The sequence below is a fragment of the Pieris napi genome, chromosome 10, assembly GCF_905475465.1.
Source record: "Pieris napi chromosome 10, ilPieNapi1.2, whole genome shotgun sequence".
NCBI classification, from domain to species: Eukaryota; Metazoa; Arthropoda; class Insecta; order Lepidoptera; family Pieridae; genus Pieris; species Pieris napi.
Genome location: NC_062243.1, coordinates 7356962 through 7478857, shown reverse-complemented (window position 1 = coordinate 7478857; position 121896 = coordinate 7356962). Strand labels below are relative to the sequence as shown.

Here is a 121896-nt window from a genome sequence, read left to right as displayed (position 1 = left end):
ATTTGACTTCAATTATGATACAGAACGTATAGTGTGGAAATCGCTAAGGAGTTTTAATATTTGTATCTTACAGTATCCGTTTTGTACGTGAAAAACAAAATCAGACTGACGCAAATTGTTGCGTTAAGTTAAATACTCATTATTGAATGTTTAAATATTAATTCACATAGACGTCTTTCATTAACAATATTAGTTGTTCGTGAGCGGCAAATTACTTAAGTCATTATTTTACAGTATAATATTTTGTATGAGAACTAATTTTAATTGTCTGCTATCTAAATCCAATAAATACCATTTAATTGTTATCATCTCGTGAAGTCAATTTGCCAAACAAACTAAATAAAATACATGAACTAAATTAAAGCAAAAAAAATGTGTGAACTTCTCGAATGATTAAATGAGGATAATAATTCCATTATTCTAAAGCTTTAGCTGTCCATACACGGAGAAATATAAATACTTACTAAGAAAATATGGTTCTGCAAATTTACTAATGTAAAATTAAAATCAATAAAAACTACCTGAAAATATTTTATTACGCTATTCGTTATAGTTTTAATCTAATTACTTAAAATAATATATTTTATATATAATCTAGTCTACTGGTTAAGTCTATATAGACAAGAATCCGCCCGGAAAATCAAATGGTCAGACGATTACGTTTTACAAATAGGATCGCGCTTGAGCGGTCATAATATAGTGCAAGAGGTGCTTATCTCACGGATAGGTAAAGGTATGGTCCAGAGAGGACAGTTGATGCTGAGGTGTCAAGCAGAGAGCACGTCTCTCGCATACACTCTGTGATGTTTACGCGAAAGACGAAATGTGATGTGCGTGAATAGTGTACAGTAGAATTTTGAAAATAGAACATTCTAATTTCACGGGATAATTTGGTAAAATAGGTTAAAAGTACTGCGTTTTTAAATGCACTGTAAGTTGAAATCTAAAAACTTTTGAATCTTTCTTTTTCATTTCTTAAATTATATTTTTTTGTTTATAAATTTATAAACAAATACTTTAAATACTTCTCTACTACTCGTTATAAAAAGTTTATTGAGGGTAAAATTAATGTCAACATATTATTAAAAAACACTTTATATGAATAACATCAATAAAATACTGTGTAGTGGCAGAACCTCTTTAAAACAGGTGCCAATCGATGTTAAAGACGACACCTTATCAAATGATTTGCATTTATAGTTAAAACAAGTTAGTATTATGCAGACCTGTCTCTATATAAATTTTATAAGCGTAAAATGTAGTTTTCAAATAAATAAATTAAACTAATTTCATCCAAATATAGTGTAAATATTTCAACTAACAAGTAAAGATAAAAGTTCTTTGCATGTTGTAGACTGATGTAAATAGATAAACATATATAACAAACCATACAACATATGTTAGTATTTTAGATAGGTTTAAAAAACTAAGTTAATTAAATAAACCTTAATTAATTGCTTGAAATATAAAACATATTAATTTGGCACAGGTAAGTCAATTAAATTTATTATACGCAATTTATATTGCTTCGAATTAATACATATTTTATCGTAGGATAGTGTTTCACTTAAAATTCTTAATTTGTTTTGTTATTTAATGGATACATTAATTTACCTGAACAAATAAAAGTTAACGTTTATTATTTTATATTTATTTTATTGAAAGCTAGGAAAATATCAGATTCATACATTTGATTTGATACCTTAAGCAAGCTGCGTATGATACCCCAATTATGACAAAGGCCATTTTAAGTGAAATCAAAATAATCTTAAACTAAGGTTTACATAAAAAATATCATTTATATCAAATAGTATTTTCAGAGTATCTCTTACGATCACACAAAAAGCCAATTTAAAATAAAATTATTTTGTAATTCATACAAATAAGTAAAAGTAAAATAATTGCTATCATGGTTCGCACCTGCTACGTACATGAGGTGTAGTATTAATCGTTACACTACCTTCAATAAATATGATTCTTAATTAAACGATAAATTTACAAATAACAAAGACTCAACAACGTTCTACGTGTATATAAGCGAGGTATATATTGTAAAACTTTTATATCTATGTGGAATGCAATGCAATATGTGCTAGGATCATTCACCTCTACCAAATAAGACATTTGTCCGCGATGCCTGCTTTTAGATTTGAAATTCTAATAGTGACCAAATCGTGCGCAAGTCTACCTCGCTCATACTGGCTTTACAGAAAATAAGCTTCCCGCATACGATGCAAACAAGCTTTCTTTAAAGGTAATCTATACTTATTTTGGACAAAAAAAATTACGAAGATTTTGAAACTGATTATTAAGTTACAGGAAAACAAGGACTATTTCTTTATTTCACAAATGTATCAATGCATACTTTATTCAAGAAATTGTAATAACGATTTTGTATATTAACACTGTTATTATTTCAAGAAGGCTAGGTAATTTTACTGTTGTTATGAGGTCAATTTGTAGTTCTAGCAGTCAGCAGTAATCATTTCTTTATCATCGTTTTAAATACGATTATGTCGTGTAAATATGAATTTATTTTTTACTCTATTATATGTGTGCCACTGCCTGTGATCTTCCGAAGCGTAGAGGGCGTAGTTAAAAATATCTATGCGAGACTTTGTATATAAGATTTGACATGATACCTACAATATTAATTTACGTTCGGCATAAACACGTTTCCTAATCATTAATAAGTATAAAGGCCACTTTAAATATTATCTCCCGTAAAAAACTAGTGTGATTTTTATCGATTTAGCTATTATATTGCCGAAGAAAAACTGGTCATATTTGACACAATGTTATCTTAATTTAGTCAAGTATATATTTTAAATAATATCTTAAAAGCATCATTTAAATAGGTCATTTGATAAAAAATAAACACACGAATTAAGACTTTTTTAGTTGTTAAAAAAGTGTGCTACATGGCATTTATATGGGCAAATCGATTTCGCTTTCATTTTTTTTTAAATTAAAAGTTTGTAGAGTGGTCTTTTGGCTGAAATGTTTTAGTAATACAGTCAATTACTGTAAATACCTGTAGCTCTATTAAAACGGGTAAAACTGACTGTTCTTAGTTCACGAGTGGGGTTGTTATTTTCTATAAACAGGCGGCGTAGTTTTGACTATGGTCCAAACAATTTTTGATTTCTTAAATGAATGACATTCTGAAGACTTGTTATAAAGCGACTTTACCTCAGCATAAAATTACAATTTTATTACCGATTTTATAATGATTTATTAGTTAATTGCCAAGTAGCAAATATTTTTATTTATAGCTTTATAACCAATTAGAGAATCGTTTTAAATTATTTGTATAGATAATTAATTTGTAAACTTGATTTATTTCTGGTTTAATTGGAATTATTGAAAAACAAATTTGCAAACGCTGACTGATGAAGACTTTATAAGAATTGAAAAATACATAGATTGTGGGCTAAAAGTAACCTACTTATCCCTACATCACAAAATTTGGTCTTAATTTTTTATATTTACTTAAGACAAAAAAATAATTTGTAAGATTTAAGTTATTATAGACATTTAAGGGTTTGAAGGGATTCCAGAAAATCAATTCAAAAATATATAATTGGACTATGAAGGTTTAAGTTATTTGATTTGAATTTCGAACGAAACGTAACGAAAATCTAATAGAAACACATCGTTCTAAGTAATTCGTGTAATAACTATAGAAAATGTATGGAAAATAACATTCTAGCTGTCATAAATTTATAACATCGTATTGACGTATATCATTATTTCCGGAAACTGTTGTCAAGTTCGTGTTAATGGTAAAATTATTATTTTAATGATTGTTTAGTTAAAATATCGAAATAAATAGGAAAGTATTCATTCCTATACGGTTTGAGACAGAAAGATAGTTTTTTTAGATTCTAAACAATTTTAATTTAAAATCCAGAGGGATTTAAACGAATCTATACAATTTTATTTCTAATTCGGACAGGGTTAAAATAACTAATGCATTTAATCTGACAGTCATCCATAAGGTTCTAATCTGATTATTTTATATAAGAAACCTACATGAACTGCCTTTAAATATAATTATAATAATGGAGGAATATAATGTGGGCGGGAGTAGATTTAATAATTACTAAATTGAGATATCTTAATCGTAGCCATAATTATATGGTTAACATGAAATAAGCAAAGGATTTAATGTAACGGTCTTTATAATTATAAGTGTATTTCTATGAGTAAGTCCTTAAAGGAAAATTGTAAAGATTTTGGCTGATGATTTTATTTTGATTTGAATTGCATTTGCTGCTGCTCATAATTGCTTGTCTGTTTTATGGTGAGTAGTGTTGGCCTAGTGACTTGCCATGCTGTACACTAATGGACTTTCTTTCTATGTGCGCATTTAACATTCGCTCGAACGGTGAAGGAAAACATCGTAAGGAAACCGACATGTCTTAGACCCAAAAAGTCGACGGCCTGTGTCAGGCACAGGAGGCTGATCACCTACTTAACTTGAAAAATGATCAGGAAACAGATTCAGAAATCCCTGCCCTGCGATTCTGTAACTCACTTTTCGAACTCACACAGCGGTTTTCGCATCGGCAGTCGCTCTCAAATCAGTCGTGAAGCAGTCATTTTATGATTTGGCATTCGGAAAAGGTGGGAGCTTGTAGTTTATTGTTTATTAGAATGCCAAATCATAAAATGACTGCTTCACGACTGATTTGAGAGCGATTGTCGATGCGAAAACCGCTGTGTGAGTTCGAAAAGTGACTTACAAAATCGCAGGGCAGACCTAAAGTGGTTGTAGCGCCACTGATTTATTTAATTTATTTAATACAAACAATATTTTTGTCTTGGTAGAGACAAAGTTATCAATACCACGGAAAAATTACGCAGAAATGTATGTGTTCTTACTCCTTACCTAAACTAAGATATATTCAGTAAACTCCTCGCTACCACAGATTATAGTAAGAAGGGAAAGCAAGTCCAGAGTCATCAAAAAAATTGTGCAGTGCGACGCGGATACTTCATATAATTTGCTTGTGCAAAGAGCTAACGCGTCATTGTTTTTACTAAAATATAATTTAACTAATGTAATCCCGTGTCGTCGAAGGCCTAACTACGCACCATTGATCTGATCTTGAAAGCTTAAGTGTAAAAACAATCGAATAACTACGTGTTAAGATCGCACGTTTGTAAATATTTAATAGCGAAAAATAGTTGCTATTTGTAGTTATAATAATTAAACAAGGCGAAGAATTATTTTCATATGCATTTGTTGTGCTCCTGATTAGACTGCTATTGTTACATTACAACAAAGTATAGTGGTTTGAAAATTTAATATGTTATCATTTAAATTGTATTATTCTGTAAAATAATGTTTTAAATGTTGGTGTTATAATCGTCATACAAATCATTATTAATTTCACCAAAACCTTAAATAAAAAAAAATCTAATTACATTATGACAGATCACATGATTAATCGAATGGATTAGTCACAAAAAGCGCGTAACTGACAGTAATTGGGATTAGTAAAGTGTTATAAATTTAAGATTAAAAATCCGCTTCCGTGACTCAGTTGCACAAGATTAATTCGTTTCGATTCCCGTTTTAACAATATACAATATAACGTATGATAAAGGGTCTTTTCTTATGTCTTTCGTACCTAAAGTCCGACTTCTACTTCAATTCAGACTGTCTTGTCTTGACTGACAATGAGTAGTTAAGGCAGTAGTTAAAGGCTTACTGCGTCTGGGCAAAACTAAGATTATAATTCTTCTACAGACAGTAGTGTAGTATTCATTATATTTAGTGGTTGCCTGGAAGAGATCACTCGAAAGCGAGAAGGCCGCCAGTTGCCTTTCCTTTACATGTAACTATGTTAAATTTTTATATTATAAAGCAACAGTGTGAATAAAAATAAATGAAAAAATGCTTATTTGTAGATACTTATAGTTTGTTACAGCTATTATGTTAAAATAAGAAATAGCTAATAAATGCACGAATATTAAATATTAAAATTATATTGTATAATAGGTACCAAGTAAGCACATGGAGTTACATAATTAAATTTCGTTATTGGCAATTAGATCATCATCCCTATTTACCTGATACCCATAGGCAATTTCCTCACAATGGTTATTTTCACCGTATGAGCATATTGTGCTAATTGCCAACATAGAATAAGACATTGATGCACCGCCGGGGCTAGAACGCAGGGCCTCAGTATTTAGAATTGTACTCGCAATATCTTACAATGATCATCAAATATTTGGCCTTAAAAAAATCTCGCCTGAAGTAAATCTGCTTACGTAATAATTGAACAGCCCCCTCGAAACCCCCCCCCCCCCTTGTCAGCAAAAGTAAGCAAAGCTCTCAAAAATAATAGTACAAAAACGGATTAATTTTTGTAGGAATCCTAAAAAATGCATTTCGTTTTCAAGCATATGTGTAAAAAAGTAAATAATTACTGTTGACCACCAAATAAGAAAATCAAAGACCCCCTCCCCCTTATAGTTCTTACGAAACTTGAACGGGCCCTAGGTACATAACTCAAAGAGTTTTAATAAACGCTATTTATGCATATGTAAGCAGAAATGTTCCTGGGCTCATACACATATATATTTTGCTCAATATATTCCTATAATTAAATTGTTATCAGGAACAAGACAAACAAATATCAATCAAGGTATTAAAATGATAAAATCTCTAACGCAAAGCTTAATCATTAGGCTCTATCGTAGTAATCTACAGACTTGGTATTAAATGGTATGCAATTTAAAAATTATTATAATAATCCCTAATGACGGCTACCGCATTTATAATGTTAGCTTTACGACTGTATTTTATTACGGAGGACGTCAAACATTAGTTTATGCAGATTTTTAAGATAACTAATTAAACAAAAATTTTCCAGAATAAACGCTTTATTATCACAAAAGGTTTTGGACATATTTTATATTTTGACTCTTTTGATTTATAATAATTATATAATTTCTTGTTTTAGTTTCTTAATTTCCTTGAAATTAAGAAACTAAAACGCATTTAATTGATTAAACTAAACCAACATATATATCAATTATTAACTTAAACCAGATAAATAAGCTGTTAATTATAATAAGAATAATTGTTACTTGATACAAGATGAAATTACTAATAAGTATTTTCAGCCGAATTTCACATAAAACAGTATAGAGTTAAGTATATTCAGAAATATTTTTTTTAATTTTATTGAATATGTCAAGGAATTCATTTCATTACAAATGAAGTCGCAATTCGTTATCACTAATTGAGACCAAAATTCTGCGAAGGTTTTTGAATGTACGCTGAAAAGATTTTGGGTAAACCTTTGAATGTGTCTATGCAAATGAACGGGGGTTTTCAGTGTTAATTCTGAATGTGTGATTCTTGAACTCTTGACAAGGTGATTTCTTTTTAACTGAATTACAAGTAGGAATCTAAAATTTTAATGAAACATTATATTACCCAATAATTTCGTCAATACTATTTACTGACTTAAAAAAAGCTCAGGCGGAGTTAAGCGAGAGCCGGCTGTGCAACTTACTCTACTAAAAATGTTTAATACGTGTATGATAGGGCTAAGTTTATGTTAAACAAACAAACTCATATATGAATATCAAACACTATAATCATGTAAAAAATTAACACTAAAAGCGATTGTATAATTTTAGTATAGTTCCTTGCTAAAAGGACAGTCTTTTATCCTGATTTTATTGTGACAGTAAAGCTTTTTATTTTTTATTAATTTTTCATACATGATATATTAAAACACTTTAAAATCATGAAAAACATAAAGGTCAAATGCTAATATACCCATTTAAATCTTTATCGCAAGATCTTGAAGAAATCGCTTTCAACAAGTGGCTTTTCGTTAAGTCGTAATTAATTTTAGTAATATGTTTAATATATCATGTGTCATTGTGTTGAGACATCAAGAAGGTAACGCCTATATAAGACTTTATCGATTTTAATGTTTCCTTAAGGTTTTGCCGCCAATATTAAGTGATATTTCATTGTAATCGAATTGGCGATCAAGCTTAAAACAATAATACTAAATAATATTTATTTTCATGTACAAACCGGTATTCAAGCTAACGAACAACTATCTTTTCGTGTTTTATAATTGTCTCTGTATCTATGGAATATTTTGACGTTAATAATATGTGTTTTGGCGGGAACTTTTAAAAGTTTGATAAATCAACTGTTTAGTATGAAAAATTTATGTAGAAAACATGTTTTTGAGTTTGATTTTATGCTTTATGTATAATTTTGAAGTTCCATAGACACAAACTTTCTTAAATATTTAATCTGTCTTGTCCTCTCTCTCTTTCCATTACCGTGTACCTTGCGGGCAAAAACGGCAAAATTTAAAATAAATTTGAATACATATATGTTTCAAAGGACATACAAACTATTTGACCCATTACAAATAAACTAAAATAGAAAATTAGCAGAATCGTGTGTATTTAGGTCACTTCCCAGTATTATTCTAAAAGCTTTGGTCAGTCGTAAACTGGCAATTTCGCTTTCACTTTATTTATGATGTCTGACAAATTTTGACACATTTTAACAACCATTATACGTTATACGTTATTCAGGAATGTATATCTAATAAGGTTTACAGTAACAAGTAAGTTTTAGGTAACATTATTTAGGATTTTATGATTTTATTTTAATATTCTTTGAGCAAACTTTTCAAGATAAATTTAAAAAAAAACTGTTCATTTAAAAAGGGGAGAGATTTTTATGTAATTTTGGATAAGTACCTAGGTTTAGGTACCTAGGTTAATCTTACTGACTAAAAATAATAAATATTAGCAATATCGTTTTCATACAATTCTCTAAACTTGACAAAATAATTAACTAACAACTTTTTATGGCTCAGTATGCATTTTTATCCGTACAATACATAACTAATTACCACATTAAACATATAACAATTATTATACCGAAAAATTAGTATAACGAAAAATTATTGATTATTTACATAAGTCGACGTTCCGAACTTTATAGCTGTCAGTGAGAGTGTCACGCTGACACATGACATTGACAAAGACTGTGATTTAAGTGTTGAATGTAGGACTTGACAAATGTAGTTGTTATTCATAATTAGAACTGGCAAAATAAAAAAGTAGAAAGAACAGTAAAAATATTGATTCTGATTTTAAATCATGTTCATTACCCGATGCTTTATGATGGCCTACCGTACTGGTTTTCATTTATAGTTATTATTGAGCATTTCTTTTGCTACTTTTCAACACCAATAGGTTGGTCGTACACTGAATCGCGTGCACGTTCCGTAATCAAACATAATTTAGATGAAGGTTTGTTATAGTTATCAAATGATGTTTTTATAATCATGTTTTTATCTATAGATTTGCTTTCTTTTTTCTCTCGATTCTCTAGGTTTATAAGTTAGTAGTTGTATATATTAAGATTTATTTTTTTTGTATTATAAATTATGTTTCGCATTGTTGCACTTCTTCATAATATTATTTTCACTGTTTTCTTTCATTCATTGTTTTTTTATTATTATTATTATTTTTAATAAAGTATAAATAAATAAAATAATCATGATTAGTTAAGTCTCACCGGTACTTTAACTGCCAAAATGTATAACTTCTAAAAGTCCAAAAGCTCAATCTCCATGGTTGCGACATCAACGCTACGAATATTGAGGGAAATTACATAGAAACTGTTTGTGATTGCTATCGCTATACTCTTACAGAGTGCCGGTGCTTATGTCTGTGTGAAATTTATAAAAATTCTTTAAGAAATTAAAAAATATTCACCCCATGAACTGTAGCAGAAAGTAGTATTTAGCAATTTAACAACCAGCTGTAGAATTAAAAATTATTTATACAATTCTTCTCTATGAAGGTTTTATTAAATATGTCGTTCTCCCCTTACTGCGTGATTATATTTAAAGTTTTTTTATTATCGTTTATTGAGCGTCGAACCTTACAAGATAATACTTCTGCGTTCCGCAATAATTCATTATTACACATCAAACTGATTTTAATCCGTAACTTCTAAGAAATAGAAGTGAATTTCGCATAAATTTATAATCCAGTTATGTATGACTGTTAAGGTGGAGCGAGTTTTTACTAACGCATTACGGGTTCGATTCCCGAGCATTTAACAAGACGACCGAGATAATTAAGAACTAATGAAAGTTTATCTACAGCTTGTAGAATTTGCAGTGGTTTAATTTGTATGTGACGAGTTTCTTGGTTCGCTTACTTAGGCCTTAATATCTTGTCTAATAATGTTAGACATTATTATACATTTTTAAAGCAATACATTTTTACTTTCTTTCACCTTTGTCTGTCCAACAAACCTGGGTGGCTTTAGTGGGAGTGGTAGTGGCATCCCATCCCTGAGGTTAGATCCCCGACCTTGTACGATGGACCTTCTGTCTTTGCGAGGTGAAGGAAAACATCATGAGGAAACCCGCATGCCTTAGAACCAAAAATACTATGGCGTGTGCCGGGCACACGACTGATCTGACTAGCCTATAAGAAAAAAATAAATCACGAAACAGATTATCTAAAACAGCGCCTACGGCTGATTGACAACTGAGATTCTTATTCTAAGAAATTATTTTCATATTGAAAATATAATAGTAGGTAATCAGTTATATACTCTTAACTAATTACAGCAATAAAGGCTCATTTTATTTATATGTAATATATGATATATAAGAAATATTCGTCATCATAATACAAAAAAAATTGGTGTGGCGGCTACTAGGTATTTTCATTATTATTAAGCCTTTATTGCTGACACCCAGTACAATATAATAACAATTATTTAAGTTACATAAAAAAAACACTTAATTCCAAAACATAAATAAAACTTAATCTAATACGTCACTTGACCCGTTTTAGGTAGTCGGCGTGTCCTGTGATACATAGGCCTCTTCCAGCTGTTTCCATTCTTTTCTGATATTAGCTCTTCTTGTCCAAGTTGTGCCTCCTATTATCTTTATATCGTCTGCCCATCTCTTGCTCTGTCTTCCTCTTTTCCTTTTCCATCGCGTGGTTGCCATTCTGTAATTATTTTTGTCCATTTCAACCTGCTATCTCTCGTCATGTGCCCAGTCCAGCGCCATTTCAATTGCCTTATTTTCTTTATAATGTCTTAATCTACTTTGGTCGCTGATCTGATTTCTTTTCGATGTCTCAGTGTTACACCGACCTAGACCGCTGCTTTCTATTCCTCTTTGGCATGTTCTCAACCTTAGAAGATGTTTCTGAGATAATACCCAAGTCTAGCAGCCGTATGTAACATGGTAGGATACATAGACTGAACACCTTTTTCTTAGCTACCATTGGGAAGCTACTAGGTACTCCTTTCTTATTACCAATGTTTTCGTTCTATAGTACTAAAGAACCTTAACCTATGATTAAATGTCAAGTTTCCGTCCTGTCACCTTGTCTTGTATTATCCCATACAAATATAATAGATTTATTTACCACTGTAACATATACCCACTGCAGTGTTGTTACATAAAAAAATAACTTAATTGAAGTTGTTAATTGATGTTGAAAACTGTAAACACTTTGTAATGTCGTGGGAACATTTCTTTACGTAAGCAGATAAACTATTGCTGTTATATTAAAAAAAAAACGTAATACTATGAAGTTCTCTAGTACGTTTGTTTGTCTCTAATTTACGTCTGTTTCCAGCTATTATATTAACTAAATAATACCCGTCAATCTAAGTGAAACCATTTGTCATAATCACTGAAAACATGAAATTCCTACATTAGATTCTAATCACAAGCACTAGTATATAAAGGACTTGCGATCTGTGGAATCGGCTTTCAGTAGAGGTATTCTCTAGGAGATATTACCTCCAAATTAAAAAAAAAACATACGATCCTCTCTTATAGGTCGGCAATGTGCGTTGCCTAGAACAGGTGTCCATGGGACAGTAGATGCCTTTTATTGCTCTGCTCTGAAGGCTCGTTTGCAGGGGGCAATCTATATATATATATAATGAAAATGGTCTTCGTTTGAGGCTCAATCACGCCTAAACCACTGATCGTATCGACATGACGTGACACGACATGACATAACTACCACCATTCGATGCGAAATTTTTCCTAGATGGTTTATGGCTATTTATTTATTAAATTCCAACGTTCCTTCATTTTTTATTGCTGTTTTACTTTTATGAAAATTTAGCCATACGGACTTCACCGCGGAAACATTCGGGGAGGCTTCCTAGAACCTCTAAACGTCAACATCTGTTAAAAACTCGATTTTCGAAATATTTCAATTTTCTTAGCGGGAAGTTAAAAAGAAGAATAATAAAAATATGAAAAAAAAAAAAAATAATGAAACATAAAACTTATTTTAATTCGTCCAGCAAAGCGGGTGCGAAACGGCTAGTATTAGGTATAAAAAAATTTACTTAAAAAGTTATGCACGCTACGAAGTGTCAACGTATTATAAAAGATCACAGTACATTTGCTTTTGAATAAAAACGGTAAATACAAATTGGCGGTAAAAGCAAATAACCCTAAACGATTATAGGACGTTATGCCCCACAGTTACTACGTACTTTAAAAAAAAAACACCCGACACAGAGCATCAAGCTTAGACAATATATTCGATTGATGATCATTATTCTTAATCTAGGAGAGCTTGGACCAATTTACTAATTGGGTTAAACTGTTACATTTTATCTATCTTTCATTCAGACTCCGTGCCTTAGTTTATAACACACGTGATCGGCCTTGCGATTCTGTAACTCACTTTTCGAACTCACACAGCGGTTTACACAGCGGCGTTTTACAATTTGGCATTCTGATAAACAATAAACTACAAACTCCCTCCTTATCAGAATTTCAGTTCAGTTCGAAAAGTGAGTTACAGAATCGCAAGGCAGAAGTCGAGTCCCTGATAAAGTAACTGTTTTGTGTTGTTCATAAAAGTACTAAAAAATCATAAGCCAAAAATTTGTGTTTATTAATTTGTTTGACTTATTCTAGTGTTAATAAGACAATTCAAAATAAATACAATTATTTTAATTTTATACACGGTGATGAATAGTTCATAATGCTATTAGGTGGGCTGAAAAGTTCATAGGCTCACATAGATTTTTTTTTTAATATAATTGTTTTGATTATTCAATATTCGCCTTCGAGAGTGGTACGATTATAGCGGTCATACCATTTGTATAGTTCGATTTGTCTTAAGCCTCAAAATACGCTTCAACGTCAACGTTTATGTCTAGCGAGATAATAAATAAACCATCTAAAACGCGATTCGAAAGTTAAAAATTACACTATTATTTCTAATATAACAAACTCCTTTTATTAATAAAGTTAATATTTCCAAAAAGATGAAAGTCCGATTTTGTTGATTAAAATCCTTTATACGTTGCAAGTAGTATACCGTTAACATTTTATTGCAATTTGTAAAGTTAGAAATCGTTAAATGAAAAGTTAGATTACGGCTGAGTAATCAGAAACGTCCGTCGAATTAGTCTCAATTGTATCGAATCTTGTTAAATCTAACAGTGATGGGCACGGGTAGAGCGGGAGCGTGTAAATTTTATCTTCCTAGTCGTATTCGGGTCTCTTGAGCCGAGTATAAGAAACGAGACTTGGTGCGAACGTACTTGTCAAAACCACTACATTTTTGACGTATGGAAGTCAGAGTCAGTCGTCTCGTTCGAATCGTATCCTTAAAGTCGTAAATTAATTTTACCTTGTTGTCTGCATTCCGTTTACATGGAGAGGTACTGTACTCTTATATTGAAAGTATTTTACGACAAAAACATCCAGTAAGAAGTATTTTTAATAATTACAGTTCCTTTAGAGCTATAGTTAAAGAGTTTAAATAAACCATAAATGATACTATTTAAAAGTTTAAACATAAAATTCTAAGGTATACTTAACTACCTCGATGTACGCAGTATAAAATGAACCTGAAGAAAGGAAGGTATGTTCTTATTCTTTCTTGAACATCAAATGCCCGCAACTCCGTTTCCATGTTACTTGAACGCGTAAGCTTAAGTATAATATTATACATATATATTATAAAATCTTAGTAATATACATATAATATAGTATAATAAAGATGGTGGACTCGGAAGCACGTCTAGCGAGCGGGTGTAGCGAGCGAATAAAACTGCAGGTCTTATCGCTGCTTTTCAGCAGGCCAGAGAACAAGTCAATATAAACGACTTATTCTAAATAGGGCTACAAAGAGACCCATATAGTATATACTATAGCACTCTTTCTTAGTAACTTTTTATATATACAAAAAAGCGTGCTACCGCTCATAAAAACGCGGTTATTGTGTCCATAGCATAACGAAGGTTCTCTACAGGCGTCGAATTCGCTTGATATTTACAACGCACATCACCGTGTTAACAAGGCATGTTATGTTCCGATAAATTTAATTTTACACCTCAGTCCGTCAATTAAACGTTTAGGCAAAAGAAAGTGGTGTAACTTATAATAATTTTCAGTTGTTTAAAATATGAAAGCTTTGTTTTACCGAAACTCCTGTATGCAGGAAAATTTAATTACTGTGAATACAGGATTAATTATCGTAGGATGAATTTTTACTTAAGGCGAAATTAATTAACGCTTATGCTGATTTGGTATTGTATGGCAATATTAACCCGTTGACTCAATCTAACACTCATTTCTTTTAAATTCAAACCAACATTTCTTGAATCTCAATCTCTCTCTCTCTTCAACAACATCATGGACTTAAGAAATTGTAAAATTGATTTTTTTTATAATTGGTCACTGCACAGATATTCGATCTAGCCTAACTTATGACCAATAAGTAATGTAAAACTAATCTTATTACATGTTGCACCTCGGTATATTAAAAAAAAATTTACGCCATGGCAATAGAACTATTTAATCACCTTCCTAGAAGTTATACTGCCGAGTAATGCTTTCAAGGGGAGGGTGACTAATTTTTTAAACGCAAGGTCTTTAAAGCGTGGGCGAGTATTGATACCATAAGTTTGATAACAACATATTAATGTTCTTATTATATGACATTTACATGCCTATTTTTAAATGGCTGATTGTGCGGATTTTTACAATAATCGATCTAATTGTACCACTTTCTTTGAAAATAAACGATTATTTATTTAGCACTTATGACTATATTCTATTGTTTGTAAAATTGTTTAATGAGAAAAATATGTCTGAGCTTCATATAATTCTTTATGTTGTTTAGCTTTCTTTACGCCCTCAATACACAAGCGAGTAGGTTGAAGCAATAAGTGATGAGCTGCGGAACATAGCCTATTACTGTGTAATGACGCCTCCTACGTCACACAATTATCTAGTAGTAGGCGAATGGACGTTAAATTTTATTACCTTTATTGTATGAAAATGTATGCGAGGTTTCTGGAGTCATTAAATATTATATATATATATATTGCGTCTTGCGTTCATAGGTATTTTTAATATTTGTCACAAATACACACATTTAGATTAAACTTTTTAAATTGCGATCATATTAATTTTTTTTTACATAATTTGAAGTTTTGAGTGCTCTTCAGAAATCGTGGACATTACAAACTCATGTTCAAAACTATTGGTAGACTTAAAATAATATTAATTGTGATTAGTCATGATCACAATCATTTATAGCGGAATCGTGAATTTCTCTTTTTTTTTTTTACATACATAGTTTTATAGTCTGTATTTTTTTCTATTGATTATTGAATAGTCAATTGTCAAAATTGTCATTGTCAATTACAAACACGTTAATACGCAACCTTTAAAACGTATTTTGTTACGTGTATCGTTGATTTTTAAAAAGAAATATTTTATGCGCTCATGCGCCTTAAATTCAAAGGTGAGTCACAAACTTGTAATAACTCACAAAAACATGTATGTATTACAAATTGTCTCACTTTTTGTCTCTTAAAACTACTTTTGGTTTTGATAAAAATTTATAAGGCGCGCGCGCGGAATTGTCAAAAGATTTCTTTAGCTTTATATGGCGCGAAACCAAGAAGACACGGTAAATTTAGGGTTGCTATACTTAATAATTATTTTTTTTAAATAACAGAAACTTTAACCGCACTTTATACTGTATTCTTATACCTGCTGTATATTCCGAACTAATACGATTTAATTTCACAGTCCCAATCAGAAGCTAAAACTCCTTTTAATACCTTGTTTTTGTGATTTGTCAAAATGTGTTCACCTGTAGTGTAGCTTTTGAACGCCGTGAATTTTGAGATTTTTCATTATACATATGCGCAATCGTTACTTGCTTGGAAACATCGTATCTACTTGTATATGTATATACTTATAAACTTTTGTTTTCGCTATATTGTATTCTTTATTATTTTAATGTAGGAAATAAGACTGCCGTTTTGTTAACTTTTATTACCATCTATTTTGTGACGTGGAAAGTGTTATTATTATATCTTTAATAATTTTTAATTGTCAAATCGACAACCCTATATTTCTCCAAAAATATATGAAACACGTTTGATAACTAATGTTTATTTTGACCGACAACTCGAATCTGAAATTTAATGAAAATCGCATTCTTGTTATTTGTACTTGTAAACGGCAACATTATCTTCATACATCTGAAAATCTTAAATAATAAAAATTAAAGAATAACCCTAGTATCTAATCTACATTTTACTTACTTTACGTTTGTGTACTAGCTTATTTTGGGGTTGCATATAGTCTATGTTACTTAGGAACAATTTAGCAGTCTAATGTGAAGTCTAAAGGTGACAATTTCAAATCATTTGTTTCATTTGTTTTTGCCGCGCACCACCAGAAAAGAGCGTACCAATTTTTAAAAGGCCGGCAACTATGGCATTGAGAGTGTCCATGGGCGGCGGTATCACTTAACATCAGGTGAGCCTCCTGCCCGTTTGCCCCCCGTTCTATAAAAAAAAATCATTACTCTTTATAATATTCGTATAGAAACATCTTACTGGGCCAATGGGCAAATGGTATATATCCTTCCTCTCTGTTTCTCATGTCTAGTTCTTTATAGTATCTACTTACACAAGTATACGTACAAACTACTCTTAGTTCGCCCATTTAGCATAATTTACAACCTGCATCTTATATATCAATAAAATGGTGAATTTATATCGTTGAAAATAAATAATTCACAAGATCAGAAATTTTACCATAACCTTTTTTTTATAAAGGCACTTTACCAAAACACAGAGACACTTACAGAGAACACACGACATATAAAAAAGACAATACATGCGTGTGCATCAATGACAAGTGTGCACAACATTTAACGGAAACAATACAATGTTTAAAGAGACAAATAAACTAGATTTAGAAATAAAAATATTTAATCAAATATGCAATTTAAAAGTTTTATATATTTATTCTTTGCAATTGTTTAATAAATTAAAAATAACAAAATATAGACATCGTAATAAATTGCTGGTAGGGAAAATAATTTACTTTAGCAGATACTAAATAATAAGATTTTACAAGGTGATACACGAAATCTAGTTACTTGTTACGGCAATACAATTCATTACCTTAACTTGGGCATTATTTTGTTTCTCCAGTGTAAATGCGATGCTATGAACACATACGCTATGTTATTTATTACTATACATAGATAAGAAAACAAGGGAGTTCGCCTAATGTTTAATCGTCCGCCTCTTAATCTACTAAACGTATAAATCACGTTTACAAATGATTTTTTCATACTTAATTGTGAAGAGTCCGACATGTCTTTTCGCTGGTTTCAAGCTTCGGAGAAATTAAAACTAACTCAAATGATATTTAATATAGCGTCCTTACTGCCTGTGAAAATAAATGTTACATCAACACTTTATATAAGATAGTAGGTACTCTAATGTACTTTATCTAAACTGGTCTAAAACAAAATATAAGACTCTTTGTGGTAGAATCAACTATATCTATATATACGGATTTCTACTCAACCTATTGGAATACTAGACCACTAACAACTGGATATTAATTCATAAATATTACGTAATTTCATTGGCATGACATATCAAGTAAAAATCACTTTAAACACTGTTCTTGTATTGCCACCTAATAGCACTAACCAAAGCTATAATCTATTCAATTGGACTAGTCACCTAAGCAGCTGGACTTGTCGTTGTAAAATCTAAATGTACCATTTCCTATGAAATATGACAAGCAATTGTTAAGAATGACTTATGAACTGTCGGGTAATGGCAGTTGGTGCATTGATAAACGTATATCTGATATTGGTAGTCACGAAAAACTGGAGCAAATCAATTTATGACCACAAAGTATAAAACCTTATCATTACTGGCGCCTTAGGCATTGTCTATGCTTCTAGTATGGTAGACCAAGTGCCTATTATGTATATATTTAAAATACCTTTATATAAAGTGTATTTCCAATTTATAAATATAATATTTATTTACTTATTTGAGAAGAAAATCTCAAAAGAATATAATTACAAAAGTTAATTGTCAATGTGACAAATGACAGATCACGTGACGCGTGTGTCAGTACAATGGCGTCGCGGCATACCATTATCTATATGTCATTAAAAATAGAGTCTGGCTAATGAAAGAAGATAATTCAATTATTTGAAAACTTTCGGATGGCACCACAGAATGTCATTGAATTTCTTAGGTTAGTATGATTTATTGTCTTGATACTTCATGCAATTACTCATTTTTATTTCTATTATATATTTTTTCCGAATAGTTAACAGGTATAATAGCCTAAACTTTGTTTTATTGATTTTTAGACTCTGATTTTGATAATTCCGAATAAAGTTATGTTTTATAATAAATATAGTTTTAGTTTTCCATATAATGCTAGTCATTTTAAGTATCAATAGTAAAATACTAAATACGTATAGTATTTACTTTCATATAAATACAGTTACTATCAATGTTAAAAATAATAAAATAAAATCAAGTATCTAGTAAGTTTAATCCACAAAATATATCAAACTTTTAATTTTCCGCGCTTTTTCGTTATCTTCTTTCATTAGCCAGACTCTAGCACATTTGTTTTGTTTTCTACACACACATAGACACAATAGAATATGCAAGATCAAATGGCTACAAATAAAGATATTTAATTAAATAAATTGTCTATGTTACAAGGCTATCCTCACTGAGGTATCCGGAATCATCTTGTTCTCCTTGTAAATTCGATGTCCAACATCATCCGATAAGAAAACACGGAAAACGTCTCGTCTTATCGAAATAGCATAATTAAGCCTCTACGCTATGTCACGATACTTCCGAAACATATTTATTAACTAATATTATGCTATTATGTCAAAGTTATTGCTAGTGTACAGCCTACGCTATTTCTGTTGTTAAGATTAATGTACTTGTGTGACTTAAAGTATCACACACATTTATCTTTATAATGTTTTTGTAATCTAATAGTCCTAACGTATTGCGCTTTGCAGCAAACGGGTTTAACAACTTATTTTTTTTATTTATTATTAATTATTTTCATCAAGGAAATTTACTAGATGCAATGTAGCACAATTTTAATAGTAAGGTTTTTTTATTTATTATTTGTCACCGTACAAAAAATTTAAAACATTTAAAAACTTAGAAAAGAAAAAAAAACAAACATAGATTGTTTAATAAAATATTTTAATTGTATTTAAAATTATCACTTTCTGCGTCTCGCGTTCGCTTAACTGTACAAAATACTTTAATACAATCTGGTATAAAAGACAATATTAGAGTATGGTATATTTATGTAATCGTAAAACGTAATCGCGGAATAGTGACATACAAATTTTTGATTCTTAGTACATATTACCATCACAAACACAACAGAGCCATATTGGCTTAGTTAGTGCGCCTTTTAAGTACCAGGAAGTACCAATTTGATTTAAAAATTCTGTTATAGTTGGAAGGCACAGCAAGCCATAAATAATAGTGAAATATGTAGATGCAGAAATTGCTTTTTCCCATGCCATTTGAGTGAACAAAATTTTTGCTACACTACGCTAATGCACGACTTATGATCAATGATAGGATATAGTTGTAACATAACCCGTCTGTACCTTCAATTATCGTTAAACATGCTTTTATAGTAAATAATTAGATTTTTCTTCTTCTTTTGTCTCTTTGTTATTGGAGTATAGCTATCTCGTGAATTGTGCCTTATCCTTACATCAACTCCATCAACTCCAAGAAAACAATGCCATAACCATAGGCTTATTTCTAGAAGGCAGAAATTGTTTCCTTCTGCCCTGGATCTTCTCTCTCTTCTAAAAACTCATATCTGACAGTCATGATCACCTGGCCTCCCTTATTATGGGGTAGAATTGCATCGTCCTGAACGAGTCTTCAACTTGATCGGTCCAGCTGCTTGAACGGCCTTCAATGACCACGCCAAATTTCTCCAAATTCTCGTAACTTCTGCCTTGCATCTTAACCATCATAATTGTCTGTAGGTGGCAGCGTTCATGGAACAACACATAGTGTCCTGTAAAAGCTGACTGGAACATTTCTATGTAGGAGTTATATGAATAACATAAAATATTAGTATTTCAAGAATTTATCTACGTCTATTCATATAGTTGTAATCTTTGTAACACTTGAGCTGACGCAACAATCGGTGCTAAATATTGTACAAATATTGCAGTCTCACGATCCGAAGTGTAGTGAAAATGAAAGCAAACTATGTTATAAAACTGTATTGATGTACGGTGTATGTTTTAATTATTCAAATTTCGTATTTTCATTATAACTCCTTGATCTAGAACTAACTACCAATACATATTTAGATTTATTAAAAAAAATTAAAGGTAAGGTTTAAGTAATTAATAAGATATTTGCGGTATAGGTGACATTTTCTTACTTTTTACAATCAATTTTTTTAAAGTCTAATTTAAAAACCCCCAGCCTCATAATTTATTTCGTTACATAGGAACATGAACATCTTTTCGAATAGTATTTTGTTGGAGGCATACAAGAGCAGCGTTGGCCTGGAGGCTTCAGCGAGCGACTTTCATCCCTGGGGGGACTTTGATCCTGGTTGTTCAGTGTTCACCAATGGACTTTTGTCTATGCCCAATTAACACTCGTTAGTGAAGGAAAACATTGCGAGGAAACTGGCATGCCTTAATCGACAAAGTCGACGGTGTGTGTCAGACACAGACGGTTGATCACCTACTTGCCTTTTAGAAATGATCACATAACAGATACAGAAATGCCTAGATCTAAAACGTTGCAGCGCCATTGGTATACATAATATATATAGGCAGTTTTCAGAACTTCAATCGCTAGCAACCATTATACAAAATCGAGGTAAAAGTCGTCTATTCTGGGTGATATAATCGAGAGATTAACCTTCCATTAGTAAATTTAGTGCTTCGAAAATAATTGTAATCAGGTCGGCTACACAAGACACTTTATTTTGGGAACTAGTCAACTGTGGAATCGACTCCCGGTCTTCCCTGAGAGATAGGATATACCTTCAATTGTTTAATGTAAGAGTATACTCCTCCCTCTAAGGCTCAAAGACGTCCCGTAGGCTCGTTTGCCCCCCAATTCTATAAAAAAACGCAGTACTTTTAACAAATGAAAAATACTCAATAGTGTATCCGTGATGACAATATGCCAGTGTTCTACTGTGAATATAAGTTCAAAAAATGTGTTTAAAAAGATAATAATCGCAAATAATTAGGATGTGAAACCATGTTGGAATGCGTGCGTCGCGATGGCTCAGTGGTACACGCGACGGACAACGGATGTTACTGTTTTAGGCTGCTGTTTTTGCTGACAATTGTGCTTTTATGCGTGAGGTAAGTGATTTTAATTTTATTGAAGTGAAACTTCTTTATCGGCGTTCAAAAAAAAATTTACCGTCACATTTTTCGATTACGCGCCATCTTTTTCTTGTCCCTACCACGGTTGATCCGAAGTGATTCGAAGCCATAAATAACAAAAATATATAATAACGATAACAGTGATAGTAATAATTATATTACAATTAATGAAATTCTGTAATAATCTTAGTAGTAATAAGGTAAAATGAAATAATAGTATTTATATTCATGTCTGTTAATAAAAGCCTTTTGTTAAACTTTATCTAATTTTATTTTATTTAACCAATTCCTGTAAAGTTGCATATAGTAGATCATTTTTCGAAAAATAAAGTCATAAAGAAGTTTCACTTCTTACGTGTGTACACCTAGTACACACACACATTTTTATTTATTATAGTCACAACTATCCCTTGTACCATACGATGAAGAGGCAATACCTTAAATTACAAAGTTTACGGTAATACAACGAAGAACATACTTGTTGCAGTGAACCATTGACCATAAACAAAAAAAATTAAAGCCAGTGTTTTATGAGGCCTTGTTCCTGCTGTAAATTATTAACTATTAATAATATTTATTGTAACTTCTACTGTAATTCATCAAAGAAAATTTATTTCGCAAAGAGTCTGACATATGCAGAAACTGTTTACTTGCTTTGTAGCCGTACCACAGACTATTAGAATTAATATAAAAATACTTCATGGAGGTCTAGCTTCGAGTATCTATGACTCAGCTGGGTTTAGTCTATTAAGTTATTTTACGTATACAGCTGGCTTTATCGCTAACAAGGCTATATCCATTCACAGAATATAATCAGAGGATATGTTTATTTTTTGCTATCGAAATTGGCTCAGCCGATTTATAGGACCATAATTATAGGGTGCCGTCTCCTTGAAGGTCTTTTGTGATGCCTTAATAAGACGAAATGATGAATGATACACTGAAGGATGAAAGGAAATCGAAATATGATCTGTGAAATTAAAGTTGAGTTTATGATGTTCGGAATGTTCTGTTCGAATTTTGAAATTTTGATGAATGTTCGATTTTTAACTTACGTAAACACGTTTTGACAAATATCTTTGCAGCGCTTCATTTGCTTGTACGTTAAACAAACAAATTCGAAATTCAAATATCACGTATCTATTAAATTTGACGATGAAATTTGGCGGCATTTTTATTGTATTTTTTACAATTATTTAATGTATTGCAATATTTTTGATACAAACAAACACTGCAATGGTATTTCTGTCGTAAGCTATCTCCAATACACAACGAATGCTTAATAAAAACTTAAACTAATATTAATTGACGAGAAGGTATTATGAAACTCTCAAACCTCGAATTCCTCTTCATATTATTGCCCAACATATCATTACTGTCAATCTCTGCGCCTGCGACCTATTCTGATTTCATGTGTAATTATCATGTTGGTACAATTGAAAAAGACCTTTTTTACAATGTACTAGAGTAATGTTTTGAGTGTGTAAGGAAACAGCTGATTGCTTAGACTTTTTTCACAGCTAAGGTAATAAAAAATGCACTACATTTTTTACTAGCTTAGCGCTCAGCCTGGCATGGACACATAGATTACTTAGACATTTTATTAGAGATAGAAATATCAATTACAACCTTTCATTATAGTTAAATTTCTACACTTTTATTTGTAATACAGATTAAACTGACGAAATTGAACAATTATTAATTCTACTAAAATATATTATTTTATTTAAAAAAATTTGAGAAAAAAAGTGAAGGCACTTTTGTAATGCCACTATTTTTCAGGTATTGCACTTGCAACTACTAAATTGAATTTGATGATACTTAACTTAATTATTTTTCATCAAAATTATCAACTAGGTTGGGTACCTTTTATTTCAAATACTTTACATTTATATACACTAAGATTTCTCGCATTCCTAGGTAGCCTTTTTTGGCAAATCCGGGATTTGGAGGATCCCGCCATTTCTGTCTGCACTGGCCATTGTGCCACTCTCCTAATAACTTCCTTTTTTAAATTCGTTCCAAAGAGGTTTTTCTATTGAAGAGTTTTGCGTGACGTGACACATAAATTAAATTGATAAATCACGATAAATAGCGTAGTAATAATAGACTTAAATTAAACACGCATGACAAATTATGCAATGAAAGATTTCAAGGTTAATTCTAAGGTAGACCGAATACGATCGAAGACTTATTTATTTACAAAAGCTAGCCAATAAGAAACATTAAATGCAAGATACTAAAGGAAAATAGATTTCAAAGTGTGAGGGGAACAGCTATGGATATCCAGTTTCCTCACGATATTGCCTTCACCATTCGAGCGAATGTTAAATGCGCATATAGAAAGCACATATTGGTGCACAGCTGTGGATCGAACCTACGACCTTTGGTAGCTCACGCTGAAGCCACTAGACCACTGCTCTTAATATTTATTAAATTCAAATTCATTATTTATATTAATACTGAATAATGACCTAAAAAAATTCAATGGGGTCTTAAAACAATCTAATTAGTTACAAATTGTTTTTGAAATTTTATGTTTTCCTCTTAAATTTTATTTCTTGGAATTGCAAAATATTTTAATGAGGCAACCATTTAGATTATATCTCCTCACTTGCGTATCTTCTTAGAACCTATCAAATATTATAAATACCAATGAACCTGACTTTGTAATTGGAAAATTCGTGCCTATGTGCTAGAGGAATTTTTTTATGCAGAAGGTTTTATGTTCGTAAATTCCAAATTCGAATGACAAAGTTACCTAGATATTTATAATAAAACTAGATGACCCGGAAAACGTTGTTTTGCCATGTATATTATTTCTAGGAAACGTCGTAGAGTGGTGAACATTAGGGGTTGTATGTACATAATTTTGTATATGCTGAGTCATAAAAATAAAAATAAATTTTTAGGGGTGGACACCCCTTATCACTTAGGGGTTTGAAATAAAGATAGTAGCCGATTCTCAGACTTATTGAATATGCATAAAAAATTTCATAATAATCGGTCGAGCCGTTTCGGAGGAGTATGGGAACGAACATTGTGACACGAGAATTTTATATATTAGATTATGTATACCCTCCACATTATCCTATATTTCACAAATAGTAAGAAAGAAAGAAAAAACTTCATACATAATAAAAAAGTTTAGTTAAAAAATAAAATGCACTAGCCCCTACACTAAGATTCCCCGTGTCGTGGGCAGCAAGCCTCTTCCATTTGACATAATAATAATGGTTAATTTAAACCAAAATAGATAGTCCAGAAAATGTTATGGCTTGGTACGTTAGTAATGAGTAGTGATTGTTTTTGACTAAACCTAGCTACCTCACCCCAATCCCTTGGTAGCGGAGCAACCAACCTAGCAGTCAATATTTATTAGTCACATTGAGATTGCTATCGTTTCTGTCACATCACGTCACTATTTAATTTAAAGAAAACACTTTTTAACCGGATTGAAGTTATGTATTATTATAAATTTACAATTATTTACATAATTTTTTAAAATTAAAATGATTCTAAATTTAAAATTGTTAAACACCTGGGATCCAATAATATCCAAATTAAAATCTCAAGATAAACAATCCGCGAAAATAGAGGACACCGTGAGCCATTTCTGCCAAAACCCTCCATCTTTTAGTCCATACCAACTCCGGGGAAACAAATACAGACTTTCTACAGCTGTTATACTTTTTGACATTCAACACCTTTTGTCTTCGGTCACCGTGACCTCGCACGCTGTAACGCACGCGAAACGTCGGTTAAATTTAAAATTATGTAAAATAATTGTAAATTTATAATAATACATAACTTCCATCCGATTAAAGAGTGTTCTTTAAATGTATAAAGGTTATGTCAATAAAAGACAATACTAAGCTATTTAATTCCTCCTTTAATTACTACAGTCAATTAAATTTTACCCTTATCAAACAGTCAGCCCAATTCATTCGCAAATTCTAGGTATTCAAAGAAATACCTATATGAATCGTTAGTTAACCGTGAACAGATTCATCCTATTAAAACGGTAAGCGGCTGTTCTGACGTTTTATAGGCTATTTAAGTTAAATTAAAACGCGTTAAATATAAATTGAGTGTCTTAAAGCGTAAAACTTGTTAAGCCGCGACGAATGGCAGGCGTTAAACGGTTCAGGCTGTCTCGGATCATAGCAGAAGTTTATGAATCCAATCGGTAATATTTATGTTTCAAATGCGTCTTATCTATGAATATAGATAAGAATAGTGGAAATTTAAAGTAGCTTTTATGACAAAGATTTGTTTAAATGTATAGGATTTGTTTACAGTTGTTATGTTTTCGTATAATTAAGACACTAAATTGTCAATCCCTTCCAGTCATTATCCTCTGACCTATAATTGTTTTTTATTATTTACGATTTGATATAAAATAAACGTAACTAAAGTTGCTTTAACTGAGTTTTTCGTATACGTAAAAAAGAGTTAATATATATTTTATTACTGTTAATGAAAATTATGCAAAGAATGTATAAGCATACTCTTAGTCAAACAATGTAACTACTGTAAAAGTAAGGTCAAGCTTCATGGCGTTGAATCGTGATCTTACTTTACTTTAAGTAGATGTTATAAAAATAGGCTCCATTACCGTAAAGGCCACGAAAGACAAATAGTTTATAGTTTTATTTCTGTTTGTATATAAATTTGTTTCGCAATATAATTGAAAAGTATTGTCTCTCAAAGCTACGAAAGGCTTTCTTGTATTGGTACTTATAATATGTGTTAACAAAGGTCCTACAGGTGAAAAACAAACATGGTAATTTTAATATAATCATCATCATCATCATTAATGGCTATAAAGCCCCTTGTGCGCCCTAAATATCCTCAAGTATATTTTGCCATTGCAATATATTTGCACCCAACTTCGAACCCCTAATGTTTCGAGGCCCTTGACTACTTCATCCCACCAACGCAGCCTCCGTCTACCGGGTTTTCTCTTGCCACCAGGTTGTGAGTTATTATGCTACAAAAGTATTTATACAATATAATATTGCTACAAATTTGTATCTATATGTCAATCCTTTTTAACATTATTTTAGATATATAATGTTGTGGATATATTTTGATGATTTGAAACCTTTATTTAAATACGTTATTTAATTGGAGGGAAAGAGTTTACTGTTCTGACGGGATGAACATTCAATGTTTAACAATTAGGAAATAGGATAATTTAGTATTGGTTTTTTTTAATTTGGACAATTTTCCAATGTTTTTAAAAGTTACTACACATCAATAACAATAAAATAGTCCAGCCGTTCTCAAGTTATTAGTGTTCAAACAAAACTTATAATATAAATTTTGTTATTATTATAAGTTCAATATTTATATACTTGCGTAGAATAATAGTTTACTCTAATATTTATGCTGTACACAAAAAATGTGGTCACCGTTTAGCATGGTCATGAGTCATGGTACCTCGTGGGGTGAGTAAGACTTCAATAAGATACGCTATGTACCTGTAGTTATTTTAAAAATCAAATCTATTTGGATTTATGCGTTTATGAAGATGTTGTCTTTCTATATTGTAATGTTACTGCAATAAATACAAACAAGTTATCAAAAACTTCACGCCTCAAGCGTTTCTAGCTATAAAATACAATGTTTAGCTTGACATCGAATTCAAAGGATTCTGCAAAAACATGATAACAGTAATCTAAGCAATAATATACACATGTTTATTTGTATAATGCTAAGCCTACGTAGGATATTGTAATTTATATAACATTTTAAGCGCTTTGACTGCTCAGTAGGTGGTACCTACTAGCAATTCCACTAGTTTTTACATTTATGGACATAAAAATAAAATCTCTCTTCCTTTAGAGGTATTGATGAACTCAACATTGGTGAGTCCGACGTACACACATTGGTCTACTATAAAAGTGTTAACTCTTATCACTGGCATCATCTACTTGTATAGTGTACACGCATCATCGGTTTTGGTTAAGGCATTGTACTTCATCACTATCCAATTGTTATACATATAGTAGAGGTGAAGCGGGCTCCAACTTGCCCATAAATAAGAAGATATTTCTGGAGTAGTAGCCTGGGCCCGGGCGATGGCTACTCCAGTAGTTTCTGAAAACTACTGTTACCTGATGTTAAGTGATTCCGCCGCCCATGGACACTCACTTTGCTAGAAGGCTCCGTCGTAGCAGTCCTTTTAAGAATTGGTACGCTCTTTTCTTGAAGGACCCTAAGCCAAATCGGTTCTGAAATACTTCAGTAGGCAGCTGGTTCCACATAGAGATAAAAGTATATAAACAAATGAACATACAAAAAACGTCATAAGCGAGAAAGTTGGTCATTAAAGCTTGCGTGAAAATGAGCGACTTATCAACTCCAAAATCATGAAGGTGAGAATTAATAGGATTATGTATAGATGCCCTTTTAATCCTTAATAAATTTACTTCACAAGTAATTGGTTCTATACAGAAACTGAGAACTTAATACAATCTCTTGATCAGGGGTTGACAACCTTTTTTCTGTGAATTCTAATTATTATTTTTCTATAAACTTAAATTTGAAGAGTAGTTTATATAAGTTAAATTGGTTTCGTTTTTTAACACCTCACAACTTAGTGACGACTTCAAGGAAATACTAATCAAGATTTTTTTGTCAATGTCATTGAAATAGCTTTTATATCGCAACGAAAATAACACATTTTAAGTATTTGTCGCATATATCGTAACCGATCTATTTATTTGATATGTATTTATATATAACAGGCGGCAAACGGGCAGGAAGCTCACCTGATGTTAAGTAATACTTACATTGCCAGAAGGCCCGCAAATGCGTCGCCGGCCTTTTAACGCGTACTCTCCTTTTTTGAAGGACCCTCAGTCTAATTGGTAGGGAAACACTTCAGTGGGCAGCTGGTACCACATAGTGGTGGTGCGCGGCAAAAGCTGCATTAAGAAACGGTCAGTTGGACATCGAGGTGATATGGATGGCATTTCGACTCATTCTGCCTCGATGTCTGATGATGAAACTCAGCTGGAGATATTAATCCGAACAATATTCTAGTGTTGGTAATATAATTTAAAATATAGAACTGTGGAGTCGACTCCCGGTGGGGAGTCTTCTCTGGGAGATACGACCTACAATTGTTTAAAGAAAGAGTATACTCCTCCCTCAAAAGCCGGCAACGCACCCACTAAAAGGTGTCCTCAAATTGGGATGACTGCCGGTTTTGGGCGTAACGAATTTATTTTAAATTAATAAATTGTCGTTTAATTTAAACCAAACATTGTCAACCTCTGAAAACGCATTATCCGTACAGATTATGTTATTACCAGTCATATTTGAAAGTAATAAAATGTTCTTGTAGATAAATTACCCCGTAATACATTCTAGTTATTATCACACGATATTATTACAGTATTATTAGTTTATGAGCTGTCATTCTCTATTGTATATATTTAGAAAGGGATGGATAGTCTAACTATAGTTTCAAATAAACTTACAATAGACGTAGGCCCTTATTTTGAATTAGGAATTCAAAATAGTACTTCCGACATCGCGATATTCTAACTAAATTCAGCTATTATTTAGCGTAATACTTCATCTTTAAAATAAACAAAAACTATTTATATTTATTTAATCATTCAAAAAACCCTTATACGTCAGTTTAAAAGCCTTTATCTATACCACTATACGATTATTTGTTTCCTTTACACGTTGAGTATTAAAACATGAGGATAAAAAGCGAGCTCCCACAAAGTCAAGTCGAGACCTCATTAGAGAACAAAAAATGCGAAACTCAATACACATTAATAGTATATCATTTACTAACGACCGTCTGTCCACTGTCCACTCACCGGATGAACACACATACAATACGATACGCTCTAGAGCCTCTATTATGTCCTTGTACTTGTGTTACTTTAATTTTTGGTTATTATAGAACAACGGAAACAGAAAGGTACAGATACGAGCAAAACATTCAAATTTAAAAATAGAATACGTGACATTTATTATGTACTGGCCAGAAATAATTTAAAAAAAAATGTGCGTGTACTAGTGTACACACGTTAGAAGTGAAACTTCTTTATGACCTTATTTTTCGAAAAATTATCTATATGCAACTAACTTTATAGAAATTGGTTAAATAAAGTTAAATTAGATAAAGTTTAACAAAAGGCTTTTAATATCACAGACTTGAATACAAATAATACAATTATTTCATTTTACCTTATTACCACTAAGATTATTACAGAATTTCATAAATTGTAATATAATGTTTAGTATCATTGTTATAGTTATTATAAATTTTTGTTATTAATGGTTTAGAATCTCTTCGAATCAACCGTGGTAGGGACGAGAAAAAGACGCGCGTAACGGTCAAATGTGACGCGTAACCGAAACATGTGACGCGTAACCGAAAAATGTTACACTAAATTTTTTTCCAACCCCGATAAAGAAGTTTTACTTCAAAAATCTGTTTAACAAAATGTTAATTGTCATTTTTTACAAATGTCCCGTAATTATTCATAGTGGTTTTTAGGCAAAGCGTTTTTATATCTTCGTATAATAATCTAAAATCTTAATCATATTCTTCTCTCCCTTCAAATTCTCAATAATTTTGCGTCCCAGTTAAACGATATTAAAACCAGTTGAGGGCATTTTTATATTGGATTCACAAAAATGTCGCCAAAATCTATATTCCTTTGTTCGGCTTCGTAAAAGAATTCAAAGACAACCGAATAGCATAGACAAGGAATTTGAAAATGGAAGAAAGCTAGTAAGGAATCTTGGTGGTCCACAAATTCCAATTTTAAACAAGAATGCGCCACTTTGATCCTTTTTCTAATATTTATAAGAGGTATGTTAACAAAAAGTACGAAATTTTACTTTAAGAAAATTATACTACCTAAAGCCAGGGCTATATATTAGTGAAATTGAAGAAATATATTGAAAACTAAAGCTACTTGAGTAATTTAAATGAACCGAGAGAATGAGTTGTTCCATTATGAATATTAATTTTATTTATATTAACAATAAAAACAATTGAACATTTAATCTAACCTACATACAGATAACCCCCGTACCCCTACAGTATTTGTATTTTACGCTTAACTAATTACGTATTAATATTGAAGCATAGAACGTATAATTCTGATTAAATAACCTAGCTCCATCTCGGCAGACGGATATCAGGCTAGCCTAACATTGAACACAGAATAGGCTAAATAAAATATAGGGCCTTTGTCAGAGGACAACCTGACCATAAACAAAAATTGTTCAAACAAGTAGCAATTATTTGTTCTTTTGCCTGTAACTAACGGTCAGCGAATAAAGGCTTTATTTATTTATTTTTACTTGACTTATAACAGTTACATTAGGCTCAGAGAAATCCAATAAAAAAAATCAAGTCAAATTTATGTCACAGAAATGACGTCAAAATATTTTGAAATATTTGAATAAAGATTTCGCCGAGTTTGTTCCAAGTGGAATAAAATAGTTTACGGCACAAATTCCCGAATAGATATATTAACATCAGGAATAGAGGAATTATCGAATCTCATTAAAATAACTCTTCATTGATTTATGTAAAAACATGCAACGTGTAATAGTGTACAAATTACTGGAGATACATTGGTTCGAGTATAGTAAAAACAAATGAGAAGCTCTATTAAGTGTCCTTAAGGAAATATTCAAAACTTAGCGCTTATTCTCACCTCTGATCTAATAAACATGGTGTATTAATTAATATCATTTATCATATTTTAGTGTAAAATTCAAGTTTATGAATAAAATTATTGTTTCTTAAGTTATGTCCAAAAAGTATTTATTTATTTGTAGCCAAACCAAGAAGGCCACATATAAGAAAAATAAAAGTTACACTAATTAGAACCAATGTGTGGCTTGAAAATTTTAAAAGGAACTTGGATAGAAGACACAGAAATTGTAAATAGGGGGCCTCATAGCCTAGCGGTCTTATTAAGTGGTAGCTAGGTGAGGGGTACCGGGTTCGATTCCCGGTTCGAGGGCAAGTTTTAATTTAATTTAAATTTGTTCTCGGCCTTTGGGAGGGTTGTGCGGTACCGGGCGAGTGCCTAAACCGTACATGGAGGACATGGTCGAATTTCTAAGGCAAAAAGCACGAATTATAAAAATCTTATACTTGACGCTGGCTAATGCACAAACCGTGCCAGTGCCATGAAAAAAATGTAAATAATTAAAAAGACGAATTATAAAAATCTTTTTAATTAACGCTGGCAAATGCACAAACCGTGCCGGAGCCAAAAAATAAAGAAGAAGAATTTGGGGCCTCAGTAATAGGTGCGAACGGCATGCACAAAAAGCTGATGATGTAATACTTTTATTACAACAAGAGACCAAAAATTACACAAAATGACAAAAATAGCCATAGACAAGAAAGTTATAGTAATTATTATAAAAACGCACACAGAGCACAGCTACGATATGATGGTATTTACGCAAATTAATAATAATAATAAACACTTTATTTACATCATAAAACATACAAATAAGAGTAGAAATGGGTGTAAAAGAATCTTTCTGAAAACTCAGACATGGCTAACAAGAAACATTCAATTAAAAAATACTTACATCATTTCAATATTATTATTTTCGTATTTGTCAGTATTTTAAGCTACACAAAAGTTTCTCTATATTTCTGATGATATAATTTACGACTGTCGGTAATATGTTTCGGCTACGGTTCAAGTTTAATTTATTGATAACGGTTAGTTAGTGATTGTTTTGAAGATACAGTAATGTTCTTGGTGACATAAAACTGTGTTTCTCTAGTCTTTGATGTTTCAAAGAGGCCGCTTGGGGAATAATAATTTTAGTTTGGTATTTTTAATAATAGTAATAATAATCCGAAACCGAACGCGAATTACGGGAATCTATCAAATTGTTAGACCCCCGAAATCCATTTATATCATCTTTGAAAGTAATATTAAAGCAAAAATAACCCGCAAATTTCTAGAAGATAATAGCAAATAAAACACTGTTCACTTGGCATAGGCCCATGTGCAACTGTATACCGGGGTCATGAATCGATCCTGAGATAAAGTAAACAGTTACCAATAATAATAAAAATCCGGTGGCGCAACTTTAATAATATTCTGACTGATGTCATCGATTTTGGATTTGAGACGCCTCACGATGTTTTCCTTCACCTGACGAGCGAGTGTTAGACGCGCTCATAGAAACTTGGTGCACGGGAATCGACCCCGTGCACCAAGTTTGTCGTGCACTCCGGGTCGAGAGTCGCACGCTGAAGCCACTAGGACAACACTGCTACAATATTTATCTAATATATAAAATTCTTGTGTCACAATGTCCGTTCCCATACTCCTCCGAAATGGCTCGACCGATTCTTATGAAATTTTTTATGCATATTCAGTAAGTCTGAGAATCGGCTACTATCTACTAAACCTTTCAAACCCCTAAGTAAGGGGTGTCCACCCCAAATTCTTTTTTTTTAGAATTTCTTTATTGTTTTTATATTTTTATGATACAGCATACAAAAATACATACAACCCCTAATGTTTACCCCTCTACGATCAACCCCTATTTTTTATTATTGTAGATTACTTTTATTAAACTAAAAAAATTATTTCTAGAAATAATATACATGGCAAAACAAACGTTTTCCGGGTCAGGTAGTTATTACTATATATTTATGCTTAAACATATACACCCGTATCACCTCGACGTCCATCGTTCCACAACTGATTTTTTTTAAGAAGCTTATTTTCGCCGCGCACCACCACTATGTGGAACCAGCTGTCCACTAAATTATTTCGCAATTCGACTAAGGGTCCTTGAAGAAAATGGCGGACTAATTCTTAAAAGGCTGGCAACACACTCGCACGCCCTCTGGCATTGAGTGTCCATAGGTGGTATCACTTAACATCAGATGAGCGTACCTGTTTGCTCTATAAAAAAACTCGTCGAATTAATAGGATCCTCCGTTGCTGAAGTCGGTTAAAAATGATTAAAGATTTTTTTTACAGTTTACAGTGTGCTTAAAGTAATTAATTGAACATTAAATAGAAGAAACACATTTTATTACTTTACATTAATTTAAGATAATATAAGAGTACGCATTAAAACTTTACGATTCGAAATAAATTCGATAAAAGACTTTAATGGTGAGTGATAATTCTATATTTACATTGTACTAAACAAAAAATAATTTGTACGATAACTTTACTTGATTATCGCATAGCTAGGCTTTGAACCTTCGACTATATTCAAGTTTATTTTTATAAAATAATATAAGATATACTAAGCAGTAATTTAAGATAAAGTCCCTTTTCATCACAGCGTATACACAATTTGACAGAAACAGACGAGAGAGTTTATTATGTTTGTGCAATTAGACTTGACATTTTGTTAGATTCGATTTAAAATCATACTTATAAAATGTTATTGTATTTTTTGTACATATTGTATGTCAGTATGCATCTTTGACGCTTCATACCATATATTGCCATAATATAATAATAGACCAGGGTCTAAAAAAATTTGAAACCTAAAAAAATAATAGTAGGATGAAACCCATTGCAAAAGGAGGAGAAGAGAAGTAGGGAAGGGGATGACGGGTCTGGGCGTTACTGCATACGATTTTTTGCATTTTCTGAGAAGATTTACTATGGTAATATATATATATATTTTTTACCATAGGAAAGTAGAGATTTCAACGAACTGAAAGCACGCCAACTTTTTGAAAAAAGCTGATATTTTGACGGGTGAAGTTTGAAAATTAGGGAGCTTTTTCGATATTAATTCAAAATAAGGTGAAAAAATTATTATTTCAAATCAAAAAAATTACAGCGTATTAAAGACATAAAAAGGTAAGTTTTCACCAAATTTCGCGGGAAATAAATAAATTTTGTAAAAGATAAATGTTAAAAACCATAAACTTGGTTTTTTGAATTTTTCACATAAATTTTGAGAAAATGTGAAAAATGTGAAAATACAAAAGTTTTAGATCTTTTTATTACCTACAACTTTGCAATTTGACTTTTTTCCATAGGACTTTTAGTTTTGCCGGAAATCGAGATAAATCGTTTTTTACCCTTAAAACTTTCCCCAACCTTTCCCGACCTAAGATCGCCCGTAAATTATTTTTCCTTTAATTTTTATTATATTCTCCTCCTTTTCCAATAGGTTTCATCCTACTATATTTTTTTTCACTTTTTATTTATTTGAGTAAAACACTATTTTGACCGGATTGAAGTTATGTATTATTATAAATTTACAACTATTTAACATAATTTTAAATTTATCCGACGTTTCGCGTGCTTTACAGCGTGCGTGGTCACGGTGACTGAAGACAAAAGATGTTGAATGTCAAAAAGTATCACAGCTGCATAGAAAGTTGGATTATCTGTATTTATTTCCCCGGAGTTGGTATCGACTAAAAGATGGAGGGTTTTGGCAAAAATGGCTCACGGTGTCCTCTATTTTCGCGGATTGTGTTTCTTTTTGAGATTTTAATTTGGATATTATTGGATCCCAGGTGTTTGACAATTTTAGGCCGTCTTCTCTATTGAAATTGGGGTGTTTTTTGATTTCAATGGCTTCGCGTACCAATCTTGGGAAGAATCTTTTCTCTTTCGCAAGTACTTTCGGTTGGTCAAAGCGTATGTAGTGATTAGGCCTATCTAGTATGTGTTCACAGACTGCTGATTTTGTGTGTCGTCTATGTCTTATGTCTGCAATGTGTTCTTTGAGTCTGCTGGACATATTACGTTTAGTTTGCCCTATGTAAGACAGGCCACAGTCGCAATCCAGTTTGTATATACCTGCATCTTGCAATGGGGTGTTACTTTTGATTGGTCTTAGGAATTGCTGAATCTTCTTGTGCGGCTTGAAAATTGTATGAATAGAAGCTCGTTTTAGGATCCGGCTAATTCTATCTGTAACTCCCTTTACATATGGCAAGTAGGCTGGCTGGCGGGGAACTGTTTGTGTCTTGTTTTTGTTTTTGTGATGCAGCCGGGGGATGCGCAGCTTGTTTCGGTGTAGCACCTGTTTGACATGCTGTAGTTCCTCCTCGAGGTGGGCATCATCACAAAGACGTTGGGCACAATACGCAAAGCAGATGGCACACTAGGTCACACAATACACAGGAAGGCAACCCACACAGATAGGTACCTCAATGGTGAATCCCACCACCACCCTTCACAACTGCTTTCTGTCGGTAAATGTTTGTTTCAGAGAGCCCAACGTCTTTGTGATGATGCCCACCTCGAGGAGGAACTACAGCATGTCAAACAGGTGCTACACCGAAACAAGCTGCGCATCCCCCGGCTGCATCACAAAAACAAAAACAAGACACAAACAGTTCCCCGCCAGCCAGCCTACTTGCCATATGTAAAGGGAGTTACAGATAGAATTAGCCGGATCCTAAAACGAGCTTCTATTCATACAATTTTCAAGCCGCACAAGAAGATTCAGCAATTCCTAAGACCAATCAAAAGTAACACCCCATTGCAAGATGCAGGTATATACAAACTGGATTGCGACTGTGGCCTGTCTTACATAGGGCAAACTAAACGTAATATGTCCAGCAGACTCAAAGAACACATTGCAGACATAAGACATAGACGACACACAAAATCAGCAGTCTGTGAACACATACTAGATAGGCCTAATCACTACATACGCTTTGACCAACCGAAAGTACTTGCGAAAGAGAAAAGATTCTTCCCAAGATTGGTACGCGAAGCCATTGAAATCAAAAAACACCCCAATTTCAATAGAGAAGACGGCCTAAAATTGTCAAACACCTGGGATCCAATAATATCCAAATTAAAATCTCAAAAAGAAACACAATCCGCGAAAATAGAGGACACCGTGAGCCATTTTTGCCAAAACCCTCCATCTTTTAGTCGATACCAACTCCGGGGAAATAAATACAGATAATCCAACTTTCTATGCAGCTGTGATACTTTTTGACATTCAACATCTTTTGTCTTCAGTCACCGTGACCACGCACGCTGTAAAGCACGCGAAACGTCGGATAAATTTAAAATTATGTTAAATAGTTGTAAATTTATAATAATACATAACTTCAATCCGGTCAAAATAGTGTTTTACTCAAATGAACATAAGTTATTTTTATTTATTTTTAAAGGCTTCTACCCTGGTCTATAATAATAAAGCCTTTTTATTTCCAGTTAAATTTTTTACCGTTGATAGTACCATTGATCGGACTCACGAGTAAAGGCCACCTACAGATTTTTAAAAATTTACCTGTTCTGTTCGAGGCCGTCTGTAACTTTTTTCGTCTTATTATTTCCCCTACCTTCCAGCAATGCCATAATAATTACAAATTATTACTATATAGGTTGAGAATATTGTAAATACTCTATATTTGAGCAGTGGTGGCCTAGTGGTTTCATCGCGCTCTCTTCAATAGGGTCGTAGTTCCAATAACCGGCTAAGCACCAATGTACCTTCTGACTATGTGCGCATTTAACACTCACTAGTACGGTTAAGGAAAACATCGTGAGGAAACCAGCATGCCTTAGTCGGGAGTGTGTCAGGCACAGTTGATCACCTACTTGCCTAATAGAAATCTGAGGCCCAGACCTAAAATGTTTTCGAGCCATTGGTATGGTATATATTAATAGATGATTAATTCCATCACAATTTTGTCTGCCTATATTTTGCAAGGCAGATGAATTGATTAATGACTGCGGCTGTAATTAACGATAACTATTAATAGTTAAATTAATTTCTAAGATAAATGTAGAAGGGCCCACGCTTGTTTGTGATTTACGATCCGAAAAGTGATTTGATAATCTATTGGTCAGGGTTTTAATTAAAATTTATTTGGTCTCGTGAAATTACTTTGCCAATATTGTCTATGATGTTTGAAAGACTCTTGCCAGATAAGCATAGGAGTAAAGATGCGTTGGAATACCCTCAGTCAGTAAGCAAAATGTATAACTTAAGAAGTACGCGAAAAGACTCTATAGTTTTAAATAAAATGAGAGTGTTCGGATTAATACCTGCAGCTGAGTTCCATCATCGGACGTCGAGGCAGAATACGAAATCCCTTCCGTATCACCTCCATGTCCGTCCTCACCACCACCACGCTAGCTACCCACTGGAGTATTTCCGAACCAATTCGACATAAGGTCCTTCAAGAAATCGTAACAATCCTTAAAAGACCGGCAAAGCGACGACGATTCATAGGTCTAGTGGTTTAGTACCCCTGACTGCGAATCCATGGGTCCCGGGTTCGATCCCCGGCTGAGACGAACATCGTATTATAGATAGATATACATTAAATATGTATTTATATGTATATCTATCTATAATATGTATGTATATCCGTTGCCTAGTACCTATAATACAAGCTTCACCAGCTTAGCATGGGACTAGGTCAATTGGTGTGAATTGTCTAAAAACACGTGTCGCACTCGCGAGATCTATTGCATTGAGAGTGTCCATGGGCACTATCATTAAACATCAGGTTAATAATGTTAAATATGTATCAAAATAATGTTTACGTACTATTAGTGACATCTAGTTTGTTATAAAGAAAGTACTCATTTGTGGGTCTATGTATGATTGTCATTGAATTAAAGTTAGTCTGTCAACGTCCACCGTTGTTTCATTATTATAGGTTATGGGCCCAGACCCGTTTTTAAGTGTATTATGGAAGTTTAAAGTATTATCTTTATCCATACTGCTATAATAATGTCGGTGAATTATATAGCCAACGTCCCAAAGTTGAAGGGTCGTGAAAACTATGACGACTGGTGTTTTGCGGTGCAAAATGTTTTGGTGCTAGAAAACATGGCGGATAAAATCAAGACACAGCTATCAGCATCGGCGTCGGCGAGTGATATTGAAAGTGATGCTAAAGCCAAGGCAAAATTGATATTAACAATCGATACATCTTTATATGTTCATATCAAGCAGGCAGCTACGGCATATGATTTATGGTCTACGCTTAAACATATGTATGATGATTCCGGCTACATGAGGAAGATTAGTCTACTAAGAAATCTCATTAACATTCGGCTAGAAAACTGTGAGTCAATGGCACAGTATGTTACTCAAATTGTAGAAACGGGCCAGCGACTTCGAGGAACAGGATTCAGTATAACCGATGAGTGGATTGGAGCATTAATGTTAGCAGGATTGACCGAAAAATATGCGCCTATGATAATGGCCATTGAGCATTCTGGAATTGAGGTTAGTGCAGATATTGTAAAAACAAAATTGGTAGATATGTGTGCTGATGATTATGTTGGTACTACATCCGGTTCAGAAAGTGCATTTATTGCGAAAGGAAGACATAGATTGAAAAGTGGCAATACTAAAAGCGGCCATATTAATAGACAATCAGATATGACGCAACCTATCAAAATTATAAAGTGCTACAAATGTAAACAAACCGGTCACTATAAAAATCAGTGTGCGCAATCGGATAATACTAAACGAAAACAGACCAATGCCTTCAGTGCTGTTTTTCTGAGTGGAAATTTTAATAAGAACAGCTGGTATATCGATAGTGGCGCAAGTAAACACATGACTGCAAACAAAGATAACCTCACGAATGTATCGCATCAGCAGGAAACCAAAGAAATTATTATTGCAAATCAGACTAGAGTTTCAGTGTTGTGTTCTGGCGACGTAAACATCGTTACAGTAGTCAATCGAGAAGAATACGACGTTACAGTTACAGATGTATTGTATGTTCCGAATTTAACCACTAACTTGCTTTCTGTGAGTCAGTTGATTAGGAATGGCAACAATGTAATTTTCAAAGGAGATTTTTGCTATGTTTATAATCAACAGAAAGAACTCGTTGGCCAAGCAGAATTAGTTGATGGTGTGTATAAATTACAAACGTTACAAGTCGATGAAATATTTGCAGCACCTGCAATAACATCATGTGTGACTTGGCACCGGCGATTAGGGCATATCAATAGTAATAGCCTGAATAAAATGAAAAATGGAGCTGTAGATGGAATCACATATCCTGAGGTGGTAAACATAGGCAAATCTTCATGCACTGTTTGTTGTGAAGGCAAACAAACTAGGTTGCCTTTCAAGAAAAGTTCATCAAAAACAGAGGATGTGCTGGAGATTATTCATGCAGATGTTGGAGGTCCTATGGAAAATCAATCGATTGGAGGATCAAGATACTATGTTTTGTTTGTGGATGACTATAGCAAAATGGCATTTGTTTATTTTATGAAAGCTAAGAATGAAGTGTTCCATTATTTTCAAGAATTTCAGAGAATGGTAGAAAACCAAAAAGAAAAGAAAGTCAAGGTTCTTCGAACTGATAATGGAGGGGAGTTTTGTAGTCGTGAATTTGGCAGTTATCTAAATAAGCAAGGTATAGTTCACCAGAGAACTAATGCTTATACACCAGAACAGAATGGTCTCTGCGAGAGGATGAACAGGTCAGTAGTTGAAAAGGCCAGATGTTTGATCTACGATGCCGGATTAGAGAAGAAGTTCTGGGCAGAAGCCGTCAACACATCAGTATATTTAAGAAATAGATCAGTTGTCACGGGGCTGAATAATAAGACTCCTTATGAAGTATGGACTGGTCAGAAACCAAACCTAAGTCATTTGCGTATATTTGGCAGTGTAGTCATGGTTCACATTCCCAAGGAAAGACGTTTGAAATGGGATAAAAAGGCCAACAAGCTGATTTTTGTAGGTTATGCAGAAAAAACTAAAGGATATAGAGTATATGATCCTGTAACTAACATTGTCACAATCAGCAGAGATGTAGTTGTCATGGAAAGTCCAAACCAGAATATGGTTGAAATACCATTGGAATGTAAGCATCCAGTGGAAGTAACTGAGCAAGAGAATGATTATGAAGAAATTGAGAGCTCTTCCTTTAAAGACGATTGTGGGGATGAGACTTATGTCCCAGAATCTGAAGTTTCAGTGAGTACTTCCAGTGATAAGACATTTGACACAGTCTTAGACCCAGGTGTTGAACCAATTGAGCCAGAGCAATTACCCAAACGCACTAGAGTGAGACCAGATAGGTATGGTTACAATAACTTGTGTATGGTGGAGTGTGAAGACAGTAGTCAAGGAGAGATAACACTCGGAGAGGCATTAAATGGTCCAGAAAGACAATTCTGGCGAGCCAGTATGAAAGAAGAACTAAAATCATTTAGAGAAAATGAAGCTTGGGAAGTGGTGGACAGGCCAAAACAAGCTACAGTGGTTAAGTGTAAGTGGGTGTTAAAGAAAAAAGTGGACAGTGATGATAACATAAGATATCGTGCTCGGTTAGTTGCTAAAGGTTTTACACAGAAAGCAGGAATAGACTATACCGAAACTTTTTCCCCAGTGGTTCGTCACTCAACAATAAGACTATTGTTTGCATTAAGTGTTAAATATAATCTAGATATAACTCACCTTGATGTAACCACAGCATTTTTAAATGGGCATTTAAATGAAGAGGTATATATGTGTTTACCTGAGAATTTTGAATGTCATGATAGGGAGAACAAAGTGTTAAAACTAAAGAGGGCAATCTATGGGTTGAAACAATCAGCTAGGGCATGGTATAAGCGTGTAGATGATTGTTTACAATCTTTTGGATATAGAAAGTCAGTGTATGAACCTTGTTTATTTATTAAACAACATAATACTACCAGAACATATATAGCTTTGTTTGTAGATGATTTTTTTATTTTTTCTGATTGTAAAAGAGAAACTGAATGTCTTAAGACTGAACTAAAATCTAAATTTAAATTAAAAGACTTGGGAGACATTAGACAGTGCTTAGGTATGAGGGTCAGAAGAAAAAAAGATGAGATTTTTGTAGACCAGGAACAATTTGTTGATCATTTGTTGAATAAGTTTAATATGAAAAATTGTAAACCAGTTAGTACACCTATGGAGGTAAATTTAAAGCTTAAAAAGGGAGACACTTGTTGTACTCAGTATCCTTACCAACAATTAATAGGAAGTTTGCTTTATTTATCAATGTTAACCCGACCTGATATATTTTATTCTGTTTGTTACCTAAGTCAGTTTAATAATAATTATAATGAAACACATTGGAACCATGTAAAACGTGTTTTAAAGTACTTGCAAAAAACAAAACATTTTGGTTTAAAATATGTCAAGGATGATTTAGATTTAATAGGCTATGCGGATGCTGATTGGGCATCAGATTGTGTGGACCGTAAGTCTTATACAGGTTTTATGTTTAAGATGTCTGGTAGTGTCATCTCATTTGAATGTAAAAAACAATTAACAATAGCTTTGTCTAGCACAGAAGCTGAGTATATGGCTATATGTGAGGCAAGTAAAGAAGCCATTTATTTAAGGAACTTGTTAATAGAGTTGAAATGTAGAAATGAGTCACCTATACTATTATATAATGACAACCAGAGTGCACAATTGTTAACTAAACATAGTTTATTTCATAAAAGAAGCAAGCATATTGATGTTAGATTTCATTTTGTTAGAACAGCTGTTGAAAATAATTTTATTGTAATAGAGTACTTAAATACAAATGATATGCCAGCAGATATATTAACAAAAAGTTTATGTTGCCAAAAACATTATAATTTTGTTAACCAGTTAGGTGTCACTCCATTGTAATGAAATTTGTTCACTTTACTGTGTTTCAAATGATTAGTAGTTTTTTCTTTTGTCTATATGTCAATTATTTTGATAAGGGAGTGTGTTAAATATGTATCAAAATAATGTTTACGTACTATTAGTGACATCTAGTTTGTTATAAAGAAAGTACTCATTTGTGGGTCTATGTATGATTGTCATTGAATTAAAGTTAGTCTGTCAACGTCCACCGTTGTTTCATTATTATAAATAAGGCCCATTTGCCCCGTGTTCTAAAAAAAGTAATAATAAACATGTTACAATTCTTATCTATACATAAAATCATGATTTACTTATTGACTAATTTGTATTTTTGTTAAGTAGTTGTGAAATTAGCGGCTGATTTGATCTTATATAAATTAATTAAAATTATATTAAATATAAATAGAATATTACTATAAGTGTTATTATTACATCGTTAGTGGTTGATAGAAGATCGCCAAACCACAAGTGGTTTTTATTACGTAAGCTACCTGTCTTATTGATTGTTTAATTAACTTTATTTACTTTGGAAATCTATGTATTTTTCAATTTTGAACTAAATAGATCTAATAAAATAAAATCAGTCAGTAAATCAGGCCCTCAGATTTCTGTATCTTTTTCATGATCATTTATCAATCTAATAAGCAAGTAGCTGATCAGCCTTCTGTGCCTGACACACGCCGTCGACTTTTTGGGTCTCAGGCAAGCCGGATTCCTCACGATGTTTTCCTTCACCGTTCGAGCGAATGTTAAATGCGCACATAGAAAGGAAGTCCATTGGTGCACAGCCGGGGATCGAACCTACGAACTTGCCGACACTGCTCCCACTGCTCCAACAAATAGATACTATTTTAACGATATCACCTTTATCTTATACATTTCGCAATCCTTTTGGAAGTTACAGTGTACTGTTAGTTGGTCATGCTGTTAATAAATTATACTAATAAGTAGATTATAAAACACTTATCTCTATACTACAAACCCAATTGCACCATTTTAACTAAAGTAGACAGCTCTCTTTTCATCACAGCATAAACACAATTTGACAGAAAGAGACCAAAGAGTATTTTATTTATTTACACTTTGTAACCTTAAACATACATATAAAAACAGGTTACATAAGTTATTTGGCAACGGGTAACCTTATCTCTATCAGCATCCCTTGTATGAAAAAAAGACCAACTGAGGGTGAAGTACGAAGTGCATATAAAACTAAACTATAATGTAAAAAAAGTAAAAAGACTAGGTTTTTATAAATAGGTCATTCCTTTTAATTTCCCTATTTAATCTTTACTTACCTAAAGCGTAACAGACAAACAATTTTGCACTTTGTCTATTAATATGTATTTCATTTTAAATTGATAAGGTAACAGGAAACATAATTTTCACTCAATCTCGAACTCATTAAACCGGTATTACCCACGAGTCTGTCAATTTCTAATAATTGTAAGAATAATATAGCTGATAATACCTCTCCATCTTTGAATGAACGTGAATTAAAGTTAAATCCAGTTTCAAGATCTGTCAACTCCCTCGACTTGCGGTATTCAAAATACAAGGCGATAAACCTACTCGTAAAACTCGCCATGAAAGTAAACTGCGTCACGTGACATACGCAGTAGTCGATGTGCAGGTCATATTGGCGGAATACTACCACTAGGAAATCGCTACTGAAGTTTGGAAGGGGCTTGTAGCGGCTACGATGATATTATACCCTGAATCTCGCTAGCAAAGTTATTCCCACAGCTAATGGCATATCAGTCAGTCATTGGTTGAACTGGTTGGTCAATGATCGTTTAGGTCGGTGGAAAATCAGCAGCGCAGATTCATGTTTCATGACGACTATTACTAGTACACGACTATTACTCTAGTAATAGTCGTGTACTTTTGAATAAAACAATGGTCCGAAGTTTGACTTTTAATCAATTATCACTTAACAGTACCAAAGAAACGTTTCCATACATATTTATCCCTAATTTGTTATATTCGTGTTGATAACAACACAATATCCGCTGCATTGCTAAATTTGTAAGTAATACTTTGTGCCTATTTAGTATAGTAGTTTTATTCTAGGAGTACATTGTGTTCAGATATAATTAATAAGTAATGTATACAAAATATTGAATAAGTGTGGAGTTTCTTGCCCATTCTTCACCACTCGAAACTACCTTTTGGAAGGGGCAACTAGAATCCTCCTCACGACACGTTCACGGATCCGGATGAATCCAATCACTGTAGCCAATGACAAGTTAAAAGCCGATAACCGTCGATTAACCACCTATCGACGGCCCAAGCCGAGGTCAGCCGATGGCCCATGCAGAGGCAAAATAAACAATAGCCTGTCTGTGGTTGGACAGGACGAGGATTCCTCCCATTAAATTGGAGGAATAGAACTCCATTCTTCCATCACATAATATAGTCTCTCAGTATTATAATAATATTCATAAGAATCCTAAAATTACTACTTCTCTACATAAATTCTCTATATAATTATCTTATTATTATTTAACATTAAAATATTGAAAATATATTTTGACAGCTTAAGAGAAAGTATCAATTAGGTTCTCATTACATATAAATCATTAACCTATATTGGATAGAGTAATTATGTTCGAGCCATTAATCACTATTTACCATTTTAAACTTGGTGAGCTTAATATTAAAACTAGGTGATAGTTTCGAATTTCGTTACACGAATTTGATGATACTGATTATGCAGGATTCTCGGAGGACCTTCATTGGAACACCTCCAAGTGATTTTTGCTGTCGGAAACGCGTTTTTTTTTTAAATGTTTAAAGTTTTGTGTAATGTATTGAAATTTGTAAACAATCCGCCATTTTCTACTTTTCTATTGGTTATAAGAGATGTGACGTTCACTTTAAAAAATCTTAAATAGTTTTTAATTACTCGTCAATCTTTGACGTCATCATGAATCATATTTGGACTATGCAAAGTATGCTCGTCATACAAATGTTTTAAGCTAATCTTATTTTTAACCGATGCACAAAAACTAGGGAGTATATCATCAATTTAACATGTCATTGTTTTAAAGTAACTGCTTACCTCGGAATGGCTTGAAAATGACATTTCATAAGTAATTTAGTAGACATACACTTATCAGAATAAATAATAAAATAACATAAAAATATCTTATTGTTTGACTGTTCAAAACTATTTTGAGATTAATGTTTTACTTGCATTTATAATCCAGTACATACTCGTATTTGAATATTATTTATACCAAAACTATAATTAGGTAGTTTGAACAAAACTACTTCCTAGTCTTACGACAAATGCATAGACGGAAGGTTCAATCTCAATTACAGACAAAATGCTTGCAATACTTGATTTGATGTAGTTCTTAATTCAAATATTCCACAGAACAATGAAAACGGTAGTCCATTTGAATACATTTGCTCTCATTCACAAATGTGACATTCATTAGTTGTGACTTGAACTAAATAGAACCTACAATGACCATCGTTTAGCAAAAGAGTTGCCACATCAAAAATGTTTTTAATTTCTTCTGAATACAAGAATAATTCGCTATGACTTTTTACCTATACATATATCTAATATATATATGTTGACTGGTAGAAGTGTAATGAAATTTGGGCCATGAAAGTCGCCCATGGACACTCAGATTGCAAGAAGGTTCGCAAGTACGTTGCCGGCTAGACAATACATAGTATTTTAGTTGTAATATATTAAATCAATATAGAGTTATATACATTAACTGCGTGATATTTATGCGAAATTGTAAAATTCTACTATTAAAAGTTTGAATACTATTCCTAGGAATAACTTTCATAAAATGTAAAGTGGAATAAAATGGCAATACTCATTATCAGAATTTAAAACTAAGCTAATATAAAGATAAAATAATGTATCTGTATCTCCCACGGTCGAATGCACTATTAACTTGCATTTTATAACAAGAGTCAAGAACACTTGTTGGGCATCGGTATATTTGCCACTGCCATAGTGTCAATATTGGATTAATTGTCAAACTTTTCTGACTGTTAACAGTTGACGTATCATTTGGACACATACAAGATACTTTATGTTATTGACATCGATTTGTAGATTAAACTCAATAACACTGAATAATTAATAGCGGTTAGGCGTAAAAATAACTGCCAATCCCTAGACTATATGGTGAATATGTTATATTTCGCGGTGCATGCGCACAAATCTCATTACGAAGACAATACGCGCAGTTCCGTTGCTCGATACTGTTAAAAATTACAATTGTAACTTCCGGTTGTTGAAAATTGCCTTCGAATTATGTTTTTGCTATATATAACGAGTTTATTCATGGACTAAATAACTCGGAAATATCATCCTTTACAATGTATATATGTAATATGTATAATGTATAATTACGTTTGAATGAAACGAGGTACTATGATTTTAATTAAACGCTAAACCGATTAAAATGAAAGTATAAAAATAAATGAAGAAAAAACGTTAGCATAAAAATAAATAAATCAATCAGTGGCGCTATAACCTTTTTAGATCTGGGCGTCAGATTTCTGTATCTGTTTCATGATCATTTGTCAATCTAATAGGCAAGTAGGTAGATTAGATCATCATTCTGTGCCTGACACACGCCGTCGACTTTTTGGGTCTAAGGCAAGCCGGTTTTCTCACAGTGTTCTTCACCGTTCGAGCGAATGTTAAATTAAATTTAAAAAAAAATAGAAAATAGAAAGAAAGTCCATTGCACAGCCGGGGAACCTACGACCTCTATATCTGTTAGAATACACATGTTAATTAATTTTGTTTAAATACAATTCCAATACAATACAAAATATCCTATTTTGCATGTCGTACATAGAAGTTAACTGCATCCTCAATTTGTTCATAGTTTCAGTAGGCGTTGTGTGAATTGTCCGTGTCACGGCTAAACGTTAATTGGACGTATTAACGAAGATGTATTAATGAATGTTACAGCTAAACTGGCCACACGCAAATTTCACTCTTCAAAATAAAATAGATATAGCGTCTACAATTGCATTTATTTTATAAATTGTATGTGTGTTCAATGCAAATATAGCTATTTGTTTTATCATAAGACTAAAAACTGAGTTAATTAATAATTTATTGGATCTATCAATAGATATTTTTTACTTAGTACTCGTAAACTGAAACGCATTTGGGCGATTATTGTATGCTACTACTTAGGTCTATATTCTAATTTGTATGTCAATGTCACAATCTTGTTCTGAGCGCTGTCAAATATTGCAAACTTCATACAGAAAAAATGATTTGTAGGCTCCTGATACTAGATTGAAATTTAAACGCGTTAAGCCTACACCTTTTATGGGACGCCCATATGTTACCCGTTGCTTTTCTCACTCTTATCGTGTTTAGCATAGGGTTATCTCGTTGCTTTTTTAATAAATAGAATTTTATCTTCTTTCCAGACCGGCACTACCAGGCGGTGTATCGCTAGGCGCACATTTGGTGTGCGCGAGAGTGGCAGGATTAACAGACAAGCAACGCGCCATGTGTCGATCTTCCCCCGCCGCCATTGCAGCTGTAGGTGACGGGTTGAGGTGAGACCAAGAATGTTTAATAACACCTTACTACTACAAAGTATGTTCTCATAATGTGAAATACTGAACAAATTTCTTGAGATTGTTAAATATAGTCTGAATGAAATAGTCAAAGCCTTTTGGTTTCTCCTTTATGTCGTCATTTGTTTTACATTTTAACCCCCTGGGTCACTTTCAAATTTCAATATACCGTTTTATTCTTTATTAATACTGTCCTATATATAATATTTCTAAACTATTCCTACATTATTAATAAAAGAAAAATAGCCAATTAAAAACAAACTTTAGTCCGTTTGCCGATCCCGACAGAGGCCTCCTCCAAACCCTTCCTGCAACCAGTTCAGCTAGCAGCTATTTCAGCTTCCTATCTCTTGTACTGTCCGCCTTCTTTCCTGTTTTTGGGTACCAACTCATTATAGTTTTACTCCACATCTCAGCTCCTTACAAGGTGTGTTCTGTACATGTCCACTTCTTATTTCAAATACTCTATGTACTGTCCTCTATCCTTGTCCTATTCCTAATGTAAATATTTCTTATTCCTACTTTATATAAATTAATTAAAATAATTTGTTTGTAAATACTTCTACTTCTATAATTGCAGGATGGCGTACGCAGAATGTCGAAACCAGCTTGGAGGCTATAGATGGAACTGCACAGGTATCGGCGATGGAAACGACTTCGGCCACGTGATGCCTTTAGGTATTGCATTTGTTTTTTTATATTCATTTAAGTCATGTTTGGGGCTACGTTAATCTTCTTGGATCTAAAGGTAGGTATAGATTTGTAGATTGCTCATTTACTTTAACTTAAAAGAGCCATGCATAAAATCATATAATTAATAGCTGACCCGGCAAACGTCGTTTTGCCATGTATATTATTTCTAGGAAACATTATTTTAGTTTAATAAAAATAGCTATTTACTATAATAAAAAGTAGGGGTTGATCGAAGAGGGGTGACAATTAAGGGTTGCATATATTTTTTATGCTGTATCATAAAAAATAAAAAAGTTTCGTCTAAAAAATAAAAATTTAGGAGTATGAAAATTGAGAGATGTTGTCCGATTCTCAGACTTACTGAATATGCATTAAAAATTTCATAAGAATCGCTCGACCCGTTTTGGAGGACTATGGGAACGAACATTGTGACACGAGCATTTTATATATTTGATTATTATTTACGGTCTAATAACAAATCTTTCCACTCTAGTTTAATTATCTTGTAAAATGAAAAATAATCACTCAATAAAGATACAAATTACAAATACATAAAAAATATTCTCATTCCTTATAAAAGTATTCCTCCAAAACCAGTAATAGACCACTTAAAGGCCATTTAAAACTTTCTTGATTTAGTAAAAAGACTGGTAGTAAAATAAACAATAATTAATGTCTACCCCTTGTGGTGTGTACCTCCCACAGATAAACAATTAAGCCGAATTAGCGGTAACTGTAATTTCCTGTCGTAAAATACTTTTTGTAACTGTTTTGTTGTTATCTTAATGTGTAAAAATTTTAAATTTTTATTCAATACTAGCGGACCCGACAGACGTTGTCCTGTCTTAACTATGAATATTGATTTCAAATTGGTATAATGAATTAAAAAATATTTCAGAAACAAAGTGTTTATTATTCTAATGCTTTATGTTATACAACATTCTTTGTTTGTTTTTCTGGCTCGCATATTATTATATTATCAATATAATAACTCCGATCGAAGAATTTATTTTGAACGATATTCATTTTTCTTACATCCTCTGACGATATTTGCAGCACGCATTCTGTCAATGTTGTGTTAGGTCAAACGCCATAAGGTTACACCAAAAAGTTCGAATTGTATGGTGGATAAGTATTCTTGAATTTTCCAATTTTCCGCGCAATTTTTTTCTTTTTTTCTTTTATACACAAACAAAAAAAAACACAATAAAAAAAAATCAGACAAATCGGTCGAGCCGTTTTCATGTGATGTCGTGACAACGGAAAACGGGTTTCATTTTTATATATATAGACTATGTTAATTTTAAACGTCATTCAAATATCAGCCTTGCCCATAGCGGTTTTCGCAGCGGCGGTCGCGCTCAAATCAGTTGTAAAGCAGTCATTTTACTATTTGGCATTCTGATAAATAATAAACTAGAAGCTCCCTCCTTGTGAAAACCGCTGTGTGAGTTCGAAAAGTGAGTTACAGAATCGGAAGGCTGAACTAAGAATTTATGGAAGCTACTTATTGTACAGAAAGTTTAAAACAATTAAGTAGGTTTAACAAATAAAAAAATGCCTTATTTTCAAATATAAATTGGGTTTAATTATCACAATTTCACAATTAAAGAACTGATTGATATTTCTCGCGCTTTACAAACAGCATAATTAATAAATTATTTAAGTATTATAAAAGTATGCGTAAATCTAGTCGTTTAATATACTGTGGCGTGTTCTGTGAATGTCAAAATCATATAATTTTTTAACTGTACAATTCACATTTAGCCTCAAATGCAAAATTAAATTTAATAATTGACTAAAATAGCTAAAAACCATTTTAAGTACAGCTATAAATTTTTCAAATTGACATTTTATATTTCAATAGTTTTGAGACTACCGACGGTCAGTGACCTATAACGCTAGGCAGATTATAGGCTACAAAAAAGGTTTTAGTGTTTTTTGATTGTCTGTGACTAATGTATGCGAAAAATAAAAATGATTCAAACAATTTGTATTGCCAAGGGGAATAAAATTACTTTTTATTTAATTAACATCAATTAAATTCAGAACTTATATTTATGAACTAATAAGAAAATAACGTAACTATAGGTCTACCAGAATCTGATGGCAAAAAAAAAATTTAAAAATTAGCGATTTTCATATGGCAATAAAAGAAAAATTTCATCTGTCAACTGAAATTTTGAGGAATTGTTTTTGGTTTGGCTTCAAATTTCCTTTAAAAAGTGATGAAAATGTCGAAGAAACCTCTTCGATCGCAAGCAAGACATATTGTTTTCAATGTTTATCAAAGAATACTTGATCAACAAGATGCAGAACATACACAATCATCGATATTGAGCCATGTGCAAGCGTTGACTGGTTAGTAGGAATGACACGTCTTGATACTTTGGTTTATGGGATTTTTCGTGTGTATTATATTATGTACTTATACTAAACTTTGGTTTATTTCAGGGGTTTCTTATACTATAGGTCTACCAGAAACTGATGGCAAAATTTTTTTTTTAAAATTAGCGATTTTCATATGGCAATAAAAGAAAAATTTCATGTGTCAACTGAAATTTCGAGGAATTGTTTTTGGTTTGGCTTCAAATTTCCTTTAAAAAGTGATGAAAATGTCGAAGAAACCTCTTCGATCGCAAGCAAGACATATTGTTTTCAATGTTTATCAAAGAATAATTGATCAACAAGATGCAGAACATACACAATCATCGATATTGAGCCATGTGCAAGCGTTGACTGGTTAGTAGGAATGACACGACTTGATACTTTGGTTTATGGGATTTTTCGTGTGTATTATATTATGTACTTATACTAAACTTTGGTTTATTTCAGGGGTTTCTTATACTACAAATAAACTTGGATAGTTTTGATTTAGAATTGATCAGAAACAAGATAAATGAGTTTTACACTGTTTCTTTCTCTCAAATAGGGATGAATAGCGAAAATCTTGTGAACATGTAATAAAAATTTAAAATCAGTTCATAGAACAAGATCGGTTAATTGAGATGCAGGAGGAAAGGTTTATTATACATACTACGTTGAAGACTTTTTTTATGGATGTGCAGTATTTGGAACCATTTTCAAGTTCTTAATTAATTAATAAACTCATGAACAGAGTAATTGGAGATTTCATCTAAATTTCAAACCCCACATTCGCCACATTTTCAAAAAATTTTATATATTTTGCATGTATCACACACAGAATCAGCCGCTATAAGGATAAAAAAAAGTATCAAAACGTTTTACTCCAATTTCCCCAGTATTGCTAGCGTCAATTTCTTTTTTCCCTTTTTGCCATCAGATCCTGGTAGACCTATAAATCTCACAATTTATTTATATTATTCGGTAATAAATTCGAACAATCAGAGATTATAAACATGAATATAACAATAATGATTAAAGAACTTTATTTCTCATTACAAAAATTATTTTTATTTACATGAGAAATTTAATATTAAGTATATACGAACGAGATACACGTCGCCATCAGCTAGCCCAATTCTAGTCTAATGGGCCCATTCTGATGTGTGTCTTTAATGCCCTTTTGAACTGATCAATCACGCTAATGTTACGAAGCTTAGACGGCAACCGATTAAACAATTGCACACCCTCATACCTAATAGATCTCTTTAAATAATTTGTGCGCGGCTTTGGCAAGATAAGCAAACTCGCTCGACGAGTATTGCGTGTAGTGGTGTATTTGATTTTATTAAATGATAAGTTACTATGTAGAGAGTTATTTTAAAATTTTTTTAATAAGGATACAGGTGCTATAAACATATAGTTGTTTAATCGTCATAATTTTAGTTTCTTGGTAGATTTTATTAGTAGGTGTTAAAAAATTGTATCTGAATAGTGCTTTTATTAATTTATTTTGTAGTGTTTGTATTGTAGAAATTTTGTTTTTGCATGCTGTACCCCATATTTCAATTAGGTATATGAAATGTGGCTTGACTAAACAATTATAGATCAAATGACGTACAGATTGCGGAATGCATTTAGATATTGACCAAAATCTGCCTATAAGTGATTTTAGTTTGGTAATTATGTGTGATATATGAAAGTTCCATTTTAAATTTGTATCCATTCTAAGACCCAGATATTTCTCCCATTTTTTGTTATTGATTTCAACGTCTTGAACTTTAAGCGGTTGAAAGATAGGAATGAGTTTATTTGTTGCCTTGAATATTACATAAGATGTTTTTGAAATATTAATTGTTAGAAGATTTTGTTGAAACCAAGAAGATAGAACATTTAGGTCTGATTGAGCTTGAGCAACCATAGTCTGGATATTTGAACCAAAGTAAAATAAGCAGGTGTCATCAGCGTAGAGAGTGATTCGGCCGTGTAAACCGAGTTCGTGAATGTTGTTAATATATATTAAAAATAACAATGGACCTAATATAGATCCTTGTGGGACGCCGCATGTTATTGGTATTTCTGAACTTTGAGCATTACCTATTTTTACTATCTGGGTTCTGTTTGATAGATATGATTTGAATAATTTTAGTGCACGATCTTTTATTCCTATGCATTCTAATTTTTTAAGCAATAAGTTGTGGCTTACGGTGTCAAACGCTTTTTTCAGATCAATAAAGACACCCAGCACCATTTTCTTAGAGTCAATATTTTGTTTTATGTCGCTAACGAGATCGGCTGTGGCTGATAAAGTGCTGCTTTTTGATCTAAAACCATATTGGCGTTTAAAAATGAAATTGTTAGTTTGCAAGTAAGTGTCAAGTCGTGAGTAAATAATCTTTTCTAATATTTTTGATATTGTAGGTAGAATAGATATTGGTCTGTAATTGCCGGGTTCGGTTTTGGGGCCAGATTTATGGATAGGAGCAACTCTGGCCTTTTTAAGAGAATCCGGAAATTCACCATTATGCAGCAGCTTATTAAAGCAGATCGAGAGATATTCAGAAATATGATCAACTACGCATTTTATTGTTTTAGTATTGATCCCATCTATTCCACTACTACAATTCGTGTTTAGTGTTTTTATTATATTAGTGATTTCAAGTGTTGTGCATGGATTAAAGTTAGATAGTTCAGAGTTAAGACTTTGAGGAAGTGCTAGTGTAAAATTAATGTGAAATTGTGTTGGTATTTCATTGGCTAGTTTTAGCCCTATGGTAGAAAAGTATGTATTAAAAGCAGCACAAATATCGGTTGTTTGAGTTAACTCTTTAGTGTCTATAATAAGTTTGGAAGGTGTGCAATCTTTATTTAGCTTGTTACTAGCCAATTTATTTATTAGACTCCACATTTTTTTAGGGTTTTTAGCGTGTTTAATAAATTCGTTGGAGAAGTAATTATCTTTAGTTTCCCTTATTTTCCTTTTGACCGTATCTCTTGTAGTAGTATATTGTGCTTGAACAACTATATTTGTAGGATCTTTTTTCAGTTCAGCCCATAATTGGTTTCTAAAGTGAATTGCACTAATGACTTCTCCACTTATCCAATCTTTCTGAGGTGGATTAAGTATCTTTTTCTTTACTTGTTTGCATTTCCTTACACAGTCCTTAATCGTATCTTCTAGTAAAGAATAATCAAGTGTTGCTACATCTAAATTGTAGGTCGTGAATAGTTTGTTAAATTTAGCATAGTCAATGGCTTCATATTCAGAGTATATTAACTGCGGGGCTTTGGATTTTTTTAACTCGATATAAAGTTGCCTATGGTCGGACATTCCTGTCTCAATAAATGCCATATGAAAACGGTCACTTCTTAAATTTGAGCACACGTGGTCGATTATTGATTTACGTGTTTTCGAGTCACGTGTACAATATTTTTTCCTAATTTTATTTATGATGTTATATCCAGCCTCGTCCATTACATCCATATACTGCTTAGTTTGTTTTTCATTCTTTTTCACTAGATCTATATTAAAATCCCCAAAGACTACAGCCCTCTTTCTTTCTCTTAGTTGCAAGCGAAGTTCTTCCAAAAACTTTGAGAAGTTTGTATCTCCAGGATTATACACAAGTCCAATTTCGGTGGCATATCTGTCTAATTTGACCCATAGGTAGTTGTTGCCATCTTTATATGTTGACTCCGACAAACTATGTCTAATACTGTTATGGACATAAGTTGAGACTCCACCACCTCTAAAATCCGATCTATAATTGAAATAATGAGTATAGTTTGGTAGACTCATCTCTTGGGCCTGAGTTTCATTAGTGATCCATGTTTCTGTAATGAGTACGATATGAACAGTTTTAGAAATTGTTTTTAAAATGCATTTGAGTTCATTAAATTTGCCTTTTGCTCGGATACTCCTAGCATTAAGGTATAAAAACGATAAGCGTGACTTGTGTGGTTGTAGCTGATTATGGTTTTGCAAAACTTCATAGGTATTTGTATCTGTGTTGAGGCGTTTGGTTGTATTTGTTACTTCGAGTTTTTTGGAGACATTTTGGTAATAGTGGGTATTCCAGATCTGTATTTAATAGTGATGTCAGTATCTCCCGCAGCCTGACGTCGCACTAGTTCATTTTTTAAATTTTGCAAATATTTTTGCTGAGCTGGAGTTAAGTCTGAATAAATTTTAATGGCTTCTGGAAATTTAGACTTGTTACGTAATAAGTATTTAGCCGTAGTATTTGTTTCGTAACAAACTTTGATTCTACGGTTTTTGCCTGGATTAAATTTTCCTATACGAAAGACCTTAAGGGGTTTTGGTAGACTGGGGTTTATGGTGGAAATCAGTTGTATTATCTTATCTTCATCATTTAACGGTCCTTCCTCTGCGTTAATCGCTATTTGTTCAGGTATACCTGCAATAATGAGGTTTTTCTCCCTTTGATTGCGATCTCGAACCTCATTGATCAGATTTTCATTAGAAAGATGCTTGTCGATAAAATTGTTTGGCAAAGATTCATTGTTAGCCGTTTGATCTTCCACTTGCGACAGTCTGCCCTCCCAGGTACTCATACGAGCTTCAAGAGAGATTATGTCATCCCTAAATTTCCGCGTCACTTCGAAAATTGCAGCGTTGAGGTCGTCCCGCCATTGCTGCCTCAGATCTGCGAGTTTAGTATCCATATATTTTGTCAGCATTTCAGTATCGACGTTTAATGATGATGCTAAACTTGTTTTCGGCGACACGGATGAAGTAGGAGCAATCTTTTTGCTCTTGCACGCCGAGCACTTCCACTTTTTCCTATTCATCGGTAGAATTTTTTTAAAATCAGCTTCAGATAGATCAGCGCAGAAGAAATGCAACACCGTGAGACAAGATGTGCATTTAATCAATTCAGTATCCGAGGCATTTTTTAGGCATTTACCACAATCCATCTTGGAATATTATAAAATTAAAAAAAATAAAAAGTATTCGTTTCGTAGGTATGTGCGCGCCAGGATTTGATCCACAATCGACAGTGTGTATGGTGTTCCTAACAACTTGTTAAAAGTGCTAACCAATTCATTACTTGACTTGCGAATAAATCGTATATAACACAATTAAGATTTGTCCAAAACAGTGTTTAGGTTTTATTTTAAAGTACTTGATTAGCACAAGACACTTTTAAAAGTCACTTCACTATTTTATGTCAGTTTTTTGCAACAATTACTCTGATGTTTAACCACAACCAAACGAGAAATGTCCATCGCGGTATGGCGGATAACAAATTGTTCGATCACGACTAACGAATCACTGTTTAATACACTGTATTGATTGTTCACAACTTATTACGTGAAACTGTTGCTTAAAATGTCATAGTTCCCGTGTTTTAACCTCTTTTACACACTAGTTCTATTTTTAATTTAAATAAATTTACGGAGGTAATGTTAACTGTGACGCGGTACCCGCTATCAAATAGGACAATGTATCCTTACTATGGGATACTGTGAAATTTTATTTAAAATACATTGCTTGCACGTATTCCGGTTTTATCTAAATATAAAATTTGTATATAACATTTTTACGCACAGCCAAAGATATAAATGCATTTTTTACAAATAATTTACGCTCCTATAGTTGCATGAAGACATTTAAATAAGTTACACATATTCCTTAAATTAAATATTGAATATAAATGACATTATCTGATATAATTGGTAACATATCATAGGATTAGAAGTAAGGAAAATAAACATTGGCTCTAAACCGAGGCTCTTAGCTTCAAATTTCTGGAAACTGTTCCTTGATGTTCTGTCTTTTAAGGGCAAGCAACTAGACCTTAATTTGTTTCTGAGACACGCCGTCACTTTGTCACGACTATCGTATGTCAAAACTAATAGGGTTTTGACGGAAGTAAGTAAAACTTAGCGCGATCTTTAGCTCTCCTATGTCAAAATCTCTTACGTTTTTGACGTCCGGAAGTAAAACTTAGCGCGAATTATCATTCTCGTTTGTCAAAATCTAATATGTTATTTACGTACGGAGTTAAACTTAGCACTAAGTATCGTTCCTGCATATCACCCTATGATCAATTAGTACACACATTTATTCAACTTCAAAGTGTCTATAGCATTGGTCGAATAAAAGCATCCAATGGTTAAAATTTACATAACCATTATAAAATCGAACAAATGAGTTGAATAAAAAGACTACCTCGAAAACAAACGTACGATATCACACCCACATTGACACCGTTGATTTATACCACACGGCTAATTGACTTGTGTTTGTTAAGGCTTTTTAAGCTATACGATTTATCGTATCGGGTACGCTATTATTGTATGACAGATAATAATAATAACACTTAATTTACATCACAATAACACAAAACAGGAGAAAAATAAAATAAATGAAGACAAAGGATTTCTTCCAGATAACTCAACATTATGAATATAAATACATACGGGTGTATGTATTTATATATTTATATCATAATTCCTCCTAAAAGTTTTTGAATATTTTTGTTTCAACGGTCTATGTTATGCCATAGTTCGCGTTCCTCTAGTATGTGGAGAAAGAACGGTGTACAGAACCTCCAATCTAAAGGAAAAATCCTAGTTGGTAACGTCGAGAAGTTGTACATATGCCTATAAGCGATCGTAAAAGCTTTGGTAGCGCAATTAAGGGTATGTCGTCATTGTAATGATTGAAGCTTTCGATTGTAGGAGTCGCTACAAGTATAATCATGCCAGATCACTTTCTGTGGATTAGAGATTTACCAAATAGATATGGAAGACCATTTCTTCTTACAAAACAAAAACGAATGATAAATCATCTCGCTAATTAAAATTTATTTTATTTCTAACATATAAATTATTAAAAAGAAACCGGCATCGTTTTGTGACTTCCTAAACAAAAAGACATTGACATCACGCGAACACTTGATTAAAATATGATTAATCTACTTTAACGTGAAACACTCACAAAAAACTTAATCAATCTTTGAAATGTTATCAATCAAAATTGATAGGTTCTTACGCACTACCTTGTAACATATAATTTGTCGCTGTGTTTAATTTAATGACATAGTATGTTCCGTAAGATGTGTAAGTAATAATTATATGTTTGGTTAAGAAATGTTACCACGGAAGATTATCGTAATCCTGCTTTTTACTATTAATCATTTAACAAGGCTGATAATAATGTACATCAGTCCTTGCTAGCCTCAGGCCATCATTATCAAGAATAACAAAATGTTATTGTTACAAATTAAACACAATTTAATAAGCCGTAACTAGCATAGTATAAAACATCAACCCTAGACAATATGGCGGTCGTTACCATGGTTACCATTATCTTCAAAATATCGTGATTGTAATTCTTCTATCACTAGTCTATGATTTCCTTAAACGTAAAATCATAAATATTAAACACGTTTTTTTAAAATTGTAGAGCAATAAGCGCTTTCAAATCTGTATTTAATTAACTATTTTCTAACATAACGGATCCTGTTTTATTCAATAATAACGGTATCTACTGTTTTACAGTAATTCATACAAATTTTATAATGACGAACTAATTATTACAAAAGCATTTATACCCTCCGACACCGATAAGACTAAGTCGGCTTGTCCATTTTACTTTGCTTTATTAGTTTCGAAGTTAATTGACGGACAAGCTCAAATTATTTCAATTGGTGCCACACAGCTTGGCGGAGACATGCTATTTTGACACATGAATGCCATAGATATCTAATTATTGTTAGGTTAAAAATATATAGTATGTATGTAAATAATGGCTACAATGATTGTTACTCTAATAATAATTAAATATAAGTAATGGCTGCGGAATAGTTTTTTACAAATAAATAAATTTTACTAATAATTTGTCGACTTTTTGAAGTTATACTTCTTTAGGTGTGTTATGAAAAATTGATGAGAGTGAAATTTTACGATGCGCGTGCACCGTGACACAAAATTAACAGAATGAAGTGGCCCACGGACGATGCTACGGCATTGGACATAATTTAAAAACAACATTCGAATAATAATAGAATTTATGTTACACTTAATGTAAGAGAATAATAATAAATAATTATTTATTTAATTTTTCAAATGTAAACTGAACTTTATTGACTATAATGACTCCTTTTCCAGTCTTTGATTATTTAATTGTAATTAATTATTTGCATGCAATCAAAAACTATTTTTAATAATTCCAAGGAAGTATAACTTCTTACGCGCGTACATAAGTCCACGCACCCTTTTTTTATTTAAATTAGTTTATTTAGTAAGTATAAAATTTGTATTAAATGTCTTGACTGTCACCCCATATCGTTACATCAGCACAAGAAGGCGGCTTGCTTAGCGCCCAGACAGTTACCTAAATCTCACATGCGGCCTCACTTCGTGGTCATCACCTTGGCTTAAAGTTCTAAGCTTTGAAAATAAAGGCGATACGCTGTCTAGCCGAGCCGCCTGTCAGTGCGGACGTAGCCTTACCGTAGCGGATCCTACGAATGCATTTGATGATTGCGTCCATACTCTGTTATTCTAGTAAAATATCCTTGCGAGGTTGTAGGATACTGATAATTTTCAATTTCCCCGCGGTAAAAATGCATTTCCCCAAAAATAAACACAGATAATTTTCCCAATACGATGTGTTAGGTTAGTATTGATGCATTTTTGTATAAAAACAAAAAAAAAACTGGTCGAAAAAATTAAAAAAAACTTTTTGAGGCGGACACCCCCTCAAAAATCACTTAGGGGGTTGAAAGATAGAAAGTAGCCTATTGTCAGGCTTACTAAATATGCATAAAAAAATTCATAAGAAGCTGTCGAGCCGTTTCGGAGGAGTATTATATGGGAACGAACATTGTGACAAGAGAATTTTATATATTAGATGTAGGTTAATAATATTGTAAATATATCTATATTGGTGTGTTGTTATAATAAAATTAAAATAATACTGTCAACTTTAGAATAATCATTTCATGTGCGTTATTTGAGCCTTTTAAACCTATAACAGTTTCAAGTATTACATTGTTACACTTTTAAATTAATACAATAAAGTAAACAACACATAATTTCCCTAAACAAAGGCTGACGGCGGCACGAAATCGTAATGAAATATTTATGTAAATGAATGCAGAATGATAAATTATGATTATGATAGCGAAGCAATATCTATGTCAACTTTATAACCTTGCTATGAAACATGTTGATAGATAAAGTACTGGATATGATTTAGTATTTCAAAAATACACTTATATTGCACACTTAAAGGGATTGTAATAATAATACTAGCTTTTTAATTTAGTTACTTTTACATTTAATTTTCTATTTCAATCTTCTTTTAGCTATCTGTGTGCCCTTTTTTGGCAATGGCCTCCTAAAAATCCGGCCATTCCTCTCTGCACTGTGCCACTCTCTGCCATGTACCACCTGCTGTTTCTTTAATTTGGTATATCCACCTTCCAAGTTGTCTTACTCTTTTGCTACATTAGTTACAGCTACAGTTTAGTACATTTTTGCACCACATTTCTGTTCCTCTTTCCATGGTAAAGAGAATGAATGTAAGGAAATATTAATTAAAATGATTCGGCACCAAAAATTATTGTAGTATATTATTTTATATCGTATTAATTTTTTTTCGAATTCTTTACGTTATTTGTGCCAAAGCACATTAAATCTATTCATACTATCTTTAATCTGACCTTGTAGTATTGATTAGTAGAATGGTTAGTAGAATTGGCAGCATGAAAAATGAAAATAAACAGTTACAAGATTTAAGGCTTTCCCTAACCTTGCTATAACTATATAGCTTTATATATCACCTAGATATAAATATATATAAATAGTAGGGAACGTTTATTTCAAGTTCAATGTTGAGTTCTCGTACCGTGTGCAAGAGAATAGAGAATCACTCGCTCACTCATTCACTCACTCACTCACAAACTCACTCATTCCGCTGCTGATTGCTAGTAAAACATGTCTTAGACTCCGAAAAGAGAAACTATCACCGCTCCTCTTGTGCCATTTCCCACCAATTCGTGGCCTTCAGCTGAAGCAGTTTCAATTCCACTCTGTCGATATAGCGATACCGATACTAGTCTTCGACCACTAAGCTGGATTAGAGACTTCCTTCCCTACCCGATCTTGTCCCATCGGCTCAAGGCAGTCTACGTCAAATTCAATTATCAAAAAAATGCAAATCCGGAACAGTTTCACATAGTCTGGCAGAATGTTTACCAGTCGTGACGCATCTAGTTCTATATGGTAACTAATTTATCTACGAACGTGAAATTATTATGAATCTGTGTAAACATAGATATCATTACCATAAATCGTAGGTATAACTTTACGAGCTTTTAATTTAAAACCAATTCCAAATGTTAATTACAAAGTAATAGACTTTCTTGACAAACGTTTTTTGTTCGATAAAGTTAATGGAACTTTCTAAGTTAAGGTGTGATAAAGGGCCGATAAAAATACGGTTTGTGTTATAAGATAAGATATTTTCTTTATGTATTTATGTGAAGAAAATTAATCAAATTTAGTTCTTTTTTTCAAAACCATTTTAAGTCTTTTTCAAAATTTAATAATTTATTAATTTATGCTGAGGTAAAATACAAATTTATTTATCGTATTGATAGATTAAATATTATCTTAATTATATATTGAAATCGTCCCTCATTGTTTCTAATGTAATTAAGATTTCTAATGGTATCTTGATTGCATACAAAATTCATTTATTCACAACAATTGAATGGTATTGCCATAAATCTGTCAATAATTATGATTCGTTCACGATTGTCGATATAATTGCCATATACATACATTTTAATTGACAAGCCTTAATGGTTATGATGACTTGAGGTTTTAAGTGCCGATCCTAGAGCAGGAAAACCTTTGCACTATACCTGAAGATTTAAGACCCATATTCCAGAACACAAATCTACTTTCAGCAGCTGTCAAACTATCTTTCTGTATGAAGTTTAAGTTATTCGACCAACGACGTACGAGAATAAGCCGCTCCTTCCGGGTAAACGGAACCAATAATCCATTTGATGTCTTTAAAAATTATACAAAACTTTATTTCAAAATTGATCGACTTTTTATCTGTATTAATGTAATTATAGATCACTACGTGCTACTGTTGATGGCCTTAATAATAGTGACCTGTGACTGCTCAATAAAAGTAATACATATTACCAAAATCAAGTAGTCGGTACATGTTCGAGGTGCGAATGCGCTAACTTACTATACAGTTCCGCTTTATTCAATATTTGAAGCACCCACGATATGTAACAATAAGTTATTTGACAGTATGGGATATAAAGTGTTATTAAGAGTAACAACACTGCATAAAACGTGGCTTTAAAATGCCTTATGGCAAACCTTACTAGTAAATAATCATTAAATTATCAAAAAACCCCTAAATAAACATTTTGCTTTTTATACGTCAGTCACGTGTCAATTATCAGTCATTAAGATATACAAATTCCAAATTCAAAATCGTTTCCAATTTCAAACTCTCGTTCAGCTTCAATCAAAATTCGATGCATAGTAAACAAATGACAATCGCCTACTAATTGACTCATTAGCTCGGCCAAAGATGACAGCTTCTCGATAAATATCATACAAACGGTTCTCACGACTAGCGTTGATTTATTTATGGATTCACATCTTAATACCTCTCACGTTGAGCAACCAATGACTTCAAGTTTTCATGATATAGGTGCATTAACATTTGATTAATACTAAGCAAAGCTTCCAACATAATATTTTATATTTATTTTTCCGTAAAGGTGAAAATAAACTATTTTCACCTATTTTTTACACATACATATGTATCTTTATATATATTTTTTTTTTGAAAGACAAATCACAGCAATTGACCTAGACCCATGCTAAGCTGGTAAAGCTTGTGCTATGGGTACTAGGCAACGGTTATACATACATATTATAGATAGATAGACATATAAATACATATTTAAACACCCAAGACCTAAGCACAACACCAAATGCTCATCACATCGATGTTCGTCTCAGCCGGGGATCGAACCCGGGCCCCATGGATTCGCAGTCAGGGGTACTAACCACTAGACCAATGAGTCGTCGCATTGGATCAATCGTTGGCCTAATTCAAAGGCTTTCTGTTTAAAGAGCTAGAAAATATTTGTTTTTTTTAATAATAAAGATATGTATTCATACACTAAGTAAAAATACATAAAACAATATCATACTTACACAGTCATGCTCCCTTAGCTAGAAGCCCGTTGACCCTAAAGCCTGTCAATAGCTTTTTATCAAAACATAAATGTTTACTGTTTTAGCAACTCGTGAGGCCGCATTCACATATGCGATCACATCGGCTGGCGTGACGCACGCGCTCAGCACAGCCTGCGCGAGAGGCGATCTACCGGCTTGCGGATGCTCATCAAATAGGTAAAAATAATCCTGTATCCTGATCCTAAGAAAGAAACTAATTAAGGCAGACCTGGACCTCACTTGGTTGAACGAAAAAAGGGTAATTAAGGCGTGAACCACACAGAAAAGGCGTAAAGTGAAGGCGCGGCGCAGGCATCTTGCCGCTTCAAAACGCGTCAATACAAAATGTACGTAAGCGGCACGTTGTTAATTATACTCAAGCGGCGTGGCACAGGCACGTCACCAATATCTTCGGTCGAGCGCATCTTCGTCATCTGAAAAGGAAGACATGCTATCACGATAAAGTCAGCCTGCGTATTCTCTTTGTGCCGTCTCTTCGCCTCTTTGATATTATTTAAGTCGCATCCGTGCCTTATCTGTTCCACGCCGGCTCTGCGCCTGCGCCGCGCCTTCACCTTACGCCTTTTCTGTATGTTTCGCGCCTAAGGTAGGTCAGGTCTACTAAAAATATGCCCATTTCCACTTATCTTAAAAATATTGTGCGTGTAGCAAAATGATTGCTACTACAAGAACACAAATTTTCCCCCACCACGCAGTCTTTTTAAGTTACGTCCGAACTATAGCTATAAAATAAATCAGTGGCACTACAACCTTTTTAGGTCTGGGCCTCAGATTTCTGGTCAATCTAATAGGCAAGTAGGTGATCAGCCTCCTGTGCTTGACACACGCCGTCGACTTTTTGGGGCTTAGGCAAGCTGGTTTCCTCACGTTTTCCTTCGCCGTTCGAGAGAATATTAAATGCATAGAAACAAAGTCAATTGGTGCACAGCCAGGGATCGAACCTACGAGCTCAGGGATGAAGCCACTAAGCGAACACTGCTCTATACTAATATAAACATAACTTCACAGACTTCGACAGTCTATTATTAACTACATACGCCAGACATATTTATTTTTAAACGAATATGTCATTTATATATAATGTATTACAAATATATACAAAAAAAGTCTTCATCTATGAGGACATATAATAAATAACATATATAGAAAGAACCGTGCATTTATCCCTTAATGATACAAGATTATAATACCTACTTTTAGGAGACGAGCTCCAAGTCCGTCAGATCAGTTCCACTGGGGTGGTTGTGGTGAATCAGCGTACGGTGCCCGGTTCGCTCGACGATTCCTGGATTCACGGGAAATAGAGGCCGATGCTAGGAGTCTTATGAATCTCCACAATAACCGAGTTGGAAGGAAGGTAGGGGAGGTTAGATTTTACTTTGCACTTCGCTTTTGTAAAGAACAGGCGTTAACGACCTGCCTTGCGATTCTGTAACTCACTTTTCGAACTCTCATAGCGGTTTTGGCAGCGGCGGTCGCGCTCAAATCAGTCGTGAAGCAGTCATTTTACTGTGAGAGTTCGAAAAGTGAGTTTCAGAATCGCAGGGCTGTTCTCCGAAGTTAAAAAATACACTTTTTGAGATTATAACGCGTTTTTTTAATTACAAATTTCATTCAGAGATGCTTGCTGTAAGAAATTTTATATTTAAAATAAATCAATGTTTTAATATTGTAAAGGGTATTTAAGTGTGTGTTATTTGCATGAATAAAATACAGAAAATTCTCACAACAAAGTTGTCTATTTGGATATTAGCTTCGAATGCGTCAAATGCACTAAGATTATTTACTATAAGTTTTAGGTCTTACAATTATTGTACATATTCGTATATATCTAATTTATAATATTAATTATATACTGTGTCTATTTCTAGGACCTAGTTCAGTACCTTGCGAACACCAAACCCCTTATTGCCTCGTTTTATCTTAAATACTAATCTGTCTCTTTTCAACACAGCGTAAATATAATTTGATAGACAGAGACGAAATAGTACTTTAGTTAAAACAGTGCAGGACGTCTTCTCTGGTATTTTTAAATATGTAAGCTAATTTAAACTGATCGTATCAAGATTTGCTTATCCAATTGCAAAGAATTACTCCACAACTAAGATCCATTAGTACTGCCAACAGGAAATATATACGCAAACATATAATTTATTAAATGCGTTTGAGTGCATCTTAATGCAATGAGCGTAATTTCTCAAATGCAGTTAGTAAAACAGTAATTCTTTTAGAATTTATATCTACAGTATGATAATATATCGATATTATGTTACTGCTAACTTTTAACTAAGTTACTTTATTCAATACAAAAATTTTATATTAACTACAAAAATTTTTAACCAATTTCAAAACACCCAAAGGTTTGTAAACGTCCAAGTGGCATAATTGTTTGGTTAATTAGTACGCAATAATTTATGTATGTGTTATTACCCATTTCAACAATAAGTATATATATAACGTAAGAAGTTATACTTCTTTGGCATTATTAAAAATAGTTTTTGATTGCATGCAAATACTTAATTACAATTAAGTAATCAAAGACTGGGCAAGGAGTCAATATAGTCAATAAAGTTCAGTTTACATTTGAAAAATTAAATAATAAATATTTATTATTATTCTCTTACATTAAGTGTAATATAAATTCTATTATTATTCGAATGTTGTTTTTAAATTATGTCCAATGCCGTAGCATCTTCCGTGGGCAACTTCATTCTGTTAATTTTGTGACATGTAACATCGTAAAATTTCACTCTCATCAATTTTTTTCACTCTCATAACGCGCCTAAAGAAGTATAACTTCAAAAATATTTAATAATAAATAAAGTTCACACATGACGGATTCTTTGTAGACGGGTCTGTTTCCTAATTTTATTTTATAAATACTGTAACTATATCAAATATAACGTAACTTAGATTTATACGCCATCGGGCCTTTGGATTTGTTCTATGAACTTATCTGTTCCCTTTCTGCCTTTTTGTTACCTGTTCTCTTATCTCTTTTAACCGGGTTGTCTGCAAGAGACCACTTAATTCATTTTATTTATGCTCTCAAACTTCGTTAAAACAATTATGAAAAAAGTAAGACTAAAGACAAATGTGAAAATGACACGGAAACTAACGAATCATTATCATCATCTATCGCTTACCAGCAGATCCATGCAAGTACCTCGCAATTTTGTAGCGCACAAATCCCGAGGGAACTTTTTGTATCGTAAGTATATAAGCCAATCAAAATATGTATACTGTACATTCAGAGTATTACAGAGTATCACAGAGTGGTATAGATAACATAGAGGGTCATAGGGTATCATGATTCATAGGTAGGGAATAAAAAGTTAAGAATGAAATGTTAGCAAACGACTCGGAAAAGGTATTGAAAATGTCCACTGCATATTTAAGCAATATAAATATATTCCTCGTAATTTTTTTTTTAAAGACAATTCACACCAATTGACCTAGTCCCATGCTAAGCTGGTGAAGCTTGTGTTATGGGTACTAGGCAACGGATATACATACATATCATAGATAGATAGACATATATAAATACATATTTAAACACCCAAGACCTAAGCACAACACCAAATGCTCATCACATCGATGTTCGTCTCAGCCGGGGATCGAACCCGGGACCCATGGATTCGTAGTCAGGGGTACTAACCACTAGACCAATGAGTCGTCAATAATATATAATATATATATATATTCAAATTCAAAGCCTTTAATTGTATTAGTTTAAATTAAAGGCTTTGAATTTGAATTTGAATATATATATTATATAGTCGTTGTTTATTGTTTTCTGATGAAATAAATACACCCTATACATACATTGCTTTAATATTTATCGAGAATCGGAGTCCAACAAACTCTTCAAAGAAACGTGCGAGTGTATAATTTTGAAATGTTACAGCAATTTCTTTAGATGTTCCATGTTATAAATTATATGAGAGCTTTCAATCAATTCAACTTTGATGAGGGACTAGACGTAATAACCACTTGGCTATTCTGTTTACAGCTTCATAACATAAATTTTTCTGTTTAAGAAACATTATTATGATAAAGGGGTGTATCAAAAAATATTAAAGGCTAAATTCACTAACTAATAATAATAATAACAAGATGTTTTTTCAAGATACAAGTTTTATTGACGTATGCAAATGGAACTTAAATGGATAAATGATATTTTATTTGTTTCAAGTTTTATTCTTAATGTGAAAAAATTTATTTTTTTAAAAGAGAAAAAAAATATTATACTTATTTAAGTAAGTAATCTATACGTATGAAAACCTAGCGAGTTAAAATTAAAACAGTATTGTATTATGTCAAGACTATCATTGAAAGCTTTATATTTATTCAATTTAATCAAGATCTGGTCCTTAATTATATTATAGTTGCAAAATGGTGGTTATAATTTCCCATTTGTATTGTAATTTGTATAGTCGTGATCCTAATATCGTAATTCGTAGCCACGGGGTCTAATTACATTATTGTGCGAAACGATGTACCGTGTATCGAGGGGGCAATTACCCTGCAGCGATACAAGAGAGCAAACTACGTGGACGATTTAATTTTATTATGGACCTCCCCTAAAGTTTCGTGTTTATAATACGCATAATCGTTTCTTATTAGATATATGATTTTCTAAAGCTTTTGGAGTACGGACATTATAATTCGATTTGGCTTTGGCACGATTGAATGAACTGGACTCAATTTACTTTTAATTTATAATTGTATTGCTTCATCTAAGTGTTATTAAACTATAAAACATGTTATTATTTACTCAGAAGACTGTTATACGCTAGTGACTCGTGGGTAACCCGGAAAACATTTACTCTAATGCTAGAAGAAACTAATTACTACGTAAAGTATTCGCTATACTAAATTAAAACCTGACTAAACGCTCACTCAAAAAATATTTACATAAAAATGTGTTTATATTATACTGAAATGCACATAAATAACAATCCTCTACTATATTGTTAATAATAAGGTTAATAAGGTATTTATAAATGACCGATTACCATAACATGAAAACGTCCATGTCGTCTTTTTTCGCGCCAACTGCGACTCGCTTCTACAGATAATAATGTGTTTTGTTTTTATCTACAAAAATGTAAAAAGAAACAAAATAAGGGTGTACACACATGAAGGTGCACTTTAATCATGTGTAATTCAATTTTATTAATGCTTAACACTTAGAGGCCTTTTGTTACTTTTATCTTTTATTGCTTGTAATGAACATGTAGATTGTAAGCGAATGTAATTTTAATGAGCACGTTTTAAAGCAATTTATAGATGTGTCTTGTAAAGTGAATTACTGGTTCGTATATTTTAATGGATGGCTATCGTGTTAAAAATAAAGGTACAATTTTAAATATGAACACGATGACCGCCTTCGTTTGCGTCCCAATCTTCAACATTTTTCAAAGATAATAATTACAAAAAAAATATTATATACATAAATATTTATCAAGGAATCAAATATTGTTCAATATGGAAAAAAAATTGATAATACACGTACAGTCATCGTGCTATTTTTTATGTTAAGATAATATGACAACCTCGTTTCCCAACGTCTCTGGGCTTAGATCATTTATACTCGTTTTCCTATTTCCACCATAATATCTAAAGTCGCGTGAGCAAGTTAAGATATTTAGGAAGTAGCAAGACAAAAGTAAATCTAAAAAAGTGTATTAAGTAAACAATTTTAATTTAAACAGTTTTATTTACAGATAGTAAAGGACCTAGTTCGACGCGAGTGCAAATGTCACGGTGTGTCTGGGTCGTGTGCTCTGCGCACATGTTGGCGCGCTTTGCCGCCATTTCGCGCTGTTGGCGCAGCGCTGAGGGAGAAATATCACCGCGCGAGACTGGTAACACCCCACCCTCCGCCTGCCACGCATGCACCACAGACGCATTTGGTGATACGAAGGTAATTTCTTGGGAAATTCTACTCAAACATATATTAAGAGAGTAGAGGCTATGGAAATAAAATATTGTTCCTAGTACAAATCTGTGAAAGGCCTCAAACAATAAAATATTACTTTATATAATTGTTTCTTTGATCTTAATTATTTATAGTCAAGTATGTGTATGTTCACATAATTCACCGTACACATTTTAAGTGAACTAATTCTACTACTGATTTAACAGTGTTATCCTGGTATATACCAGGGTAATATTATATCCTAATGCGTGCGGTCGAATCCCGGTGCTATACAGTACTTGCTCATATGGCCGGTGTGTGTCTGCCACAGAAAACAATCTCCTACTAGCCTATAAGATTTTATGTTCTCCAGGCCAAGACAGAACGCAGGCATTGGCAGGCAACCAAGAAAATCTGAACTGGTTTTCCTGGAACCATCTCCTTCCTACTGTGAAGCGGAACCAATGACAGGCTCCTTTGGGACACATGGGAGACACTGCAATCGAACATCTCGGGGTAATTATTTATTGCTGATGTGTAAAAAATATTAAGTAAATAAATATAATTATAACGTATGTATGTATAAACGTGACCAAAATAGTTTAGTCACGTTTATGAGTACGGTATGTACTTCGCTACTTCGTATGATAATAGATGTCCATATTTTTAGAAAGTCTCTAATTTTACAAATATAAAATTAAATTAAAATGCTCATTAATGTTATAATAATTAAAGTTATGAGTATTAATATTTTTTAGATATTTTCCATTTAGTTAAAAGTATTAATCAAATTTACAGGTGAAGATGGATGTGAAACTCTCTGTTGCGGAAGGGGTTACAACACAATACAATCTGTCGAAGAAACAAAATGTCGATGTAAATTTCACTGGTGTTGTCGCGTTTCTTGCGAAAAGTGTGTAACGCGCACGGAAATTCACGTGTGCAAGTGAACACAAACATTTTTAACGATGGCAACATATGTATCGAATATCGATAGAGTGCACGATTTAGTACTTAACACGATGATTTATATTAAGTGTGTTTACTAATTATTTGTAGCTTGTAATTGATTGTAAAATATAATTTATAATATTATCGATACCTTAAGTATTTAAGTGTTATATATTGATACATAATAAGATGGATTTTCCACATTTATATATTCAGTAGTATAATTTGGTTTTTGATGACGATTAAAACATTTATTCCTAATTAAATACTATCGTTATTCATGAAAACTAAATTCTAATAACACCATTCTAACTCAAGTACTCGTTTATCTCTTTTCATCACAGTTCATAATTAGTAGGAAAAAGGCAAAAGAATTTTGTTTATAAATCAGATAATATTTTTTAGTAATTTAATATTTGGCAACGTTATTTAAAAGATCAATTCAATTATTGTGATTTAATGCTTTTTAATTTGCAAGTTCTATCGTTTTTTTACAATTTAGTATTTATTCTGAATTTAAGTAAGTATCACTAAGAATTTATAATTTAATAAGTATTTTAAATATAACTTCTAGTATTAATGTAAATATGCCACCAGTATTTTTCTTTATATGCATGTAACGTTTGTATAGACTCAGCGGCTTTAAAATATTTCTAAAATAATTATAATTAAAGAATATTGGCTAAATGCTACTCACTCAGCTTCTACCAGCTATTCTTCTATTAAACTACCACGCATTCATAGCCATTATTCACGTCAAATACTTAATATTAACACATTCCATAAAGTAAGACCTAACTTATTTAAACCACCTAAATTGTAATAAAATTTTCACAAGTAGTATCTGTATGTTTCATTTACCAAAACAAAGCACCGTAAGTATGTAGTATTTAACTCTTTTTTAGATCTGCCCTGCGATTCTGTAACTCACTTCACGAACTCACACAGCGGTTTTCGCATCGGCGGTCGCTCTCAAATCAATCAGAAATGAAAAGGTGGGAGCTTGTAGTTTATTGTTAATCAGAATGCCAAATCATAAAATGACTGCTTCACGACTGATTTGAGAGCGACCGCCGATGCGAAAACCGCTGTGTGAGTTCGTGAAGTGAGTTACAGAATCGCAGGGCAGTGTTGGCCTAGTGGCATGAACGTTGACCTGTCAACTCTAAGGTTCACTATTGGCGATTAAAAAGAGTGGCGGAGAGTTTATTGCCTGTTTTTCTCGCCGGCTCTACGCCCTTGACTTGCGAACTTGTAGTAAATGTAAATTTATAATCAATTTAACATCTTCTGTTGACGTTCATAAGTGTACTTGGTTACCTAGGGATATGAATAAAGTTATTTTGAGTTTGAGTTTGGTCGTGCTCTTTCTATTTCGCTCGTACGGTGAAAGAACAGCGACAGCGTCTGTTAGACGCTGAAAGCTGATCTTGTCTACTAAAAATATCACGACACAAATACAATCTGAGACGAGATTGTGGAGGTGTAATAGGTTGCAACGCCAAATTCGATTGGAGCTTCCAAACTAACTTTAAGAAAAGGTTTTTCAGTGATCATCCAATCAAATAAATTACATTATTTTTACTATTGTTCAATAATACACAAGATAAGGTTTCAATGCGTATTAACACAATAATTTTAAATCAGAATCGTAGCAACCAGCAAATACGATGTTAACATAATACTTTGTCAGTAACAAAGCAAGAGTAACAATAATATTATAACTTGCTAACTATATTATACTTAAGTATAAGGATAATATTATGTTAGTTTTAGCAAAACTATGGCAATTTTAATAAATACTCTGATTAACTTGTCCAATTTCCAATATACGGTCAGATGTGGAAAACAATAAATTAAAGTAGACAGGAGGTATAAATTATTGGATAAAATAAATTCAGACAGCAACAAGTCACCGTATGCTGAGTTATCCTATCAGCAGTAATTCACAATAAATGGGTATTCCATGCAAATCTTCGATTGGTAATTAGTGGATGTGTCCTGCAATGCTGGCTTGATAAGATCATCAAGCCGTAACCCGTTCCTGACATAAATCAATCATTAAAGTCGTTGTCGAGTATCGTCGTGTACCTTTTGCCTAGCAAGCGACTTCCCTTACTTCACCCTGGAACAAAGTAGATATGAAAAATGAATATCAGTTAAAAAAAGGGTGCGTGTACTTATGTACGCGCGTTACGCGTAAGAAGATATACTTCTTTGGCTTTCTTTATTTTTTTAAATATTAAATAATTATCTAATAATAAATATTTAACGTTAATAATTTAATAATTTTTTGAGAAATAAAGTCATTAAACCTAAAAATATTTAATATTTAGTATATTATTCAATTATTAATTAATATTAATAATAATAATAAGGTATGTTTCATAACCTTTTAACTAAGCGACAATAGGTCTTTGTGAAAAAGCATTGCTAAATTTCTTTGAAAAAATAATGAAAACTCCTTTATTTGTTTAAAAGGTACTGCAAAGGACATTATGGTCATTCAAAATTCTTGGCATAGCAGCTAACTTCACGCATATTCTATTTATTTTTACTTTTTATTGTCTTATTCCCATCTCGCTCGCGCACGCTCGGCGCCCGGCTGGTTTAAAAAGAATTCGTTAGTACTTCATACTGATAATTTTGTGTCACGGTGCGTGCGCATCGTAAAATTTCACTCTCATAAATTTTTCATAACGCGCCTCAAGAAGTATAACTTCAAAAATAAATGATTAAAAGTTTACAAATAGAAAAGCTTTGAAAGTACTTCTTAAGAATTGAATTTTCGATTAGATGTTGCATACATGGTCTAAACTAGTAAAAGTCATATAAAATGTCATCCGACAGGATAATATTAATTTAATTTAAAGTAAGACCTAGCTATATTTAGGTAATTGATAATTACAAAAGTGAAGTTTGACAAAATAATTATGATCTTGTCATCGACTCCAGATTTTGTCGTTTGACTTCAGGAATTATAGCCATGTAGTGGTGTTATTAGATATATTATATTTGTTTTTATAATAAAAGGTCAGATTCTTGACTTACGACTTAATGTCCTAGATGGGGCTGAGGGCGACTACAGTGAGTCTCTATCGCGTTCGTTCTCGAGCCTCGTATTTCACCTCGCTCCAATTGTTTCTGGCTCTCATCACCTCATCTGCAACTGTAAGACGCCAGGTTTGCTTGGGCCACGCTTCCGCTTTCCTTGCGGGTTCCAATCAAGCGCCTGCTTGGGGATATTATATTGGAATCTCTTTGGAGCCTATCCATTTTCACTTACGTCACTTGATCTGCTGGCTAATCGGGGTTTCTCGATAGCGCTCACAAAGTTGCTCGTTAGATATCTTCCCAGTGTGAGATGTTTTGACGTGATAACGTCTTTAAAATCGTTTTAGTCGGGTGACATGTTCAGAAACTTGTGTCACACCAAAACCTCACGAGCGCGATCGCAGGTATAACGAGAGAGAGACGGACCGATCTCCCGTCTCATCTCGAGCGCTGCCAGTCATTCCGTGAATGTATGAAGAAAAATGTATATCATAGTCGAATAAGTAAACTTGTCATTTTACACCCGAAATTTATCATCAAAAGTGTGAATAAAACGATAGATGTAATTTAAAATTTGAAAAAATTGTTATCTTCATTAATTCCTTACTTCCCAAAAACTTATATCACCAATAAGACGTTATCACGTAAACATCTCGATCGTAAACCTACTTTACAAACAACCAATATTTTTTTTAGTGTTGTCCACGTTTCACACCCTTAGAGCAGCACAGATTTGACGTTGGATCGGAATATTTTAGGCTTGATTTCAAGCGTCAACATCCGTGACTGCCATACAGGTCGAAATTGTGCGAAGGTTGCTCGGGCCTTGGCAATGCGTGAAGAAATGTCTTCTTCTGTACCTCCCGTTTCAGACCCGACGCTTCCGAGACAAACTAATTTATGCTTTCTATAATATCATGTTCGTCAAAAAGTCTGGCAGATCCCGCCTCGCATTTCAGGTGGCCCAGCCTGGATTGCATGTCGTGGTGCGTGCAGCACTCAGCAGACATAGGTCATCGGCATAATCCAAATCTTTTAAGATGTTTGTTAATCCTCTCTCTATTTCGTGGCGCTTGTTCTGATGTGTGCGGTGCATAATCCCGTTGAGAACAACCAGGAAGAGTAGTGGCGATAGTAAACAGCCTTGTCGGACGCCCGCGTACACTTCAATATCCTCTGAGACAAGGCCATCATGAGTCATTTTACAATTACAGTTACCAGACAACCTGTCCAAGATAATTCTGTAGAAAACCTTGGAAGGGTCCGGGAGCAAAAGTGATACCTCTACAATTGCTGCATTAGCTTAGATCACCCTTTTTTTGGGCACACTTGTAAGAGTCCCCTGTCCTCCGGAAGCTTCTCACTGATACAGAATTGCCTATCAAAGGTGTCAGCGTGTCGACGGTGGCCAAGTCCGCTTTTAACGTTTCTGAACTTATTAAGTCTAAACCTCGTTTAATAGTCTGAAGAGATGTCAAGTGGCCTGGGTGGTGGAGATGTGTCTTGCGGGGCACCAGACTTGGACAAAGCTGAAGGACGAAAAGTTCATAGTTTCAGGATCCCGCAGTTTAGTGACGTCATACCTTCTTCCAGCCCTACCAGGAACGGCGGCTGGTTGCGCAACTGCAACCTTGAGGCGTATTTCGGCAACAACCAGATGGTGGTCGCTGTCAATAGCAGCGCCTCTTCGGTTTCGGAAATGTTTTTATTAAAATAACTATTTACCATCGTAGAGAGTATCAAGTACATTATATAGGATAGATAGGTAGAGAGCTTATAACTGAACTTTTCCAGATTATAATGCCACATATTTTGACAGTTCAGGGATAGATAAAGTTTAAGCTTGACAATTGGCATTTTACATATCTACTATCAAGTATCAGTATCGTTTCGATTATTTTTGTCTTCTAGTTTATAAATATATTAAGTAATTGGTTAGGTTTAAACACGTTGGGTTGATTATTATAAAGAAAAATGTCTGAAAGTCTGGAATACTATCAAAACCAAATTCTCTTGGCTAGAACAGAAATAAAAAATCTAAGGTAAGCTCATTAATATTCTACTGTAACGGAATTTACTTTAGATTCAGATGCCTGAGGCATCTTTCTCATTGAATTACAATATATTGTAGATTCTAATATTAGTTACTTAAACTACCTGACAAAATTGGCGGGTCTTACCTACAAATAACAATAATATGATATTTTATAACTTTCGTTTATGTCATAAATTAATAGCAAACATAACGAAATTTTCTAAATACACATATTCAAATGAAATTGTATCAGAAATAAAACTGTGCCTACTTTGAAAAACTTTGTGTGAATTTACAGGCAAAAGCTGATGGCACTTAAACATGAACACAGTAAAGAAATAAAAACTGTCAAAACAATGTTGAGTGGATTTCGCTGTGCCAATTGTATAGAAACAGGTAGATTAATAATTATTTTTATTTATATTAGTTGTCTTCAGATGTTGGGATCTCCATGAAACTAAACATATATGATATATCATATAATAGTAATAACATAAACAAAATATACTTTATTTCAGCAGCAACATGCAATTCTAATCAACAAAGTCAAGATACACCATCACCAACAGAAGACATCTCATATTCTCCAATAGGATATATAGAAACAACCTTTGAGAATAAACGTGCCGTACCTCGACAGCCCTCAGTTTTATCCAAAGCTAAGGGTGTGGTTGTTATAACTACAGACAAATTTAATAACCCTGAACATGCAATAAGTGGCTTAGAAGAGTTTTCACATATGTGGTATGTTTTATGTTACTATAGTTAAAATAGGCTGTATCATTTTGGTTAATACCAGAGATATAGATAATGACTATAAATTAGAATAAAATATACTTAATACTGCATAATGTAAATTCTAATTTGTAAATGGAATTTATAAAGATATTCTTTTAATTATATAATTCTTAAATGCTATATTTATGATATATCTGTCTTCTGTATATTTTATATATTTTATATACAGAAGACATTCTCACATTCTCTCTAAATCTTAAATCAAAGTAATGGTTAGTTAGAAAGTAAGGTATTTTAGGTAAATTCACATAAAATATGTGTCACATTTTAGTTAGCCACATTTTATTTGTTAGATACTCATTATCCAATTTTGACTGTTATGTTCATTATAGGTCATTGTAATAATGTCTCTACAGGAGATTTTTCTACTCTAATTTAATTATTTTTACATACAAATATAGCATTTTCTTTGTGTGTAATGGATAAACACCAAATATCTATTTAAAGAGTCTAATGTCACTCAAGAATAATAATATAGCTTACTATTGAAAGAAATTTCAACATCAGTGCCAGATATTACATCCTACAAACAAACTCACAACCTATGCAATATTTTCTTTTATTTATTTGAAAAATAATGCAATTTTGGGGATGGTCTATTTGGTGGAAGATGGTATGGAAGGAATTTTGAAAATCTGTATATAAAAATCTGTTATCTTTATTGTATTCCATGCAATAGGCATATATGTTATAATATGTTTCCTGAAAGACATACTACAAAATGGTTATATATCAACATCTACCTTTGTGGGACTAACAATTATAGTTTATATTTCAGGATACTATTCCACTTCCATTCAACTGCAAGTACAAGTCCGCCACCTAAAATCTCGCCACCACGTCTAGCTGGTGAGAAAAGGGGAGTATTTTCTACCAGGTCCCCACATAGGCCTTGCCCTATAGGTCTATCATTGGTTAAGATACATAATATTGAAGGTAGATATTACTTGTCTCGCCCACCCTACTCTGCATTAATGCACAAACCTGGTTCTCAAATCTGATATTGTAAAAGAATATGAATTAATTCTAATTACCTTTTAAGTTTACCCTCAGACTCAATAATATTTTATGTATATTTCAGGAAACAAAATTACTTTCCATGGTGTGGACATGATTAATGGCACACCAGTTCTTGATATAAAACCATACATTCCACAGTATGATTATCCAATACAAACATTTTCATCCATCTCCTTGGATCGACCACCCACTGAAGGGACAAGTGATACTTTGGAATTAAATAATTTACAGATAAATAGTGCAAGGTAATAATTATAAAAATATAATACTCAATAATTTCTGCATTTCTCTAGAATTCAAAATGCCATTATATGGTACCATAAACGTAATTATAAATAGGTTGTTAATAAATGCAAGACTTTTGTTGAAATAGATTTATTCAATTATATTATTGATTATATAAAGTACCTACCAAGTTATATTATAAATTGGTATTTTAGTACTTATAATATATTTGTTTGACAATCTTAAATTTTATAGTACATTAAACATTCATTAGTAATTTCATTTTCAGAACCAGCCCCCGTGTCGAAAACCCCATAGGTGGTGATACTAATTCTCCTGATTCACCATTTGATGATGAAATACCCTCACCCATTCAAAGCATATCAGCTGCTGTTTCACCATTAAGCACAAATCGAATTGATCAATCTCCTGTACATAGGGGAAATCCAGATGGCCAAGAACGGTTCACTCCTCCTCAAATGATCATTAACCATAGTGATTGTATCAGAGTACCAAATTGGATAACAAACCCTATATCACAAACATATAATGTCAGATTTACAGATGAAGCGTTAGAAAGACTTAATACATTGATTGGAGATAGGGCAGTGAGTTTTAAGACTAGTATTGAAAAGTTACTTTCAGATGATCCAAGGTCTTTGTATGTAAAAACTAAATACCCTGACCATGAGTACAGCTGTGTACTAGAAGATTTGTCTATAAGTTGTGTGTTTAATTCTAATACATCTGTGTGTACTATAGTAGCAGTAAGAAATGCTGAGGATTTGCAGAATTGAACATTTAAGTAAACATGTGTCTTATAAATAAATTGATCTTTCATATGAAATTTGTTTTAAACATAATACTTACTAAATAGTTAACCTTAGTTTAGCATTTGATTACGATTTATGACATTTGTCAATACACATTTATATAATAGGGAGGTTATACCTGTTACAAAATAATTAAACCTAAATTTTTATTTTAAGGCATAGACATCAAAGGCATTACTTTTTATAAAATAACATATGTTTTCCTGAACCAAAATCCCCAACAGTTTTTGTTGCAATAAATTCAATGTATCTGAATCGAGCATTCAGATCAATGGTTTTAGTTTTACTGTTGTGATTAAATGTTATAATTTCTGATAGAGACGACCATTCCTCATTATTAATAGAATACTTATATTGTAGTTCAAGGAATGTACCATTACCTGCGTCACCTCTTGGAAAATAATCAACTTTTGCAACATCATACACTTCATTTAAATCAAACTTTAGCTTCAATGGCTCAGATTTTGCTTGGCCTCTATCAGTCCAGTGTGTATGCCAGATCTTAGCTGGATTTGTATTAGCTATATTAAATACTTCCTGATTTGGTTGACATGGCAAATTGCAAGTTACCTTCACTCCTGGAATAATATGTTTAAATGGGTCTTCCCTAGTTTTTGCTTTGACTAATTCACTCCAATTTGATGCTTTATTGCTTTTAACTGACCGAATTTTGAAAGCATGTTCTGTATCACTTGTAAATGAATCAAAAGTAAATTTTGTATCTGTAATATTTGTAAAAATTACACCATCTCTTAATACTTCATAATAGTCAATATGTTTGACTAAATCCCATTCCATTGTTACACTTGTTGGTGTTGTGTCGTCGGTATCCACTCTTAAGCATGGAGTTTCTAGATCTGGATTGATTTCATCTATTTTACCAAATATTTGTTTGAAACCCTCACATGAATAATCCCTAATCTTGACATTTATTTCAGTAGAAACAATATCTACCGTTTCTATTTTTATCAGCAGAAACTTTTGGCCAACATTGCTAAATTCTTTCATGAATGGATTTAAAAAAAAGTTTTTTGTGAAATAAAAACAATTTACGCCCTTATTAAACATTTCCTCTGTGTGTACTTTTTCAATTGTTAAATTTTCTCCATTTACAGCGATTTTCATATTGTTTACATTTTTAGAGGACATTATTTGCAATATGGTTGTTCGTTTCTTAATCATACCTTTATAATCTCCGTTGGTTTTTCCTATTTTAATTAACAAATCCCCAACTGAATTAGATTTTGGGCCAATTACTGTAATTTCTGTGCTTGCATTTTGTCCTTCCAAATACTGTCTCGATATGCCATCGTCTTCATATGTTACATAACTGGATTTCCCATTAGGATAAATGGTATATATCCTGTTTTCTCTTTCTACCTCACAAGGATTATTATTTGGATTCGTCATTGGAATAATTGACCCATCTTTGATAAATACTGGTATTTTCCATAATGGCGTGAGTATGTTGTTGTAAATTTTTCCACCTTGAAACCTCTCACCCGTAAAAAGATCTATCCATATCTGTCCATCCTTCGGTAGATATACACCATCACGCACTGAAACATCTCCGAGTTTTTTACTATTGTAAATGGGAGCGACGAGAATATTTGATCCCCACATAAACTGATATTTTGAGTCATTTGTATATGATGAATTTTCATTGGGATATTCCAAAAACATACCTCGTACCATGGGTAACCCCTGTGTTGCTTCATACGCTAATGAATAGTTATATGGCAAAAGCATTGCTTTCAACTTAAGGTATGCTCGATTAATAGAGGTTGCTTCTTCATCAAAACTAAAAGGACTTTTAGAAACCCGACCCCACCCATCCATATTCAACTGAAGGGGTGTAAAAGACTTCCATTGGTAGTCTCGTACATTAACTTCCCTTAAATCTCCTCCATAAATACCATCCATGTCAGAACCTACAATCGGCATCCCAGAAAGGCCTGAACCAACATAAGTCGGAATATGAAATCGAATATATTCCCATTGCCCTCCAGTTTGGTCCCCACTCCAGATTCCTGAATGTCTTTGTGTCCCAGCCCAACCATCTACCATGATGATTAGGGGACGTCGTGTTGTATTTTTGACAAATATGCGAGAGGCGTTCTCTACAGCGCTAAATGCAAACGAGTACCCGCTACCTATCCATGCAACATCACATTTGAGAGCAACTGTGTTTGCTACACTGACTTCTTTAGCTAAATCTCTATCACCTTTTTTGGGATTGAGAAGATCAATAGGTTCCAAATTAGACTCGGTCCAAAGCGCAACCTCAACACCATTAATTGCTGCGTAATCTGAGAATTGTTTCAAATTATCAATATCTCCTTCTAATGTATCAGTTTGGCCATAGCCAGACCCATAACCATCATTCGGTATAAACCAACCGAGAGGCATATCATGCCTCTTGTATCTGTCTATCATAGCTCGCGCTGAAAATTGATAGTTGTCTTTTTCACCATTAAGTGATTCCAAAATTCCTTGATTACCATCCATGTCTTTAGGCTGATAACATTTATAATATTTTCCATCTTCAAACAAAATAGCTCCACGGGTGTTAGATGTAACCTCCACCCAATAATCTCGATTAAAAGCATTTAGATGCGCCTCGTAAAATGCATACTCGGGCATCATTAGTGGATTTCCTGTTAACTCATAATAATCTCTTAAAATGTCTCTAGGTTTAGAGTTGATAAAGAAATATGCATCAAAATCAATTCCTTCGTGACTTGTTTGTATGATTTCACTAGAATATGCTCCGAAATCGTACAAACCGGGTTGCCAAGTGTTTCTTAGGACACCGTACCCGTGCGTAGACCAATAGAAAGGGCACGGGGACGTTACTCCTCCATCAACCCAATTATTCGTATTTACAATATCTATTACTTCCTCTTTATGAGTGAAGCGACCGTTCTGCATACCTCCTCCAAAGAAATACTCATCAGGGCTTTGTGTTATTGTTTGTGTACAACTATGATCTTCATACGATAAAGAATTGAATTCATTAAAAACATCTTTATTTTTCCGAGAGTCGTGTATTGCCATTGTTCCGCTTATCTTATCGAAAATAATATTTATATCTTCGGTTTCTACAATATAATGTGTTTTTGCATCCCGTAGTGTAGAGTTATTAAATGCGTCATACCCGTAGCTGTCCTGATTCTTTTCAACAATCTTTGCTTTGTCGTCTGGGTTATGAGGTTTCGGATAATCTAAGAACTCTCCGGTGGGCGACATGTAATACCGAAACACGTGAGCATTAAGAATATACAACCTGCCATTTTCTCCAGATGAATACTTTAAAGAATAAAATTTGATCTGTTTTTCTATATTATCAATACCTTGTATTGTTTTAGGTAAGTGTCCTCCACTGGTGCCCGCCATATTCTTTTGAATGTTTGTTGATACAACTGTAAAACAATATTTTTTGTGTCAAGTTGTAAATAAATACCTATATAAATAGAGGTCTGGCGAAAATTCCTACTAGAGACATTTAGCATCAAAAGTATTTTTTTAGGTTGACCACATATTTTTGATTACATAAATCAACAATCAGCAATCAACTGGCACATATTATGTAGATCATATTCTTGTATAAAATATATAAATAAATTTAAAACAGTTTTATTTTATTTTCTATCAAGAATAATTGGTACATTCTGCACCTTTTCGTTTTAAAAGGTCCAATCCCATCTAGACTAATAGGTACATAAGAAAAGGAAAAATTTAAATTTTGTATGTTGGTAACGAATAAACATAAAACTACTGGACCGATTAAAAAAAATTGCTGTAGTAAGAATATTTTTTTTTATTCCCGTAATATTTTCAAAATAAATGTCCAACCGGGATAGACAGTTAATAATAATATAATCACTTACCTAAGATAGACTTAAGATTACTTAGCTTAGTAGAGAAGTTCTACTTAACTTACCTACTTAATAAATTCAGCCCACGCACGTAAAAACTATACTTTTAAGTCATCACCGTCTGGAAACAATGACCGTCTTAAACCGACTATTCCATATAATACCGTGTCAAATACCATTACATATATGCTGTCCATGAAACGTGTTTACATTTATTATACCTACTGTTGTACAATGTACATAAGTTTGACGTACCATAATCACAGTCTATGGACACATATGTTACAACAGCCGCAAATACATTGAGACAGTCATTGAACTATACAACAACAACACTATTGATACATGTCGTGAGTCAGATGAGTGTTGTTGTTTGAGATGGTCTTTGCAAATTGTAATCCAAGCGGTTTACTGATTTTTATCTCTTAAACTACATTTTGTTCTTGTGATATTTGCATACATCCAATATTTAAGTAATACACAATAATTATAAAGAGACTTGTTTTTATGATTGTATTGGCTAGCGGTTCGTTTTACCTAATTTTAATAAAAACATTCTACCACTAGAAGTTCAATATACTATTCTAGCGTACATAAATGTATTATCTGTGTCCTCTTTTTTTTCATTATGCCTATAATTATTGTTATTGTAAAAACTAATTAGTGTGGCCTAAATTTACTGCGTCACAATTTACAAATCTAAAATATTCTATGTACTTATTTACCTAACTAATAATACTTATAAAGTACTTATACGTACATACTCATTATAGATTAGAAAAAAGAGATTAAATTCAGTGTTTTTTTAATATTAAATATGAAACATTTACTTATTATGTGGCAGCAATTATTTTGAACGTAATGTATTAATTAAATAACTAAGGTAAGGTTATTATACTGGTGGTAAAACTATATAAAATAATAAATTTCTTGTAACTTGTAAAAAAATTAACGTAACATATACAATGTGTAATTGAATAAAATGATAATATGCGATGAAGTTAACCCATTAAATAATAATTAACAATTAATTATTAAACCCACTAAAAATAAGGGATGTAAGTAATTTTAATGGCAGAGAATCGATTAAATAAAAATCTATTTTATTAGAAATAAATAATCGATTTCTTCGAAAAATCGACTTTTCTATTTTTTAAAAATATACATGCTTTTCATATTCCAATAATAAATCTAAAAGATTCATATAAAATTTATTAGGTTAAAAATCAAATAAAACAATATGAAAAAAAAGTGCGTGCGTACAAAGTACTACACAATATGTCAGAAGTGAAACTTCTTTTTAAATTATTTATTACTAAGGTGAAAGCCCCAATAGATGATCATGTACCAGTATAATATGATCACTCCATGTATTTGTATATCTATATTCATACTGTTTACGAACTGTATACGTGCTAATGATAATATGAATAAATAAAAAATCTGCGTTTACGGCACAAGACGTTATGAGACAGAATTGCCATCGAAAATTCAAATATGTAACTACTAAACGAATACATTAATCAACAGCGTGTTGCTTCATGCTACATTTGCCCTTTCTCACTCTCTCAATCGCTCTCTCCCTTTTCTTCGACAACAACGCTGCACATCTTGGCCCCCGACCGTAGTTTTTTGGTAAAACAGGTGATTCAGAACTAGCCCCTTCCGAATTATCATCACTTTAGTATTCCAGTTTAAACATTTCTAAGTAAAATTTATTGTTTTTGATTAGAGTAAAGGGTCATCATCAAAATGATTCTTTTTTAATCTACCATCCAAAAACGTTGCAACCACAAAAAGGGGCACTTTTTGAATGTTTTCGAACCTTTTATTAAATAGGGCACTGTTTATAAAAATCGATTTAAATGTTAATTATAATAATATATAACTATGAAAATCGATAATAAGAAAATAATAATCGATTTAAATAAAAATCGATTATTTTTTAACATCCCTACTATATATCTTTATATTTAAAGAGTCGTCACGTCACGTCATATTATACGTTTTTGCATTGTTACCAGGAATAAAATTGTCTGTGTAATAAGGCTTTGTCATTTCACATTTGTAGGCTGTACTCTGTAGTAGGTAGCTGTCATTTGTCACTATCAAGTATCAACTTGCTCAATCAGTATATAGTTTTGCATTTTTGTTTGTCATTCTTGTGAATAGAAAACTTGAAAGTTTATGAGTTGCTGACGAAAAGTAAAAAGCCTAAATCAAAAGTCTTCTAACACGAAATTAAAACTAAACCAATGTAAGTACATATTTTTACTTCCAAAATTAATAATTATAACTCTTAGTAACCTGAAAATACCGGCTTGCAGATGTTTCTTACGCGTTCAGAGTACGATCGGGGTGTTAATACCTTCAGCCCTGAAGGTAGGCTGTTCCAAGTTGAATATGCTATAGAAGCCATTAAGTTGGGTTCCACTGCAATCGGCATTTGCACTTCTGAGGGTGTTGTATTGGCGGTTGAAAAAAGAATCACATCACCTTTGATGGAGCCGACAACAATTGAAAAGATCGTTGAAGTAGACCGCCATATCGCATGTGCTGTTTCCGGGCTTATGGCTGATTCAAGGTAATACTAAAGTAGTACCTTACATTCTTTGTCATTTTCTAGTAATGTACATAATAGTTTTTTCATTTGATTGTTTTAGAACATTAATTGAACGAGCTCGTGTAGAATGCCAGAACCATTGGTTTGTATACAATGAAAGGATGAGCGTTGAGTCATGTGCCCAGGCTGTGTCCAACCTGGCTATTCAATTTGGAGATAGTGATGATGATAGTGGTACTGCCATGTCTCGACCATTTGGTGTAGCTGTTATGTTTGCAGGTATTAAAAGCAACTTTCATTGCCAATAATAATATAACGTTTTTAAAGGCTGAATTCCCTTAATAAACTCTCCAACTCTGATATTTTTGTTACAGGCATTGATGAGAAAGGACCTCAATTATTCCATATGGATCCAAGTGGTACATTTGTTCAGTATGATGCTAAGGCAATTGGCTCAGGAAGTGAAGGAGCTCAGCAGAGTTTAAAGGTTATTTCAATTTTCTAATTTATCAGTTAACTGACATAACATAGTATAAACCTCATAAAGAATGTAAAAATTAACATCTGAATCTGAATTTTATTTTAAATTAATAGTTTTTCAGTGTTAATAATAATAATACATTTAACTTATAATATTACTTTATTTTGTGTCAGCTAATAATCTTTTTATGTTTTAGGAGGTGTACCACAAGTCCATGACACTTAAGGAGGCAATTAAGTCTGCATTGACAATTCTAAAGCAAGTAATGGAAGAGAAATTGTCAGAGAGTAATGTGGAGGTTGTCACTATGACTCCAGGGTCAATGTTCCACATGTTCTCCAGGGAACAACTGGCTGAGGTTATTAAGGATATACCTTAAGTAGAATAGAACAGTGGTTGGGTTTATTAATAAATGTTAAGAGAAGATTTTTGCAAAAAGGAGACATACCATCATCAAACTAGATTGGCCTATTTATGTAGCTTGAGATTGCAGTAAAAAGTGAATAAAAAATAAATTAATCTGTTTGCTCTACTTGGCACTGTTTTTCTTCAAAGCTTTCCTCTTTTTATTGCTAAATGCCCCACTTTGTATCTGATTAAAATTATTACCAATAAACTCAACCACATTAAGTCTAGTTAAAGTTGTATAGGAAAGTAATATTTTGAATTAATAATTTTTCAGTATTTTTACATTTTGGAATTTTAAGTATCACAGTGGTATCATAGAAAGGTAGATTGTATTTTTATTATAGCTAGTTTTTGCCGTATGTATTTTGTCTCACATGTAGAAAAATGGTTGATTGAAAATATTATTTTGGGTGGTTTCAAGAACATGATTAAATGTGTTTTTAAATAAAGAAAATATATTTCATTTGTTGTGTATTTATTTATTATATAGTGTATAAATCTAGGTACGCAAGATTCTTTCTGTTTACCAGGCCATTAATATTAGTAACCCATACATGTTGTAGTCAGCTTCTATATGAAGAGAAATTAGTGCATAAATTAACAAATTCATTGTTGTTTGTATACAAATCTTCTAGAAAATTTATTTCGACATAGTTTCAGTTTAATAACAATTTAAGTAGTTTATAGTTCAAAGGAAGAAGCAAGTAGATAAGTTGGACTACTTAGTTATTCAGTTATATTTCAATTTTAGGTATTTGTTTCACTGGTAATTATTTTTTTTTCAAAACAAATAAATATAATTTTATAGATTGCAGAACTTTTGATATGTATCTCTACAAATTGTTTCCGTTCAGTAGGTGGTCATTATAGATAAAAAAATAATTATAGATGATTGCGGCAAATCCTGATCTCCAATGGAGTGAGTCAAGTTCTAGAAATACTTTGCAAGACTTCTCCCGCCTAAGAATTTCAGGGCAAACTGCTTAAATTTGCTTTGAACTACACTTTTATTTTTAGCTTGTCAATAAAGATACATTTCTAACGTTAACATTTATTTCTATATGTATTCCCCCTAATAATGCAATAATAAACAGTAGATAAATTTAAATAAATAAAATTAATTGTCATAGTTTCTTTAAAACTTCATTTAACCTATGCCACACCAGTAGTGTCAAATAATTTATAATGTGCGCACTAATAAAATTTAAGTAAGAGTAAAACTACACACATTTAGGAACAACAGAGCATTATTTTCCTCTTTTGTGGTAAAGCTAATAATTTTGCAGAAATTTATTACAAGATTGGGATGGTCTACGACAGTCTCGAACATCTATTACATAAACAACTAACACGATTAAAATGCATTTATTTCAATTTCATTTATATTAATAAAAAGTAAATCAGACCTAGAAGCACAGCTTTAATAACAGTAACTTAATTATAACTTATATTAATATATTCTTTAAATACAAAAAGTATAAATGCAACAAAACATAAGATTACATAATTTATACATTTGTAGTGTAAATCGATTGTTAAATTTTTAAACACTTTTCAACGACGAACAAGTGGAATATTGGAGGAAAATTAATAATAATTTTATTTTGGTTTTTGTTCTACTGAAATCATCTAAGCTAAACATGTATATATACTTTTGTAAAAATCCAATGAATTTATTTATTAGCTATTTTCAGATTTGCCCTAAGTTTTATAATTGAGCTTTGTCAAATCACTGTGATATATATCACCAATGTATTTTTAATATAGGGAAATTGGTTATGTATATCTTACTTACTATAGTTACCAATATTTAGCCAAATACGGCTCCAAATCAATGGGGTCCACATTAGGGCCAAACCGTTCCACTGGGACCCCATTCTTATCGACAATAAACTTAGAGAAGTTCCATTTAATAAAATCTCCTAGTGAACCACTTCGAACCCTTTTCAAAAACTTCCACAAGGGATGAGCATTGTCACCATTCACATCGATTTTTGCGAAGACATCAAATTCAACATTTCTTTTATTAATAAATTTAATTATATCTTGTTCCGAACCCGGCTCTTGGCTGTTGAATTGATTGCAAGGAAACGCTAAAATTCTGAAGTCCCTGCTTTTAGAATATTTTTCGTATAATTCGTTTAATTGATCGTAATTTTTGTCGGTCAACCCGCATTGTGAGGCTACGTTCACTATTAATAGGACATATCCCTTATATTTTTCAAGTTTTATATTTCTGCCATATATGTCCCTGACGGTGAATTCATGAACTGAAGTGGCTTTTATTGGTTCCGGTTGAGGGATTCCATTGATTTTGCTGAAAAAGAGAAATGAGACTATTAAAAAGTTTTTAAATAAAGGAAAATGCGGGTTTGTTGCACCTAAGACTGATGTATATACAAGTACTTACATAGAAATATAATAACATTACCAGCCCATTTACCCCGTTCTATAAAAAATAAAACTGCATAAAAAAGTACTTACTTCACACCCCAAAATTCCCTAAAAGTAGTAATAGCTTGCAACACATCTTTGGCCAGGATTTTGGGCGACTCAAACGCGGCGAAATGACCTCCTCCATCCACTACTGTTGTATGTAAGTAGTTCTTATATTTAAGCCTTAGGACTATATCGGGTTGAGTGAAAATTTCGTGCTTAAATTTTATACCCCAAGTTGGAGTGCTTGTTGGTATCCTGAAAAATAATAAATCGTTAATTTGAATAATGTTATTATAATGTAGGGTACATTGGCAGTATATAAAACACTTGCCAATACTTAGCATGTAATTGACATTAAGATTTTATTTATAATACGTCATAAGCAAAAGATGAAAAACAAAATACGTTTTGATGATTGTGATTGGTCAACAGTACCACTAGTTTACTCATAGGCAAGTGTAACGAGCGTATTTCCGCTTACCAATCACATGAAACGCAACGCGTCATAATTTATTCATATTTTACATCCTCACCATATTCCATACTCAACATATTAGTTATTATAACAACTGATGTGATAGGTTATGTTATCTGTACTATTAATATAATATCTTTTAAGACCTTTATAACCTAGCAATCAGAACCGTTCGATAATTTAAACTTTTCCATCGTAATTAATAATGCACGGAATAAAAATAAAAGTATGTGGCACTGTATTTTTCATCTTTACTAACCCATATATCATTACAGAGTATATAACTAAGTAAAGCTAAAATTGGGTTAAAATATAGAACTGAAATTTAAAAAAATGTTTGGGTGTACTAGGTGTACACACGTAAAGGTGGGAACTGACCAACGTTACGAAGTGTAATGTAACATGTAATGTAATGTTACACAGCGAGCATTCGTGCAGTCAGTACGTCGTGTTACGGGGAAACCAGCGAGCAACGAGCCGCTCGTTGCTCGCTTTGAGTGCTCCACCCGGCTGTCGGTTTTTTGGCGAATCCTTTGACTGTTACGCGGTTCAGTAATTACGCGTCGCACGTCGCGAGTGATCATGATTATGATTTCCTATAAATTGTGTCTTTTTTAAGTACTTTTGGTCCAATTAAATTCAACAGTTCTTCAAAATCGAGACCTGCGTACAAAGTTTTCATACTGTCCAGTAATCATTTGGTTTTTAATATTGCAATCAATAACAAACCACCTCATATGCCTCTGTTTTTAAATAAGTTTTATGTCCAGTAAAAATTTTTCTTCTTAATTTGGATGAAACAATAATGAAATAGAATGAAAGATTTCAACATTATCACTATCACATCTCGTGAACACTGGCGGCGAATGTGGAGCACAGAGTTTTGACGAGCATGTTACGCCGATTTTAGAACACTGCGTAACATGCTCGAGGCGTAACACGCTCGATGCGAATGCTACATTACACCTCGTAACTTTGGTCAGTTCCCACCTTAAGAAGTGAAACTTCTTTATGACCTTATTTTTCGAAAAATGATCTACTATAATATGCAAGTTTACAGAAATTGGTTAAATAAAGTTACATTAGATAAAGTTTAACAAAAGGCTTTTATTATCATAGACATGAATACTAATACAATTATTTCATTTTAACTTATTACTGTACTACTATGTAGTACTAAGATTATTACAGAATTTCATTAATTGTAATAGAATTATTAGTATTACTATCATTGTTATCGTTATTATATATTTTTGTTACTAATGGCTTCGAATCTCTTCGGATCAACCGTGGTAGGGACAAGAAAAAGATGGCGCGTAACCGAAAAATGTGACAAATGTGTGTAAATTTTTTTCCAACACCGATAAAGAAGTTTGACTTCAAAAAGCAACATGGCGCGTAACCTGCTACAAAATTTCTCCCATACGTCGATAAAGAAGTTTCACTTCAAAAGATGGCGCGTAATGGAAAAATGTGACGCGTAACGGAAAAATGTGACGCGTAACGAAAAAATGTTACACTAAATTTTTTTCCAACCCCGATAAAGAAGTTTCACTTCAAAAGTTGTAAATCAAAAATTGTATGGAGCTTCTAGTGAAGGTGTGGGTAGGACAATGGATGACAAATACTTACATATCCATCCCATATGCAAGTTGTTTCTTACTAAAGGCCTCCGCATACAGTCGTATCGACGTCGTAATGCTATTACTAGCCCAATACACCATTACATTATCCAGTAGATGTGTCAACATATAGTTTGACAAAAGGTTTCCATCACTTGCGTTCCTATTTTTAGGGTCTGCCCCTGTCGAGAATTTCTCTAGAATATAAGCTGCTAAACCTGCTGGAGAGTCTGTTAGAGCTATGCCTGGAATAAAAATGTTTTGGAGGATTACAAAGCTATGAACTGTCTCCACTGACAACCACTACACTGACCATTCTTTCTGTAGGGTGTACCACTTGCAAAATGTCGGAATAGATAAATATTTGAGAGTAAGATTTAGAGTCGAGAATTTTACAAGTATTATTCCAATATGTCAAAACCTAATTGTTGTTGACATATCGTCACTGTAGCTTGTATGTCAAAAAAACATATTATTTAACATACTTATTTATTCTAGACTCTTATATCATTTAACTGGGATAATCATTAAGTAAGGACTTATTTATGTTATTAATAAATAAGTCCTTTTAACCATCCAAAACTATGGGCAAAAACACTAATATTTTAACTAACATTGACGAAATGAAACATTTTTTTCGTTTCCTGTAATGTTTGGTTCTCTGTACATACGAGGTTATCATTCTACAGCAGCAATATTCATAACCTAAATGAATTTTCTATCCAATAAATCATTGCTCATGTAATCAGAATGAAATAACGTAATGTCAGATAACCTGCATGTTTGACATAGACAACGCTTTATACAGAAGTTCTATGCTCTAAAAAACTTTGTCTCACCTACTGTATCCGGTTTGGTTGCATGTAGGTGCATATAACCAGTTTCTTCTAATAAAAACGATATATGTTTAGTGAGTGGGTAGATCCGGTCTTTTATTTCCGGTTCCACTATTAAACTTGGGAAAATTGAACCTGAAAAAAACAATTATTGTTAGGTAGTTGGATGTTAGAAAATACTTTTTCATAATATAAATAATTAAACATGTCATATTGTTTTTTTTTAAAAGAAACTCTAATATAAGAATTTTAACTATAAATAACTTTATACTTTATATCATTTAAGCCAATGCAATCTTACCAAAAAGTGTATAAATAGTCCCCATAGGATGTCCGACAACTGGCATATTAGTGTGGAAACCCAAGACTTTATCAGGAAACAATGTTGCCATAATTGAACCAATTCCATGACCAAAATCACCACCCTGTATATAGTATTTTTCATGCCCAATGTGTTCCATCAAATTTCGCATAACTACAGCCATTTCTAATGGACCCATGCCTGGTCGAACAGGAGCCTGTAAGACAAAAGTTAAAAAATGTTATATAATATATTTAAATTAAAAAAAAATCATTTATTCATATAGATAGACTTATGAATGTCATAAAGGAAATATAGATCAAATGCGTCTAATTTTACATTTACTGCCAGTTCTCAAATCAAGGGAGTAGAAGGAAAGAGAAGAACTAGCAATAAACTCTACGCCTCTCCTTTTAATCACCAAGTTTTTTTGTTTTACACAATGTTTGTAAAGAGCTGCAACCATTTACACCATGTTCCACGGGACATCTTAAGTAATTAATAGTTTATTAATATAATAAATTAAAACAAAGATTTGACCTCTATCAGCAGGAGGCATGGTGAAATAGGAGCATGCACTAACATTCTCGTAAGAACAATACGGCTCATTGGTCTAGTGGTCAGTACCCCTGACTGCGAATCCATGGGTCCCGGGTTCGATCCCCGGCTGAGACAAACATCGATGTGATGAGCATTTGGTGTTGTGCTGAGGTCTTAGGTGTTTAAATATGTATTTATGTGTCTATCTATCTATAATATGTATGTATATCCGTTGACTAGTATACATAACACAAGCTTCACCAGCTTAGCATGGGACTAGGTCAATTGGTGTGAATTGTCCAATCATAAAAAAAAAAACACGCAAATCATATTCGAAATAACTAACATCACCGCATACACGAATTCAAGTCAGACCAGTCACCACAAGTCACCACAAGTAGCAGCCATCTATACTAATAATATTAAGATCAAAAAAAACTTAATAAAATTGAATAATAAAATACACTTATTAACCCGACCAAGCCATTCCTACTTGTAATACATAAATCAAAAGCAGTAAAGTATAATATATATATATATATATAGTAATTAATAAATATGTAAATATGATTTGCCTGACTAGCAAAATTGATCGTCTAATTGTCAAATGAAATCATACAACTCAAACAGAAAATATTGATCAATTGTACCAGTCATTTAAAAAATAAAATAAATATCATTTAATTTCCATATTTAATATGAACAACTGGTAGAAAGCTAGATATCCTAATTAGTAAAAATAATAAATTAAAATTAATTATTAACCTGTGAAAATCCAAAACCAGGTAAACTAGGTATGATGACTTCCACTGCAAAATCATTTCCTGGTTTATAAGCCAACTCTGGTATGAGTTCATAGAACTCTCTAAAGGAGCCAGGCCAGCCATGTAGAAGTAATAAAGGAACTACCTGAAGATAAAGTAAAAGAAAATTACTATAAATATTAAAAAAGTTTGGTAATTATAAGTTTTTTATACATTATTTTATATATTATTTTGTATAATAAAAGTAGTATACTATAATTATAATTAAATAATTGTGGTTTACTATATTATATTGTTTCCTAAAAAAAATTGTATTTAAAGTATCATTCCCAGGATTCAGAAGTCTTTGTATTAAGAATAGTAAAAAATGTTCTTTTAAGAATTAGTATTTAAAAAAAACTTACATCAACATCAAGTCCCACAGTTGGCCTCACATGTACAAAATGTATATCAAGTCCCTGAATATTAGTAACATATTGATCGTATTTGTTTAAGAAATTTTGCCTGTCTGCAAAATTGTATTTATTTTGCCAATAGTCAAGAACTCGGGTAAGAAAATTGGAATTAAAACCATATGTAAAACCTGTATCTTCAAGAGGTGGTTGAAATGGCCTTCTATGTAGCAGGAGGTTTCGTAACTCATTCACCATCTGTAAATTGTTACAATCATGTGTTAAAAAGGTTGTACAATACGTACAACGGACCTAGTGAGCGTCTAAGTGCGGAAAACGAGTCCACAAACCATACCAAGGTTGTACAATATTGTAATATAGCAAAAGTCTAAAATATACTTAAAAAGCATTATAGGACTGATTCCATTTTAACAAATTTTATGCAATCAGCTAAGATATGACATATCAATTCATGACAAAGGATTATTATTATTAACAGTATAAACATTTGATCTGAAAATTAAAAATTTAGGTATATTTAATACACAAGCTTTTTTACTTTGAACATAATAATGCAAATTGCTACAGACTTAACCAAATGTCAAAGCTTTGAGTGTAGAAATTATGATAAACTTATTTAACAGAATGTCTATACAAGAAGTTGTTAAATTATTACATGCACTAAAGACTTTGTGATGACCATAGACATGTTAACATAATAATTATCACTTACCACCTCAGAAAACTCTACAGAATAGCTCCTGATAGACTTATCAGGATTTGATTTCATAGGATATGGACCCCAATATTCTTCTAGATTTACTTTTGGCATCTTAGGAGGAGTATTTATCAACCTATACACATAGTATGATACTCCGAGAGATAATAAAGATGTTATAAGCAGGGGAACAGCCTGAAAGTATACACATCAAAAACTATGTTAAAAGTTTTAAGAATTTTGGTTATGAGTAAAAAATACTAGTAGTTATTAATAGTTTTATCATGATATATGAATTAATTTAAAGACTAATAAATCATCTTACACTTCCCAATGTTATCACACTATCAACATAGGCTTTCTTAGAATATTAATATATTGAATTTATTAAATCGAAACAGTTCCTCTTGATATTTATATGCTATAATCCATAATATATAATAATAATATGAAATTGAAAACAGCCCAAAATTCTATCGACATACTCACCAAACTTCTATTTCGTTTTACCGGCACATTTTGTTTTTTGTTCTTTTCTGCCATTGTTTGAGAAATGAGACCTTTTAATGAATAAACACCTAAATAAAATTAGATAATTTTTAACGGGTAAACACTTGTCGACATTCGACAATCGATACTTTTATTATATATTGTAATCTTTGATTGATTGTTAGAAATTGGAATTTGGATTGCCGCCTTTGGGTAACCAACACTAAAAAAATGTTTTCCCTAATCCCCAATAACCCCATGTATATAATGAAGGATTTTTCTGACAGCTAAGAAAAGTAGTTCCAAAAGTAGTCAATAGATGGCATTTTCAAGTAAGAGTTTTTGTTTTTGTATGGGACTTGCCAGTTTATTCTGTGGTCTTTCCTCTTTTCTTTTGGCTCTTGCATTTGATTCTAATTGGTCTTTGGGCAACTTTGGGTGCTAAAATCATGGAAAAAACGTTTCATCATCCTTGTATTGTATTGTACATGTAAAAAAAAATCGTACGCACCATTTACCTACCAATGAACATCGAAGAGTACAGTGCAACACTCCTGTTTTTTACAGATAACGCCTGAAAAAAGGTAAACCCTTGCGATCAAGCGCCATCTCATCGTAGCTTTTAGAACTATTTTATTTTTAATTGCTGTCAGAAAAATCCCTCATTATGACATATCATATATACTATTGTCTAGTCTACGTTTAAACAACAATATATAAGAAAATAAACGTAAAAACTAATAAAAACGTACGGTTTTGTCCTCTAAATAAATAACTTTGACAAAATTAATTCAAAATTAAATTTTTAAAACTAGTAGCTGAGATTTCTTGATATATAAATTGAATCAATTTTCATTTTATTTTGTTCGAGGAATAATGAAAGTTGAAAAATTATCAGTTTTAACGCACCCAATAGTTTTATTGGCCTGTATACCTATATAGTTTTTTTACAAAGCTTAATAATGAAATCGCTTCAACGTGGCTATGAAGCGATTAGAACAATTCAATTCAGTTTAGACGGGTATTAATACTTACTGCCTAAACTTAGGAAAAAGTCTGTATTGGCATCACTAGGAGTAACACTAAGGGAAAGTGATGCCTTGCCTTGCCTTGAAAGTGGGGGGGGGGGGGGTTTAGGAGGTATATTTTTATAAAAGGAAAATATTATTTTTAAACGCACGATTCTAATCAATTTATAATAGAACCAAGCCAAAAAACTTAACCAAATATAAACCACCAAGCGAGGCTATAACTAAAACATCAAAAAGCTATAATACTCTAAGATCAAAATTTTATACTACTTGAATGGTTTTTTATGCATATATGAAATTACCTTTTGAACAGAGAGTAGACCAAAACTTTAGCTCTATTTATATTTAGGGGTATTTGAAGTTGGATCTAGAGGAAACATTCTGTAGGAGTTGACATCACTGCAAAAACGTGACTTAGCATGAGCTACGACTCACGTATGTCAAATATCAATACATTTTTGACATCGGGAATTACAACTAAGTTTTAACTCTCGAGGGTGAATCTTAACCTGAACCTTACCTTAAATCGCTTTTCTTTTATTTTTTTAACGAGATTGTTATATTACCTAAAGAAAAAAAGTGCGTGCGTACAAAGTACACCTCATCAAAGTCAGAAGTAAAACTTCTTTGGCAAACTAATCTTTAAGTCTTGTTCATATACAAATCTAAAACTTTAGATTTCCGATACTTAGAGGGAGGGAAAAAGGAAGACATGTAAGGAATTTAATTAATTTGTCATTAAAATATTAAAAGTGTCGAAAATTAATACAAATTATTATTATTATTTTTTAAATTATTTTATAATAAAGAATAAAGAATAAAGGATAAAGAATAAAGAATAAAGAATAAAGAATAAAGAATAAAGAATAAAGAATAAAGAATAAAGAATAAAGAATAAAGAATAAAGAATAAAGAATAAAGAATAAAGAATAAAGAATAAAGAATAAAGAATAAAGAATAAAGAATAAAGAATAAAGAATAAAGAATAAAGAATAAAGAATAAAGAATAAAGAATAAAGAATAAAGAATAAAGAATAAAGAATAAAGAATAAAGAATAAAGAATAAAGAATAAAGAATAAAGAATAAAGAATAAAGAATAAAGAATAAAGAATAAAGAATAAAGAATAAAGAATAAAGAATAAAGAATAAAGAATAAAGAATAAAGAATAAAGAATAAAGAATAAAGAATAAAGAATAAAGAATAAAGAATAAAGAATAAAGAATAAAGAATAAAGAATAAAGAATAAAGAATAAAGAATAAAGAATAAAGAATAAAGAATAAAGAATAAAGAATAAAGAATAAAGAATAAAGAATAAAGAATAAAGAATAAAGAATAAAGAATAAAGAATAAAGAATAAAGAATAAAGAATAAAGAATAAAGAATAAAGAATAAAGAATAAAGAATAAAGAATAAAGAATAAAGAATAAAGAATAAAGAATAAAGAATAAAGAATAAAGAATAAAGAATAAAGAATAAAGAATAAAGAATAAAGAATAAAGAATAAAGAATAAAGAATAAAGAATAAAGAATAAAGAATAAAGAATAAAGAATAAAGAATAAAGAATAAAGAATAAAGAATAAAGAATAAAGAATAAAGAATAAAGAATAAAGAATAAAGAATAAAGAATAAAGAATAAAGAATAAAGAATAAATAATAAAGAATAAAGAATAAAGAATAAAGAATAAAGAATAAAGAATAAAGAATAAAGAATAAAGAATAAAGAATAAAGAATAAAGAATAAAGAATAAAGAATAAAGAATAAAGAATAAAGAATAAAGAATAAAGAATAAAGAATAAAGAATAAAGAATAAAGATTAAAGAATAAATAATAACCTAACGAATTTGTATGGAAACGGTCACGTAACAAAGCGTGAGCTAATGTCATTTCCATACAAATGCCCCAAACATTCGGTTCCAGTTCCCAGTTCGGCCACGGACAACGTAAATTGCATCGAGTCTCTTGATCAATTGTTAATGTACCCACTTAAAAAAAAACATACGAGGAAGTCAGAAATGTCATTACGTCTAGCCAAAGCCAATTACAATTTCCAATCGTCTTTCCAGCATAAATTATAAACAATAAAAATTATAAAAATATTTTAAAGCCTGTGTGTATTATATTGATGTTACGCATCTTCTACATCCGCTCTAGTTTTTAGCTGGAACTAATTCTATGTCGTCAGAAAACCTTGTGCATTCTATACAGAAATTCTTAATATCACTACCATAAAGTTGAAATTCATTGGCAACGCTTATAAATTTGTAGGAATTTGTGAAATTGTTAACATGTGTTTCGTAATGATTATTGTTCTTAACTCTCGTTACTGGACATTGCATTGAGATTTTTTAATTTACTTCAAAGTAAATAAAAATTCTAATGTCCAGTCCCGTTTCACAGATAGCTTTTTTCTACAGTCTAAGCTAATTAGCTTGAACCTGAAGGGTGCACCAAAAGATGTAAAAATCCGGTGGACCGACTCATTGTCATTAACTAATTACCGTCTTCATTCACGTCTGCAAACTTCAAGAAAGGTTATGTCATAATACCATCATTAATTCTGTGTAATTTTTTTTTAAATCTGCATTACATTGCAATTTCTAAATCGTATATAAAACGTCTAAGGAAATCTTCTAATCTCATTCCTATCAGCTTATAGCAAATATAAAAATTAAACATTAAAAAATATTTTTTTTAAATGCTGAAATGTTATTTTCTTGATGGAACCTAAGTAAAATTGGTTCGAAAATACTTCAGTGGGCAGCTGGTTCCACATAGTGCGAGGTGGTGCGCGGCAAAACTACCTTAAGAAACGCTCAGTTCCCATGTTAAAAAAAATATTATTCAATTAAAACGAGTAGCGGTCATTTTAATCGAACGTCATTGAAGCATCAAGCAAGGAATTAAGTTTTCAATAGTCTATGGTCCATAGATACTCTGTGGCTGTATACGGAACAATGTCTTTGATGGAAGGACCAATCAGCGCTCGGGTGGGGTGGCGGAAACTTTGCGGGAATTCAATTAAACTTGAGCGCCAGCCCTTATCTGATGACTCCGTGGAGGCTATGTAACGAGAAAAGCAGGGCTGAACGCAATAACAAACCTTTAAACACTTTTTGATGATTAATTATTTTTTAGTTTGAATTTACTGATTGGAATTCGAGCTAATTCAATAACATAACGAAAATTAAAGAATGTTTTAATCGGCGGAGTAAATACTTATGAAATATTTTTATATTAAAAATTTAAAATCGAAAACCTACACTATTTTTAATTCAACATTTTTTTATGTGGCTCAGAAAGTTATTAGAACCGGCCAGTAAAAAAACAAGCATTGAAAATTTATTTTAAAGTTTCACTAAATCTAATGAAACTATACAGAATTCATTTGTCATTAGTTCTTTTCTTGTTACACCTCAAAATAATTTTACGCGAAATGATTATTACAACTTTCCCTTTGTTAACTTGTAATTATTGTAACACACATCTTGCGTAACCGTTTACAATTAATAAACTAAAATTCAATTAAATTTTAATGAGATGACTATATGCGCCAGGGACGTCCTTTCACACGTCATTTCAACATAAGTGCTGTGACGTAATCAAGGAAGATGTCGGAAAACTTAGCTGTTAAGTACATAAAACATTACACGAGTATATAGCCGTGAGGAAGTTCTGCTAATGATGGCACGTGCATACCATTCTAAGACCAGAAATTCGCGTGGACTGACATTGCGATTTGTTAGAAATATTTAACAGGAAACTTATTTTGACGTATTCACAAGTTTAAATTGCTGCGAAATCGAAACCTAAAAACGATCCGTCCGGACGTCCTTTTAGGTAGGTATTCGTCAACGGTTATAAAGGAAGAAGGAGTCAAAGATATATAGCTTTGTTCTTTAGAAAGGAAAAGTCACGACATTTGTATTGGAACATCTTCTATCTACAGTTTCTGTAGACTGGTATTGTGCAACGACATGCAAATAGCATGTCGTCTCATGCAAATAGCAACCTGAAGGGTTACCGCACCGGTTGAACATTTAACTTTGGTTAGAATTTGGTAGGTTTATGGGTCATACGTCATGTTAGCCTGACATGGCGACTTCCATTTATTCGCCAGAACCAAGAATAAACTTCAAGGTGACCCATAGATACGGTACGTAAAAAATGTCATACAAGGAACCATATCAGCAAACCGATCAATTGCTTATCTCAGTGGTGGCTTTTAAATTATTATTTACTACAACATTCAACTGACTTTCAGTTTGACCCACTTAATTCATATATAGCGTTTACTACTATTAAGTAAGATATAAAAATTAAATTTGAATTTGTCGGCATCCCTACTCATCGGCAAAGAAGACAGAGGGTGTAGGCCGAGAGCAAAAGCCGGCGTAAAAAACTCTCGGTACTCTTTTAAAACAGCAAATCATCAACAACACTTATTTAAAACAAATATCGCAAATTTATAATATAAACTTCTTAAACTTATAAGAAATTACAAAATCTCTCTGATGTCAACCCTACATCTTGAGGCTTTAATGTAAATCCCCAACTCTGTAAAGCGAAGCGTCAAGCGTCCTTTAACCGCTAAGCTTCCACCTGTCACTTTATCTGCTATCGCTTTATTATGTAGGTAGGGGATACCTAGTAATCATTAAAAATATATTTTATAGTATATAGAAATTATATCTTCTTACCTATAATATTTAAACGAATTAAAATACCAAAATTCAATGTGAATGTGTTGAATATGAATAGTTCCAAAATACCTAAATCGTCTTTCTTCAAGTCCGTCTTTCAGACTGTTATATAAAAGACAATTTTAATTGTTCCTGGTGTAATGTACTAATCTATATTCTGTGTCAAATGCGATTAATTTATAAGAATATATTACGAAAGAATAGCAAGATTTGCTCAGTTAATAATTTCATGGCATTACTGGCTTAAACCGTTGTAAGACGGGCCGAGTGCTCCGCTCCGATAAGCCGTGTCACCCTGTAGCCACACCCTCGGGCTTTCTCGCCACCTACCACCTTATTTAATCTGTGGAGCACCCTTACTAAGTTTGAACATCTATATGGTGAATTGTATAAATAATATAACATCATATCCTTTTTGAACAATGAAATAAACACAGATTAAAAGAATCAGTTTTTATAAATTTTCTGTTACAATAGGTATCATGTGGATATTAACGTGAATAAAATAAGATAATTCATTTTATAATGAATCTGTTAACCACTGCTGCAGAGCTTTCAGAATGCGATATGATAATAGTTAAACGAATTTTATTTATTCAACCGTTATTAAATTCACGATGTCATCCACAAAACTGGATTTGATTCGAAAAACCACAAGGCTTATTAATCGAAACGCCACATAAATGATCTAACGTCAAACAAAAAGTAGTCATAATGCTAATGGTTTTTAGGTTGAATTTTAAACGAATTGAAGTATTTTTCGTAATTTCAGGTTTGCGTTTTATATTGGCGGGAAAAATATGAACTGATGACAGGGCTGAAAAGCGTGATAGCGCTACAAAAGCGTAGTAGGGTTGCTTTATTATTTTTATTTCGTCTCTACTTAATGATTGCATTTATGCAATTGGGAATATTGATTCGTTATATATTATATGTAAACCTTAAGAGTTATAAAGCGGTCTTAACTACATAAGCAGGTATAAAACGAATAGTGATGTAAGTCTGGAGAAGTAGAAACCAATAGATTGTGAAATGTTTATACTGGAGATGGTGTAAATCAGTATTACCTACTATATTAAAGAAGCATAACTACTGACATTGTTGAAATGTGTATAAATGTATTATTAGAAACTTTTGGTAGCCCTAAGTGAATATCAATAGCCTGCAGAGTCGCGGATGAGTGAAAAAATTAAAAAGAAAGCCGCCATATTGGCCCCACAAGTTCAATTAACGAACGAGGTCTGTGGCGTTATGACAGCGCGCGAAAATTGTGTCGGATCTTTTCCAAATCCAATTCGTTTATTTTTCAGAAATTGGATTATATTGCAATGGGAATGGAGGAAATAGAATTCGATATGGAGAATAATTTTAAGTGATGTTGCATACCAAAATCAAACCAAATAATTATAGTACTGTTGATTCTAATAACATGTAGTTGGTGGACATCATTTCTTCAGCGTATAATAAGCTTGAATATAGGTATTAAAAACCTGCTGTACTTATAGAGTACTGCTCGAGAATTAACTAGAGATACTTTTAATTATTTGCCTTCGGTTAAGCTAAATTCTTTATAGACTCTGTCTAACGTAATTATTAACTGCAACAAACACGTAGGAAAATAGTAACTAAAATACTAATGGAAAGGGCAAGCAACTCAAAGCGTTTTTTTGACAATTTAATATATAGGTGTTTATAGGTGATTATAATTAGAAAATATCTTACTTTGTTCTGTCATGAGTCATAGATAATAGAAGAATGAAATCTAACGCGGACATTAGCACAGTCTATATCAATAACAGATAAAATTTCATTGCACCACGTAATAATGAGTAATCGTGAAAGTAGAGCACGATGTATTCCATTTCCTATTTATTAGTAAATTGCATAAATTGTAATATGGCCCTTTGCTATTTTTTATTGCTACTTACTGGCTGGCTGTTCAGACGGAAATAAAAACTTTACGATCTCTATACTATAACTATGATTGAAATCTTTTTAATGCAACTTTGAATTCTTGTAAATTGTAAGGGCTCATTACAAAATTTATTTGTGCTGATTTCGTCTTTTTTTGTGTGATTTTGTGTTTATTTGACTTGACTACCTAGCGACACAATACGTCTTGATTTGACAGATTATGTGGCTTAATAGGTTGATTAAGGCAGAAAATCCATGTACATACAATAAAAATTGTAAGTAAAACAGACGCACTAGTGTGCGCCATAATCCAGGCAATTCAGGTTTCGTAACAATGATTCGATTGAAGTTTAATATACAAGTATATAAACCTCCTGTCCTCAGTCCTGAGTTCGTTGTTAGGGGAATGAAGTGTTTTGTTTTCAGACCTCAGAAAAACAATATGAATCAAACAGACACAAATGAGTCTGTCTCACGTCCTAACGGGAGATCAATGCCATATGAAATCCACAATTTACTCATAAATACTATAAGAATCTGTATATTTATAAAATTATCTAAATTGTTATGCGCAGAGTGACATCAATAATTCAAGTAGTCGGTAATCAACTGATCCATCACAGTTCCGGACAAAGCCTTACTTTCTACTCTAATTATGTATTTATGTAGTACGTTCGACTAAAATCCGTGCGACACACAATAGCCCGCTTATAGAGACCTCCTCAAGGTACTTGGATGAAACAAGCGAAAATTTAAATTGAATATTAAAAATACAGAATTTCGGACATAATATGGCTATGATTGTGTATAAGTAAATACAACGTAACATTAAATATAAAGTCTGCACTTTGTTAGAAGTAACCTGCAGTATACATCAGAGAAGTAAAATTACAGTTTCATGGCATTGATTATTTTATATTATTCCGTTCTTTCCTATCAGAAATAAAGTATAAATTATATTAGTGGATTATTATTTGGGCTAATCCCTGCTGCCTCATTAATGCAAAAAAAAATCATTTAAAACCTCAACGGCAAAAAGTGAAACGGTCAGCTTCTCTTGGCATTTTCTTTTGCGAACTAGCGAGCCGTGGAATGGGCTCCCAGGCTCAAGTGATTGGTACGTGTGCACCGAATGGCGGACGACAGAACCCCAAGGCAATTAAATACGTATATATGTACGTATACTAAGCTCACAACCTGGTGGCAAGACATGACCCGGTAGACCGGGGCTGCGCTGGTGGGATGGAGTTGTCAAGGACCTGGATACAATAGGGGTTCGAAGTTAGACGCAAGAAGCACTAAATAGATTGCGATTGTGAAATGAACTTGAGTTGACTAAGGCCCACAAAGGCTTGTAGCCATTGGTGATGAAGATTGTAACTGACACAATAATAACCATATGATTATTATTATTATTATTATTAAGGCGAGTTCAATAGTGGCACTACATTTATTTGAATGGCCCATACAACGGTCCGCGATACACTTAGATTTGATCCGGTATGTGTGTCAGTCTATTGTTTTATTTGCGAACGCACGCCTAACTTTACATATTATACAACGACTTTTTTACTCACAATTTATAATTTAATAGTATTATGTTCGACCTACTTTAGTGAGTAGAGATTTTATATAATAACGTATTTCTTTGTTGCATAATAATAATAGCCTTTTAATTCAGATATGTAATTTTACATTTAAACACGTTTATATACGTATAGGCCTCCTCCAAATCCCGCCATTCCTCTCTGAACAGCCCTGCGATTCTGTAACTCACTTTTCGAACTCACACAGCGGTTTTCGCATCGGCGGTCGCTCTTAAATCAGTCGTGAAGCAGTCATTTTATGATTTGGTATTCTGAAAAGGTGGGAGCTTTTAGTTTATTGTTTATTCCGATAAACAATAAACTAAAATTGAATCTGATGCCAAATCATAAAATGACTGCTTCACGACTGATTTAAGAGCGACCGCCGATGTGTGAGTTCGAAAAGTGAGTTACAGAATCGCAGGGCTGGTCCACTCTCTGCCATGTACCATCTGCTGTTTCTTTAATTTGGTCAATCCACCTTCTATGTTGTCTTCCTCTTTTTATTTTGCTGTACCTTGGGCACCAGTTTAGTACTTTTTTTCCCCACTTTTCTGTTCCTCTTGCCATGTGCCCCGCCCGTTTCCACTTTATTTATTTTGATTGTAACATCTGTTAGTAAGTTAGTTTACTTATTTGTTACGTTATACCTCAGTTGTTTCTCTAAAAGCTGCCTTGCGATTCTGTAACTATACAAGAATAAATATACAGATAAGAAGGGAGGTTGTAGTTTATTTTTTATCAGAATGCCAAATCGTAAAATGACTGCTTCACCAATGATTTGAGCGCGACCGCCACTGCGAAAACAGCTGTGAGAGTTCGAAAAGTGAGTTACAGAATCACAAGGCTGTATTCTGTCTATTCTTTATTTATCACTGTTGCGTAAATTAATACAAAAAAACTATTAAGTTGACAATCTAAACTTTTTAATTCATTTAGGTTGCCCGGACCGGATAGCGAAGGTAGAAACATACACTTAATACCTTTCCCACTGGCAGTTGCGGCTTTATTCGTGAAAATATACCTCATATCCGTGATTCATGATCCGTCTTCGTTTTTGATCTCCACGGTCAACGCAACCTGTATATTGTATAATTCATAATACAAAACATAGCGCATACATCTTTGCGTTGTTACACAGTTTCTTTGGTAAATAACTAACTTCATTGCCGTAGCGACTTCAATGGCTAACTTCACATCTGTCTAGGGATAGATGAGAAGTCCCTTATTAAAATTCACCGCGACAGAATTTGATTGAGATAATCTGTGCGAAAAATTCAGAAGCATCTTTATAAATGATATCCTAAATACAACTTTGTACTATGTATAAATACGTCAGGAGTTGTACAACATCCTTAATGGGTCTTTCAGAAAGCTATGACTGAGCATATGTTTCAATGATCCTGTTTCTTTACAGGCTAAGTAGTCTGCCTATGTCAAAAAAATTGGACTTTTTAAGTCGTTTTATGACGTTTTATGTGTCACCATACATTAGTGATTAAGTATTTCACTTGTGTAAGATCGTATAAGTATTATTGGCAACGTATTACGTATATTACCGCGGAAGTGAACACGACAAAAGAGTATCGTAAATTAGCTTTTATTTTCAAATGACAGTAAATGAGGCAACTCTTAGATTTGTTTTTTTCGCAATTTAATGTAGTGTATTTAGGTACCTATGTTAAATTGAGCTATTTGAAAAAGTTATCTTTAAATGAAAATTCTAGTCGTTTTAGCCTGTAAGAACAAACAGGTGCGAAAATGTTTCGTGGCAAATATTGGCAAATAAGTCTGTGGCACTGGAAATAATAATTACAAAGATTGGACCACAACGACACAAGATCGCGTTACTGTATCAAATAAGCAATAAGTTACAGTATGGGTGTAACTTTATAGTACAAGAATATAAGGTCTGCCAAAATACATCGGAATGTTTTGCTGAGATATATAAAGAATACGCAGCAGAGATACTAATCAACTTAATTGTTCTTGAACGAAATCTGAAGACTATTTAATATTTTTGAGTCATATGATGATTTTAAGCTATTGCATAGATTTTATCGCGGGCTTTGAGCGCGGCGACCGAATCAAGAAATTCCGTAACGAAATAAACCTAACACACGATTACGTAATTAAGGTGCGGCGGGTTTACCGCGGCAGTCCCCGAGTGCCATACGTATTTTTTTATTTATTTTTTGTCAAAACAATATTTTAACGTAGGTACACTTAGTTGTTTGTCGATCGATTACACTGAAACTTTAATTAATCCGACATAAATGATAGGTTATATGTATTATACCAGATTTTTTAACGGTATTTTTTGATTCTAAAAACCTAACCTTTCAAGGTTTTAATGGTAGGATATAGTTTTTAAGACCCGAGAAATCTATTCTGGCGTGTCGTAACCGAATCCAGACATGTCCACATTCTCTGTCATGTCTCGTGTAATCTGACACATCATGTCTCAATCGCCCAAGGTCTCAACTTAATATCCGATACGTTCAATTCGTCTATTTATTTACACTGGGTTCTCACGAAACATAAGCATTTTTCAGGCGCGGCATGGTTGACAATAAAGAACGCCTACTGTAAAGCATGGTGATAAATAAATATATGTTAGTATATTAATTATAACTACCATTTAGTACTCTTGGTCCGTTGTTAATAGATAAATATTACATAGAGACACCAATCGTACAGCCTTGCGATTCTGTAACTCATTTTTCGAACTCTCGGCGGTCGCGCTCATATCAGTCGTGAAGCAGTCATTTTACGATTTGGAATTCTGATAAACAATAAACTACAAGCTCCCTCCTTATCAGAGTTACAGAATCGCAAGGCTGAAATCAAAATACTTGGCAATAAAAAGTGTCGAAGTTCTTATACGTCCTTGATTGAGAATTTGTCGTTAAATATTGCATTTAAGATATTTTCATACACTGGACTGGATGCTACTATACGTGTATTTTGCGCTTAAAATTTTACATAAGGCGCTAAACGAATGTTTAAAAAAAAATCGATCACGATATTTTAAATAGCTTGACTTTTATTTACTCTTTTTGGATGGTGACACAGATGTACACAGAGGTGTAGGTGCTACAAGATGACGAAAAAGACAATATCTTTTATGTCTGCGGTTTAATACTTTTTTTACATCGGATTATATTCGTATTAACACCTAATTCGAAATTATACCTTACTACACATTATACCACGTTGTCATGACAACGCAACGAAGAATTTAAACTCACCATAGAGATTACGTAATAACGTTTATTTTACGCTCGTAATTGTCACACTTATCTTTTATATTATAAAGAAAAAGTTGTAGTTTTTTACCTTATATTACAAATATTTCTTAGTTATCAAAGACATGGTTAATAGTAAAATTAAAGTACATAAAACGACATACTAGCACGACTACCACATGCCAAAATTTTACAATAAAATATATTTTATATTTTACAGTAAATATATAGCTTATAATGATTAGAGAATATTAAAGCTTTATTAATTAATCCATACAATAATTGGTTAGTATTAGTTGTGTTTGTAATAAATTAATAAAGCTTTAATAATAATAATGATTAGAGATGCTTGGAGTTGAATGTGAGGTTATTTCTATAAACTTTATTGCTTAAAGACAAAGTATTTTTATATTATATGATCTTTACCGACATAAAAAATAATAATTAAGTATGGACAACTATAAAACTAAAAAGTTGGGTCCTTGTGGGCTTACCTTTAATGCTGGCAGCATTTCCTCGCTGTATTGCAATACTTATTTGTTAAGCGAGGAAAGCACCGGTACTATCTATAAATTTTAGTTAATAATTAATATATGCCTAAATGTATAAACACTGATTAACCTACTAAACAACATATTATGTTGAAACAATTGTACAATCTTGTCTAGTATTCATAGGTCATACCATTCATCACATTAAACATTGGGAAACATACATTAATTCTAAATACTAAATCAGCTTTGCGATTCTGTAACTCACTTTTCGATCTCACACAGCGGTTTTCACAGCGGCGGTCGCGCTTAAATCAGTCATGAAGCAGTCATTTTACGATTTGGCATTCTGATAAACAATAAACTACAAGCTCCCTCCTTATCAGAATGTCAAATCTAAAAATGACTACTTCACGACTGATTTGAGTACCGCTGTGTGAGTTCGAAAAGTGCGTTACAGAATCGCAAGGCAGTAGTAGACATTAGGCCAAAAGCAGTGATCGCCTTAGGTTCGATCTCCAGCTGTGCACCAATGGACTTTCTGTCTATGTGCGCATCTAAGACTCGCTCGTACGATAAAGAAAACCGACATGTCTCATATCAAAAATCGAACGACGTGTAAGACAGAAGGCCGATCGAAATGAAAATGATGAAAGAAATGAATGCAATCTGAGGCCATTAAAATCGTAGCACCACTTGAATAATTCTATAACTCGCATTCTACAAACAAACAACATTTTAGCAAATTTAATGTAAATTAAGTAGTAATTATTTCTTCACACATTTGCATGTTTACCTTTAAAATTATGTAAAATTAACATATGTACAATAAAGAAATGTTAAGTGGGTATATAACGCTTCGCAATTTAACAATGTACTGTTATTTAACTCTTCTTAATTGCCTCACAATTATTTAGAGCAAGAATATTCGCCAATTTTCGTACCAAAAAATATCAAAATTAATTTGATCGCAAGTTTATTAGGGTTGCTTGGTATAAAAATTTAATTTGTCTTTTTTTCTTTCGATTTTAAGTAAAGAGGTTCAGAATTCTAATAAAATTATATATTATTGACACCGACTTTAAAAAAAATACATATAGGATAATGTTCATTCCTCATTAATACATAATATAAATAAACAAAACGCTTCTAAACTTTTAAATTCTTTCGCCAATACTGTTACAACTACCATTTAGTACTGTTGGTCCGTTGTATATTAAACGTTGTAAAGTCAACAAGATCTTATAAACGATAAAAATCCTTTGTGAAAATGTTTATAGGTAGATAATATTATGATAGCTGTGCGTACGTGTACGTATCTTTAAACGTATACATAAAAAACGGGAAAACTTAACTTCGATTTTCAAAATTGATTTTAATTAGTTTAAAGTTAAAAGTAGCTTAAGATCGGAAAGCTTTTAGGGTATGTTTCACAATGTATGGATAAGTTCCAAATTAGTTATTTATTACTTATTGGTAGGATAAAAACTATTGTTGCGTTTCACGATTGTCAGATAGCGTTATTCGTCACATAAAGGCCTTCATAAGTTATGAGTCCGATGAATGTCAAATAGCACAATTTATCTTTCAAATAATTTATGTGTTGCATAGCTATTTGATACTTTATCCATACATTGTGAAACAGACCCTTAGTGTAATATAACCACCATGACTCCCGTATTTTGAAATGCAATTTTGACAGGCGCCAAGTTTCGATTTTGAAATATACATTATGTTTACATTTAGTCCTATTGTAAACCTCCTCTTTCTAAATCACTAACTTCTTAATGAAGAACTGTAAAATCAACTTTACGTAAAAAAAATAGTCATGAGATAAAAACAAAATGAGATTTTTCTATACGGAACCAACTTAAATATTTGCCACTCCAACTAGGCGTAAATTTAAGTAACACCTATCTGATAATTTGTTATTATGTAATGTTTGCGTATGCTTTTAATGAAAGTGAAAAAAAAAGATTAATTCGGTTCCCCATAGTTTCTAAATGCAGTAAGAGGGACATGGTTCAGTTTTACCATATTTTTTAAAGAAATGGCGTAAACAACGGATTAGATTAAAAAATTAAAATTTGAATTTGTTCAATTATTATTACACCCATTAAGACCTAACAAGCTTAATAAGAAAAGAGGTTCATATGTGATCTATTTAATCTATGGTACCTACAATGTTATGAAGTTGTATGCTGTGTTCACCTTACTATGGGTGATATTCAGAAACGAGGCTTAGGGCGAACATCGGTATCTCAAATCCAAGACAATTTTAACGTACGAAAGCCAGACTTAGTGCTATGTGTCGTTTCTATCTATAATGTATAACTAACAGCCTATCGTTCACTAAGAGTTACTATGGTAAAAAATATTTTGTAAGATTACCTTTGGTGCAATCAAAAGTTAAAAATGTTCATACTCTGCTCTATCAGTAATTAAGTTAAATCATTCTTAATTTAAAATTATGATTATAATAGTCTAATCTATTGTTATATTATCTATAAAAAAACACTTGTTACATTTGCTAATTATATTTTATAAAGAAAAAGAAATTTAATGAAATAAACTACGATGTTTTATCTGCAAAACAAATACACTAAACCTATAGCAAAATATGTAGATTCTAAACACATGGATAGTATACTTAAAACTATTTTTATTAAGGATTTTCTTTACAGTTATTATAATCTTATTACATGAGTTATTCCGTTAATTTGATAGAGCAAGTATCGTTCTGGATCATTCAAAAGACTTTCATCACAATTGTATGTTAATACAATAATAAAAACATATCTTATCAAATCTACTGTTACTAAATACATCTCATAAGCTAGGCTTGTTAAATGTTAAGTAAACAGAAGTTAATAACAAAAACTTATTACGTTATATACCATATACATTTGAAAATCGAACAAAAGATCGCTCTAATTTACAAATAGTTTAACAATTAATACATAAATCGAGCCTAAGCGTTCACCCTTCTATGCCGAAGTGGGAGGGACAGTATAAAGTGTGGCCAGTTGAAGTTACAAGCACCAACCGGTCTTCGTCGACGAAGACGACAACATGAAATTTACGGTGAGTCCAGTGCAGTGTGTGAAGTGATTTTGAATTTCGAACGGGAATGGATTGTCTATGGTCCTTGAGGATCAAAGGTTTTATTGTGTCGAGTATAAAATAGAGGGAAATTTTAAACAATAATAGAGTAATATTCGGTAAAAATAATTTATTATTCTTCTCTTTAAAACCTAATATTTCAAAAATTAATAAAAATAATAAATAATTTATCTAAAAACTTTAAAAAATATTTTTCGGTTTAGTACTTAAAAAGCATTTGTCTAATTAAATAACGTCTAACAATCTTTCAAAATATACGCTCAATAACTTACGTAATTTGAAAAAGTCTAAAAATTAAAAACAAAAATCAGATTTTTCTGTTTGCTACGCTTGTTAACCTTCTCTACTAAGTTTAAATAGCAACGTAATAAATAGAGAAGTTCAAAAAATAAATTCCCTTTAAATTATGCCATTTTCCCACGGTCTATTGAGCGATTCTACAAAGTCTACAAAGCGATTTACTTAATAACAGGTCAGGAATAGCTTATTTCCTTATGCTGCATGTTGTATGTAATTTTCTTTTCACTTTCGCCCTTACCATGGAGTGGCATTATGCTATAAATATCTAACAATGGCATATAAAATAGTTATAAATGTTTTTTAAATGTGATAATTTTGACGCCCAAGGAATTACCAATAATTACCCAAGGAATCGTGATGAAATTTTATAGGAATATATGTTATGGAGTCTTCGTTACACTATATCCACCTACGCAATATTATTTATCCACCCGAGTTCCAAAATAATAAAAGCATTCATATATATTTTTATGTTAATTAAAATCATCTCCTTAATTTACCTTAATTTTTATATAACTTGTTGTTATAACCATTACACGCCGAAATAAAACCCCGACTATCTTTTTGGCGACTTTCGAAACAATGTATTACTAGGTAGAAAATTTAAATGTTCGGTTATGCTACATTGATAATAGGTCCATAAGTAATTTACTAAAATGCTTCTCAGGACTATAAATCAGCTACAAGTAAAATAATAAATATTAAAATGACGACGTAATAGTGGGATGTAAATGTTATGATGTGTGACGGCTGGATTAGTGATTTGTGGTTAATGACTATAACCATAACGTAATAATAATTAAATAACTATGTAATATTGATTAGTAGTATTAAATAACATAGATATTTATAGTTCATAACTTGTGGTTGAAATAATTTTAGTGAATATTTAATTATGAAAAAGCAGCTGAAGAAAACCAATTTCCAGCCTATAATTAACATAAATCAGACGCTGTCAAATGCGACATAATCTGTGATTACTATATATAGATGAAATAGCTTTATCTTGTTTTTCACGTTTTCCCGCGCAAAGCTTAGGTTACTGGCCTTTAATGTTTTTTTTCTTGGCGCACGCGTGATCACATCTAATTCACTTTCTTTTATCTTGACGTAACTAAACTTTTGATTACAGTATGTATTCTGTATGTCGGAAGTACTGGGCATAGATAAATTATTGTTAGAGTGTTATATAAGCTTTTAAAATTATATTTGCTTTTATTTACTACAAAACTCAAAGGAGATTTTTTGTTATAATGGTATCTTTTAAATTGTTTTTTTTTATAACGGCACTTCGCAACAATTATAATGAGATAAGCTTAAAGCGTTTATAGTATTTAACCATTTCAATCATGTACATTTATAACCTTTAGTAGAAATCGTAGAAAGTCCATTGCGTTAAAAACAAAGCCTAATTCTATTGTGAGAAGATTTTGATTGATGTTATTAAATGAATGATAATTGTGTATTTATATTTTTTGTGTCATGTTTAACACATTGTCTTTTTAACTTGATTTAGATTAATACCATTTGTTCGTAAATGTTACTATTCGAATTTATTTCAACGAATGCGCTGGCCCTCAATTTATATCTTTCTAATATAATTAAAAAAACAGTATTATAATTTTAAGCGAGATATATATTATAATATTTTTCCAAGATGATTAATTCAGAAAATATGATAATGAGAATCGATGATGTCAAAATAACTTATTTATACATTGAACACTCTATCATAAAATGATTATTTCATAACTACGATTCATAATTTTTAACTTTCACTTTTTATGTGGAATTAATAAGTTTTGATTCACGAAAATCATATGATTTTAAACTAATTTCGCTATAATTTCTTAATAATTGTAACTTTCTATTAATATGATTATATTTCTAATTTGATTTAATAATATTAGTGCCAAATAAATGCAGTAAATCTGCATAAATTAGACAATCTATTATGACCTTAATAAGCAAATTATGCAACTATTTCATTCGACGCGGTAGCCGTGTTGATCTTATCTATCTAATTACAACTTATTGTGTATTGTAATACTTCCGATTTTAATATCATATACAAATTAAACATGGCCTATATTGTTACATTTTTATTAACTTTTGCTATGACAAAATAATTGATGATCTATGAATGCAGTAGTTTTTAGTTGTATATTTTTAATCAGTTAATTTGGAATTTGTTACAGTATTACAGCTGTTCAATAATAGCCGTTTCATCTTCGTAGAGTTAGCAACCATTTGTATTTTCATAAGAATTTTCGTTTGTACTTTCCGTACATAAACATATTGTGCTTACATTTAAAGCGAAACAGCGGATTTCAATGAAATAGAAAGCAACATTGATTTATAGCAAGATATAATCCGGTAACGATCCAAGACTTGTCGTTGAGAATTAACTATTAGTTCAATGTTTACGTCTTCATGTTTCGATAAAAGTAAAAGTTGATTCGCAATACAAGTTTGCATTACTTTGCTTTTTAACTTTGTACTATATGTTGTATCATTGCTTTCGGAACTGAGGCACTTATTTATAATGGCTGCGCCTTATTATCTTAAATTTTAATTAAAGAAAATACATTTGAATGATTATGTTCGTGCAAAAATTTCTATCATTTTGTATATAGGTTTTAGCGTGCTTTCATCATATTGTATTAAGGAATTTTTCTTGGTTCACAGGTTGTATTCGTTGCATCCCTGGCCGTGGTGGCCCTTGCCAGTGAGGAGAAGGGCACCAAATCGGAAGCCACCGATGAGAAAAAACAGGACAAGCGTGGAATCTACGACACTGGTTCATATGGCGGTGGTTATCAAATTGGTGATGGTGGACATGGAGGTTACGGTGGCTACAACGCCGAAAGCCAAGGCTATGGCGGTGGCAACTACGAAGGTCACTATGATGGAGGCCATGCCGAGTTTGGAGGCGGCTCCGACTCTTGGAAACCCATTCACAGCGATCACCATCAAGTAAAGCACGTAGAAATCATCAAAAAGGTCCCCGTACCGTACACCGTAGAAAAACACGTCCCATACACAGTTGAAAAGAAAGTCCCCTATGAAGTCAAAGTACCCTACCCCCAGCCCTACACCGTTGAGAAGAAAGTTCCAGTCACTGTCAAGGAGTACGTCAAGTACCCAGTCTACGTACCAGAACCCTACACAGTAGAGAAGAAAGTGCCTTACGAAGTTAAAGTACACGTTGACAAGCCTTATGAAGTCAAGGTACAAGTACCCCAACCCTACGAAGTTATCAAGAAAGTCCCATACGAAGTTAAAGTACCCTACCCCCAGCCCTACACTGTTGAAAAGAAAGTCCCAGTTCCCGTCAAATACGAAGTGAAGGTACCCCAACCCTATGAGGTAGTTAAGAAAATACCCTATGAAGTCAAGGTCCCCGTCGACAAACCATACCACGTCTACGTTCCCAAACCATACCCAGTACCAGTTGAGAAACCATACCCAGTAACCGTCCACAAACCAGTACCATACGAAGTTAAGGTCCCAGTTGACAGGCCTTACAAGGTTGAAGTTGAGAAACCCTACCCAGTACCAATCAAGGTGCCAGTACCAAAACCTTATGACGTGTACAAGAAATTCCCTTACACCGTTGAGAAGCAAGTTCCTTACGAAGTGAGAGTGCCCATCGACAAACCATACCCAGTTTACAAAGAAGTACCAGTCCCATTGGTAAAGGAAGTCCCTTACCCAGTAAAACAACACGTTCCCGTGCATTTAAAGGTTCAAGAAGAGCATCAGCACCACGGCTGGCATTGATTGTATACAAATAGGTCTCATTCCAGTACCTTATAGGCTAAGTCGCATTGTGATCATTTAGTATTCGTAGTATTTAAAGTCAAATAATTTTTATTCTTCAAACTTCAATCTTTTGCAAAATGAAAATTAATTTGACGAGTTTGATAAAAATGTATTCAACTTGTGTGTGTAAAGAATGATCTGTTATTAATTGTTTATGCTTTGTTTTATGTATTTGTAGTCTACAAATACTATGTTGAGGCTGATAATAAAAAATGAAAAATACTATAGTTACTTTAATTTCTCCATACTTGATAATACATATTCCTAAACATTATAGAAGTGAAGTCTTTGTAGAATACAAATTGGGATTATGTAAAAATTAAAAAAACAAATGAAATGTAAAGTTATTTTTATATAGTAAGACGACCACTGTATATGAGTATCAGATATACCTACAATTAATTTAAATACCTTATTGATACTTCACGTAGACAATCAAAACTATTAGGATTTACGATAGAATACATGTGCACATAAAACCATTTAAATTTAAACTACTTACATAATGTTCCATATAACATATATCTAATAAAAAGTATTCTGCAATATTTTGCCATCAGAATTATTAGAAATAGATTAGAAATAGATAGAAATAGAGTAGGTAGCCAATTTGTGTCGCTATAATACAATATATTATTCTAAACTAAATCACATTTGAAAGTAAGGAATGTATTGCATGAACTAACAGCCATTTTGTAATACATCTCATGCAAAGTTGTTTCGCACAGAATATGATAGAATAATTTAAACTAAGATTTAGCATGCAATTTGCGACGTAGGTATTTTATTCGAAAATTGTTCAATTACACCACACACACTACTACGCAACAAATCCAGGTCTTCGTTAACAAGTGTCTGCGTCGGAATCTAGACGTCTTCTGACCTGCTCCTTTCTAATGAACAGCTCCAGGGAAATGCAGGGAAATGCCTGTCAATCACTAGATCTTACGTCGCAAGTGGAGATGGATCGGACATGGGATACACGAAGGGATACTAGTACATCGAAGGGAGCCCAACCCCACCCCAAACAGTATTAGACTGGACTGGAAAGAAGAAACGTGGCCGTGGTGAAATTAATTCTTCAGGCAAGTGTGTGGCTTACTATAAACAATGATGGTGAGGCGTTGTGGGCGTCCCCTGCCCCATCTAGGAAGTAAAGGACTATAAATCATGTCATACCATAGATACAGACTTTTTTTTTTGAAAAGGGTGGTAATCGTACAGGAGGCTCACCTTATGTTAAGTAATACTGCCGCCACTCCCAATGCCAGGCCTGCGAGTGCGCTGCCGGCCTTTTAAGAATTGGTACGATATTTTCTTATTGGGTCGAATTGTTTCGGAATTAGTTCAGTTGGCAGCTGGTTCCACATAGTGGTGCAGCGTGGTGGTTACCACGCTGCACCACTATGTGGAACCTGCCTTAACGCATTGCTGCAACGCTCAGTTGTGGAACGGATGTCGTGGTGATCCGGGTGGAATTTCGTAAACTGCCTCGACGTCCGATGATGAAAAATAATAATTTTAATTGATTTTAATTTTAACTCAGATCCAAGTATTAATTTCTGGAATAAAAAAAAATCTTTTGCGAATCAGAAGTTTATGATTTTTATATGTACGAAGTATGTGTATGAAGTATATGTAAGAAGTGTGTGTCTAGTCTTAAACAATTTCAAAAAACGTTTTGTAAACTACATTAAACATATAATATCTAGCCACAGAGCACTCAGTGGGGACGCAGTCTTACAATGTCTTATCTCGCGATGCACCAGTTACTAATGATTTCAAAACACTTTAGCCAAGCTATTGGCTAAAACCTTTTACTGATTCCGAAATACAATTATGTGTAACATGTAATAAATATAACATAAATTTGCATTTGTATCACGTTGCAAATAATACTACAATTTGAAACTGTTACAAGGAGAACATTTGTGTAAAAAATATTAACACGTCCTCTAATATATTGTATTATAAATACAATATATTATACAAAGATAGCGATCTCTATACTAAATTAATCAAAAAGAAATATATAATACTAGCAGATTCGGCCAAGCGTTGCTGTGCTAAGGTTTTTGTTATATTACATAGTAGCAAACTATTCAAGGGGTTCATTAGGGGGACCACCATACTTTTTTGGTGGTTATGCCATTTAGTTGTAGCTTATGTGAAACGTTGGTACATTTAACACAGCGCCATCTGTTAGAATTGTGATTGTCAAATAATAATCAAATAAGGTATAAATTAAGATGTAAGCTATCATGTCTTTTAAGTTAGATCAAACTGCACACGGTGTGCTAATTTGATTGAAATCGGTTAAGCAGTTCAGGAGTCCATAGCGGACAAACAACGTGACGCGTAATTTATATATATTAAGATAAGGTTGATTGAATTTTGTATTATTATCAAAATTCTATGAAGAATATTTTAGAAGCGAAAGCGATTTTTAAAAGCATAGTCTTAAAACGTAATAAAAATGTAAATTTTCATACATTATCTGCCTACTAACAGCTACTTAAAATGACATCGTCGTTGATAAGAGAGATTTGGTGCATCTAGTTTTATGAATAGAATACTAAAAGAAACGAAAACGAAAATAAATTTAAACTCGATTTTCGTCTCATTCCGTTTTAAGTTTGAACACAATGATTTAGATAAAGAATTGACTGATATTTGATGAAAGAGATTTTTTGTTTATGTTGTATTAGGTACTAATAGGGACAATAACGGGCCACTGTCTTCGTAATAGAGCAGTAGTGGCTTCAGCAAGCGACTTTCATACCTGAGGTCGTAGGTTCGATCCCCGGCTGTACACCAATGGACTTTCTTTCTATGTGCGCATTTAACATTTGCTAGAACGGTGAAGGAAAACATCGTGAGGAAACCGACATGTCTTAGACCCGACGTCGACGTCATGTGTCAGGCACTAGAGTCTGATCACCTACATGCCTATTAGATTAAAAAATGATCATGAAACAGATTCAGAAATCTGAGGCCAAGACCTAAAGTGTGTCTGGTGCCTCGAATCAACGTAGATATATGAATTAAATGTATTCTTCTTTGTGTCTTTAATAATTATGCTAATTTTAATTTTACTAACATAGTTATAAGTATTACTTTACTAACAATATATGGACTTTTTAATGGTCTGAATTAAATGTTTTTGTTTTTTTTTAAAGAGGTTGTAGCGCCACTGATCTTTTTTTTGTCTTCGTAAAAAACATCTCTTCGACCTGCGCAGAGGCTGTTACAGCGCAGAGGAATCAGTCACTCACGTAGTCCTGGCTTCCCAACGAATAGAAATCCTCGGAGCAGTGAGGTCGCTTCGTGCAGCCTGTGAAGTGCCCAGCAAACTTCTAAGCTTCTGGAAGGAGCTACGCTGACGTAATTTGCCAGGACATTACGCACAACGGACCAAATAGCCGTCTAAGTGTGGAAACTGAATCAAACATTAGTGATTAGGTTATACTTTGAGTGGGCTATATTAATAAGCACATATTGCATTTGATTTGACAACCAAAGATAATGAGGCTGTTTAGGCAATAGATGCATTTGTGTAACACCTTAAAGGTCACCGTTGCAGCTGTTTGTGCAACATCAAAAATATCTGTTATATCTTTTCGTCTAACCTAATTTAACGAAGATTTAACATCTTAATATATATAAATTACGTGTCACGTTGTTTGTCCGCTATGGACTCCTAAACTACCGAACCGATATCAATCAAAATTGCATACCGTGTGTAGTTTGATCCAACTTAAAAGATAGGATAGCTTACATCTCAATTTATACCCGCAATATTATTTTATTGCAAAATATTTGTTTATTATTTGATAGTCACAATTCTAACAGATGGCGCTGTGTTGAAAGTACCAACGTTTCACATAAGCTAAAATTTAATGGCATTACCACCAAAAAATCATGGTGGTCCCCATGACTGGTGTTCTCCTACCGTTTCCGTTGAATAGTTTGCTACTATGTAATATAACAAAAACCTTAGCGACAGCAACGCTTGGCCGGTCTGCTTGTAATATATATATATATATTTTGACGTTGTCAGCTTATAGTGAGTTTTGCAGTGATATGATAGAGCTATGCTGTTCGCCGAAGGACGGGTCGGAACGGTTTAATTATATATATGGAATAGATTAATTAGGGTCTAAAGAGTCTTTGTTAGAACTTTATTGAATTTCGAGTCATAGTATGAATGAATTTATGTCTTACGAATAGTTTTTCTATTTCGGTAAATGTTACGTCATTCGCAGAAATTTAGAAATGAATAACTCCGATTTTATTAAGTACCATTTATAATATTAAACATGCCTAGATCTAACTCAGAACATTGGTTCCGTAACTCGCCTTAACGTCAACTGGTCACACATACCAATGAAATATGATAATACAATTAATATTGTCGACTTTCTGATGAAATCAATATATCGGAAAATCAAATTTCCGATATCCGTTACTGTCTCTATACTACAACGATAAAATTCGGCATTTTCAAATCTAAAAGCAAGCTAGCATCCATCACTAAAGGCTCTTGAAAACTGATACGCAATATGAAAAAAATATTGACATATTAAATTCGGAATTCACACATAACTATGAAATATGATAATAAGATTGATATTGTCGACTTTCTGATGTAATTAATATATCGGAAATAAAATTCGGCGTTTTCAAATCTAAAACCAAGCAAGCATCAAGACTTTTCAAAACTGATACGCAATATGAAAAAAAAAGTCATATTAAATTCAGAATAAAGCCAGCTACATTTAAGTACGTACGTGTTAACTCTCGTAAAACCTTGTATTTTTCTTAAATGCGTAAATATATTTTGTAACTGTATAAATGAGTGTTGAAATAATTACAAAATCACACGTGTTTAACGACGTTTGAAAGTATAACATTGTTTTTGCAATCATTAAACACATTTTATTTTCATGGCTTACCTTCTTAATAGACACAGCGTGTAACCCATACTAGGTTCGACCTATACGAACAATAATTTTGAATTAATAGGCGGAGAACCTAAATCTAACTGAAAGGTTAAAGTCATACTATTCGATAAGTGGAGAAATCTAATATATAAAATTCTCGTGTCGCGGTGTTTGTGGTTAAACTCCTCCGAAACGGCTTGACCGATTCTCATGAAATTTTGTGTGCATAGGTGTCTGAGAATAGGACAATATCTTTTTTTCATCCCCCTAAACGTTAAGGGTAGACCCCTAAATATTTTTATTTATTTTTAGATATTTTTTTCTGTTTTTATTTTTTATGATACAGCATTAAAAAATAAATACAACCCCTAACTTTCCCCCCTCTACGATCAACCCCTATTTTTTATTATAAATGATATACATGGCAAAACGACGTTTGCCCGGTCAGCTAGTATCTATATAAAAATTAGCTCTGTTTAACTTTTATTGGTAAAGTCAGATACATTATACTACTCGAAACAAAGCCTAGATTTCTCGATGAGTCCGCAGATTCTAAGTATACATATGTCCGTGACGTAATGTACTCGTAATATGTGGAAGAGATCGCCAAGTACCGTTAATATCATATGTTACGGATTACTCACGAGCCAACACGACTACTGCGACGCTTCTTCGAGGTTGCATAGTTTTAGTAAAAAAAAAACTTAACGAAATGTATTTTGATAACTAGGTGTTATCATTGTTATCTTTAATGGCATTAACACTAGGATTATGTTACATTAATATTGAAAAACATTTGTGAAGGAATGTCGAAAAGTTCCTCAAAACTAAAAGGATCCTCGACGAGTCAAACCACTGACTGGCAGCCCCGAAGATTCCGAATGCCTCAGTGGCTAAGGTCGGGTCGATATATCCTTAGCGGCCGGAATAACTTCGATTAGCGCGTTTCAGGGTATGACGTCATCAGTGAATGTAGCCGTAGAATGTAGGTTTATTAAATTATGTCATACTTTGGGAGTTGCAATTATAAAATCATAAACAACAGAAGCGGGTTTTGAGTGGCGCGAAAATAACTATGACGAAAAAATCTGTTTTATATAGTTCGGGTCATTCAAACAACTGGCTAGAATGTAAAGTTAAAGACGAAACAAAGGCTCATTTGATTTGATTATAATTGGTCAGAAACTCTTGTTTATTCACAAACACGTGACTCGATCCGTTTCTCCGTTTAGACAAACACTAACCAACAAAACGTCAGCGTTTCTTTACATTTTCACTCCGTTTGTAATTTAAAGCAAAAATCCATAGTCTTTTCGAAAAACAAATTCTAATTAACTTTGACGGCGCTAGTTAAATAATAAACCTATAAGCTGAGATTTCGTAATCACCCGATCGCAAAATCGCTAGCAAGTAAACCGCCTTAAAATGTGTCGTTATACGTTACTATAGCCCGCTAACACACTTCCTACTATTTACATACTTACATCACACATTTAATGTACACCATAATTATCGAATTACTTCCTATTGGTGTTTAATGCCCTATAAAACTACAACATTGCCAATGTCTGTCTATGAAACAAATAGATTTCCATGGTAGAATTTCAACATACATATTTTCACCTGAAAATATTATCATTATCTTCATCGCCTATACCTAACCTACCCCACACTAAACTTTGTCAAGGTTCTCGATTGAATTGTGTTTTTAATCTAAATCAGAATACAGTAGCTTTTGTTCTTAAAATAATAATAACATTTCTTTAACGCATACAAACACGAATTTAACATTTACATAACTCGATATTTAGAGTACTTTACGGTAATCGAAGTCTGATACAACAGAAGTTCAAATAAATATGTCTCGTGAACCAAAGACAATTTTGCCTGAAGGTTCTTTCAAATTATTGAAAAACTACGCGCTGTATCTAATAGAAATGTATTTCAATTTAAAAATAATTTCATCCTAATAAGAACATCTTAATTAGAGTAGAGATATTATCGAAATATCAATAACATATATAAACTCTTATCGCATCTGTTAATCAAATAGATTGGGGTTGTTTTTGGGTGAGGGCTGCTAACAAGGAATAAACTGCCATTAATAGAATTCACCTGTAGGTCAAACAAATAAATCAATTTGTAATAATTTATTCGTTAACGTTGATATTAAACGTTTTATTGTCGTATATATTTCGTATTCAATAGTTACAAAACTATCCTTTCGCTTCGTGTTATACGTACATTAATTAAGCCACGGTGACGAAAATGATTCATTTTTAGGTTTCAAAGAATTTGAATGTGTTCTCCTTATCTAAGTCAGAGACCTACAATATTTGACAATTGACAGTGCTACGGGATACTCGCCAAGACGGCGGCGACACAGATTATAAATTATTTAGCGCAATATTTATAGATTAGACGCAGTACGGGTTTCGCGTCTCACGCTTCACCCTCCTATCTATTAGGCCGTCTCACGAACTTAAAAAAAATCGAAGAAAACTTCCTGGTCGTATTCGAATTGAGGATCCTTATTTAATTTGTTGCTACAGGTCGCACCTGGCAGTTGCGAACACAGGACATTCTAAAATAAGGTATAGGTACACTTGAGAGCTTGTTTTTAAATGAAAGTGATCTAGATAT

General features: G+C 32.6%; 6 protein-coding genes and 1 pseudogene across 10 annotated transcripts; 4 read left to right on the top strand and 3 right to left on the bottom strand.

Annotated features, from left to right (window-relative positions):
• The first annotated feature begins 749 nt into the window (after positions 1–749).
• LOC125052906 (protein Wnt-7b) lies at positions 750–71059 on the top strand. 4 transcript variants are annotated; one of them, XM_047653983.1, is made up of 9 exons: positions 750–931; positions 21572–21777; positions 47857–47988; positions 48590–48687; positions 63387–63498; positions 64543–64699; positions 69072–69271; positions 69639–69781; positions 70064–71059. In XM_047653983.1, the coding sequence occupies exons 2-9, from the start codon at positions 21671–21673 to the stop codon at positions 70213–70215; spliced, it is 1101 nt and encodes a 366-aa protein (XP_047509939.1). In that variant the 5' UTR covers positions 750–931; positions 21572–21670; the 3' UTR covers positions 70216–71059. The 4 variants fall into 4 exon arrangements, with proteins under 4 accessions (XP_047509939.1, XP_047509936.1, XP_047509938.1 ...); XM_047653980.1 differs by having other exon boundaries at positions 69060–69271; XM_047653982.1 differs by having other exon boundaries at positions 64543–64708.
• Positions 71060–73484: 2425 nt separating this feature from the next.
• Positions 73485–74998, bottom strand: LOC125053095 (annotated as a pseudogene).
• Positions 74999–75123: 125 nt separating this feature from the next.
• LOC125052970 (tRNA (adenine(37)-N6)-methyltransferase) lies at positions 75124–78190 on the top strand. 2 transcript variants are annotated; one of them, XM_047654095.1, is made up of 6 exons: positions 75124–75312; positions 75604–75701; positions 75827–76049; positions 76882–77039; positions 77185–77368; positions 77638–78190. In XM_047654095.1, the coding sequence occupies exons 1-6, from the start codon at positions 75245–75247 to the stop codon at positions 78143–78145; spliced, it is 1239 nt and encodes a 412-aa protein (XP_047510051.1). In that variant the 5' UTR covers positions 75124–75244; the 3' UTR covers positions 78146–78190. The 2 variants fall into 2 exon arrangements, with proteins under 2 accessions (XP_047510051.1, XP_047510050.1); XM_047654094.1 differs by having other exon boundaries at positions 75824–76049.
• Positions 78191–78307: 117 nt separating this feature from the next.
• LOC125052969 (alpha-glucosidase 2-like) lies at positions 78308–82348 on the bottom strand. The gene is made up of 2 exons (XM_047654093.1): positions 82125–82348; positions 78308–81603 (listed from the first exon to the last, which is right to left on the bottom strand). Exon 2 carries the CDS (start codon positions 81575–81577, stop codon positions 78356–78358), a length of 3222 nt encoding a protein of 1073 aa, XP_047510049.1. The 5' UTR covers positions 81578–81603; positions 82125–82348; the 3' UTR covers positions 78308–78355.
• Positions 82349–84155: 1807 nt separating this feature from the next.
• On the top strand, positions 84156–85974 carry LOC125052954 (proteasome subunit alpha type-5). The gene is made up of 5 exons (XM_047654062.1): positions 84156–84316; positions 84387–84643; positions 84723–84901; positions 84997–85109; positions 85300–85974. The coding sequence occupies exons 2-5, from the start codon at positions 84387–84389 to the stop codon at positions 85480–85482; spliced, it is 732 nt and encodes a 243-aa protein (XP_047510018.1). The 5' UTR covers positions 84156–84316; the 3' UTR covers positions 85483–85974.
• An 887-nt stretch (positions 85975–86861) lies between these two features.
• Positions 86862–94380, bottom strand: LOC125052953 (juvenile hormone epoxide hydrolase-like). Its single transcript, XM_047654061.1, has 9 exons — positions 94088–94380; positions 93614–93793; positions 92893–93138; positions 92490–92633; positions 91185–91401; positions 90887–91018; positions 90058–90292; positions 87996–88205; positions 86862–87828 (listed from the first exon to the last, which is right to left on the bottom strand). Exons 1-9 carry the CDS (start codon positions 94139–94141, stop codon positions 87312–87314), a joined length of 1935 nt encoding a protein of 644 aa, XP_047510017.1. The 5' UTR covers positions 94142–94380; the 3' UTR covers positions 86862–87311.
• A 15646-nt stretch (positions 94381–110026) lies between these two features.
• Positions 110027–114532, top strand: LOC125053318 (skin secretory protein xP2). The gene is made up of 2 exons (XM_047654639.1): positions 110027–110146; positions 113174–114532. The coding sequence occupies exons 1-2, from the start codon at positions 110135–110137 to the stop codon at positions 114266–114268; spliced, it is 1107 nt and encodes a 368-aa protein (XP_047510595.1). The 5' UTR covers positions 110027–110134; the 3' UTR covers positions 114269–114532.
• Positions 114533–121896: the final 7364 nt, after the last annotated feature.

Coding starts and splice junctions, on each gene's coding strand:
- LOC125052954 (XM_047654062.1), top strand. CDS start 84,387: ATGTTTCTTACGCGTTCAGAGTACGATCGGGGTGTTAATACCTTCAGC. Junction 84,644..84,722: donor GGGCTTATGGCTGATTCAAG/GTAATACTAAAG, acceptor TGATTGTTTTAG/AACATTAATTGAACGAGCTC. Junction 84,902..84,996: donor TGTAGCTGTTATGTTTGCAG/GTATTAAAAGCA, acceptor TTTTTGTTACAG/GCATTGATGAGAAAGGACCT.
- LOC125052953 (XM_047654061.1), bottom strand. CDS start 94,141: ATGGCAGAAAAGAACAAAAAACAAAATGTGCCGGTAAAACGAAATAGA. Junction 91,402..92,489: donor CTGGTTTTGGATTTTCACAG/GTTAATAATTAA, acceptor TTTGTCTTACAG/GCTCCTGTTCGACCAGGCAT. Junction 88,206..90,057: donor CTTGCATATGGGATGGATAT/GTAAGTATTTGT, acceptor ATTATTTTTCAG/GATACCAACAAGCACTCCAA.
- LOC125052906 (XM_047653980.1), top strand. CDS start 21,671: ATGTTGGAATGCGTGCGTCGCGATGGCTCAGTGGTACACGCGACGGAC. Junction 48,688..63,386: donor CGGCCACGTGATGCCTTTAG/GTATTGCATTTG, acceptor TTACTGTTTTAG/CAACTCGTGAGGCCGCATTC. Junction 64,700..69,059: donor ATAACCGAGTTGGAAGGAAG/GTAGGGGAGGTT, acceptor TAATTTAAACAG/TTTTATTTACAGATAGTAAA.
- LOC125052970 (XM_047654094.1), top strand. CDS start 75,245: ATGTCTGAAAGTCTGGAATACTATCAAAACCAAATTCTCTTGGCTAGA. Junction 75,313..75,603: donor ACAGAAATAAAAAATCTAAG/GTAAGCTCATTA, acceptor GTGAATTTACAG/GCAAAAGCTGATGGCACTTA. Junction 77,040..77,184: donor TAAGATACATAATATTGAAG/GTAGATATTACT, acceptor TGTATATTTCAG/GAAACAAAATTACTTTCCAT.
- LOC125052969 (XM_047654093.1), bottom strand. CDS start 81,577: ATGGCGGGCACCAGTGGAGGACACTTACCTAAAACAATACAAGGTATT.